The following is a 144,179-nucleotide window of genomic DNA, read 5'->3' as shown; positions in this document are numbered from 1 at the left end:
AAACGCATTTGAGTGTCATATTACATGAAACAGCAACAGTCAACATTCTTAGAGCCGAAATAGTAGTAAATACTTCTGGGAATAGTAAAATGCTACGTAACCAAATTATTCGTCATTTCCAGCACACCTGAATCCCTACAAGAATGTTTATAATATTGTTTGAAGTGAAACATATGTAGATGAGATAGAATGGTGAATTGAATGGGTTAGCTGAAATTTATCAATGAAATGAATCATGTATGTTAACGTTAGTAACGTACGATAACATTTTGTCACTCTCGTGATAAAAATATCATTCTGGAACTTTTTTTTTGAACTCACTAGTTCTTGCTCGCGGCTTCGCCCGTGTAGAATTTGGTTTGTCACATTAGGTTTCGTGTCAAATAGTTACAATATTTTTTTATTGACCCAAAACTTCAGGTTTCCAACTTCAAAACTGATGAAATTCAATACAATCTTTGAAACCCTATTTTCCCCCTTTTTTGATACTTATTTACGCTATACAAAAAAACCTACCTGCATATTTCAAAATTTGGAGTTCAGTAGCTTCGGCTGTACGTTAATATAAGAGCGCGCAATAGCTAGTGATTTATATTTTTACTCCAGATACTTTTACTCACACACGTGAATGAAATAAAGGAATTTTGTTTCTGCAATTCAGAAACTATGCAGATGCAAACATTTTAAATATATGACTTTGTGTTTTGGAATTTTGGAAAGCCAAATTTTCAATTTTTTTAATAGGTTTACTGAATTTACCTGTCTTTACCTGTCATTTTGTGTTTTGTGCTATAGTTTTGTTGTAGTTGTATTACTGTTGGTTTCTCTTTGTAGTGTTTTATAACAACTTTTTGAAAGTATATTTGTCTCATGTCGAGTATTTTATTTTTGTTATGAAGAGTATCTGTATTTATTTTTTTGTTGTACATTATCCTCACGATCCACTTTTGTTCTATTTTTTGTACAAAATTTGAGAAATTTGTGCCCTTTACTTCTCCTCAAGCTGTTATTCCGTATGAAATGTGGGGCGGAACGAGCGTTTCGTAGATATCAGGTATATTCTTGGAAAATTTTAAAGTAGGTACTTAATGAGGATCTGATTTTCAAATTACTGTCCAGGATATTTCATTGCAGTTTTGAACGATATTGAGGGCTTGTAATTGAACATATATATGTTCAGTCTTTCATAGTTTGGGCTATTATAATAGGGCCAAAAATGTTTTACGGTGATTCAACGTTTTACTAACGCACAATTGTATTATATGAGTGAAAACTTTATCTGCTTCTTCATTTAGGGTGCTTGGTTTGTCTGGTAGATCACTACCATGTCGTCAGCAAAATTAACTATATTTCCAGATGTTGATAGGTCTATTCAACTCTCCACTGGCTTCGAACCGCGAGAGTTTATTGTGGCTTACACCTATTCAATCTCTCTTACATAAATTCAGCTCCTCAAAGAAGCTGACTGATTCATTTGATGAGCCATCTTTCAGGTCAGCTAGCAAGAGTGGGACTCTGCCAAACATTGAAAACCTGGTTTCGTCTACGCTGGGCACGCACAGAGTACGACGTCTACTATCAGAGTCTGGATTTCTGTGCGAAAAATATTCTCCTCTATGGATGGCAAAATACAGTTTTTTCAATCAGGTGAGGACTTAATCGGCAGTCTGAGATTACTTTCGTCAGGAAGATGAACATCAAAAATGTGTTTGAGAACACATTTCAGATAGACGCTTTACATGACTGCAGGACACTAACTGTACACACCATCAAGGAGACGATCTCTTCAGGTGAACTATAGCTACCCAGGTCGAAATATTCAGCTTTTTCCACCAGATTCTGTAAAACTCATAACGATATACCGAATAGATTCTAGTTGATAAGTCGATGGTGAGGTTGTCAGATATTCAAGGTGTCATCTCGATACCCACAGCAACTCATCCCAGTGGTTAGCGTTGTGGAATAATAAACTGTCAAAAAATAAACTAGAAGTGAATCGTAGTAATGAAACTGGATTCTCTGGCTCTGACTGAATCCAACACGAACATTTCTCCCACCATCTGAATGTTGGCGTCATCAAGAAGTGAACTAGAGTTTTTAAAATGATTTTCCACAGCGGAACACTTCATCCCTCTGGCATTTTTTACCCAGTTTATTATACATGTTGCTACTAGTGATGTTAAGATCCAACATCACAAGTAGGTTCGAGAGCAAAAATATTAAAGTAATTTCACTGATTCATTCTTGTTCTATAAAATGTTTTGAACTGATTTGTAATCGTTTGAATCTCCAAACAGAGGTGTTATATCAATCATGAACTTGTTTGTACATAGAACGAACACATTCTGCAATAAAGTTAAAATCGATTTTGACAGACAAGTAATACCTAGCAAAACGCAATAAAATTCAATTAGTTTCATAGGTGGACCTTTTAGCTAGAGCGAATGAAGAAAAACGGTGACTCGTAATATTAATTCTGTTTGTGTCTTTCAAAGTTGTAACGATATTAAAACGAACATACATGTATATTTCATTATTTCTTCATAAATCAGTATTTTTATGTAAATCTGCTGACTACTGTCAAAATACCCAGTGAGATAACTCATCACAATCATTCATAACGAGTTCTACGACCTATGTTATGAAATGTTATTTAAATTTTCAAGTAATACCTTTCGCAGATATGTCTGAGTGAGTTTGTCGAACTATAGAATGACAACAAAGCTGTGAAAGAGTACACCAAGATCAACGTCTTCTGTCTGTGGGAAAAAGTGTTTTTGTAACAGACAAGACGTCATTGCAACGATACTGGTACTCTGCAGGCAAAACAAATGAATTTCGAGAAGTTGCAAAAATATGTTATTTGAATCGAGAGGCATTGATTACTTGTTCTTTGAATTGCGATATTCTTATCGAAAAATGCCGTTGAAATGAAAAAATGTTTTGTCGTTCGCTGTATTTTTTTCATTTCAATGTGGTCACCCACATTGTTCAGCCTTTTACTGAAAATAAGCAGATTTTTCATTGTCATTTTCCCAAAATTTGAAGAAATCAACAGACGGACGGTAGCCGGTCGGTTCGACGTGGGTGCTTTGTTCAGTCACTCAAATCGACCGCCGTGTTGGTTGCTGGTTCAAGCCCCAGGCTCAACGATAGATTTTCACTTGCTCTCGTCCGACCTTTGTTAGAAATGACAAGTTGAAAGCTGGTTAACGGAAAAACAGATTTAAAAAAACAGATAATCTATGAAAATTATTCTAGTATTAGAGGGTAGGTGGTTGAACCTACCCTGAAGTAAATTACAAGTTCGGACTTCCATTTCCTGAAAATATAGAATCTATGAGAAAAAAAAATGAAGTGAGTCAGTTGAACGGAAATAATGTAAAACTGATGAGAAAAATATAGTGAATAAAATCAAGAAATAAGAACGCTAATTGCTATGAGAATAAAATAAATTATTGTCACTTGAAATGTATTTGAATTGATAAATGGGTTGTACAAACTTATCCAGAAAAACATATCAATGTGAGATTTTCACTAAACGATTTTACAAAAACGCAACACGTGTTTAGCGATACAATGGCTTCTTCGGGCGTGTCTTAATTGTAGTAGTTATGTATCGGCCAAATCCATCATATATGGGTTCAACAATAAGTGGAATATTAATTATAGATAAACAATAAAATTGAAAGAAATAAAATATTGAAATGAAATAATGAGGATAAATAATGGAGAAATTAAAATTCAAGGTTATTCACGTTATGATTCTTAATTTTCACAATCGTTGTCAGGTTATAATTGACCTATTTCTCAAATTTTAGACCATTTACAGGTAATTTAGGTTCTCTCACTCCTCCCCGCGATCCCCTATTTGATCTTGGTTCCCGGTTAAATGTAACGCAGGCTGATTTTACGCTTGATTAGAAATTTCCATATGTTGCGTATCTCCATATTAGCATAGATGAATGTTTCGTTGGTAAACATGTACGCAGCTTCTTCAAACTTCATTTTGAATGAATATTTTTTCATGTGGATGATTTTAGCTTTGGATATTATGTTGGTGGGTGCGAACATGTTCTGCCGTTCCCCATTTTGTGGTTTCTTCGCGCTGTGTAATTTTCTTGTGATTACCAATTCGAACCGATATAATCGCGACACCCACATGGTATTTGGTGAATATAATTCTTGGAGTCTCTGAGTATCTGAAGCAGGTTCTAACGTTGTACTCAAATCAAATTTTTATCATTCTTCACAGTTCTCTGGAGGATAGAAGAAAGAGATGGCACTGGTTGTCATGGTTTTTTTATTCTATCGTATATGTTGTGACCCTATCTTTCATATAATACAAACATTATAATAGATTTGCTCGAAAGATAGGCACAATGCGTACGACAGCTCTTCGTCGGTATTCGTTTAAAAAACTTTTCTGTATCCTGAAATTTCAGCAATTGAATATTTTGTTTTATAAAGATCTAAGTTGAGCGTCACACAGTCAATAAAATGAATGTCTGGTCGACTGTGAAATCAAATCTAATCAAATTCAGTTCTTTAAGCCACGGCAATGAAATGAAACTATAAAAATCAGATATGCTGAAGATGATTGACATTCACAAAATACTGGCTGGTAAATTGAATAAGGGTGGAAATCAAAATCTGAATATGCTCCAAATTTGCCATTTAATCATGTGTAAAACAAATTGTAATAATTCAATAATGATCGTAGGTAAAAGCACGCTTTCATTTACCTAAGGATAGTCCAGGTAAAAATATCAGGAAAAGTATTACTTATAAGATTCATTGACTTAGACTATCTTGTGGACGTGGACAATAACATTTATCGAACTGGACGAATGAAAAACCCAACATTCGGTAAATTAACTGAAAATCTATTCCGTGAGGCAATCAGAGATAGAAGTCCTTGTTCTTCTCTCTTTAATGATTTCAGACAAGTTCTGTAGAAGCTCTTCTGCAGAAAAACTATTGCAAAAATACTAAAACCCTGAAAAAACAATTTCTATAATGGAATTCATTCAAAAGTTCGATTCACTAAAAGGTGAATCTCATATGCAATTGAAAGGATCGAAATGAATTTTCATACCTTCTTAATCGAAGGGTTCCGTCAAATAAAAAAAAATAACGAATAACATTTTCAAGGAAATGGCGTCGCTCGTTCTGGAAAAGTGGTTGTGACCCAGTAGAATCCTCAGGAAGTGCAACCTTTTATGGAACTCTCAAAATCTATATATGAAACTATATCCGAAACGATATCGTTCAAATTCTTGAAAATGAACCACACGGCTCACCACTAAACAAATCCCTTCTCGAGATTCTCGTTCATTACTCTCTTTTCCAAATCGCACAACTCCTTGTCGTTCTCGTGGAAAGAAAAACTTATCAATCTGTACCAGAAACTAATTATCATATGTGTATTGAGAAGTGAAAATCTTAGCGAGGCAAAAGGTGTAAATTGGATTGCCTACTCCTCAGGAAACTTCCTTTAAAATCAATTAGGATTACCTTTGGTGAAATAAAAATTGAATGAAAAGTACAGTACGTTTTAATAAACGCTAAAATGTGTTATGTACCTTCAGTTTCTATAACCTGTAATTGTACCTGTTTTCAAGCTCACATATGCATATCGTTTCAACTCCATATTATCTACCAAAGAAGCCAATATGCTTTTTTGATGTCGGTGGCATTTTGTTGATTTGTATATTATCGACGGCAATTTCGAAATCAACTGTTCCAACACCAATTTCTTATGATAGTTTTATGAATTTTCCTAAGTGTAGAAATTCGTTTTTCTTTGATATGCAAATTAATTATGCATCTGCGTAAAATTGCCAAATCAACATCAATCATCATAATTTTGGAATCTTTGATACATCTCTGATTTGATTTTTTTCATACAGTTCGCACGCAAACCCCTGTGGCCTCAGTTACTCGCAAACCTCTTGAACCTTCAAAGATGAAATACAATATTGGTTACAATTTTTTTTCTCTCACCTTCGCAAGAGAAATTATCATTCTATCTATCGTCGCGGTAGATGGAATCTACCACAAAAAATAACTAACAGTTCACCATACAGCATAACTTATCCACTTACGTTGTTCACTACACGAATTTCTCGATGTTAATGAGTTTCACTCCGCCGGTTGATATACTGCTCATTCAATATATTCAGAGGCACATCTAGATTTGCCGAGCTGAACTTTTACCTTCAAATCAATCCACTAATTGATAATATTTTCACCAATATGAACATATGAACATGAATATCACTATGCACAGATATTTAAGTTTGTTCAATCAATCTCCTATGACAAGCCATTGACTAGTTACCAAAGACAATTTACCAATGATAACTTGGCAAACTTCTATAATTCACTAAGCAATGAGGGATGGCAAGAAGTAAATACACAAACGATGTAGATTCAATGTACAATACTTTTTTTAGAATTTTTCATTACTATTTTGACATCGGATTTCCTTTTAGGAAAGTACCAAATTTCCAAAAAGGAAAACCAAAAAAATGGGTAACACCCATATTCATTTTACAAAGAAACCAAGCTTGAAAATTTGCACCTGAAAAATAAGGCTGAAAAAAAAAATACAAACATGCGATCATCAGGTACAATGACAATATTATCAGTAATTCGCTGAATAAAGTTAGAAGTACGTGGACCATGTTCAATAACGTAACAGAAAAACAAAAAAAAATCTAGAAACTTTCAGTCTAAAAATTATTGATGAATGTGTCATAAATCTGCAGCAAATAGCAAAACACTTCAGTGATCACTTTGATACATCAAGGTATAGAACAGATACAGGTACTCCCTCCAACCAAATGAACCTAAATTGGCCTTATCATCATATAACCACCATGTTCTTGAAACCAACCTGCCCTGATGAAGTACGGCGTACTATAATGGCCCTACCACCAAAACTTTCAGTTGGTGTTGATGAGATACCGACTGTTATACTTAAACGTGTAGGAATCCTAATTTGTCATCCACAACAGATATAATAAATGAATGCTTCTCTGCTGGAATATTTCCTAATGCATTGAAAATTGCCAAAATTGTGCCAGTTTACAAAAAGGGGAAAAAATGAAATATCAAACTGAAGACCAATTTCTATTCTGTCAAGCTTTTCAAAAATAATTGAAAGCCTCATTTACAATAGTCTATTGTCGTATTTTATTGAAAATTATATATTTGTGATGAATCAGTACGGTTTCCTACCAAATAGATTTACCAAATCTGCAATTTACGATTCATTCAACCATATAATTGACCAACTCGATGAAGGCAATAAAGTAACTGGTATTTATTTTGACCTTTTTCGACCTCATTATCCATGAGCTACTAATGCTAAAACTAGAGCGCTATGGTATTGGAGGAGAAGCCAATGATCTGATAAAATCTTACCTCAGAAACCGAACACAAATAATCGGTATCTCATCTAAAAATAATTTCAAATCTTCGGTATCCTACTCCGAAAAAGTACAAACTGTCATAGGAGTGCATCAGAGCAGTGAACTCGGTCCAATTCTTTTCTTGATATTCATCAACGACATAAGTCCCCAAATAGACATCAGCTCAGTGTTTCTGTAGATGAAACATTTTCCAAATCCCAAATTTTTAGGGATTATGATAGATAAAGAATTGCGTTGGACTGATCAGGTAAAAGCAGTAATGGGTAAATTAACGTCAGCTTGTTGTGTCATAAGATACCTCTGGGATCACATAAGTATTAACAATATTAAAATGTTTTATTTCGCTTATATCCATTCGGTGATTGATTAATATTTTGGTATCATGCACCAACATGCAAGGATATATTCATCTATCAGAAAAAAATCATAAGAATTATGCTTAACCTGAAAAATGATACCTCTTGTAGACAAGTATTTTCTAATTCAGGAATTATGACTGATAATTGTGCTTACATATATAATATTACAATATTCGCTAAAAAATATCTGCACAAATTTCCTGCAAATAATCAATACATTTGCAATATGGTAACAAGAGGAAGTTAGAATCTACGCATTTCACTACATAGAACAAGTAGTCTATTCGAGAAAGGCCCGTACTATAACTATATAAAAATATATAATGCACTGCCTCCACATTTCGAAGAAATCAATACCATCAGTATCTTCAAACGAACTTTGAAGGAATATATGAGTGAAAATCCCCTATATACACTTGACGAATTTTACAATGTCTGTAAAGTGTAAAGTATGAGTTGTATATGCATACTTTCTTCTATTTTTGTAACAGCCACAAATGAACGTACTCTAAGTGATGTAATTTTAAGTATTTACTCATTTATTTATATGTGTTTGTAAATTGTAATTTTGTATTTGACGTTTGCTGATGTTTCATACGAAACCCATGGCATAAAAAACGTTTCTTCATTTGCGTGTTGCTTTGTTGAACAAGAAGAAATGAACTTTGGAAATTTACTACAGAGAAATTTTTATTAAATTGGGATTTCGTATTTTTGAATAATTCAAGTGCATGGCTGAAGTTATCTGTTAATTTTGTTAGTTTTTGTTAATTTTCTGATTGATTCGGCCGTTACTTGATGAAGATCCATAGTAATTTCAAAAACTACACCTCGCGATTTGATGTCCACAAACTTGTTTGTGGAGATTGAAACGTGAGGTGTAGTTTATGAGTTTTGTTATTGTATGTAGATTTTGTTAAATTCATTAATCCAATGGCATGTGAATGAGTATCGTTAGATTTGTCAAAAAATATTTTTCTTAGAACGTGCTTGTCAAAAAAATTGTTGGCATTTGAAAAATAATAGTCACGGAAATGTAATTTTAATAAACATATATGAGATATTCCTGGTACTGAAACTGCGACTGTAATTTTCTGATATCACCTAAAATCTGTAGATTGCTTTATGCGACGAAGGCCTATAAGCCTCCAAAAGTATCAAATTGTAATCTAGAACCGTCTCAGAAACGGTCGGCAAGTAGAAAATGTTCGAAATCTCCCCTTATTTTGATACACATGATCCTCTAGAAGTTGCTTTGCATGATAGATTCGTTGTCTCCCGGTTTAACAGCCAGACTATCCTGAATAAATCTATTTCATAACCCGACTTCATACGGAAACAGAAAGTTATTTTTCTGAAGGACCACATTCCTATTCAAATTTAACAGGGTGACAACTAGCTGAGATAATATTATCACCTTTTGAATTAGACACTGTGTTGCCTAATAAAAATCATCTCTAGAGGAACCACCTTAAATCTCAGTGTACAGTGTACAGATATATTTGATGAAATTGCCGAAATCTTTCACGAATAGATGATGTTTTTTTGGGTCAACTTTCAGTATAACCAGAAGTAGGGGTGAACTGAAAACATTCTGAATTAATATGTCGTCATCAGTTACTTATTTTCCCTAATCTTTAAATTTGAACCCATTGCACTTTTCGAAATACGTCTAAGTAACGTTCGGGAAGAAGCACACTGTGTAGTAATACGAACATTTCAAACTTCAAGAAATGCATGAACAATCCAAAATTTTCATTGAACTTCAAATCAAATGATCATTACTTATTTAAATATGCTGTTGGTGTACATACAAATTATTAAAATATTTAACTGGCCTTCTCACAATATTTTGAATGTGAAATGCTTACTCAAACTAATTTTGTCGAAATTCTGCTGAGCAAGCTATTCGAGTTCATTTTCCTGGAGTACCTGCTCGTTTATTTTGTTTACATAATAATAATGATGCTACAACATATTTTTGTGATGATGGTTTTATCTTTAGAGGAATATTAATTATCCATTTGGGAAAGAACTTACATTCATTTATGAACAGAATGTGATTTTTGTCATTATTAAATTTATTTTCTTGCCGATATGATAGTTTTCGGCAGGTGAAAGTTTTGCGGCAGTTGTATTCGTAAATGTCGAAGGGAACTGATGGTTAGAAATTATTCAAATTCAATGCAAAGAGGATTTTTTTAACTTGACAATGAAAAGTAGAAGATGCTAATGAAAAATTATTCACAATTCGTTACTTGGTAGCAACTGAAATAATTCAAATTGAAATATGATTTCATATTCTTTGAAAAAATTTCCCAGAAATTCTTTTAGTCTGGTTAGACAAGATTTATATTTTGAGAATATGTCAATTCAAACTACCATCAACTATTTCAACCACTTTTTTGTATTGTCACAGATTACTGAGTAGGTAGGTAGGTCCAAAGTGAATATACTGCAACCCACGAGAGTTCATTGTGGATGTCAGAACTGGCACAGAATAAGTGATCTGCTATCAGGGCCTGAATTTCCTTGTGAAAAAGGAGTTCTTCCAAAGTCTCTTGTGACGAGTCATTTCAAGAAGACTGTTTATCATGGTTACAGAGTAATAAACTTTACCACGAGACGCTCTCCTACTCCTCTCATGTATCCTGTAGTCACCCAGGCTCACTTCAATGTCGCAGTAATCTTCCTATATGAGACCATCTGTAGCTGAACGATAGCTATAACCGAAGAGAACGTGCGTTTGCTGATGCAGATTTTACTTAAGCTGCTCAAGAATTTGGTGTAAGACATAGTCATAAGATGTGGAGGCCACTTAGCCTTCTAGATTCCTTCAAGAGTTGGATAACTGAGAACGAAAGGGTCGTTAAGTTGACCACCACATCCTCTGTAGACTCAGGTTACTTCATGGTCCATGGTCCATAAACGGTCCCACGAGTAGTTAGGAAAAGAATCACTGTAAAGTCCCTCATAACCGTTTCAATATTTTATATGAGCACATTGAGTAAAATAAAAGCAAAATGACACTCACCTATTTGGGTAAAAACTCAGCCGGCAGGGGTAGAGTATCCCTCAGAAACCTTTAGATAAATATTGACAAAGATGATGTCATCATATATGTCATTTTACATTCTTTGCGAATACATGGTTCTCAAAAACTTCTAGTGCGACAGTTTTATGAAGTAGGTTATCATTTTCCAAATGGATCAAATTTCTCTGATCTCTGATTTGAGATCCAGAGAGAAAATAGTTTTCTTATTACCCAACAGACTGATAGTCTTGATTCAAATAATCTCTATTTTGGATTTGTCTGAATGTTTGAATTGATTTTTCATGAATTCTAACTGCTAGTATAGTTAATCCTCTTTCGATGGAAGGAATATATGAATAGATGATATGATGCAACAAATAGGCTACAAACAGGTGTTGCGAAGGCCATCGTTGACGATACCGCCAGAGGGCGCCATAAGACGACAGTTTTACGTGTGAACAGCTCTTTAAATACCCGAGAGATGGATGTTTGATTTTGGGTTGCTAACGAAATTTAAAGTTCGTTTTGGCCTATAAATTAGATGTTATTAACATACCCACTAATTGCTCAAGACCCCTCTCGGGATCCTGTGCTACTCTGAACCTGTCTGACGTTTTTCCGAAAATCTTAAGAACATTAGTTTTTTTTGTGAATTTAGAAAATTCATTAGAAAAAGTCACTTGATGATGTTTGAGCAAACTGATCAACTGTACTCTTTTCGAGATGTTGCATTTTTCCTGTATTGTTTGAGATTACAAAATTTTATATCACGTTTAGTCCACAATGCTAGGAGAAAAAATCTTCATTTTTGAATAAGTTGATGGAAATTATATGATACGGAACTATAGGTTATTGTTTAGTTCACAGAAAAGTATTGTTTTTCAAATAATATTTGTTCGTTGAAGATGATCCATAATATTTTGGGTAAAACCACATTGAAGGGAAAAAAATCAATTTTGATTTCACACAAAAGTTTTTTGTTTGTTTTATGGCTCTAACGCTATCAAACACAAAAGAGTTGCTGACTAGCTTGACACCGATTGGTTATTCAAGTTGTTGATATCTCTTTGTACAGTCTGTGATAACATCCAACAGGATATTTCAGGATAACCTACATACAGAAGAATTTCAGAGTCAATGTTAATTGATGAAGTCGAGCAAATATTCTATGTGAAGGATGATAAAATTTGTATAACAATTTTTTTCACAGACAATGACAAAGTTACAATATTGAAATCAACCTGACTACCAAAAAGACACTTAGCCAGAAATTTATTTGGTTTACCCCATGGTTGTAAGGGGTGGAAAACGCAACCCCTAAAATTTATTTCCAATGAAACTTTTTGTCTTATTATTTGTTTAACATTAAAACATGTATTTCCGATAGCCTGTTTCATTCTGAACAAAAAAAGTCTCCTGGGTTTTTTGCCCAAAATGAACCAGTTCGCAGCAAAACATTATTTTACGAACATTTTGGCTTTGTATTCGCATAAATCTTGAGTACCTACCATCATTCCAGAATCGTCTTTTGCTAAAACGAAATATAAGTAAATGACAAATGAGAAACTTGTTGGGTACTACGAAAAAAACCAAACGTTGCAAAATGAAAGCTTACTTGAAATAAGGATGTATTTAAATTTTATAGAATTTTCATTCCTGAAAGAATAATATAATTACATATAAAAATCAGAAAGTAGAAATATATGAATGGTGGTGATTTGATAAAAGTTCAGTTTCCATATTTTTGTGCTTTCCATTTCACGTTCAATGGTTTTCAGTTGATTGAAATGCCAGCAACAACCTGCACTGATACGATCTTTATTGGCTTAGGTCAGTAATAGAAAACCCCGTTTGTTGGACTAATTTAGTTTCCAAAGAATATGTGACGCACCCGCGCTTTTGTATTTACTATTATGTCCATACACTGGAACTCAATAGAAAATGAAAGGATAGTCATTGGAATGACGAAATGAAATCAATACTGCGTCATTGGGTATTTGGTTAAACAACACGTATTGTGCACATGATACAAAACAAGTTGATTTATTAAATTACCTATCAAGTATCGTAAATCTTGAATAACAAGTGTTATAAAATAATGTCAGTAAGAAAATGTAAACAAAATTAACAAATAAATAATCATTGACTTTGCCAGAGCATATAGGGAAATGGCAGCAGAAGAAATGTGAATCAAAATGGAAATGAAAGATACCGAATCGATAGAGAAGATACAGTATATTTGAATGTTGAATTAGATATAATCACTGTTATAAAATGAATTCAACATACAAACCTTTTCTATCCAATAGAACGATGACAGCTTCCTCCAGAGGCGCTTCATCAAGCAAGTTGGCGTTATCAGGAGATGATGATAACCATTTTTTTACGTTTTCTATTTTTTCAAAGTGAACAGTTCATTCCATTGACCCTGAGATGCATTCCATCAATCGCTGCAGAAATCAAAAATACAGAAAAACCAAAAAAAAAAATCAAATTCGGTAAAAACTCGACAAAAAACGTTCGTTTCCAGACCCTGACCATCACGAAACTGCAGCAATCTGATACCTCCAGGGGAGTGTTGTTTAGGTCGTATCGTTTCGCTGCGCCTGAAAATAGCAAATAAGGAACTCGCGTTTCCTGAGCCTTCAGATCGTGTTCTTCCTGTTCCGTTTCGATCAAGGAGTCATTGTACCTCAACCAGAAGCTGTTGCCGAATTAGTCAGGTAATATAATGCTTCTATGTTGACCTCTTTGTCATCGTGGTACGCGATGACGAGTAGTTTTTAATGCTTCCCTTTATTTTCGACGATACCATTTTCGAATCGAATTTCCAAGTCCATTCAAACTCCAAAGCCCAAATAATCTTTGTGCAAACGTCATGGCTGTGATCGAAAAACCTCAGATTCAATAAGAAGATAACGGGAAGTTTGCAGAGCATAACTTGCTCCCACGCTATTACCTGCTAGTAAGTTTTCGACAAAGTGATCCCATCTAATCTGTTCTTAGAGAGGAGTTTCCAAATGCCTCCCTGACAGTCTTCGCTTTCTCATTGTTGAGTGGCAGCGTCACGGCGATGTAGCGAGGAAAGACTGGATATTTTCAATATTGTTTTCTCCGGCACGATGTATGCTCGACTTTCGTTGACCTCCAACGATGTCGCTTATCAGTGTTCTGGCAAATTTGGTCCTTCTGGTTACACAACTTTTTTTCGATCCCATTAACTTTCACTGATTTGAATCATCTTCCATAGCAGAGTCAGAAGGAGGTTTTTCATTTTCAATGCATCGTTCTATCAACTCCAACATTTTATCATTTAGTCCGTTCAACAGAGAATCTAGCAACCCTTCCGCTTGCGGTGTACCTTCGATCCAGTCCTTCCGCATGTTATGCAACATTTTATAAATGTACGCTACACCAAATGGGATGTCCGTGTTGACGATAACTACTTGGTCGTTCTTGGTATTTTTATTCACTCTTCCTTTTTTTAGTCCTGATGTTGGAAAATAAGTAGTCAAACTGCCCCACAAAATGACATATGCCAGCTTTAACCGGAATAGATTTTCTCCTCTCGTTCGAAAACAAGTTTTTGCTCAGACTATTCAGAAAGTTGTACCGGAGGACTGAATTCAGCCTCATTTCGAATTCCCTTCTCTTTCCTCAAAGCTTGACCATACTGCTGGGGATCTTTCACCATATTACCCAATTCCGGTTCTTGCATTGTCTGCTGGTACCTGTATGAGGGTACCTGTTGTGAGGGTAGCCATGAACGACAGGATACTGTTGCACATGAGGATTGGAAGTTAACATCGGAAAAAGAGCATTGTGATGGATAACGCTCGAAAGGGAACGAGGATATGACAGGATTGTCCGTATCTTCGGTGGATGCTGGTGGTACATAGTCAGGCAGATCACAGTGTGCAGGTCCTGGTATAATGTTGGTGCTTAGTTCGTCTCTTCTGACTTATTTTACAAAATTTTTAAAACTATGATCATTTTCAAAAGGAGAAGATGGAGAGAAATCTGTTCTCTGTTCTATTTGAAACTTTAGTTATATCAGACCAATTTTGGTGGTAAGGAAATTTCGTCGCGAGACAATTTCTAAAAAAATATATCTAAAAAACCTTTATACATGATATACACATGTTTGTGAAAATTCCATTTTGAACTCATTTTTTTTATTGGAAGTTTTCCACATTTTTGTTCGAAAATTGAGAAGTGGAAAGTCACAAGGTTTTTTTTCCATAAAACTGATAGTTGTGAACATACTTTTGTTGGAGTGAATTTTATCAAAGGAAATTATCATCGGTTACTATTCAGTTGAAATAAAATAGAATTTCGACAAATCGAAGAATTTTGCTTCATACATCCCTACCATTAGATAGCCCGCTCATACAAAAAAGACTCCACAATATTTCAAAATCTTCCACTTTTTTGAGATCATTCTGGAATGTTTCTGGATGTTTCAAGACTTCCCACATCATTCTAAAATCTGTTCAAAAAAAATTTGTTTAAAATCTGTTTTTCCGTTAATCAGCTGTCGCCCCCATATGAACGACAACTCTCAGAAGTTGAGAAATTTGTGCGAGCTAAGGACTAACGGGGTCTTACCTTTTAACGTGTGATTGTAGAGCATTCTGGAATGCTCTACAATATTCTCAAATGTGAATGACTTTCCCAGAAATTTTTAAAGGGCGAACCCAGCCGTTATATCTTCAGAAGTACGCCCTTCAGATGGAAACCGGAACTTTTTGATGGAGTAGAAAGGGTTAACACATCATATAAATCTTTTTATCGTCCCACATTAACATGATGTTTCTGAACATTCCTAACTATTTCAGAAAATTCCATATTGTTCCTAGATGATCTGAAATGTTATGGAATGTTTTCAAATAATCTTGGATATTATGGACTATCCTGGAAATTTTCAGAAGACGAAAATACAGTTCTTATATCGTCAAAAGCACACTTTCTAGGGTAAAAACGTAACCGCTTTCATGAACGAGGTATAGACTACGTCCACAGCATATAACTCTCTTGATTGTAACACAATGACCTCGGATGTTCCTCAATATTCCCGAAAGTTATATGCTATTCCCGAACATTCTACAATATGTCGGGATGTTCTGGAATATAGTGGAATGCTTTTGAATAACCTCGAACGTTTCAGAACTTTCTAGGAAGCGAAATGTCCAGCTCTTATATTTTTAAAAGCACGCTCTTCATGTAACATTTTTCATGGACAAGTTGATGTGGCACTATGACATAAAAAATATAAGCATGTATATGTTTGCTACCCATGCGAAGCCGGATCGGTTCGCTAGTAATTTAGGTAAATCAGTCGTTTAAGGATCTGTACGTGTGTAATCAGGAACATCACCTGTCCCGTCTTGAAGAAGCATTACAAACCTGTTTCTCAACGAAGCCAGTTGGTTGATTTGGTGAGTGATCTTTCAGATCAGCTGACAAGAGTAAGACTTACTGTAATGAGGACCTGACTGACAGTCAGTCTACTAATGTCAGGTAGGTAAGCAACACAAATGTGTGGATAAACAGAAAACTCCAACAACATCAATTAAAATGAGGTTTCTGAAGTCTAGGGTTTCTTTTGCTGTTTTGATGAGTTGATATAATATTCACTGATTGAGATGCAGATGAAACTCAAAAATTACTATATAATCGAGAAAATATGGCTATGAATAGTTATATGAATATGGCTATGAATTATATGAAAAACTCAAAGAGAACCCTGACATTCATAGAGAAGAATACAAAAAATATAAAAATCATCTGAACCTTTTGATAAAAAATACTAAAAATAATTATTATAAAGATAAAATCAATAAAAATAAATACAATACCAAGAATATTTGGAAAACTATTAATGAAATTGTTCCATCAAAAAATGAACATGAGATTAAACAAATACGGCTTACCGATGGAAGATCTGTAGACAAAGATTTAGATATCGCAAACTCGCTAAATGATTACTACGTCAATGTAGGTATAGAGATGGCTAATAAAATAACTCCTCAAGAAGAAATAATACACAGACCTGACCCCGCGCTCCAATCCTTTTTTCTAGATCCAACAAATCATACAGAAATTGAAACAATAATATCAAATCTAAAAATTAACAAGGCCCCTGGCTACGACCTCATCAAAACCGAAACACTAAAGCTTATTTCTGGAAAAATATCTCATCAGTTAGCACATCTATTTAATTCAATAATACAAGAGGGCTATGTCCCAAATGAATTCAAACTGGCGGTAGTTAAACCTGTATATAAAAAAGGGGACAAAACCCTACCGATCAACTACAGGCCTATCTCGCTGATTACTACTCTAACAAAAATTTTCGAGAAAGTTATAAAACTGAGACTAGAAATATATTTAAATAAATTTAAACTATTAGGTATCTGAAAAGCAATTTGGGTTTAGGGAAGGAAAATCAACAAATGACGCCATCAGTAATCTTCTAAAGAGAGTCTATGAAGCTGTCGATGATGGATACCCAGCCCTGTGCATCTTCCTAGATCTCTATAAAGCCTTCGACACAGTGGATCATACCTTACTACTTGAAGCTTTGGAGAGAATAGGTATACGGGGAACCCCCCACAGGCTCTTCTCAAGCTATCTATCAGGGAGAAAACAAATGGTAAAAATAAATGAAACCTATAGCAATGAGAAAGAGATTTTGTGTGGAGTACCCCAAGGCACAGTACTTGGACCAGTTCTGTTCATAATATACCTCAACGAGTTAATGGCGCTGGATACAACTGGTGAAGTAATCAGTTTCGCTGATGATACCGTGATATTTTACACAGACACGAGCTGGATGAACCTCAAATCCATATCTGAAGGTGATATGGAAAAAATCCTGAACTGGTTCAGTTCACGAAAATTGACTATCAACTACGAAAAAACGAAATACATGTCTTACACCTGCTATAAAAATCGACACCCAGAATTTAACTGTTTATCCATTAAATATAAAAACGAGTCCATAAATATACATGCAAATTATGATATTAAATACCTGGGTATAACGATTGATCAACATCTTAGATGGGATAGGCACGTACGGAATGTTGTAAACACTCTCAGGAGCATGCTCTACAGATTCAAATATTTTTCAAATATATTAGATACTAACCATATGAGAATATTGTACTATGCCCTTATCGAGTCGAGACTGCAGTATGGGATCCTGGTTTGGGGAAGTGCCTTAGAAGTACACCTGAAACAGTTAATAATTTTGCAAAAATACTTCCTAAAAATTATCCATAAAAAAGTGAGGAATTACCTATCTGAAAGACTATTTACTGAAACAAAGATTTATGACTTGAGGCAACTCCACTTTTTCAACATTATGTTACATACCTACAAAAACAAAAATAACATAATACAAAAATTAGACCACACTTACCAAACTAGACAAAAATCAAATTTGTTTACGAAAACAACTGCAACTAAAAGGAATCTTGGCCAGAGAAATCACTATTACTTATGCCAAAGGGTATTCAACCATGTTCCTGAAAACTTGAAAAAAGAAATAATCATGACGAATTCTATCAGTGTCATCAAAAAAAGGATAAAACAATATATATTCAGTTTGCAGAGAAATAATGTACATGATTTCCTGAATTGTAAATGAGAAATATACATTAGATTTAAATTCGTGTTATCAAATAAATTCATCAATTAAGGTATACATATGTAAAAGGAATAATTATTTAATTGCCAACTGACATGAAAATTGCATTTTATGGCTATGATACATGTGTACTCACCGGATTCCCATGTACAACCTCGAGTTTCTGTGGGATTCATGTTTATTTACTGTAGGTTTATTCTGTAAACTTCACCATATCCATGCACTTGGTAACTAAACATTATTACTAATTCTATAGTACTCTTTCAATTTAATGATCTATAATATGCTTTTAGTATTGTAATGATTTATATTTAGTATTGTTATATTTTATCTTGTTTTACAAATTTTACTGCATCAATTTTATCTATGTTAAAAATTTGCAACCTACATTGTATTTCATAATTTTAATTTGAAATACTTAAGGAATAAAATAACTATTAATAAACCACCCTCACCGCGGACAGCCAATGGCTTTGCGGTTTCTCTCCTTGTTTATTTGTTCTACATAGTTTATAAGATATAATGTTGAATTTTATCCAAATAAACCTTATTATTATTATTATTATAATAGTTATATAAAAGAGGATCCTTGGAGTATTCATTTTATATGACATCAGAAGTTGTGAATCCAGAAACAAAAATATTATAGAAAAATGAATAGCTCCTATTAACCTTTTTGAAGATTCACCTTCCACGTTCCTATTTAGTAGGATCTAGCTAATATCAGGACGGATATTCGATTATTTCCCTCAGATATTTGTGTAAGTTTCCTCATATATGAAACTAGCAACCCACTCCGGCTCCGCACGGGTGCAATGCTAATACTGAATATAAATTCACCCACCGGAAAGTTGAGGACATGGAGAAAAGATAATTTTGTTTTATGGACGCGCCATTTTTCCCCCACGGCTAGTGCCCCAGTTGGAATATTCAAACATCCTCTCTTATTCCACATGTACAATATAAAACAAAGCTACATACAAAATTTCAGCCTTCGGTAATATACCGGTATGGAGAAAGAGTGATGAATAAGTAACTTTTTTTTTCTCCACTGCTGGCGGCCCAGTTTGAATATTCAGAATCAGTGCACATCTACAACATGAAATGAACCTATATACAAAATTTTAGCCTTCGAAAATATAGTAGTACGGAGAAACAGTGATGGAAAGGTAATTTTCATATATAAACGCGCCCGTTTTATCCTCAGTGGGGGCGCCCCAGTTGGAATATATGAAAAACTTCGTTTATTACACATCTACAACATGAAACGAACCCAAATACAAAATTTCAGCCTCAGAAAATATGGCGGTACGGAAAAGCATTGATTTTCAGTACACGGATAAAAAAGATTTGTTACTTCAAAGAAATTTATTTAGTCTAACTTATTTCATCATTTTGAATAAATATCATTCATTCCAAACGATTTGTGTGTTGTATCGATTAGATGATAATTTTGCGGAGACAAAATGAAGTTCTCATTTTAATTTCTCCAATATTTCAATTCAAGAGGTCTTTTACTTAGTCAAATGAATTGTGGATCATTTCAAGAATAACATTTATTGAGTTCTCAAAATAATTCGGTTGAGTGAAACCATATAATTTCATCAAATCAAAAGTACGTCTGTTGAATGAAAACTTTCCAATTCAGTTTAGCAGTATGGGTTGCTGTTTTAACACTAATATATAATTGAATCAGTTGAATATTCATTTTCACTTCAACAATACATATCAACACATTTAACTAGTTTTTATCGACCTTGTTTGGGTATTTGTTACCTTCCACGAAACTTCTTTGACATCTGTCGAAGAAGTAAAGAAATAAACTACCAAAAAAGGAATAACTGCGAATATATTCGAATTTTTCATCCATTTCTGAAGACGGAGGCAGATTTTGGCCTCCGGAACGTTAAAGATAAGTATTATTTCCTAACAATTTTTTTGATAGGCAAAATTGTTAAATACGACAAGTTACTGATAAATAGAAGATTTTTCTTTGTGAAAAATACTTTGATTTTCACGCAGTAACTTATCGGGGTAAACTAAAAAGTTCGCCCTTCTACACTTGTATGAAGTTCTCCATTATGATTTTTATATTTTTCAGATTATGGAAGGTAACAAATACCCAAAAAAGGTCGATAAAAACTGATTTTTCCTCCTCAAAAAATGAATTTCGTTGAATACATTTAACTAATTTCGTAAATGATTTCAAGCCTATGGATAATTTCATTCCAATACTTTTATTATTTGTTGGTTTAAAAAATTAAATTATTTCCTTGAAAGAAATGGTACAGTTGAAATACTTCTAAGGAATAGAGTGCCGGTCGGCTCCATTTGCGTTTGCGCTAGAACCGTAAACTAATCACGAATGGAATAAGAATTAAAAATGTGTTTTGTGTTTTGCAAGGAAGTGACGAAGAGGTTTACAATTTATTTTTGATTATACGTGATTTGAAGTTTTTCAGTGTTTTCACAGGTATGTTGATATTTATATACTTTCTTTCATTCCATATTTTAAAATAATTATGAATAGCATGTAATGGATGAATGGACACTGTTTTTTCAAGCACGTGCCCATTCATTTTTCTCGACAGCTATCCTCTATAGCAGTGGCTTAAAGTACTTATTGTTCAATGTAATGACTAAAGGAAAGCTTCCATGTTTTCAATTCTGTTTTTAAGAAAGTAGAAGTTGTCAAGTGAAATGATAATCATTAAGAGGTAGGTATGCATACACTGGGTACCTAATTGACCTTTGATCTTTGGGTACGTAGGAATTGGACATTTTCAGAGTAAATACAATTAAGGTGTTTGTCACACAAATAGGTGTAGGTATACAATTTCAGCGAAGAACTGTACCTTTATTTCGAATTGTAAATTTCTTACATCATAAATAATCGAATGGGGCCGTAAACAATGATTTCAATTTCATCCGGTATAATAGTTGATTGAAAAACATGATAGTAAGTATATACTGAATCTTTGAAGGAACCTCTTTTTGAGATTTGTCTTTCAAAGAACATTGTGAAATAATCACAGTTTTCTCTTGTATCACTTTTTTAAAATCAGTAAGACCTAAAAAGGAAAATTATTTGTAACATATTTACAGAAATGATAACATCCAACAAAACTACACGAACTGAAAATGATTAAATGACCTGATTGGCGTTTTTAAAGGTAAAAAAATACATATATTATTCATCTCCCACTATATACTATATACTTAAAACAAATACTTTTCAAACAGAAATTGGTGTAACCTTAGACATAGCTAAAAGGCTCACTGATGAAGAAATTAAAGAAATGATTCCCTCAATTGGTAAAAGAAAAATATTCAATCAAGGAAGCAATTGATGAAATGAATTGAGAATCATATATAACAGAGGTATGTTTTTCATTCGTAACTTTTATAATAAATATGTATAGCATTACAATTAAAAACATTATCAGTTTTCCCAAATAACTATATATTTTTGCGATTTGCTGTGGATACTTATTATTATTCAGGTCTGTACCTAAGTAATTGAATGCTAGAATTCTCAAATTCAGTAGATTTGAAGGCCTGAAAGTTATGTTTGGAGAGCTAAGTGAATTTTATCATCACAGTCATATTTCTTATAAAATTTTTCTGTGATGAAGTACGTCATTGTTTTTTTCTATCACCGAAAAACAAGGATACCTCCGTTTGTTAAATTGGATTTCTACAAAAAAAAATAATTATATTTTTATATTTCTATGAGATAAATACCAAGCTAGTTAGTAGAAATTGATCCAGTAGTATCATTGCGAAAATGTAGACACTCACTAATCTCTGTTCTCTTTCATTTCAGACCATTACTTCAGTGACTCTAATTGTTTTTTGGTAGATATCACCAATAACAATAATAATAAATAATGAAATATGTTAATATTTTAGATTAGGATTAACCATTTGTGAAGAATTTACATTTTTATTTAAATATTTGTAGAAGTCTATTATAACTAATTGATTGTTTGAATAAATTTGTTACTGAAATTTCTCGATTTTCATTTATATTTTGCTCATTCTCATGTTGAAAAATTTTCCATGGCATTTACATAATCTGTATTGAAAATGAAATATCATCCGCAAGACTTCCATCAGCAGCTGATTAAAAAATCGTGATACGTAAGTAGATCAATAATCCAGTTGAGAAAATGATAAAAATTGTATTTCATGTATTAGGAAATTGGGTTGTTGAACACAATTATTCAATAACTTGATCTATTTCGATTGGAGATTCATGTGAATTCAATCACTGACTCTTTGTATTTCTGATTCTGCCGAAAAGTAGTTTTCTCAATACTAAAACTACGTAATGCTTTTTATCTACAAACTTCATGTACTAATCGAATCAGCCTCAGCAGGAGATGACAACAATCGATGGTCTAATGATTTTTTTATGGGAAAATATTTGATATTAAAAACATACCATACCATTTAGAGAAGAGAAAAGTAATTTTCTGTGGAACCGATCTGAAGCTCCATCACTACCAACGAGATGCTGGTACTCAAATTAGTATAATATTTAGTTGATTGAATCCAATAACCAAATTCAAACAAGAGGGAAGCATTTTGATTTGTAACTTCATTTCATTTGGTTCATCATTATTCATACTTATTTTGAACTTTCGAAATGCTTTACTCTATCAGCAAGATACTCACAATGAGGTATAAACATTGTTCGTTCAACTACTATTCATTACTTGTTCAACAAAATCATTACTACAGTGGAAATTTTACCATTATCAAAACAAGCAAAGTTCTCAATCATCCTGCAGATATGTTATGTTTCCTCAACATAACTTTTATTCAAATAGAAAATACATTTGATTATTTCAATCAGTTCCACTTTTTCACCCATCTTTAAATTTTGTTTGTTTAATAGAATATTGGAATTACTCTAAATCATTCTCGCTATCAATTAGACAAAATATTACTTGAACTCAATTCTTAATTTAAATAACTGATCGATGTGATTTTTTCAATCAAAGATTTGTTTGATACAATGAACATATGCTTGAAGAAATAGTTGGGAGTCAAGAATTCTTTTTTCTTGCATCAACAAAATATTTTGTCATGCATATATGACACTTTCATTTATTTGATTGAAGTGAATTTTCTTCCATTCAACAAATCTTTCTTTTTCGTGTAATTTTCATATGTGAACGCTCCCCTTTTACCCCCCACGGGGGCGACTCTGTTGGTATATTTGAAAATTCTCTCTCTATTCGATATCTAAGACCTAAGAAGCACCAACACACCAAATTGAAGCTTTCTAGGATTCACCAGTAAGGAGAAACAGAGATGAATGTGTGTTAAGTGAGTGACTTTTGCATTTATAAGTATAGATTCTTGCAGATCATTTTCGTTCGTCCAGCAGAAGACCCTCGTTGAAATCAATTGAGTGAATACCTTCAAACTGTTGTGGAAATATTACGAAACCTCATATGAGGCTGAAACCATTTTTTCGACAATGAAGTCGGTGCAGCAAAAAAGTTTCTGATTCAGCGAAACGAGCATTGAGAAAAAATGAATGGAAAACGTGTTTCCACTAGCTTCAATAAATTGTTTTTCGAGGCAATTTCCTTAAAGGACATTCGAAGGGGCTTGTAAAATAATTTGTAAATAAATGCCTATTTCATTAGGCGTCTTCCATTCGGTCCTAGCAGAAAGTTCCATGGAAATAAGATAACAGACACATCGGGAAAGACGGAAGTTATTGTAATAATCGTTCAACAAAATGATTCAATAAAAAAATTGGGAACACCAAATATGAAACGAGTACCGTAGTAACGGAGTTCACTAACCTATGAATTCCGTAGTAGTTGCAGATACTCGAACAATGTTTTGCCTACCCCCTGTCCAAAGTGTAAGGACCGATAAATCTATCAATTCGGCAAGATTAGCTATTGACATGGGTTCAATGACCAGATTGAAATCTATCTGTGGATAGTTGCTTTTTTTGTGAACTATTATTTACAATCGGTTGGAAAAGCAAACAATCTAATTTTTGAAGATAAAACTGAGAGGTCGTTAATCATTCTCTACTGGCCCACATCAAACTGTTGCTAGGCACGCATAATTTTTTAGGAGAGAGTCGCTCAAAATGTGAATGACATTTTTTATGGGGTGAAAGCTTCACGAAAACACAGCTCACTATGTGAAACATTGCGTAGATTTCAGAAGAGAAATCGGAAACGAATACACAAATCATAAAACGCACCGTTCGGTCAGTCAATGTCATTTAAAATATTTCAGACGCAGTATGTCCGCAAATTATTTTTAAAGTAAAACTTCTTTACGCGCGCTTGACTTGGGCAGTAAGCTGGTGATTGCGTGACGAGAGCGTTACAAAAAGTGTGATCGGGCGAGACGAACGGAAGTTGAAAGGGAGGTATAAGTTAATGAAGAAAGAGGGAGAGGTGCGAGCACATATCTACAGTAGAGTAGGCTCTTAAATATTAAGGGAGAAAACTGTCATACGTTGCCACAAACTTTAGCAAGATATTTCAATGTTAATTTCGCGTCCGAAGATGGACAACTCTTGGTAAACGTTCTACAAGATAAATTAGAACTACAAATGGATAGTAACCGAAATGAGCCTACCACAAGACATGGAACAACAATCGATGCAGTTTTCTCTAGATATCTTTTTGATTTTCATTCGAAAATATATGTATCTTATTTTTCATACCATAAGCCCATTGTCTCGGTCTTACAATCAACCACAGTAATTACAGATCCGATAATGAAAATGAAATGTATCCGATATTGACAATAAAGTTTACATTGGGCGTTGATCATATATTCTTATGACAAGCCAATCAATGTTCCAAACATATTCTAGATATTCCAATAAGTGTCATTAATGGCAAATCGTAGGTGAAATGTACTCATAGAGTAAATGAGAGAGCTTTGGCATATTTTATTCTGATTATTCCGAGTCATATTGCTCCTTAGATACGGAGATAATTTTGTACCATACTGTTCCTATATTTTTCACATTTGAATATTATAAGATCGGATTTTCATTGTTTAAAAATATATTAATATATTTGAAAAGCAATTACAAATGAAAATGAATGAAATGTTGAAATTATTGAAAATAATCGGATCGAAATATTTGGATGAGTTGGTAGAAACACAAAAAAACTCGAGAATTTGCAAAAATTATTAGCCAAGAACTATCAAAATGCTAATTTGTGAAGAAACAAATCATTCAAGAACCACGTTATTGTGAGATTTTCATTGGAAATTTTACAAAACCGCAACACGAGTATCGCTATACAATAGCTTCCTCAAGCGAAGACAAGGAAATTGTTTTTGTTATAATCACATCTGGTGTGGAATTATACTAAATGATGCAACGGAAAATCCAACTTGAATTTAGGTGGGTATAATAGTAGGTAATACAGTTTTGGTTTTCTGTGCATTGCAATTTTTGTGAATTATGTGAAGTGATATATCGACAAATGTCGGCTGTTTCGTTGTTTTTTGTATCTGTATCTGTAGAGTAGGGAGGGGGAGTGTAGACCCACAGCACTTAGGCCACATGCGACCCATTCTACATCCTCCCGAGGAGTTGTCCTAGGTCATCGTCAATCCTGTCCTTTCCAGGAAGGTGGACAGGTAACTAGAACACACACTCTCTTTGGCAACCTTGAGGTGTCTCACGGTGGCCTCCGCGAAGGTTTTGGAAGGTGAAGCGACATTACTATCGTTGCGCGGCTTCTTCAACCTTCTTGGGGTTTCCTCCGTGGAGATAAACAAGTGAGGGAGCTTTCCTGCAGGGGCAGTCGGTTCCTTGCCTTTATTCAAGGCGGAGCTCTTGGCGCCCACCGCAGGAAGTGCCCTTGCTGTTGGAGGTGGAGTGGGGAAGGAGGAGAGTGCACTTGTAGTTGCTGCCACTCCTGCCTCCTTCACTTTCTTTCTACTTCTGGCCTCGGCGCCGCAAATGCGCTTACCCCTTGGCCTTTGTATTACATCACGAGGTGATCTGCTATGTCCAGCCTCATTCCAAGCGGAAGATTAGGGTGGACATTTCTGTTCATCCCAAACCACCGCCTTAGATTGAGGTGAGCACTTCGGTCCAGCTTCGAGATTGGTTTTTGTTATTTCTGTTTTTGTGCTTGTTTCATTCATGTGTGTTCCCACGAGTGGCAAGAGAAGAGTTGGCAGAGCCCCGCATCACCAGGGGTAGGCTGATTACAATTAGGTATCGCCCAGTTCCCCAAGGGGATCGTTCGTAATCGCATATCAGGCTGGTGCCATTCAGCTTTCGGCACGATTCCTTACACCTTAGCTTGGGTAGGCTAGTCTACGATGGCATGTTTTGCAAAGGCTTTTGGGGAGTTTTAGTTCACTTCACCCTACTTATTTCTGTCACTGATCAGGAGTACGGCGACCCCGTTCGTAAGACCACATTGGCTTAACGGACAGGGCCTCCAGTCCCCTGGCCGTTCCCCTATCCGCCACCTGGGGACGCGCCCGATAGGTAGCCCTACCCCCGGACAGTTGTTTTGTATTCGTTGTATCGTTATTGAAATAAAAGTTTCAATTGAAAAATTTCGATCTCTATGAACACTACAACTTCGAATATATAGGTAATCTAACATTTGAAGAAAATTCAGTTACCGACCTCAATAATGGAAAAAAAGACACCTTCAATAATACAAGAATTATGCTGCCATGCGTCTTTCATACACTATTTAACTAGTGACGGTTCTTGTGTGTGGTAGTCAATACTCAATACTTTTGGCGAAATGCCAATAAACATTGCTATATGTTATAGGGCCTTCCAAATCCTGACCAATATTGAATGACGTGATGGATGAAAATCTTCATCTATGGTAGAAACATACACTATATCCTAACACCATATCCTGAAAAATTGAGGATATACACAATTCTAAATGAAAATTCCAAACGTTCATCAATCTCAATGTTCCTACACTGTGAGATCTGGTGAACTTTGAACAAATCAGAACAACGTAGTGACAGCGCGGACAAAAATCATAACGACTGAAATAATCAGGATCGGCCATTTACATATATACTTCGCCATCGCTCCCACCACTATTCGCACCATTAGCCTCACCTTAATCCCCACCATCAGACACATCATTCTCTGAAATTATAAATTCGAGTGAACACGTAGCTTGCCCGCCAGTCCTTGCTGAGATACTTGCTGTGACTTAGAAATGTAAACTTCGTCCTCGCAGTGTACAGGGTACACGTTTTACAGATTACTTCTGGTTTTACGGTAATGTATGAATAATTAATGTTACAGGTTTGTTAGCGATGCATTTGGAGGGATTTATCTTTTCTTTTCTTCTGGTATAGCTCACAATGCGTCTGTACTCTCAGCCATGAAAAATCCAATAACATTCAACAGGATTGAGTTTACCCTGAACAAATCGCATCGTTAAGACCTGACCACTAAAGATTATTCTTCGTTAGACCATCGAAATCTTAATGGTTCTTTCATTCATGCAGTGAACTTTCAGAATACCACGAGGTATTTCACGAGGAAATTCATTGAATCTATTCATTCAGGAAACTGTCGAAATGCTGGGTTTTATCGTGATTTCTCTTCAACTATTGATAAACATATCGACGTGATGTGCAAAAATTTTTCAAAAAAATTATATCTTATATTGCCAAATACTTTCATCGCAAACACTGCGTAATGCTTTTTTGTGCTAGTTGGGAGGATCACTTTTTGTCCACACTAAGGGAGTGTTGATAATTAAAAAAAAATATATTAGAATCTCATCTCACAAAAAGAACAATGATCAATGGAAACTTAATTTCAAAACAATCGTAATTATGATACTTGTTTATGAAGCAAGCATTAAATTGTGATCTTCGGATGCCGAGATATTGTTTGCAGCTGTTATAAATCATATACAATTTTTCTTACTTTACCAAACCTACTGAGGAATCTTTATCTAACTCATTTTAAACGCATTTTACTCAATTGACGAGTTTGAGACACATGATTATTTTGCGTTAGAGCTTTTTTTTTATTCTTACAAAATTCAAGTATCAATTGCTTTTTTGTACTTATTCCATATGAAATGACCTGGAATCTTTTGGAATCTATCAACTATTTCATACTATATTTTTGATTCGGCTAAAACTAACTACATAATTGCTGACTGATTTTCTTATGATAATAGTTTCGGTTGATTACTTCTATGTAGTATTCACTTGTTAGTGGCTACATGCATAATTTGAGATAAGGAGCGGCCTTACAAGGAAATATCGAATTTTTTATTCAGTGGCTGAAGTCGTAATATGAAAGACAAGCTGGAGTATATTATCTTTGAGAAGTGTTTATGTTTGAAACTACCGGATGATATTACATTGAAATTTTCGGATCTTTTTAGGTTAACTAGTAACATTTCAATAGTTATTTATGTATCAAGGGAATTAGGAGGGCCTTAATTACCGATGGCAAAGTTTGCGTCCCGAGGGCCTCTGGCCCGAGGGACAGCAATTGCCTGAGGTTATTAAGGCTCATTAATTCCCGTGGTACATAGATAATTTTATTTCTGACCGATTTCAATAAAATTTTGTTCATTTTTGAAACGGAAAAATGTACCAATTCATTACCTTCCCGGTATATTTGAATCAGGTACCGTTGATTATAGTAGAGTTTTCTTGTTGCTAGGTTGTTGTTATGTTACTTGTTTATAAACAGAACTTTGTTATCAAGCTGTGTTTGCGGTGAAAACGTGTTTTCTACCTCAAATATAATGGAGGATATTTTGAAAAAAGCTGAACAAGCAAGAGAATCATTAATTCCATCGAAAAATGAAGCCGTATACCAAAAAGAATACAAGATATATCTGGACTGGCTGACACGGAAAAATGTTATGCCAAAAGATGTCACTGAAACTGTATTTCTGGCATATTTTCAAGAACTGGTAATGAATTTTCTATGTTTTTCGGTAGATTTGGTAGTAATTGTGTTTATTCGTTTCAGTCAGAAACGTATAGTCCGAATTCTTTATGGACTAAATGGTCAATGCTAAAATCGATGGTGACTATACATGAGAAACGAGATATCACCAAGTTCAATGAACTACAGGCTTTTTTGAAACGGAAGAGTAAGAGTTATAAGCCGAAAAAGTCTGCTGTTTTATCTCCTAAAGATGTTATCAGATTCCTAAAGGACGCTCCTAATGATATTCATTTATTGCATAAGGTAATTTTTTTCTTATTTTCCTTTTTGTGTGTATTTATTTCCTTTTTTTTGTTATAGGTTGTTTTGATTATGGGTTATTTTGGAGGATGCAGAAGTCAGGAACTTTTGAATATGAAGATATCGGATATAGAGGACCGGGATTCCGTTATGGTAGTGAACGTACCGGAAAGTAAAACTGGTGTATCGAAGAAATTTACAGTTGTGGATGAAAAAGAGTTCTCCGCTTTGCCTTTATTAAGACTTTATATGTCTTTGCGTCCTAAAGGTATTGAACGATTTTTTTTGAGCTTCCGACAAAATAAATGTACATCTCAGCCAATTGGAAAAAACATGTTTGGGAAAATCCCCAGCAAAATCGCAATGTATTTAGGATTGCCAAACTCATCTTCCTATACGGGACATTGCCTTCGTCGCACTTCTGCTACTGCTCTAGCCAATGCAGGAGCAACTATGACTAACTTAAAAAGACACGGAGGTTGGAAAAGTTCCACGGTGGCGGAGGGGTATTTGGAGGATAGCATCGAATTGAGAAATAAAACGGCGCGTATGTTGTCTACTTTGTCATCAGAAGAGGCAGGTACCTCGACTATAGTGAACAGAAGCTCCAGCCATACAAAAGAAGAAATTGTTTCCAGTGGCGGAAGTAATTTTCAGGGAACATTTCAAAATTGTACATTTATTATTTGTAATGACGTGAATAAATAAAATATGGTTCAGTTTTCATTTCTATTTATTTTTACTTGTGAAAGGTAGAGGGAATTATAAAATCTATAATGTCCCAAGGGAGTTATGACCCTCTTTATTGATAGCGTAACTATGACGATATAAGCTTATAATATCCCGGTCAGAAATAAATAACTTTTTCAACTGAGACTTGGGTCATTTTATTCTTTGTGGAACCGTTTTTATAAAATAAATAGATAAGTACTTTTTGATCATCTCCGTATTGATTTCAATTTAAGAGCCACCGGTAGACAGCTGTTTCAGCCTATTGGGCATCGTCAGTACCGGGCAGGCGGTCCTCGATTGAAGACAAAATGTGAAAAAAAAACAAGGAAGTACTTGATAAAAATAGCTGCGTAAACGCCAAACGTAGGTACGTTTGGCTGATACCCAACGGAAAAACCAACAACCCACCCAGCTAATGCTGGGTAAAACAATCAGGCACCTGTGCAACGTCTTCGATTTGGAAGATTCGTCGCAAATTATTTCCCACTATGAAAAGCAGAAATTAATTTCGTTTGGTCGATCCATCCATTGCTAGAACTTGTATGAAAATGCGTTCGGTGGTTTTTGAGTTTATCGCGTTCAGACAGACAAACAGAATGAGAGACGCAGAGGGGGACTTTGATTTGTGAAAAGTAATGATTATTATGTATGATTTATTCATACAACATACTTTAAAATAAATTAAAGAGTGAGAATGTTTCTCAAACCTCTTTGAATGTCTTTATTGATTTTTATGACTAATGATGGCACAGACATGAATGAATATAAAGTTTTCATTTATTTTTTTATGTTGAACAAATAATTTTTTTCATTTATTAGTGTTAATGTTTTCTCATTACAAATCGATTGGGAAGTTATTTTGATTCACTGAAAAGTCATGTCTAATACACGTGTATAATGTTCTCCATCACAATTTTTATATTTTTTAGGTGGAAGTGAAAAAAAGGTCGATGAAAACTCTGTTTTCCTCCAGAAGAAATGACATCTGTTCAATGAATGAATCGATATTTCACAGTTCAATTGAAAAAATCATCAGAATGATTTAAACAACTGAATTCAATTGAACTTTGAAGGTTATTAATCCATTTTTGAACTATACAATTATTTGTATATAGGTCAACAACAGGAGCCTACCACACATTTCTGATTCTAGTTAGGAGACCTAGAATTCCTAGGATATCCTTACATTACCACGGAAGCAGCTATAACTACCTGATTAACTTCCGAATCCAGGATATAAATATAAAAAAGTGTTGTTATTGAGTGTCTATGATTAAATTCAAACAGGAAATAATAGTTGGAACAGCACTAAAAAAATGATGACAAACTGTAGGCACGTGTTTCTGACTATTGGCCTCATCAGCCTCATCATTAGTCCTAAAAATCAATAAAAACATTCAAAGAGGTTTGAGAAACATTGTCACTCTTTAATTTCTTTAAATGTTTGTTGTATAAATAAATCATACACAATAATCATTACATTTCACAAATCAAAGTCGCCTCTGCGTCTGTCAATCTGTTTGTCTGTTTGAACGCGATAAACTCAAAAACCACCGAACGCATTTTCATACAAGTTCTAGCAATGGATGGAATGTTTCAAGATAGAGGTTTTGTTTTTTGTAGGAATTAGTTGAAATATGTTGTTGAGATATAAAGTAGAAGCAACAAACTACATGAAATTTATTTTACGAAATAAGCTGCGAGTATTGTGATAAAAAAAATGTTGGTCAAACCAAACGGACTATATTTACTAGCTGCAAAGAACACGAATCGCATGTTGGGCTTCATAGACTGGAGAAATCTAGTTTCGCTCAACATGCCATAGAGAACGGCCATTGAATAAGTGAGAAATGTTTCAAATTGTTGAGACTGGTACATGACGATAGGTTTCTGGATGCCTTCGCAAGCTTGGAAATCGAGAAGTGCAAAATGAGTTCTATGAATAGCGACAAAGTCCTATTTCGAACAGCCGTTTGTTTGGTCTCATACGTGAAAATTCTAAATGAAAAACAGATAATTATTGGAGATAATCACTGACACAGGAAATACACAGCAAATTAGAGGTATCAAAAACAGGTAGTTTAGTATAGGATCAATAACAGTTAGAAGTTAGGTAATACTAGCAGGTAGTAGTTAGGCCACTAGCATATAAAAACACTAACATAGTAGTAAAAAAAATTTGTCATAAAGATCTCCTGAGGACGCTAACTTTGTCAGCGAAACACGCGTCGAGAGACGGTAATTTTTGTTCTGGTGTTGGGAAAGTGTTTCCAATACATTCATTTCACGCCAGAGATTTCAGTAAGAACTATCAAATTTGTATTTTGTGTTCCTTCTATGTACCTCAGATATACTTAGGCCACTATTTAGGCAAAAATGTTAAAAAAATGTTTTGTGCTTCATTAGTGCTATCCCAATTCAACTATTGCGATATTGTTTATGGGCCATGTTGAGATGACATGGATAGCCAGCGTATTTAGAAAACCCATAAATGCTGTTCGAGACTTATTTTTGGCATAAAAAGCAGGCAGAGAATTTCCCATAAAATTAAAGAAGTTCAATATGTTCAACAGGCGTAAACTACATATCCTTTGCTACTTCTAAAAACTTCTGAAATACAAGCAACCCAACTATCTCCATGACAATGTCATATGTAGAAAAGATATATTTGATATAATTACTCGACAAACTTTTTTTATCGTCATTTCTTGACATAGAGAGGAAATTATCAAACGAAGTAAGTCATATTACATGAATACGTTCAAGATAACCGACTACATTAGGTCGTATTTTTTTTTGAAAAGATCAATGACTGAATATTTGCATGAACTACAAAAAATGACAAATCATTAAAAATATCTCCCAACTCTCCCACCTAGCGTTTTCATATCCTAAAAGAATCACTGCTCTCGTAATATGAAAATGAAATATAAAAAGGTTTCCTATCTTTCCTTCTCTCTCTTGCTTTTCTCTAGCCTTCTTTTTCCTTGTGTACTGGTCAGTAATTTATATTTTAGTTTTAAGTTTAGTTTGTAGAAAGGATGTGGGTGGAAGGCCAGTTTCTCTTTTCCTAGTGTTGAAAGAAAACTGAACTGTCACCTTTTATGTACATAGTTCTTTAGAATCGATACTAAATAATGTTTGTGGATTCGTGGTAAATAATGAACGTATTATTATTATTATTATCGCTGGTCAGACCCTATCCCTCGAAGCCCCGATACATTTGAGAGGGAGCGCCAGCATTATTAACCAACGACCACTTCCCACACCGTGTAGTAAGTGATCATTGGGTCCGAGAATCATGTGCCCTGAGCAAGCGCAGTGAGCCAAGAATGATAGCCTTCTGCATCTGTCCGGCTAAGATTTCTGCTCCAGTGTGGCAAGTCGATATGATTTCAAGTTTCGAGAGTAGAGAGGACATCATTTCACCAAGGACTCTAATAAATCAGAACAACCATCTTGACAGAATGGTCTGGATAGAGTCTGCGGAATTTGAAGAGAAAATCTCGATATTTTATCCGTTTTTCCTCCTCTTTTCGGACGATATCCGTCTCACCAGGAGCTGAAAACTTCACGACAAATATCGTCTTGCTCTGATGTCCGAGAAGGACTATATCAGGATCAAACAAGCTTATTTTTATTATTATTATCATTATTATTATCACTTATTTCAAAATAAAAATTGATAGTTGTGAAAATATTTGCGTTTGAGTGAATTTCACCTAATGTCAAGCTGATGCGAAACCATGACAGAAAAAAAGTATGTATGCTCTGCTACCCTGCAAAATCCGTTTTCTAGTCAATTATAAAAATACCGTGGATATACTTCGAGACAGCAACACTTCCTGATCACCCTATATAAGAATCTGAACGAATTCCTCACGCTGGAAAACAAGGTACTCGTCCACCATGTATAGTGAAAGGACATTTTTTCGATGAGATTTGAAGGTTTGTCATGAGGTTATTAGCCTTTAGATAACGAATTTATTACAAAGATACACGCATGATAAGTTTCAGGTGGGATATGCACATTTGTGCTGTTATTTTTGCACATATTCAACATATAACATAACAAATCACTTGATCGGGTCATTTACCTCTATGTGGTTCCTGCATAATACTTCATTAATTTTCTTTTCATTTATCCGAGATGCAATTTACATAAAACAGTATTATGTTGCGGGTTCACTGACCCGCAACACTATTTACGTTTAACTTAATTGATATTAAATAAAATATATTGATTCAGCATCCAATCACTTGCACCTCTATTTGCGCTGAATTCTTGGGTCAATAGATACATAATGATAAACTGCTCAACGTATTTATTGTCTCTAATGAAACGTTTGCATTAGAAAAATGTTGTTGTTTTTACTTACCACACGTGAGAAATAAATAACAATAATAATGATAATGATAACTGGTCAAGCACATACAATGGTATGGAGGGTCATTATCAATATATATATATATATATATATATATATATATATATATATATATATATATATATATATACATTTTAATTATCTATAAAACCTATAGAACAAAAAAAACAAAATAATTGTTTACAAACTTAAAACAGATCAGAGGTGCGATTCATTTCTTTTCTTTCATTTGCAGCGGAAGTGAAACATTTAGGTATTATCTTTGATAAAAAAGTCACTTGGAGTTCGGTGATGACTAACGGGTGTCAAATAGACACCTGATGAAATCAACTCTCTCTGAATGAACCATATTGTTTTGTGGATTTCTGACTGTGGGAATCTTCAATTCTCACCAATGCCAAATACAACAATGAATCTCAATTCACATAAAAATTCAAATAAGTCCTAATCTAGCATCCTTAGTCGACATCAGTCACGGAAATTTCCGGGAAAGGGTCAAGCAGTAGTCTTCTTTTCGAAGGCGTTGAAATTCATGAGTAGGTACCTTTTAGCCTTAGGAGATGTCATCAACCCCAAAGATATTCTGTTTGCATTGCGAACGTTATTTAGGAAAGATTCTGCATAAGAAACTGTTGAAGTGGGCTGAACAGGTTACAACTAGTATCCAATAGCAAGTGGGAATTCGATAGCCGAACCTTTCTACTAAGCTGAGCATTGGTGAGATATATCGTTGATTATGGCTCTCCAGTTTATGTTTATGCTTCAGCAAGTTAACCATTTCTGGAAATGTATAATTTGGTGCCCAACAGGGCTTCAAAGTTGGCACTTGGTGCCTATAGTATTATCTACCAAAAAAATCTTTATCATACATCTGGCAAACCATTTTTACAGAACAGAAGAAAATGATTGAGTCTCTCATACGCATCCAGATAGTAACCATCCAACACACCACAACACTTTCTCGAATTACTTCAGGAATTTGTACGGAAACGGCAAATGCATTAGGCTATATTCACACCAAAGTATCGACTAATACATTTGTGAATTTGACATAACCTTCCACGACTTCCTTCCTGCTGACAATCCAGTAATAATACCTTGGCTCATCAAACGTCCTGAAGGTAATATTAACCCCAGCAAATTTTATGAAAACAGCACCCCGCTTTCACTGTTCTACAGTTATTTTCATTCTGAGTGAATACCAGAACTGCATCTACATCTTTACTGGCGCTTCGAAGTCAAATTAAGGAGTCACAGCAGCTTTTCCAGCCACAAATTTAGCTGAATTCAAATTTTCCCCGTGTTGCAATCCTTTCCAATAAGCCAAGCAGTTAGGTTTGACATTGACAAGGATATCCAAAAAGTCTTGATTTCAACAGATTTCCTGAACTCCTCACAAAAGTTTTAACACATATACTCAGACAACCAACTCACTATATCTATCTATGAAGACATCCACAAAATCAACGTCGATCCCAAGGTAATACAGTTCATGTATTATGGTTATTTTGTAGTTAGTACCTGCATTAAACGATTAAAGGGTAATAAACAAAACTAATTTATTAATAACAAAACATAAAACATGTAGAAATCATAGTAAATGTTCAATACGTCTACCTTCAGACATTACGCATGCGTCTAGACGTCGGCGCATTGAGCCACGTATTCGCTCAAATATTCCTGGAGTCTGATTACCCTGCACGCATCGATGATGCGGTTTCTTAAATCCTCTACATCGCGAACAGGAGTACGATAAACCAAATGCTGTAAATGGCCCCAAATAGAGAAATCGAGAGGATTGAGATCCGGGGATCGAGCGGGCCAGTTCTGTGTTCCTCCTCAACCTATCCACTGATTTGCATATGTTTCAGTTGAATGCTGACGTGCCACTTGACTAAAATGCGCGGGAGCTCCATCATGCATATCCCTTGATGCCTCACCATCTAATCGAGGAGGTAGAAAATGAGGCCCAATTAAATCATCCCCAATAACTCCGAGCCACACGTTGAGAGAAAACTGTTCTTGATGGTTAGTTTCGACAATAGCGTGAGGGTTTTCATCAGCCCATATGTGGTAATTAATAATCTTATTCCGAGAAAAACTACATTCGTCTGTGAATTCTATCATCTTCAGAAAGTCACAATTTCTTCTAATCATTTCCAGCATCCAATTGCAAAATTTAAGACGGTTCGGAAAGTCTCGCGGTAACACTGCCTGTACTCGTTGCAGATGGTAAGGGTATAAGAGTTGTTCATTTAAAATTCGAAATACCGTCATATGACGGTAGCTGGAGAGCAATATTTCTAGTACTGGTGGTAGGTTGTTCTTCAATCAAATTAAGTACTGCTTCCTGAAGTTGTGGTATTTGTACTTCTCGATGGCGACCACAATCCTGCGTTCTTTTGTCGAATGAACCATATTCTCGTAATCGTTGATGAAGTCGAGCAAATATTCTATGTGAAGGATGCTGCCGTTGAGGATATATTTCAGCATATCTTCTAGAAGCTTCCAACCCATTCCCCTGTGACAGACCGTAAACGTAATGCATATCAGCCATTTCCTCATTTGTGTATGCCATTTTAATAACAAATTATAAACAGAACAACAACACACAATTAGTATCAATTCAGTTTCGAAAATTCATAAACTGAGAGCGTCATACCAATTTAATTGTCACTGTCGCTAATAGCGACCCTACTAGATAGATTAGTTTCGTATTTTCGCATTTATGACGATGTATCTCTGTAGTTGTTCCTAAAATAATGTTTTGCTGCGAACTGGTTCATTTCGGGCAAAAAACCCAGGAGACATTTTTTGTTTAGAATGAAACAGACTATCGGAAATGAATTTTAAAATGGTAAACAAATGTCAAGACTAAAAGTTACATTGGAAATTTATTTTAGGGGTTGCGTTTTCCACCCCTTACAACCATGGGGTAAACCAAATAAATTTCTGGCTAAGTGTCTTTTTGGTAGTTCAAAACGCCAGGTTGATTTCAATATTGTAACTTTTTTAGAGCTTGTGAAAAAAATTGTTATACAAATTTTATGTACCCCCTTCAAGGGGCTGTATCTTAACAAGGTATTCTCCAATAAAATTTCTTCATATGAAAGATCCTATCTTTTTTTTGATGAGGAATCACCTCTTTGAATGTATCACACTTATTTAGTTACACCCTCTATATGATCATGCTCTAGTTCTCGCTGAAAATCGCGAACTGAAGAATTTAATAGAATTTCTCTTCGATATAGATATCATGAACAAAATATAACTACTGATAGCATTTACTTTATGATTATATTGTGTATGCATATGTGCCTTTGGTAATAACCCTTGTTATTGATGCAACATATATGTCAAATAAAAAAAATCACTTGGAACATTAACCTGACAAAGATTCCACACACACAGCCAGATTGACCCTATGGACATGTAGAAGGATTTGTGAAAAATATTGTAGGTTAGGCCCCAAACGAATCCATTGGATATATGTGATGATAACGTACGGAGCCTGGTGACTGGAAGCTTTTTTACACCACTTCATCAGCAGTCATGGATATTCTAGATCTACATCCCCTCCATATTTTTCTGCATAGGGCATAGTTTGAGAAAGTGTAAGATGTAAGGATAGGGAATCAGTGTTCTGAGTTTTTTCTGAAAAGACAAGAAAATGGAACGTATTCCAAATGCAGAAGGTAAATGGTTGAATCCTCTTGTTGTATATTTTGCTTGACAAGGGGATCGATTGAAGTACTGATGTCATTAGTGGAACTGATGATAATGTTGAAGACGATGACGATAACGATTTACTCATGAATATGCTTACCGAAGATATATACTGCAGAGAACTGGATAGAGTTAAAGAGTATTGCAGAAACAGATTTCAAAAAAGTTATACAATGGTTCAGTCCTCGTCTTCTAACAATAAATTTTGACAAAACCATTTTCATTCCCTTCACCTCATACCCCAAATATCTTCCAACATATAAATCCCTCAGTATTCTTTGAGTGATAAGGAAGTAGTGAAAATATCCACAGCAGATAATATAAAATACTTAGGTATCATTGTAGATCCACACTTGAAATGGAAGGACCATATAAATGCCACTGTAAAGAAACTCCGGTATGTGCTTTATAGAATGAGGTATTACAATAATATTCTCAACATGCAACAAATGAAAACACTTATACTATACCCTTGTGCAAAGCCTCATCAATTACGGTATAATTGCATGGGGAGCAGCATATTTCAATCATCTGTCTCCGCTGGAAATGATACAAAAGAGAATTCTCAAAGTTATTTTCCGTAAGCCACAAGACTATCCAACAGAAATGTTATATAATGAAACCAAAGTAATGGATGTCAGACAGCTATTCTTCTTGAAATTAGTTCTTAATCAACACAAAAACAAAAAAACGGCGACTAGTAGTAGCCATGTACATGATACTCGAAATAGGAACTATATACTCGCAATACCTAGACCCGAAAAAACACCCTAATGAGAAATTACACCTATTTGGCTCCTCGATGCTACAATATGATACCTAATGAACTGAAATCAGTAAATTCTATATATTCATTCCACAAGCAATTGGTTGCCTGGATAAACGACCAACCACGGAAAAAAATCCACCAGTACATTGACCTGAAAAATCATTACTAGATAGACTGTCCTTTTGAGTGTAAATGTGTACTCGGAAAGCTAATGAGTGAAATCTCATAATAAATTTTAATGTAATCCTCCCCGAATTTTATTAATGTTGTATTGTGAATAGTCTTCATATAAGTGAGTATAATTTATCGTGAATATGTGTTAATTTATTATGTATGTATGTGTTATGTGTTATTGTGTTTCAAATTGCTAATATATCCGTACTTATTAAATTATTATTCTTACCCCCTCCACATACAGGGGAAACCCTCGTGGAGTTCAACCATATTTATTTCATTATATATCGAAATTTTGTATCATTCTTTGTATTGATATTCTGAAATAAATATTATTATTATTATTATTATATCAAAAACAAATTCACCTAACATAACTGAAGTACTGATGCCATTTTCTATCAGGCTCTCTAACATAGTTCATCATTTAGATCCTCATTCATTTTTGATATTTGAGTTTATTTGAATTTTTTCCACCTGAAAAATAACATCATTGGAGGAAAACTTGTCATGCTTCTTCATTAAAGGGTTAACAGTAAAATCTACTATTCAATTCACTTAGTTGTAAATATGAGTTTGATATTTCATGGATTATAGTCTTCAGATGAAAACCTTGTTGAGTACTTGAAGATTTTTCATTCAGTGGAAAGATCTCTTGGGGTAGAAATTATCACATTGAGAGTCTGCACACATAGAATGCATAGATCCGAAACCAGTATTGCTCCCAAATACCAGAAATGCAACACTCTTTTCGATGCGCGTTTCACGAACCAGGTCCACGTCCTCATGGCGACAAAAGTGTTGTAGTTCTGGTATTTTGTAGCAGGGCGTGTTCTGGAGTTATTCTACGAAGTTTATTAATTACGGGGATGAACAGGTCTGAAATGAAACAGTTTTGAAAATGTGGGTATAAGGTACAAATGGAGCTTTTTGAATTTGTATAACGAATTATACTCTGAGGGATTCATGTAGATTATCCCATATGACATATGGATATTCCATTCCTTTGACGTATGTCTGAGGAAATACAGCCGTTCAAAACTGAGATGAAAATTTCTGAGTGAATTTTGCGTTCTAGAAAGGAAAAAGATTGTTTTTCTTTTGCAGTATGAAAATTTCATCATTTTCAATTGATTTTTGCTATTTGTAGGCAAAATTCATGAATGCGACTGACTAATAGGACTCTTCTGTTGTTTATATTACACAATCACTTTTTGGCGTGAATTTTTCAGTTTGCCCTCTATTACACTTGAGCAGTGATTTGACAAATGGATCATACAGGGGAACATTTCTGAAAACAATAAGGCCAGTTTCATTAGAAAATGTTTGTTATTATTTGTTATTCCCGAAATATCAATAGTAGCTCTCGTGAGTACAATTACAGTGCACTGAATGGATCCGTAATGTAGGTGGTATTTCAACATTTCATATAACATTGTCCGTCATATTTGAAACCTAGTTTTCTCATCTTAGGTGTCAAACCTCTGATTGGTTTCATTTCGCTGTTTTTTGAACCGACGAAGAAAATCTTTCGTAGGATTTTTTGAGTTTTTGAGTTTTCGGTTGCTTGTGGATAAGTTAGCACATTTCTATGTCTATCGAAAACAGTTCTTCCACACCATTAGGTATGGGACCAGGTCATCTCCTGATGATGATACCTTGGTTTACGAAACGCACGTCGAGAAAGAATATTTTCTGTTTAAAGTGAGAAAAGTGTTTTCAATAGTTCATTTTAGGTCACAGGTTCCAAATTATTTTTATCAACATTTTCATTTCTTCAAATTCCTGCAGGTCTCAGGTACTCTGGAGTCGACATGTTGCTTGGATTTGGCTGCAGTTTCATATGCTCATCTGATCTTGTATGATTTTAATAACCACATTATTCTTCATATTTTTTGTATATTACTAAGAACCGAAATTAATTTTATTCCCTCTGAAATGATGATGTTTCCAGGAATATAAGGGTAAAACGGTTACCTCTGACGTAGTATGAATCCAAAGCACTTTTCTCAAACACTGGAGCTGCACTACTATTCTCGATGCACGTTTCACCAACCAAGTTGGCGTCTTCAGGAGATGAAGAAAACGCCAACCTGGTTGGTAAAATGCGGGTCTGGAATAGTATTGCAGTTCTGGTATTTGGATAAAGGATGAAGAGAATGAATTTTGTTTAATTTCTACTGAGATTTTCATTTCTTGAGATCGGTTTCGTTTCATTTAACCATTTTCAAGTGAACTGACTCATTTTGACCAAAACAGGTCGTAACATTTCATTTCTTCAAATTCCTGCAGGTCTCAGGTACTCTGGAGTCGGCATGTTGCTTGGATTTGGCTGTTGAACATCTTAGTAGAAATCAAACAACATTTATTTCCTTCATCATATATTCGATATAAATTTTTACGAAATGAATAGGCCATCAATCGTACAATTTGAATCAGTGTATTTCAAAATAATTTTTCCAATCATCAGATGTATTTCAGAACTGGCGTTTTTCAATTGAATTCAAGATGAATTTAAGAATAAGGAACCTTTTCAATAGGTATTCGTAGTTTTTCTCAATAATTCTTCAATTGGCAATCTGAAAATTGAAACTGCCCAACTTATTTCGATTACTTTCATAACTTCTTTGATTTTATCATCTAGTAACTTCTCCGGAGTTCACAAGTGACAGGACGAATATTACTGGAGTATTTTCCCAACACCAAACCATTATTTTAATACCTAGATACGTGTTTCGATCACCAAGTGATCATCTTCAAGAGGAAGAGTCAAGAAGTTTGATTTTTCCAACACCAAACCGTTATTTTAACACCTTGACACGTGATTCAAGAGGTTTGATCTTCCTCTTGAAGATGATCACTTGGTGATCGAAACACGTGTCGAGGTGTTAGAATAATGGTTTGGGTTAGGAAAACTCTAGTAATATTCATTACTACACCAAACGTTCCAAACAATGCATTAGAAGTGACAGAATGACAAAAATACTTAATAAATCAATTGCCAGTAGCCAACTGATCATTGCGTAGACTTCTCGAGATTTTTCACTCAATCATTTATCCTAAATTTTTTTCGCTTACTTCGTCAACCTCTGAATAAACTTCCTGGAATTCACCTTCAACCTTTGTAAAGGTGACGGCATTATCTCTAATGAATACGGTATATAAGATCGTCACAAGACTCAACTTTTCTTGAAGGATAAGTCCTCTGTTTTTTACAGCAGCTTCTACTGCAAAGCGAATACATGAAATCAGAGTTCAAAAATAAAGCATTAGACATGGGCTGAATAATGAATGAACAGATTTTCTCAAAGGACAAGCCTGAGTTGTTGCCTTGCAGTGCAAGCTGATGTTTACAGGAGACAAATCTCGTTTGGCGGTCGATGTCGAAGCGCTTTGCAGTGGATCGTCTTGGGGGGCCTTGTTTTTCTTTGATACACATGAATTGAGTATTGATGCTATAGATGACGTCTCCCTAAAAAATGTCTTCACCTACACAGTATTTTTCACTCACCCAGGCCCATCCTTCGAAGATAGTTGAACCTTCAACCTTCAAAGCATTTGTGGATCAGCCTAGCACCTCAGATGAGACCTATGGTCTTTGGAAGAGGACAAATCTTGTTCGCAACTCGCAACTGAAACAACGATCTCTCTCTCTGGTGTTGGATTAGGAATGCATCGTTGATGGGCTTTGGTTTCACATGGTTGCCTCAGTGTGGATTGATATAAATGCTTGGTTTTGCAACTGTCCACCTTGAAGAGCTTCGTTTATCTTTGGTATTCGTGATACCAGGGCTAATTATTCACTCGAGTAAGTGGAAGCCGTTGAGTCAAGCATAACAGGTTGGGAGAGGGCTGGCATTTAATTACTATTGCTCTGTTCCTCAAGCTTTAGTTTGAACTATTTTGAACCTCCGTTTATTTGGTTCATTGTTTTTGTTCAAACTTTCGTTCACTTTAGTTTTTGTTGTCGTTTTACTCTCAGCTGGTGAAAAAACTGCTGAAGTTTTTTGTATTTACTTTTATCCTAACTGGTTAGTTTTTTGTTCTACCATAACAGTTTTAAGATATTGTATAAAAATTTTCATTTACTGAAATATTGCATACATCTTTAGTCTTTAAACTCAACTGAACCAGTTCTTTCATTGTAAGATTTTCGCTAAACAGTTTCACAAAAACGCAATACGTGTTTCGCTATAAGTGCAATAGCTTCTATTGTATAGCTATTGTATATGCTATTGTATAGCGAAACACGTGTTGCGTGTTACTTTGTTAGTTATAACCTGTGGTCTAATTCTTGGTGGAAATCTGTAATCTAGTTCTGAAGAATAATTATAGGGTTTTTGGTCAAGTTTTCTTGGTGTTGTTCTGTTATTCAATAAAACCTGAAATAAAATGAGGTGAAATTTCTTGACGGAATTCCTAAAAAGTTATTATTTTTTCCATTGCGCATTATAATTTTCCGCAAAGTTAAGACTCAAGTTCAACATAGTTCTGTCAACCTATAATACATAATTTTATTTTCGCAAAAGTGACTAATTTCATTGAATAAAATGATGTAATGCTTCAACACTTCAGAACACATTTGCCGCTATTGTTATCATCTCATCATTGTTTTATTGAATGTTAAAGATTAGTAAACATTTACTATGATTTACAAATGCAAAATATTCTTTATTGTTATAGTATTGCGCAACGAATATCGTAATAGTTATTAAAACCCACAACCTTGAGAACCTCGTAGTCAAGGAAGTTCGAATGCATTTCTGGTTACATATTTTGTTTCCGTTCGGTAACATCGACACCTTATTTATCGAGGAAATGTACTTATCGAATGAAATAGTCACCTTGTTCCTTGGGTTTCAAATTCTCACAGGTGATGTTTCAATAAAGCAAAAATACATTTTCATTTCATTCATCTAGACAAAACTAGCTACAGATCGTCATATCCCCATAGACATGTGCATCAGTTATAGTTATAAAAGTTACAAGGTCGATAAGTACCATTTGAAAATACAGCTCGTTTAATTCTTTTTACAATTATATTCAGATATATTATAACTTGTACTATATCAGGCAAATATTATTTGCCTTGATAACTGATATATTATACAACGACCATGAATGAAATAGAAGAAATAAAGGAACAAAATCAATTTTCTTCAGAAATATTGAGAGAATCATATGCAGCGAGTATTGATTTACTGACGAAAAGAAGATGAACATTTTGAAGAGTGGCGTGAAAGCTAGAATGTAAAGGTAGTTAATGAAGATGTATTATCAGCCTATACGAAAGGAAAATTAAAGGTTTATTTTCCTAACTCGTTGTGGACCAAGATTTCAATGTTGAAACTTCCTTTGAAAGTTTATGACAACATTGACATTTCAAAGTTAGTTTTTTAAATCGTACCTCATATTGGAGTATTACGGACCAAGATTTCAATGTTTAAACTTCCTTTGAAAGTTTATGACAACATTGACATTTCAAGGTTAGTTTTTTAAATCGTACCCGATATTAGAGTATTACCTACAGAAAGGGTATTTCCAGATTTGTAAAACTATTTTTGTTCTTGAGACTGAAGTCCGATTGATACACACCAAAGAAAGCAAAAATTTTGTCAAGAAGAAGTAACTGAGTATTTGTTGGAGGCAGATGATCATACATAGTTGCTTGAAAAGGTTGTATTGATATGCTGTATTTTTGGCGATTGCAGACATAACGAACATGTTAAGCTGACTGTGATTGATTTGGAAAGCACCAGTACCAGAGTTTTGGTTACATTGAGGTATACTAAAAACAAAAAGAACAGGGTATTCGTCATTCCCAAAGAAGGACTTCCTTTTGATGCCTATGTTTTATACCAAAAAATACGTAGATTTGCGGCCTTCACATTTGGAAAATCGGTGATTATTCATTGGTTATAGGGATGATAAATGTGTAAAACAAGTTGTTGGCATTCATATTGGAGCTGTTCCAAAGAAAATTGCAGCATTTTTAAAATTGAGAAATACTCAGCTCTACACAGGGCACTCGTTTCGCAGGTCCTCGGTTACTATGTTTGTGGAAAATGGTGGCGATCTACTATCGATGGAAAAACTTGAAGGTTGGAGCTCCTTGACGGTGGCGAAGTCGTATATTGAAAATTCAGTTTCAAAGAGAATGAAGATAACGAGACAACTGTTTAATAGTAATGAGGCCACTCCGACAACAAGTTCAAATACTAGTGCTATAGATGGTAAATCTCTCATTCCTGGAATAGAAATTTCAAATAATAGCAATTGTCAAATTACTTTTCAAATTTATAAAAAGTTAGTATTATTATAATTATTGTTATTATAATCAGAATAACGGACGGAGGCTATTAAGAATAACTTTCCAATTGTCATCTGACTACTGTTGAATCAAAATAACAGTATGGGATTAAGAAAAAAGTGCAATATCAGAGGACAGGGATAAATTGTGTACAAGATGATTTGTGAAATTTCATCTAATTGAAAAACAACAGTAGCCCTGCCGCATACATGAAAAGTAGACATGGAAAAATCAGATGGATGATGATGAAAATACATTACAATGACATTCATATATTGATTTCGTAAACTACACCTTACAGTCGCCAAAATATGAAATTACTATGATCTTCATCAAATAAACTCCGTTTCAATCAGAAATTTCTACATTGAAATAATATTTATTTATTCATACATTCACTGAATAAGGTGAATTCAATTCTCTTTAAGGCAATCGCAGCCAAATTCACCTACATAATTGAAGGATCTTTTCGCGTTTGCAGGTAAAAAATACATTTTTGCTCCCTAATTACCACTGCCCAGTGCAAACGTCTTGTTTTTCTGGTAAAAAAGCAATGATATTATTGGTAATGGCTACCGGTAGCCAGGCGGTTCGATGTGGGTGCTTTGTTCACTCACTCGAATTGACTGCCGTGTTGGTCGGTGGTTCAAGCCCCAGTCTGAACGATAGATTTCCATCTGTTATCGTCCAAGCCGTGTTAGGAATCACATATTAAAAGTAAAATTTCGTTAATCCTTAGCTCGCACAAGTTTCGACTTCTGAGGGTTGTCGTTCGTAGGGGTGCGACAGCTGGTTAACGGAAAAACAGATTTAAAGATGATTAAGCTAGAAAAAAGATACTATTGGATATTCCAGCAATTATTTGTTTCATAATTTTCCATAAACTGTTAATGAATTGAATGCCTCAAACCATGGAAGCGAGTTCAGAAAATATAAACAGTTGCAATATCGGCAATCACTCAGAATTTATTTGTCCTTTTTATTCAAATTCACAAAAAAAATTTTCATCCTCATAATTCCTTTCATTTTATTATTCTTTATACTCATTATCAATCAATAATTGTTTCTGCAACAAACAATTCAATTTTGATAAAAAAGTGTTTGTGAAAGTCATTGCTAATTTTTCATTTACAAGGATTTGAATAGGTTCAAAATTAGTATATATTTCCATTAACTAGCTGTCATCCTCAATGAACATCTTTATTCATTCATTTATTTATTTAATGGTCATGAAAGATACAAACAGACATGATTACAAAATTTGTATATCTTCACAGTAGTAGCTGTAAAATTGTAAAATAATACATTAGTACATAATACATAATGATAAGTTGTAAAACTCCTGACATTAAAGTAACAATTTAACTTTGACTCTAACTTAAAATAATATTTTCAAATCTTGAATTGAAACAAAAAAAATATAAATATGAATATATAAATATATAGGTGACAAAAACAAACAATAATGTATTAGTCGTCAGCATCAACTAATTCAAGCAAAACTACCTGAGACGTTTCAAAATGGATGTAGAGAAAATATCTATTTGATCATTGTACTCAGTGTTGCGAATAATTATACATAGGAGAATTTTGAGACGAATTAGTCCACGGAAAAGGTATGTGGAATAAGTAGTTTGTTTTGAGTGGCCGGATAGGAACATTTATTTCAATTTGGTTCAGTATATTAGCATTGTCTACGAAATTTGAGATAATTTTGTGTAAAAATAAAATATCAGAGATCACTCTTCTACTTGATGGGGATATAATATTGAAATGTTTTCTTGCATTTCTCAAAAGTTGCATCTTGTGCGGGCCAGGGATTGAAGAGGAAGCACCTTTCATCATGTGTTTTCTAGTATAGAAGATGAGTTGTTCGGTAACCAAAACAAAAATAATTTTCAAATTTTTTTCCACTCAAAACTATTTCGAAGCAAATAGGACGCAATCTCACATTATTCAACAAACAGCATATATGATGGTCCATGCTAAGGAAAGTTATATGGAATCTGTCGTACTCCTTGGCCGTTTCAAATTGCTAAGATTCTGCAGTTCCTTGCTGATTTTCGCATATTCAACGCAAAATAATGTAAATTTTTTGCACATCGATTTCTCCACCTAACTCATTATTCTTGGAGGCAAGATTGATGAGTTAGCTACTATAAATTATCTACGTCGAATTGTGAGATTTTAATCGTGCTTCTGGATTTGACTTTCAAAATAAGTTTAGTGGAAACAATTGAGATTATTTGAAACATTAGCTTACAACTCTTTATACATCCGCAACCGCCAAATTAAAAATGTGGCAGCTTTTTTATGGATAAGCATCTGCCTCGAAGTACTGTTTTATCATAAATTGAAGATTTGAAAGCTTTTCCTTGATTAGATACATTTTCAAGGGCTTACGCCCTTGAAATGTCGTCAATATTGATTATTGATTCGTTCCTTGTTTCTTCTTTCCATCTCGTAAGGATCTCGATTGTTTGACGTAGATGATTTATTTGCGACATTACTTACCCAATTCCTAAAAACCTAATTGTACAGAAATGTATCACATCTCTTGGACCAAAACCGATTTGATTCATAAAAAACTCGATTTCTATCGTGAAACCTAAAAAGACTTTATTTCGATCTAGTTCAATCTAATTCCTTCGTGTGAGATTCTTGGTTGTTGAAAGCTCAAAGAAGCTAACATCCACATCTATGATAGGTAATACTGATTGTCGCCAAACGCAATCCAACCATACAACAACATGAAGAGAATTACCTTTTATTAGGTTTCTGACCGTACAAAGAAGAAACAACGAAATTCAAAATTTGCCCACCATCTCACTGAATTTTTACTTCAACATATGTTCAGAACGTTGGTCTCCTGCTTTCAAGATTTGATAAAAGCGCTCTTGGTCGAAAGTTGAAACAACGCTCTCTTGTATTGAACCATGAATGCGTTGTATTTGGGCTCTGGACTTTAGTTGTCTTGCAGTGGAAGCTGCAGTGATAGAGAGAAGACGAATCTTGTTGGCTTTCGATGTCAAAGCTTGGCTTTGCAACTGGCCGCCATGGGGAGCCTCATTTATCTCTGATATTCGGGGATAGAATTTCTTCGATAGATGGCGTCTTCATGGGGGGTATGTCACCTTTCTCACATACTGAATGTAGGCAAATGAAATTCTAAATACTTTTGAAGGAAGATCGAGAAAAGTGCTTCCGTTCATTATCAAATTCCAGAGTAGATATATTACTTTTTCCATAATCTTTTTATTTTCTGGAAAACTACTGCATCATATTAAAAAAAATTAGAAGTGTCAAAAAGAGAAATCTATGAACTTTCAACTGAGATATCGCTTGAAATCTGACACCATTTAAGATTTGAGGGTTGGATAATAGATGCAAAAGATTTTCCCCTCGAAATAAAAATCGAAGGATCTTGAGCGAGCTTTTTCCGATTGCCATTTATGGGGAATTGGCAATGTTTCATTTGCACTGGCCCACCCTCCATATTTGTTTTCAAAAATCGGTGTTGACGTTTGGACCATAACAAACTCAATCCAGCTGCCTAACTAAAATTCAATTAGTGAAAAGAAAAAAGAAAATAAAACCGACGCGACGTTTCAGAAGGTCATTTCGATATAACAAAATATATGTTATACAAAGTATATGAAGCGACTGTATTTTTCCTAGCAATGAATTTACATGAGAATTATTCAGTGGTTCATGGCCGGATTTTGGTAATATCAAAATCTGAAGGATAACTCCATATGTTAAATCAAAATGAATTTGTTAATAAATTTCCCTCGTGGTCTTCGATACATTGATTTTGAAATTGATGTCAATTAGTTTCAGTTTTTGACTATTTCTATTGAAGTTATTGGAACATTTTCTGTTCGGCTCCACAGTTGAATTTGATTAGGTTTATTCATTCCTTTCATTTATACAGTGTTGTCGGTAGAGTCCACATAATATGCAACTCCATTATTTTTCAGTAAAAAATTCAAAAGTGAGGTTAGTTATCAGACTACCGAAAACTGTCAAAATTTTTTGGACACAATTTTGAGTGGATATGCAAAATTTCAGCTAGTGCTTTTGAACTTGAAACCTTCTCATAAAACTTTTTACGTTTGACAATGCTTTATTGCAAATGAATTTTTTTTGGAGTAGTGACATATTAAATTATGTATTGCTATAAAATCCAAATAACGTTTGTTTGAAGGTGATTGACAATGTTTCGTGAAGAATTTCACTAGTTCGGACTTCCATTGTCTACTATATAAAATGATTTGAAATCCCTGAAACAAGTAAAAAAGAATAATTAAAAAAGAAAAGTTGAAAATAACAATTATATTAAGCAACAATAAACCTGAAATGAAATGATAGTGAAATAACCTACAAGTAAAAATATAATAATTGAATAAATAAAAATTAAAGGAATGCAAAAAGAAAATAATAAAAAAATAAAAAAGTGTAGAGATTCCAAGTCACGTTAGTTCACGACGTTTCGATTGTTGGTGATGACTGGTCATCACCCGAAGACGATTGTGGATACCAACAATCGAAACGTCGTGAACTAACGTGACTTGGAATCTCTACACTTTTTTATTTTTTTATTATTTTCTTTTTGCATTCCTTTAATTTTTATTTATTCAATTATTATATTTTTACTTGTAGGTTATTTCACTATCATTTCATTTCAGGTTTATTGTTGCTTAATATAATTGTTATTTTCAACTATTCTTTTTTAATTATTCTTTTTTACTTGTTTCAGGGATTTCAAATCATTTTATATAGTAGACAATGGAAGTCCGAACTACTGAAATTCAAATCCAAATAAGGTTATTGAAATTGAAATTGAAATTGAGGCAAATATGATTTTCGACTCTTAATCAAGTAAATTATCAACATATATTTTTTTCGAAAAGGTAGTTTGTGGCTGAAGTATCAGTGAAAGCTATAATGAGTTGAAAATAAATTTATATTGAATCTGAGAAAAGTTCACACATGAAAAATGGATATCTTTTCAATCTCACTTTCTACCTACATGAAGGTTCCATTTTACTATCATTTTGCATCAGTGGTGCAATTAGAATTATAAAGTTGAAATTTAATGTATTCCACCTTGCCATTGTTTTAATTCTGCGATAACTGAAAACAATAATTTTGATATTACGGTATAAAGGGCTATCATTTCAAGATAGAATATCGTACCCGTCTGAATCTCAATGTTATAGCATGCGTTTACGCAGTTATTTTTATCAAGTAGTTTCCTTGGTTATTCACATTTCGTCTTCAATCGAAGACAGCCTGCCCGGTACTGACGATGCCCAGTATGCTGAAACCTATTGAAACCAATATGTGAGTGATCAGAATAGTACTTCATCTATTTATCTTTTAATTTTCATGGAATTATTTTCCAGCAGCTTGACTGCATTAATCTTTCTTTATTTCATATCATTTTTAGAAACATATGAATTCGTTTTACGATGACATTCCAGGATAGTTTTCTAAATTTCTGCTACAGCAGTTGTCGGTTGATTGGTCAAATCACCAACAATGATATAAAAACTTGTAAAGTTGACTTTGGTGTCACACCAATAGGTGGTTCCACTCATGTCTCGCTTGCGTTTACGCAGTTATTTTTATCAAGTACTTTTCTTGCTTATTCACATTTTGTCTTCAATTGATGCCCAATAGGCTGAAACAGGTGTCTACCATTGGCTCTTGAATTGAAATCAATATGGGAATGATCAGATTAGTACATATCTATTTATCTTTTTTTTCACATACAGGGTGATTCAAAAGTACTTTGACAAACTTCAGGAGGTGATTCCTCACAATATTCTAATAAATAGATGTCCGAAAACGCTTCGTTCCCAAGATACAGGATGTTGAAGTTTTATTTTTATTTTCGTTTTTTTCAAATAACTTTTGAAATACTGAACTTGATTAAACGAAACTTGATAATAGGAGGTTTTTGAGGTGTCGAATTCGAACCTGATGTTCTTATTGCTCTTACTCGTAGGGGGTGCCACCTACACGTCTTTTTCTTTTTTAAAGTTTCATAACTTTTTTGGGCGTACTTCTAGCACATTTTTCAGTAGAAAAATCGATTCCTTCATCATATATACGTAAATAAGCTACCCTTGTTACTAGTCGCTGTAAGCAACCGTTTTCTAAATATTTGGACTTGAAAACTTCAAGTCGATTATTTGATAATCGATGCATGTTGAAGTTATTACGAATATTTTGCATTTTTCACAAGACATTTATTTATTTGGACAATTCATATTAGAATATTGTGAGGAATCACCTCCTGAAGTTTGTCAAAGTGCTTTTGCCCACTGTATAGTCAGTGGGCATACTTGTATACTGGCTATAAATCAAATCATTTGAAGGAATAATTCGTTCAAGCCAGTCTCAACTCCCTATACTGTAGGTTAATGGATAATACCACGAAAGGCGTTGGACTATATCCGACAGGTGTCAGTGCAGGATACTACACTGATGTTATTCCTGTATATGCGGCAGTTGTATTGCCAACAGCATATGCATTTCTGATAGGTGTCAGTCCAATAAACTACAGTGTAGGGAGTTGAGACCGGCCTGAACGAACTGTTCCTTCAGATGATTTGATTTATAGCCAGTCTTCAAGTATGCCCACTGACTATATGTGAAAAGTTTTCTTTCCTTATACGAGAAATTGGGCAAATTTGGGATATGCGTGTATATATATATATATATATATATAGGAATTTTCAGTTGGAAATGAGATATTTTTTTTATTTTTGCAAACTATCTGAAAGAAATCAAGTAAAAAAGTTCAATGAGCATCTTTCTGTTTTTTTTTTTGGATATATAACCTTCCAAAGCCTAGGAAATAAACAAATGAAAATCAATAGAGAATCTGCTGAAGTGTAATAAGGTGCAAACTGAAAAGTTCATCACGAAAAGTTTTTGCGTAGTATGAACCACTGAAGAGTCCAATTAGTCAGTAACTTGTCGTATTCATGAATTTTGCTTACAAATTTAAAATATAAATTGCAAAAAATTAATTATTTATACTTAGCTTTCTTTAGAGTTAGACGTCTCCGACAGCAATCTTTGTGAATTTTCAAAATTCGAAATTCAGTTCATATCTATCGCCTCAAATTGTGAATAACACTAATTCTTTTGACATATACGTCCAATTCATCAGTTTGCCCCCTTTTACACTTCAGCCGATTCTCTTTTGATTTAGCTATGTTTAGTTTTCAAATTATAGAAAGTTATGTACCAAAAAAAAAAACAGTAAGAAGTATTGAGTCCTCCACAAAAATGGCTTTTAAAGAATATTCAGTGAGCTGTCAAACACATGTCCATGCATTTTGTTTTTAATTTTTAATATAACGTTCGAAAAACACAAATGAACACCAAAATTTTTGAAGCAGTCCATCAATGCTGAATGTGAGAAACTATTTTGAACTCAAAGAAGGAATTTTTGAAACTTATTTCCAGTAACTTTCAAGAGTTTCATGATTCTCATATATTGTTATCCCATAAATGAAGTTTTCACATACAGACTTTAATCATTCTCAAACACAAACGCTTTCATAAGTTTCAAAATCACTTTTGAATCATCATCAGTTGTTATTAGTTCAGTGAATATAGTTCACATCCACAGTGTCATTATATTCAGACGTACCCTTTAAAATAAAAAAAATCGACGTTGAAATTTCATGTTGAAAAAAGTGTTTGTGATTTTGTCAACCAACACAAATTATTGAATATAAAAATCGTCTACAGGAGCAAAAGGTCAATGAACTCTTGCTGAAGCACATACCTTCACCAAAAAAACTATAACATTTTTTCACAATGTTAGAAAAAAAGCGCGAGTTAATTAAAACCTGTCAACTTTTTTTTTGTATCTATTCGAGGAGTGAATCTTCCTTTTTTTTCTGAACAAACGTTTTTTAACAACGTTGAACTGGTAATTTTTTCAGAGTTACTTTTTGAAGAAGAGCATTTACACGTCAAAACTCGAACTGCGCGAAACTCGAAAACCATAACTGGGATGAACTTGATTCTATTTTTGAAATGCTCATTTGCGGGTTACTCGTAGTATATTAGAGAACCATGAGCACTGCTTCCTCAAAATCTTCCTGAACACTGAAGAAATTGGTGAATGAAATGCATCTCGATAGTCACGCACGGGTGGGAAACCAAATTATCCGCTTATTGGCCAAGAAACCTCGCTCCTCCTCATAAGACACTCCCCACTATACCGTCTTAAGTCAGTAGTACGTCGATGTATAAAAGCATTGCTTGCAATGACACTTCTGTAGACACCGTGAGGCATTTGATTATATAAATCAGGTACCTACAATACGCGATTTTAAATCATAGTAATTAATGAAATCATAAAATGTTCGTTCACGATAGTACAGTGCTATGGAAGTTGGTGTCGGAGGCGTATTCAACACAAGTTTTACTTGCAACATCACTAGTGTTACTCGTCATGAAATTAATCCAAGTTATTAAACAAGAATGGAATCTACCCCCAGGTCCCTGGGGTTTGCCGATAGTGGGCTCAATGTGGTCTATAAAAGGCAGCGAACTCCACCTATATTATCAAGATCTCGCCAAAAAATATGGACCAATATTCTCCGTCAGACTAGGCAGTCAATTGTGCGTAGTTCTGAGTGATCCCAAACAAATAAGGGAAGTTTTCCGTAAAGAAGAGTTCACCGGCAGACCCACTAATGAATTCACAAACATCTTAGGAGGCTACGGTAAGCGTGAATTGAATTAATTCATAGAAGATTAAAAATAATTTTGCGCGGTTCTATAAATAAAAGTTGTATATGATTGACATACTTTACGATGGCCTTCGCAGGTCACATCTCTAGTAAAAGTGATCATTTTCATTATCTGAATAAGTTGATATCGTATCACATAACCTAGATTGTGAGCGGCTGAAAATGATGATTACTTGTAAACAAAGATCAATATTTACTTATTCGATTATATGGCAGATTTTTTTATTGAATATGCGATTATTGAATGGAATGATAGTAGAGTTAGTTTTGAAATATAACAACGTTCTTTGCAGAAGAATAAAATTTACAGATAATTTGCACTTAAGGTGCTGTTAAAGAAATAAAATAATTTCAGAACCCTTTCAATAGCTATCAGTAGTTTCGTCCCTTTCGTTGATTCATATCACTTCTTTTAACACAATTCTGTTCCTTGACAGAAAAAATATGAAAACAGTAGTTTCTTCCTCAGCAAATTATTTCATTATAACTCAGAAATCAAATCACAATCTCTGTTTATTTTATCTGGGAGCTTAAGCTAAACTGTCATCTCATTTTCAGGAGTAATAAATATTGCTGGAGATTTATGGAAACAGCAACGTAGGTATCTTCATGCCAGTTTTCGTCGTTTTGGTATGTCGTATTTTAATGCAAGAAAAGACCTCATGGAAAAGCGTATTATGGACGAAGTTAATAGTTGCATCGGGTATTTGAGAACAATAGGAGGAAAACCAGTGGATACGAGTGAAGTTTTTGCTGTTAACGTTTCCAATGTTATATGTGGGATGATGATGTCTGTTAAATTCTCCCATAATGACGTACAATTCATTCGCTTTATGAATTTGATTGAAGAAGGCTTCAGACTGTTTGGATCATTAGAAGTAGCCAATTTCATACCGACGTTGAGGATTTTGCCTTTTTGTTTCGGAGGAGTTGTGGCGAAAATCGAACAGGTAAAAACATGTTATAGTTACTTAAAAGAACAAAGGACTAATTTTTTCCGTATAAAGAATATTGCTCAAAAGTTGAAATGTCAATAATTCATCAATGAACCTTTTTTAATTGTGGATCTTTACAGAATCGTGCGGAAATGGCAGAATACATGCAAGAAAAAATTGACGATCACAAAAAAACTTTCGATCCAGGCAATCCAAGAGACCTTCTTGATATGTACGTGAATGACGTTTCTTTGGCAATGAAAGAAGGAAATGTGGATAGATTATTCCATGGAAAAGATCCCGGTAAGTAGAATATAAAAACTTTCCCAGTGATTATTCGAACAACCAAATGTCTTTCATTGCCGCTCATAAAGTGTATATTTTTTATAGATCGCCAGATCCAACAAATCATGGGTGACTTATTTTCCGCTGGGATGGAAACCATTAAAAGTTCGCTTCAGTGGTCGATCTTGTTCATGTTGCACTATCCAGATGAAATGAAAGCTGTCCAGGAAGAACTTGATGAAGTAGTTGGACGTGGAAGATTGCCGGCACTGGACGATATTTCCTATTTGCCCATTACAAATGCCACCCTGAACGAAATTCTCAGAATTGCGAATATAGTGCCTCTGGGAACAACCCATGCCCCTACTAGGTAAATATTTCTCAAGTATTTGAACAAAATTAAGTTCACGCAATATCAGCAGAAGATAAATCCTTTTCGAAGCTAATTGTGATTTATTGACTTGAAATATTAGTACCATCAGATTATTCAATTTCTGAAATTTTCCGTTGTCGGTTACAATATTTATTCAAGTATTTCATTAGTAACGGTACAACTCTGGCCTGAAATATCATAACTGAATGGCAAATTCCATTAGAATTTTTCGAAAATTTCATGAACCCGTAGCTTAAATTTATTGCCAATCATCCCAAATCTCAGTTATAGTAATGCTGATTTCATCTGAACTGGAATTAAAATTGAAACAGAGATATATTCACCAAAACATGAAACATCCAAACTTTCAGGTGTACTTCATTTGGTTCATTTTTTGTATCATATTTCACAATCTGGAAAAAATTTAAATGAAATATTCATCGTAGGTGTAGAGTTGCTATTTCATATAATTCCTCACTTCCTGTTGATTTTGATCTTTCGGAAAACAATAAAGATGAAAATATTAGCCTTCAGAAAACTCCTGTATATTTTCGATGCCAGTTCTTCGACTACAAATATATAGTGATCTGTTTTCATAATTATTCAGTCAAACATAATTTGACACCTGGTAACAGAAACATTTTATCCTAATTCAAAAAAAATAGTTTTGACCTCATTATAAATTTAAATTTGAGATATTAGAATAAAATATCATTATTCATTCATATACTTCGTTCAACAATTCAGCTTACAGCGGTTTCATTTAGTCTCCTTTTCATTTCGATGTCCATTGTCCTTGAAGTAATGTATGGCTTTGAATCTACTGAGTGTCCCAATCGAAACATAATCGAACAATTTTGATAGTGATACTTCTGAGAATCAGCGTGTTTCTTTCCTCATAAGTCATTTTGGTTCAATTTGAATTTATGAATGAAAATGAATGATGAATTTTAAGTCTCTCTTTGTATGGGTTTAGAAATTTAAAAATAGAGATCAACAAATTGTCGAAAATAATTCAGAAGCTCTCATTATCTGAGAATTGTTATTGAGTTTTAGATACTTTTATCCAGTTTTCTATCCATAACATTTTGCAATGATGGTTTGGCTATTTTTGAACATTTTAGAGATTTAATTTTAATTGTATTCCCACAACTAAGAAGTTTTATACAACGTGAGGTGTTGGTGGTCTTAGAAATAAACTAGTTTCTACTTTAGCCCAAAAACTCTTTTAGTTTTCAGAAGATCGTAATATCGAAAAGTCAATCAAATATCTGGCTGTCTGTTTACACATAAATTAGTCTTCAAGGAACTTCTAACATAAATTAAGTAAATTGTTGCCATACAATTATAAAGACCTGTTCCCAAAACAAATAGGTATGATGCGAAATGGAAGTACTTACCTATATAAGTTTGTAGAAAAATAATGTACGAACTTTACGTAAATATAGAATTTACACAAAGTAATGATGAAAAAATTTTTCAAAGTCTTATAGTGTTACTTCTTTGTGAGTTTGAATTTGATCTCAAACAATAGAATTCAACCATTCTTCAAAATTTATATAACCTTTGAAGTTTAACGAAATGCTTGGGAAAGAGTTTTCGCAGATTGAGTAATATTGAATTTTCCGTCTCACTATTTTGTGACCGGTTGAATATAATGCAAAATTCGAATCGATGATTTTTTTTTCGAAAGATGATGACAAAATCAAACAAAGATGATGAACTGATAGAGGAAAAGATGACAGAGCTGAAAACAATCGACTATAATTTGTTAACATTTTGTTCCTATATATTGCACAATTATGTTGAAATTTTTGAAGAATGGAAGCCTGGAACATTAAATTAAATAATATTGCGAACCATATTCAAAGAAATTAATCAATAAGTAATTACAAAACTTTGGAACTCATTTTTTGGTACACGGTGTATGTAATATGTGGATTCAGCTCTGTGGCAATGTAAATTCGGCTCCTGCAAAAAAGTGAAAGCTATCGGCCTGAAAATAATTTATTTTTCGGTCGATGAACTTCGGTCATTCAATTCAGACGATTTCTTAAATATTTCGTAATCACGCAAAACGACTGTTGAATATAAGACAATACTGAAGAGTTTATGTAAGTTAAGGTTCAGTATACGCACTATTATGTAAATCATTTAGAATTTACTGAAGGTTGGAAGAATATTAGTTTCTACTCTTGTGTTTGTTACAGGGTCATAAAGTTGGGAAAATACACCTTGCCTAAGCATGCGCAAGTTGTGCCCCTACTTCACTATGTGCACATGAACCCAGATCTGTGGGACGAGCCAGAAAAGTTCAACCCTTCCAGATTCATCAGCTCAGAAGGTAAACTCTTGAATCCAGAATGCTTCTTACCATTTGGAGAAGGCAGAAGAAAATGTCTTGGTGAAGTTATGGCTAGGATGGAGATCTTTTTATTTTTCTCGTCGATTTTACACTCCTTCGATCTATCTGTACCAGAGGACCATCCATTACCTAGCTTAAAGGGTATCGCCGGTGTCACACTCAACCCAAATGCTTTTAAAGTATGCCTTAAGGATAGACCCCTGATTGGGTATGCCAATTAGACCGGTTGATAGCAATAACATAGTAGAGAACATTGAAAATGGTTCAAAAAACGAAGTACAAAAAAAGATATATGGCAAATCAGTGCATATATTATTCATTCGTTTGCCAATCAAAGTGTTTTAACTTTGATTACTTACCGATATTTATTATTACGGAACCCTGTAGGAGAGCACGGTTGAGTTTGTTTCCTAATCGCTAACAGGGATACAGTACTTATACATCAGACATATATTTTTCACGAGAAAAATCAGATCTCCGATTCAGGTCGGCTGTGCGAGTTTTAAAATGTGTTCAATATCGTTTATATTATTAGTCAGTAAAGTAAAAAGACTAGTCAAACATTTCATCCCATGTAACTCCAAACGCTGTTAAAGTACCTTTAAGTTCTTACCATTTTGAAAAAATATTATTTTTTATTTATTTCTTTCGTTACTCATCTACCAGAATATACAGGTTTGGAGTAGCATTTTCATTTATGTTACCATCTATTTACCAGACAATTTGATTATTGAATGTTTTCAGAGCTTCTTCATCATTAGATGTTTGTCATCCATTTCCATATAATATTAGTGTTGTATATATTCATGCACAAATCTTGCATATATTGCAATAGCAAATTGTGTTAAGATTATAATATTAAGGTTATTTTATATAAATATTATTTTGACGCCTTTATGATGCGAATAAAATCATAATTGAATCACTGTATTTTTATTTCTATTTTGTTTTGAAGTTAGAATATGTTTCAATGCCAACATTGGAGGAATTATTACTGGTACAATATTCAAAATGAGTAAACGAGAAAATTCAATCTATCGAATCAAATCTTCGTAAGGTATTTGAAATTGTAGTGCATTCTTACTTGAACTTAGTTTTTTGTAAAATTGGTGAGAGTTGCTATGTACTTCTAATTGAAACACACCAGAAGCATATTTATAGACAACTACAGAATTATGAAATCAGATTTTCCTACATGTGAAAACTAATTCAGTAACATACAAGTTAGCCAAACAAAAACGAAGAGTCGTTATCCAGCATCAACATTTAACGAAATCCTCGATTTTTCATTGAACGGGATACTCTTTTTCGGTCATTTTGACTTCATATACCGCAAAAGATAGGTATATTTCATTTCAAACTAGCCACCCACCCCGGCCCGCATGGGTGTCATGCTGATACTGAATATACATATAAACGCATGCGATTGCTGGTGAGCATGAAGTGCTAGAGGGCGAAGCGCGGTCTTCACAGAAAGAAAAATTGGACCTGATATCAATAATCACTAGTGATTAACTAAAAATCATTGGCACAATGTATTTTTTTTCAAGACAATGACTAAAAGTGATCATGTAAATCACTTTTCGTGATTGAATAATCAACGTAATAATTATTATGATGGTACCTGATCCGTTATGGTAATGTATTTTCATCATTAATTTTATGTAAAATTCACTGTCACTTGGTAAAATTTCTTTACAACGAGGAAAATATGTATTGTGCTAATGAACATAGGTTGATCAATATTATGTACCTTTAATCATCAAGGGTATCGTTTAATGCTCAATGGGTGATTGTAATAAGGTTATGTTACTCATCCTATTTCAGTTGAATCATTATAACTAGGCTTAGAATCATTAGCCAAAACGTTCCTTCATTAATATTATTACCAAGGACATTGATATAAGGCTATCAAAATAAGTTAATGTATTTATTCATTCGGCCAATCATTAATGCCTTATTGCAATACCCTTGCGGCTTTTTCGCCCCCCACCTACAATGCAGGTCTACGACGGTTAAAAGAATTTGCCTCCGATTCCCGATTTTAGTAATTCAGTGTTTAAAAAGTGCATACTTTTACATTATTGTGAGGAGTTGAGTTAATATATCTGTTGGTAAGTTATCATTTTCAATTTATATTATATAGTTTGTGAAATCGCGAAAATTATTGAAAAACGTATGTTACTACTGAATAAGGATATCATAGACAAATTTCACGAATTTCAGATGCAAGTTAATGACCTATCCTACTCAGATTCGGCACGTGGCGGTTTTATACGCAAGGGCGTATACAAATATTTTGTCGAGGCAAGGTAAGATAAAAAATGTAAAACATATATACGATTTATTACGTTTGTTAGTTATCACATAGATCAACATTATAGAAGTGGGTATCATTTTATTTAATTCTACTGAATTATAATTTCTTGAATCATTAAACATAAAATAATTGAAATAATTTTCAAAACCAATCATAATTGTTTATTTTGGTAGAAAATATTTTTCAACTTTCTGTTCTTCTATGTCTTAAGAGGTTCGGTTAGAGGTAGCTTATTAATAATTTAAAATCATAATTGGAAATATTAAAATGACGGCTCCAATATCTTAGATAATTCCTGTTAGAGTAAGTATATATTCATATCGAACTTAGAAAATTCAAAATAACTGGTTCAGTATAAAAGAAAATAATGGTAAACAAGTCCAAATTATGTGTATGTTTTCATTTTCTTGCTATTTTTAAAAAAGAAACATCATCAAATTATTGAATATTCTTAAATTTTATGCATTAGTATTGAACTATGTATGCCACTCGAAATATTATAACAAAAACTGACATTATTTCAGATGGAAGAGATGCAGCAGTTTTGTGGGCCCTTCATGGTTTTTTCATACCCACCAATAAGGTAGTTAAGAAAGACTCTACTGGTAAATCACGAACAACGAAATTCACCATACGTGATTCACAACAATCATTTCTATATGTCGGAAAAACCATTCAAGAAGTGGAGGACTGGATAAAATTCCTGCAATCTAAAAAATCCTCAATTCAGCCTTTTATTTTTGCAATTGGAGAAGATATCACAAAAATAAGTGAAATTTACACATACTTTGATGGAATAAAGTATAAATTTTTTAATATTATGAGGGCAGTGGATATCTGCTTCAAAATAATATATATATTTAATTTAAACTTTCCAGCAGAAAGTATAATGTTGTGGTCATTTATAGAAATCTTTTTTCATCAAATGAAATCAACAAACACGTATTCTAAAATACATATTTTATGTGAATATCTGAAAAATAATTAAAGCTTACTTTAACAAAGGATGATTTTCATTTTCTCGAGCACATCACATCTTTCGTATAAAAAAATATCTTAAGACACTTTCTGTAATAAAGGTGTTACTTTTTCTGTAAATTAGATGCCTATCAAAAAATCTGAGATTCTCAGGATGTATTATAAATGAATAAAAATGAATTATTTATATAAAGTACACAACAAATCTCAGATTACATTTTGTCCTGTAAATTTAAATTCATCCTGAATCGAGCTTTATAGAAAAACGTTTCAAATCCGTCCAAAAAACCAATTTAATGAGAATATGTTTCAAGCCTATTTCGTAGTTGAACAATTTACTTTAAAAAATCTTACGGAAAATCTCATTCAATATTTGAGAGTAATCTAATCTAATTTAATTTTTGCAACTTAGCTAGAAATCACCCTGTACATTCATAATACCATTAATGAATGTCCACGAGCATCATCATAATGTTCTTGAATATTAAATCAATGTTCACTAGTGATCAAAAGTTGGTATTTTTAGTAATAGAATATAGGTTTAAAGTTTTGTAATAAGGAATAATTTTGATGAATCAATGTTCAGAAAACATCAATACTAGTGCCGTCTTGTGTTCGATCAATGTACCCTTGATGATAGAAGAATTATTTCAGACCACGTAACAATGTCTTCAATCATTAAAATTATTCTTTTGAACCTTGGGCCAATGATGATCAGTAAGTTCACAATGAACTCTGTGTCATAAAATAGATGTTTATATTGTTGCTATAAGGAATTGAATAATTGGTTAATGAACAAAAAGCATTAATATTATGATCAACAGTCAATGTTCAAGAAGATGGTCACAATGAACGTGGTCCTTAAGCTATTTATGCTTTTTATTAAACAATCAACAACTATGCCTTATGCCAATCATTTAGAGCATCGGTTGAAAATTGATGTTCAAATTCATCATTCTAATGTTGTTTTTTATTATAATTAGGTAAGTTTTTCGTTCTGTGTTCAACGCGCTATTTATAGGCATGCGCCCCCGGCCGGTACCGTCACAACCGCTATGTCCCTGCATTTTAAATCTGTAATATCTTCAATAATATTCATCTAGATTACAAGCTGTGAAAGGTCATATCAAAATCCGTTGCTTAGTTTTAAAGATTTAAGCAAAACTTGCAAATTTCATGTTGTTGCCATGCTTTTTGTGAAGAGCTTACAGAATTCTAGGGCAAGTTTATTGTTACATTTTTCATGAAAGATGACAGGTGCTTCATCAGGACCAGAAGGCATGGAATAATATCTGATGATAGGAATTACACAGGGAAGAGAGAGGGTGATATTATTTTGAACCATATGCTTGTGTTGGTTGTGGAAATGAAGATTTGATGCTGTAGCCACTAGCTAGAAAATTGTAGAACCGTTGAGATTAGCAAGGACTATCTATAGTCCAAATTATCTTGTTGTGCAGTTATTAACTTTGGTTCTTTCTCAATTTCCATTCGTTGCGGGGGTTAACGAACTCGATTAGATTCTTAGTATTGTGATTTCTACACAACTGTATGTAAGTAAGATTTTTACAGACGACAGCTTGTTTCCAACTTTTGTTGAAACCTGGTTAGTAGTAAAAAGGTCGCCTCATTGTACCCATGTTTCGAAAAATAACCTCAGTTATTTCAAAAGTACGTGTTAACGGTTTGAAAGTAACGTTGGAATCTTCAGGACGTATCATTAATTTTCTTCATCTCCTGGAGACATCAGAAAGGCGCGTCAAAAAGAGTATTGCATTTCCTGTGACTGCAAAAAGTACAGTACTTCTAGGATCTGATAGGGTGTTTCATAGTTCCGGATGTTTGACCAACATAACTTTGTCGAATGATGTCTTGAGAAAAGTAAAAATATTTTATCACAAAAAAATTCGGTTTTGTGAACGGGAATGAATTACTTTCCAAAACTTCAACCACCTACTTTGAAAAACTCAGTGTACAGGGTGACCACGAAATGATTGTTTTTGGCACCATTCAGTTGTTTATGGAATGGAAAACTTGGAACAAAGGTACGGTTCTTTGAAGCCGATATTTATAATGAAGAAAGAGTCAAAAATCTATTCCGATTCAACTGGAAATAAACTCAAGTCAAAAATTTGAATGAAACCCTGTGTATTCTCAGTGATCATTTGATGTTTCTTTGATATATTTTTTCTCAAGGATATAACATAAGTGAGCATTTTTCACTGAAGTCGCGCTTTCGGAGTCATCTTCTCCAAATTCAATACGGCAGCAATATATGAAATATTGTCGAACTTCGAGAACGATGTTCCTCAATTTATGAATGAAAATTCAGAACTTTTAAAAAATTCACGTACTTTTATTTTTTAATATTTTCAAACAACATTTATCATTTAATTCATCTCGAAAATCTTGATGGAAAGTATTTTTTGAAATTTGATATTGAAGGATACCTTTTGTACTATTAAAAAATACTTTCTTTGATTTTGAAGTAGTAATTGTCGAAAATAAACAAAAATTACTATTCCACTGGCACAAAGAAATGAACCGCGTATTAACTTTGACGTTTTTTAGTACACTTTGTACACTTTGATTTTAAAATCCAACAACAATCCTGTTAGATTTTCAAGATTAATGAATAATGGCATTTAAAAAACAAATAAATAATGAGTACCTTTCGGATCTTCCGGGAGAAGGAAATACTAAGAGCAGACAGTTGTTGGTTCACACATGGATCAAAACCACCTTCCGGTTCTGGTGCAGGTGTTTTTAGTCTCAGATCCAGGACAGAGATATCTACCTGCCTAGGAATCTATGCCACTGTATTTCGAGCGGAAATTAACGCTATTGAATTGTGCGCGGAAAGACTGAAAGAATCCAACCTCATACACAAGTCAATAAAAAATATTCTGAGACAGTCAAGCGGCGTTGGAAACTCTTGGATCCTACCGAACAAAATCTGAATTGGTAGCAAATTGCCAAAAACGACTCTCCTCGATAGGAAGACTCAATAGATTGTCTCTGGTCTGGGCTACTGGCCATACTGGCCTGGAAGGCAATGAGACTACTGACTTCCTTGCAAAGGATGGTGCTGCAAGCAGGTTAATCGGACCAGAACCTATCATTGGCATCGCTTTAGGCTTTGCCAAACAAATATTGAACACCTGGATGACAAGAATATTTATGGACTTCTGGCAGAATCTTCCAAGGTTGGCTCACTCCAAACCAATTATTCACCATTCGGAGCTTGATACCAAACAGTTGTTGGACTACAATAGGGATGAACTACATGCAGAGAACGTATGCAGAGACTCGGACTGTCGGAGGACAGTGTATGTCGCCTGTGTTTGGAAAATGATGACACAGCAGAGCACCTATTTTGTACCTGCCCCGCTAGGGACAGAATCAGGTTTTTGAGTTCGGCAGAGTCGTACTCTCACCATCTGACCTTAAAGACCACTCACCATACAAAATAATCGGCTTCATTGAGAAGCTGGGTTTATTTGGTCGAGTGTGAATAAGTGTGAGCCACAATAAACCCTTGCGGGTTGCGGTGGAAGGTCGAATAGACCCACTCACTTTGGACCTTACCTAACCTAACCTAACCGCAAACATCGTAATTTTTCTATAGATGACGTCATATTGAATTAAGAGAAAATGGCTCCTACGGCACCATTCTGAAAGGAAATGATCACTTAGTTATATTATTGAAAAGTTAAAAAATATAGTCATTTTCCAATTTCCTAACTTGGGTTCATTTTCGGTTACACTAAAATATCGACTTCAATGAACTATTATTCTGTTCAAAATTTCAAATTTATCACCTCGGAAACAACTGAATGGCGCCCGCCGTGTAGAAAGATTTCATTGTAACCGGTATATTGGATGTTTTATTGAAATATATATTACGCATTACTTTTTGAGGATTTTTTCGTTTTTTGTCACATACGTATTTTTTGAGTGTGCATGATGAAAATCCAAAGAAATCAATAAACATTTATCTCTTCAGAAAAATAATTGAAATTCAGTGCGGTTTCCATAATTATAATTACAAATGAAATATTTCATTACAACTTTTCAAATTAAGTAGTTTCATCCTTTCAGTTGACGAAACAAAAAATATGAGATATTCATATACGAAAAGTTTATTCGCAAAATGTTTATTTAGGTTTTCTGCTAATCAAAAATATTCTTAATAATATACATATGTTTATGTTGATGTGCTCCTAAAAATAATTGACCTCACACATTAATAAACTTTTGTGACTAATACTTCAGTTTCTAAATAAATAATATTACTTACGGAAACATTGGTATCAAGTTGAATTTAATTGATTGAAATGGATCAAATGGTGTTTCTTCGGTAGGTTACTTCATATTCGTTCTCTTTGAAAGATTTTTGACTGTAATTCGTTTTCAAGATTTTATAAATACGTAGTTTTTTCTCCCTGAGATTATATTTTTATCTCATTTCTCCATGTTATGGACAGTAGCTAGTAACAGCAATAACACAACACAACAAAAAATATTTTTTTAATGTTTCCTACACTAAATTAGTCAATTTCTACTAATTTTGGGGTGATAAAAACGAAAATAACAATGAAAAATTTTTATTAGCTCTGGTTTTTGAGATACACAGTACTTAATCTAAAAGAGTAGTTATACTATACGTGAAAAGTGAGAGTACATAAAACAATATTGTTATGTTTCTTTTAGAATATTTTAAGTACAAAATTAATAAAAAAAAACATTATTCTTAGTGTTTTGACAAATAAAAGAAGTTTGTACCACCAAATTTCAATTGAGTCCATCCAATTCATTGTAAGATCGCTGTCGTTCAGCTTGTCTTTTATAAAACACTTCTGGAGCATCCCTACACACAGACCAGCAGTAGTCTGCAAGCATTGCTTCATTCCAACGGCCCTGATATCTCTGTTCCATTAAGGCAATGTCTTGATGGAATCTTTCTCCATGTTCGTCACTCACAGCTGCACAGTTTTGTGGGAAGAAATTAAGATGAGAGTGAAGAAAATGAATTTTTAAGGACATGTTGCATCCAAGTTGGTGGTAAGCTTGAAGAAGCTCTTTAACCAATGCTGTGCAGTTATCATCTCTTTTGTTACCTAAAAACCCATGTACAACCCCCTTAAAGGCTTCCCAGGCTCTTTTTTCATTTCCTGTTAAAATCATGTCAAAAGCAGGATCATTTACGATTTCACGGATTTGAGGCCCAATAAAGATGCCTTCCTTGACTTTAGCATCACTCAACCTGGGAAACTTTGCTCTCAAGTACTTAAAAGCTTGTCCTTCCTGGTCCATGGCCTTCACAAAGTTTTTCATTAGTCCCAACTTAATATGTAATGGGGGAAGGAGAACATCCTTAGGATCTACAAGAGGCTCGTAAACTACATTTTTCTCATTAGGGTTTAGGTCTCGTGTAGGCCAGTTCATTTTTTTATAGTGAGATTTTCTATCTCGACTGTCCCACAGACACAAAAAACAACAGTACTTGGTGAACCCTAATTGCATTCCTAGGAGTATAGCAATGACTTTCAGATCACCACAGATGTGCCACTTGTGTTGTTCATATTTGATTGATTGGAGAAGTGTTTTCATATTTATATACGTTTCCTTCATGTGAACTGCATGACCTATAGGAATAGAGGGTAGCTAATTTCCATTATGCAGAAGTACAGCTTTTAAGCTTAGTTTTGAAGAGTCTATAAACAGTCTCCATTCAGATGGAGTGTGATCCAAATTCAAGCAGTCCATCAAACCATTAACATCAGAACAAACTACGAGGTTTTCTTTTTTCTCAAAAAAAGGAAGCAAATCTTTTTGACGCTGTCTGTACTGAGATATTTTCACATCATGTTTTAGAAGATTCCACTGTTGTAGTCTTGACCCTAACAGCTCAGCCTCTTCCTTAGACAATCGAAGATCTCTTATAAGGTCACTCAACTCTGCTTGACTAATTCTGTGCGGATCACTAGACTTATCGCTTACCTCAAAATCAGGGTCATAGGATGTAGAAGGATGGGTTGCTCCTTCTAAACAGTCTTCATCACCTTCCTCTGAAATTTCATAATTTTGGGGTGGAGAAGGGTCTGGCAAATTGTCTGAGTGTGGTACAGGCCGAAGAGCAGATGGGAGATTAGGGTATTTAACCGTTCCTCTTTTCTTCATAGATAAACCTTGCTTAATGGGAGGAGTTAAGCAGAAATAACAGTCGTCTATATGATTGGTAGGCTCACGCCAAACCATAGGTACTGCAAAAGCCATTGCCCGGCTTTTATTTTTCAGTCACTCTCGCAATATGACGGAACAAGAATTACAACATATATGAGGAGCCCATGATTTATCTTGATCCCCAACTTTCACACCAAAATAATGTTCATAGGCTGTCTTAACGATAGGTGTCATTTTACGTTTCTGAGCCTTAAATGTTATTTCACCACATATATAGCAAAAACTATCGACAGAATTCACACACTTTCGAGGCATTTCAGATCAGCACTTAAATTAATTAAAAAATCAACTTCACACGATAATTTCAATAGCAACCACGTGCGTACAATTGACAAACTCACATAGGTTATGTTTACTACTTAAGAACAGCTGATGAGAGGGGTGTTACGTAAACAAACATGTGTACCAACTGTTGGTGATGAAATATTTCATTTGTTGAAAACTCAATATACATATGTATAATATAATGATACTATATCTTGAAAACAAGAGCTAATATATAATTTTTATGGTCACTTTCGGTTTTAACACGTGGAAATACATTAAAATCATCTAATTTCAACCCCGAAACAAAAACTTTGTTTCGGTTATTGATTTCTTTTTTTTTCCTTTTTAAATCATCAGATAGCATCAAAAAAGTCCTCGATGGAAATTATCAATCACCTGCAGGCGAGGAAAAATATTTTTTGAAACAATTCCGTTGCAAAACTTATTGTTTATTCATTAATTATAAAGTCAAGCCGAATCATTTCATAATTTTACTAAATTTAATTTTGTGTGATTTGGGTGTCAATGTTATTCCACACTCTCCAGAGAAATCGACTTCTTCATTTTCCAAGACAAAGGAAAAATTCTGAATGATGGTTGTAACGAACAGGAAAAGTATCATTCTGGCCAGCTCATCTCCAACACACATTCTTTTTCCTGAAAAAAGTGAATAGATGGATTGAGATTACCAGTAGTCGACGTTAATAATAACGAACAACTTAATCAAAAGTTGAATTGTATCATTGACTGGCTGATACTCTTCAAAAGAAGTAATAAATACAGTTGAAATTTGTATTTGTATAATGAATAAATACATTTTGTTCGACTTCAAAGTATTTACCTTTTTGTGAATCCTATATTACCAAACTAGGACCAAAACGAACGTTGACTAATTTGTAATAAAAAGAACTCAATTATTTCACGGTTATATTGATGTTTTCTTCAGTTTTATTTATATTCACTTCATTTTATGCAGGCTTATCTAAGTTGAAAGTTATGGGGGATACGAGACCCAAAGTCAGTTGGCCGTAATAAAAATCAGAGAATCGATAGAGAAGGAAATCTTTCTAGCGGATATTCTTACTATGAATACATGAATATCTGTTCTCAAGAAGCAAATGATCAATTTGAAAAAAATAAAGGTAATTCTAGATTCCAGACATACGCGATCAACTTATTTTGGAGAATGGTTTTGAAAGATAGAAAAGTTCGTGTGAGATACTGTTGAAAATTTGAAGATTCAATAATTCCTGTTTCCTCTGATCTTGAAATACATGAAAAAGAAGAAAGATTTCTTCTATCATCATTCTAATCTACATATTTTGATAGTTCATGATATATTTTTTGAATGGAATTACAAAATTTGTGATTTATTTTTGAAGACTAACCAAAATTAAACAGGTATCGAACTTGCTTACAGCAAAGTTTACTCTTGAAATGAAATCTTATATTATAATTAATATAACAATAAAATTTCTGTTTCCGCAAGGGTTGATCCTACGAACTTTTTTTCCTATTGAATTTTGATGATATTTATCCAAAAGCTAATTTCTTTCGGGAGCTTGACAGTCGTAAGCAGCGATATTGATTTGACTGAAATTCCTAAGTGAATCGAAATCCAAACTTTCGAATTTCTCAATACCGAAATTTTCACTTGTAGTGACCTCTCAATCAATTACTACATACACCAGGAAACTAATCGAACATAAAACCTTGATAACAATTTCTCAAATACCTTGAATTGAAAGATATTCATTTATAGTGGGATATATGATGGAGTGTTTCGTGAAGAAAAACAGAGATTTGCGTTTCGCGCATTTTCACTTTCTATGAAAAAATGAAATTAAGAATGGAAACCTTGGAATGGTTATGGAAAAGACAAATTACTTATCCAATTCGTTTTGATAATTTATAAAAAATATTATCTTTGTAACGTTAACGTTTGCGAGATAGAAATCCTTCTAGGACATCAGAATGCCCGAAAGAAATCTGCAATAATTTAGGTGAGTTGAAAATGGAATAAACAACTCTTCAAATACTCTGAAAACCTTCATTTCTGATTATTAATTAATCTGATCAAACTTTGGCACATGCCCATATACTGGTATTGCAACTATTTTGCTCTTGTTCCATGAAGTGTGGTTATAGTCTATACGAAGATAATCCGAACAGCTGAATGGAAGACTGTATTTCATCAGTTCGGACTTCCATTGTCTAATATAACTGAAATTGATTTGAAATCCCTGGAAGAATCTGTAAAAAAATTAAAGTGATTAACCAGAAAAATAACAATTTTATTAAACAAAAAACTGAAATTACAAACAAATAACATACAAGCAACAACCAAAAAAATAAGAAATTGAAATATCAATACAAGCTGAAAATAAAAAAATATTATTGAACAAAAAGTTAAAAATTAAAAGATTCCAAACCAAGTTACATCACGACGTTTCGATTGTTAGTATCCACAATTGTCTTCGGGTGATAACTGGACTTACTCATCCGAGATCTGACTATTTATAGGTCATTTGAGTGCTTTCACCTGTCCCCTCTTCCCTCTCTCCGCTTCATTGGTTTTAGCGGGAAATGACCGTTTGGCGGGAGTTGGTCGTTTTCCTCTTGATTATAGGTTTCCATATATTACGTATCTCTACGCTACCTTGACTAAATGCGTTGTTGGACAACATACACGCGGCTTTTTTGAATTTTCTCTTAAGCCAGTGTTCCTCTTTGTGGATGATTTTAGCTTGAGCTCACTTGATGTTATGTTGATGAGTCCAAACATGCTCTGCTAATCCGGAAATGCTGGTTTCTTCTTGCTGTGTTTGTTTCTAGTGAGGCAGGTTCTGATGTTCTACTTGGACCCAATCCTTCTTATCCTTTCCGACAATCCTCTGATGTAGAAAAGTACAGGTACTGGTTGTGGCTTCTCTTCCTTGTGGAGCTCTTGATGCAAACTAGGTGAAGTCTGTTCTACCATCTCTCTGGAGTAACCATTTCGTTGAAGGTCATTTTTGATGATGCCTAGTTTCTTTTCGAGACCTTCCTTTGTATTACAGAGCCCGAAAGCACGGTCTAGTAGAGTTTTGATGATTTCTCTCTTAATCGATTGATGATGGTTGGATTTCTGATTCAGATACTGTCCTGTGTGAGTGGGTTTTCGATATACAGATGTTTTCCATTTAGTGTCGGTCCTCTTCACCAACACGTTTAAGAAAGGCAATTCGTTGTGGACTTCCTTCTCCATTGTGAAAGTGATGGAAGGACTTACATTGTTGAGGTGCTTCAGAAAAGTGTCTAGTTCTGCATTCCCATGGTTCTATATTTTGTGTCGTCTACGTATCTCAACTAGACTCGGGGCTTCTTGTGGGCTTCTTCAATGGCTAGAGTTTCAAACCACTTCATATATAATATATTGGCTGTAACCGGTGAGAGTGGCGATCCCATTGGCAGTCCCTCATCTTGCCTCTAGTAATTCCATAATTACTTGTATCGGTACCGCTGCGAGTTCCGAGAATCATACATCGGTGAAACTAAAAGGCCATTGAAAGTTCGCATTGCTGAGCACAAGAAACACACACAGCGACAAAACAGCAAATCCGGAATAGCAGAGCATGTCTGGACTCATCAACATAACAATAAGTGGGCTTAAGCTGAAATCATCCACAAAGAGGAACAATGGTTTAGGAGAAAATTCAAAGAAACTGCGTATATGTTATCCAACAACGCATTTAGTCAAGCTAGCGTAGAGATACGTGACATATGGAAACCTCTAATCGAGCGGAAAACGACCAACTCCCGCCAAACGGTCATCTCCCGCTAAAACAAATGAAGCGGAGAGAGGGGAGAGGGGGTAAGTGAAAGTACTCGAATGACCTATAAATAGTCAGATCTCGGATGAATAAGTCCAGGAGCGTAAGGGCCGCCGTAAATGCACCGTATTACATCCCAAACAGATTCATATACAGAGATCTAGGACTGGACACGCAGTATGTGAACGTGTATATGAGAGAACATGCAGAAAGCACGTTCGATAGAATCAGATCGCACTTAAATCCAGCGTTTCGTGATCTACACGATGCGTTGAACATGGATGACCCCAGGTTCCGAGAAAGGGACAAACATCCAAGGCCGACCAGACAAAATCAGAGACCGCCCCCACGAGTCGCCGTCAGGCGGCTCAGGCAAGTATAAAAATCTTAAGTGTATTAACCATATACTCTCTTACAGGAAAACCGCGATTCAATTTCAAAATCACATTTCTCAGCTTCACTGGGAAACGCCCGACTATCACAACTCTGGCCGCCGTTAGCTTTGGGGGCCCCCATGCAAAAATTCAATTAGGAATACCGCGACAAATAAGAGCCAAATAAAATTCAAATCGAGAAGCTAGATAGGGAAATAAAAGCACCTAAAGGCTGGTTTCCAACCAAAAGAGGTTAGATATTAATCTTGCTGAAGTGCCAGCAGCTGGATTGAGGACCGTTTCCTTAAGAAACGGGGGTGGAAGGAAAGGGTCGCCAGGTCCAAACCTGCGGAAGCATTTCCGTAAGGAGGGAGCTTGCGACCTGGGCACACAACCCGGGAGGGGCATGGGGGGGGAATAAGTCCAGTTATCACCCGAAGACGATTGTGGATAGTAACAATCGTAACGTCGTGACGTAACTTGGTTTGGAATCTTTTAATTTTTAATTTTTTGTTTAATAATATTTTTGAATTTGCATTAATATTTCAATTTCTCATTTTTGTTGTTGTTGTTATTGCTTGTATGTTATTTCTTTGTCTTTGTAATTGCAGTTTTTTGTTTAATAAAATTGTTATTTTTAGGTTAATCATATTTTTTCACAGATTCTTTCAGGTATTTCAAATCAATTTAAATTATATTCGACAATGTAACTCTGAACTGATGAAATACACCACGAAATATTGTCAACCAGATTCAAACAAACGTTGAATGGAAGACTAATGTACCAGGTCTCATAAATTCACTAGCTAATACCATATAAAACTTCCCACATGAAAACAATGATAAGACCTCGTAACTATACCACGCCACCCATGTCATACAAAGAAACTGCCGACGTCCGGTAACTATATAGTTTTTATGTCATTCGAATTGACTTAGTTCATACTATAATCACTGTAAAATACAGAAAAATGTTGTGTTTTGACATGTCATTCAAGGTTAAGAGGTTTTGAAAACTTAAATTTGGTGTTCATAGAAATATGAATAATCCAAAGTTAATTAACTGATATTCTGTGAAATTTCCAGTCAGTACTTCGAAACAAGTACGGCAGTGTCTAGGCATCCAATGACTTAGTCACAAACATTTGTTACGTGCTTAATAGCTACGGTGTCATGACAACAAAAATTAGATAATCAGTGGGAAGCTATTATTTTCAAGAAACCATACTTACCTATTTGAAACGGCATAAAATGAGCATTCTTGACCACTTTTCCTTCATCATCGAGGAACCTATACGGATCGAACTTTTCTGGATCATTCCAGACTTCTTCATTCATATGCATTGCCCATTGTAGAGGTACTATCATGGTTCCTTTAGGAATTCTATATCCCTCGATGACCAATTCGGCCATAGTCCCATGTGGAATACCAACTGGTACGACTGGTCGAATTCGTTGAGCTTCGCAGATAGATGCTTCGAGGAGTGGAAGGTGAGGCATATCTTCCAAAGTAGGAGGTCGACCTTGAAGAACATCGTTGATCTCTGAACGAATATTTTCCTGGATTGATTTATTTTTCGCCAAGTACATTAAGTACCATCTACATAAGAAAAATGTAAAGAAAATAATCTAAAATGATTATCTTAAGTGATAAAATTAATTATTGAAAGAATGTGTAACCAGAGAACTTGATATTTCCTAAAATTCACTGTGGACCTGTTATTTCAAAAAATCACAAGTTTTGAAAGTTAACTTCATCATCAATCTAGTCCAGACAAGCCCAAAAAATAATAACAACTAGAAAAATCACCGAGTGTTTGAAGCAAAAATATTTTTACTTTCTTATACATTTTCTTTCCTCGTGATGCCATTCGAAATTATTTGAGATTGTAATCGGTATTTGAGTCGCAGATTCACGAATAGTGACAATAATAATGTCTATTGAGCTGAACAAACTTACTTATCAGTTGCACTTCATCAGGAACTTCTTAACCAACTGAAATATAGTGTTCAGTTCGATTCTTGCTTGTCTCATTAAGGCCTTTTATTTCAGTGTGAAATCGATAATTGATTATGAAAACTGCACACTGGGTACAAGGAATTTTTCTTTAACAAGAATTTGATGATTTCAAAGTGAATTATTCTAACATAATTTCACTAATATAACTTGATCAGTGTATATATCCGATAACACTTCATTTTGGGGCTACGGTTCTCTGTCAAATCTAAGAACGTATTCTTTTGGGGTAATGGGGTACGACCTCTTCAAGAACCAAAAGGGTATAAAGATAACTGAAAAGAATCTTATAAATTAACCCTAAATTTGCAACGGATATAGACTTTCAACCTCCACCAATTGAAACCAAGAATTTAATCGATGCCTAAAACAAATAACTTGATTTCTTCCACTTGATATAAAGATTGATTTTTGTTTTTCCTTTATACTTTTGTTACAGTTTCTTTTGAAAAATGTTTAACGAAACCATAGATATATACCAGATATTATGAAGCATATTGTGTCTCAATGTGATCATTGATATAAGGAAAACATGTTATGTAATTGCAGGAGTATTTGAAATACCAAGAAATAAATGAACTTCAAAATAGTGAATGCAAATTACGAGGATTTTCTGTTTCTCTATTTGATTTGCAAACGAATAGTATGTGGTGGATTGTGCTAAAAAATTAATGAGATTTTAATGAATCTTTGGTGAAAACAATCAAGGACCATAATTACTCACCTTAATGTGGTCAAAGTAGTGTCTAAACCTGCACCAAATAAATCAGCCAGCAAGTGGTAGAACTGCTGGTCATTGTAGAATCTATTAACAATTTCTTCACTTTTCCGAGTTTTCTCCAGAAGGAAAGCTTGTAATATATTAGTAGCACTTTTATCGGAGTCAAGGTCACCTACTTGTTCATCGATAATTTTTTGATAAAGCTCATGCGTTTTGTGTTTACCATCCAATAGAAACTTCATTGTACGTTGATATTTTGGAAGAAATCTAAAACGAATGAAAGTTGTGAATATTTGAAGGACAATTTTGGTACATGTGTGACTAAATCATTAGTTTGTTGTCACTTTCGAAAAATATTTCTCAAATTATGCTAAATGATACTCATGGAAAGCAATTCTGTAATTCATATTTGCTAATGTTCGTTAATGTGTCGCAAGTAGGAACTTGTCATTATAATACCTTTCCACAAAGTAGGGCGCCATATCCAATATGAATATTTGAGAAAATTGAAATGAATCAACAATTTCGTATAGGTTAGTAGCTCAAATTCACGACTATTTTTATAACGTACACCGAGAGAGTAGGGTATACATGATACAATTTTCATATGCACAATTCTCTGTGATCAGAAGAAATGTGATTCGTGAAGTGAATATTTCCATAAACGATATGAAATGTTCTACATTAATTTGATTCTTCGAATTGAGAAGCTCAAGTTATATTGAACTGGGGTTTTGAGAACGAAAATAAAGAATATTGGTATTATCTGGTATTATAAGAGGTATTCACCAATGCAGCGATATCCCAAATAAAAAGCTGAAATTGTCGATACTGAAGGGAACGAACTATCTGATTTATTTATTTATTTATTTACATCCAACAGGCCAAGGCCCAATAAAAGGAGTATACAATAATAGAGCAGGTAACTATTTCTAGATAAATGTAAGTTTAACACGTTGAACGCCACCGTGGGAGCCGTGGGTATATCAGGCCAAATTTTTTTGTGGTTGTGTCTCAAAAATATATTCTTCTTTCATATAATTTCAAGTTAGAAATGAAGAAAACAGATTTTGACATTTTATTACGTTGTCATTAGTATGTATCCGCATTGGGTACCCACGGCCACAATATTCATTTTTGAAAACTGCTGCCGCATGTATCCAATCTGGATACATGAGCCGGCAACAACGTCGAAAAAAATTAGAAAAGGTGTTTACAAGTTTGGAACAAATCACTTGCAATGCCTTTTCATCAGACGAAGTTCATGCAGTGTCTTGACTTTGGATACTGAACTTCCGTACTCTTTGATAAGTTATTAGTGTTCTTTACATTATTTATACGGCATATTTCGAAAACAATGTCCTTCGATCAGTAACAATTACATTTACAAAAACTCATGCAAGAGTTGTTGTCTGACGAAGAGAATTCGCTATTTGGAGATGTTTACTTATCAGACGAATATCAAATAGAAAGTGATGACTGTAGTCATAGTGATAGTAGCTCGACTTCTACAAGTTTCAGAAAAAGTAAGCGCATAAAACTGAAAGCAACCAGATCATCTGACCTAGGTAAGTTTATGATTCCTTCAAAATGATATAAACCTAATGTTATTCGAAATCTAAAACAAATTACCAAATGACCTACCGTCAATAAAATTATAAATTGCATATAATATTAGATTTAGGTATTATAAAATAAGTGGAAAAATGTTGTATGCAATTTGCAAGTCTTTTTGTTAGACTGACTAGAAAACATTTACAAAATGTTTTCTAGTCAGTTACAAAATGATTATGATATTGATATCTTGAAATGACATGACAATTTTTTTACAGATATTTTCCAGCCAAGTACGAGTTCAACACTAATTTCAACAAAGAATGCCAGTACGTTGGCCAAGAAACCTAGTACTACGATTCATGTCACAGAAACCATAGAAGATGTCATTGCTCAATTTCGAGTAGATGAATCGTCTTCAGAAGACGATGATTCACTTCCAACGAGTGATCCTACATGGGGACCAGTACAAGGTAATCACCTAAAAGATTTTCCGTTCAAGGAGCCGAATCCTGGCATAAAATCAAAAATATATGAGCGGTTCTACGATAAAACACCATATGATTTTTACAAACTTATGGTACCCGATTACATAATAAGCCATATTGTTCTTGAAACTAATCGTTATGCGGAACAATGCAAGAGAAATAATAATCTACGGAAGTCTAGAATAAAAGCATGGGCCGATACCAACTCAGAAGAAATAGAGACATTTTTTGGAATAATTATGTGGATGGGGTTGTCTCAGTTACCAAGTATCGAGTCATACTGGCGGACATCATTTTTGTACTGCAATAAAATAAAGTCCTTGATGAGCAGAAATAGATTTCAACTTTTGCTAAAAATGCTTCATTTCAACAATAATGAAGGAGTCATACAAAATCGACTTCATAAAATAAACCCGCTCATTGATAACCTCCTAGTAAGCTTTCAAGCTGTTATCATTCCTCAAAATGAGCTATGCATAGATGAAATACTTGTCCCTTTCAGAGGACGTTTGTCGTTTAGACAATACATAAAAAACAAACGCCACAAATTTGGCATAAAGCTATTCAAGTTATGTGTCGATAAAGGATATACCTATAATTTTAGCGTATATTGCGGGACTGAAAAAACTGAAGGTCAAACGGTAGCAACGAGTGTAGTAATTTCCCTTTAAACCAATTTATTAGATCAAGGGAGAACCTTGTATACTGATAATACAAGTGTTTCCCTAGCTCACACTTTGTTAGACCGAAAGACACATTTAGTGGGGACATTACGTTCAAATAGGAAGCTCAATCCTAAAGATGTTGTCACTAAAAAGATAAATAAAAATGAAATTGTCGCAGCTGAGAGCAACACAGGCGTGGTGGTTCTGAAATGGAGAGATTGAAGAGATGTTTTGGTCCTTAGTACAAAACACACTGATGAACTAGTAACAGTAAGTCAAAGGGGTGGTGAAGTATAGAAACCAAAAATAATAAGCGACTATAACAAATGTAAAGCTTTCATCGACCTTTCAGACCAAATGAAAGCATATTCATCATCTTTGAGAAGGAGCTTGAAATGGTACCGAAAATTGGCAGTTGAGCTTCTATTAAGTACGGCTTTGGTGAATGCATATATATTGCATCAAGAGGTTGCAAACGACAAAATGCCGATAACAAAATTCAAAGAATGCGTTATATTAGATTTGTTACATTTTCCAACTGAGACACTTAACAAAACGGCACCAGCTGATGAACCTTCAGCACAACATGTTTTGAAAGAAAGTCAAGGTGCTGGCAGAAAACGAGGAAGATGTGTACGATGAGGAGGTTGGGAGAAAGGCTGCAGCTAATCAAACAACACAAAGTAAATTCAGATGTATAACATGTGAAAAACATTATTGCTTATCTTGTTTTTTTGAAGTACACAAATGTTTTATGGCATAAAATACCCAATCTGTTTTTGTAATGTTCATTTCTTCCGTGAATATACATTTTGTTCATTATAATTTAGCGCTTATTGTTGTCGAATAAAAAACCTTCCCAATTTCATACCTACTTACTAACAAAATCGTCCCCTGAAAAAACTGTGAATAAAATTCACAGGCCAAATATGCTTTTAGGTATGCCAGGCCATATTGCGAACGCTTCCATAAAGATCTGCGCAAGGCATGCAGCCAACACAGATACATGTGGCTGAAATTACAGAAATACTTATGTATCCGCCATGGATTCACGCGGCCATCGAAACACTGAGTCGCGTGTGTCCGTGTTGGATACATACGGCATTCAACGTGTTAAGTGAACATTTTGATATTCGGCTAGGAAATAATCTATACAAACTATTTCTAAATTGATTCAGGGTAGAAAAAAATAAATCTACAGAGTATTTATTGACAGTTCGGGACATAGAGGTTAACGGGCTGTAGAAATGGTGTTGAGAATTGGGTACATTAATGTGGAATGTGATATTTGATCTGGACGTATCGAGGTACATTAAAATTGATTTGGGACAGTAGAGTTGGTGTGTCAATGGGACCAATGACCAATTTATAGATGAGAATGAGATCTGCAATTTCTCGTCTTCTTCTCAAAGTTACAAAACTAAATTCAGTCAGAAGGCAAGTGTATTCATAATTTCTAGCCGGATAGTTTCCATATTTCTCATAATAGGCAAACTTGAGGAATTTCTTCTTAAAACCTTCAATGTATTTTGTTTGATTAGGATTCCAGACAGAACTACAATACTCTAATTTACTACGTACCAAACTATAGTAAACTGAACGAATACATTCAAATGATCTAAACTCTTTGCAGTTTATTATAACAAATCTCAGCGACTTAGAAGCTCTCTGAACAATGCTTTCAATGTGCGCATTAAATGTAAGTTTATTGTCAAATAAGATTCCTAAGTCAAGAGTATCATCAACTCTTGGTAAGTCTATATTATCAATTGTAAAACTGAACTGGTATGGATTCAATATACGAGCATAAGTCATAATTTTACACTTTTCAACATTCAGACAATCAGACAATCATACGAATCCCGTATTTCTCTGAAAAGCTTGAAATCATCAGCAAAAATTAGCTTTGTTGATTGTATAGAAGCGCATATGTCATCTATAAAAAGTAAAAATAGCAGCGGTCCCAAATTAGATCCTTGGGGAACCCCCGACTTTATGTTTTTAATAAATCCGATTTTTTCACCTTCATACTCGACATATAGACTACGATGATTCAAATAAGATCTTAGTAGATTTTGTAGGAGGAAATACCATACGCATCCAACTTCAATAATAATTGTTGATGGGAAACTTTATCGAATGCCTTGCTGAAATCTGTATAGATTACATCAACTCGACATCTATTATCCAGAGAGTCGGATATGAATTGAGTAAATGTGCAGAGATTCGATACAGTTTCCCTCATTTTCATAAAGCCATGTTGAAATTCTGATATCAGATTTCTCACATATGCATATATCAAATCGAATAAAATAATCTCAAAAAGTTTGGAAAATGCAGAGATTAGTGCAGTCGGTCGATAGTTAGAAATTTCTGATTCATTTCCTGATTTGTGTACCGGACAAATCCGTAATACTTTCCACTCCTCTTGAGAAACCTCTTTTTTTAGTATAGCGTTGAAGATAATGAGTAGAGGATACTTTGAAATATCAATATGTTTTTTGACAAGTTGTCAAGGTATATTATCCGGGCCACATGTTAATTTATTTTTGAGTTCAGAGGCTGCATTCAGTATATTTTCTTCCTATATCTCATCAAAGATCAATAAATTACCTCATCATGAGGAATACAATGAGTATAATGGTCCAGACTTGATAATTTAGAAAATTATCACGTGTGCCTTCAATTGTTTTATTGATCATGCACATTTGACTGAATGGGGATATAGAATATTTCAAACAATTCATCTCTGGCACGGTGTTGGACGGACGCGTCGATAACGTCCGTCCACAAAGAAGGTACGAGGAGGCCATTGTTTTAGATGGACTGTCCGCTATCTTTGTATGTGCAAGCATGACACTGAAGGTGTACTAGCATGAACCAAATTTGTGAAGAGTCAATTACCATTGTTCATGATAAAAATAGCACCCCCAATCACGCCGGTTGAAGTAAGTAATTATTTCAATAAATATAGGAATTACACGTTAAAAGGTAAGACCTTGTTAGTACTTAGCTCGCACAAGTTTCTCAAATTCTGAGAGTTGTCGTTCGTATGGGGGCCACAGCTGATTAACGGAAAAACAGATTTCAAACAGATTTTTTAAACTAAACACAGAAATATGTACTCGTAAATTATGTACAGACATTTCTTTCGTATATAAACTGAAAGATAAAGCCCATTCGAAACAACTATTTCAAAACTTGCCATTCTAAGACGTATTGATGAAGAGGACCGACACCAAGTGATGATAGTACAGAGGTCATTGAAAGTCCGAGCATAAGAGAAACAAACAGCGAGGAGAAACCAGCAAATCGGGAATAGCAGAGCATGTATGGATTCATCAACATAACATTAAGTTATCCCAAACTAAGATCATTCACAGGGAGAAACACTGGTTTGAGGGGAAGCTCAAAGAAGCTGCATATATATTGTCCAACGACGCATTCAGCCAAGCTAGCTTGGAGATACGTAACATATGAAAACCTTCAATCATGCTTCGAACAGTCAACTCTCACTAAACCGGTGAAGTAGAGAGAGGAAAGAGGAAATGGGCGAAGTAGGTATTCAAATGATCTACGAATCGTCATCTCTCGGAGCAACAATTCAAGAATCATCCGAAGACGATTGTGGATACTCAAAATGTCTTAAAGTAACTTGGTTTAAAATAGTTCTTATTCTTCTTCAATTTCTTTTTTAATTGTCCAATTTTTGATATTTTGCTCATTTTTCCAAACGGAAATTTTTTTTCTCAAGAAGCAATCTCTTATGAAAATATTCGGTTTTCAGTTCAAATGTATTTAAGTAATATCGTACAAAAATGTTCTTTAGTTGAAATTATGTTGTTAGAATTCAGCCAAATCGAATGTATGAATTCTGGGATAAAAATATAAAGTTGAAAGGCGAACAACTTTTTCAACTCAGTTTTCCAGAATATTTCCTATATCAGTAACTTACTCTATAGATGACACTGTATAGAAAAAAAAATCTATTCAAACCTCAAAAAAGGCAAAAAATTCAAAGGTCCGGCAACTCCAATATGCTTGGTACCTTCTTCTTGTATCTCTTGTAGCCAAATCCATATATCATCATTCCGTGACCATGATATCCCAAAAACGAATAAATTTATGGCTGACCCCAAACTGTGCCGAAGTGGTTCTAATGGGTCGAGTGCAGTGTCCTCTCCTGAATTGCCAATGTACTATAAAAAATTTGGGTGAAAGTGAAATTTTGAAAATACTTCTTTTTTTTTCAATACGTTGTAATGGATGTTCATCAAATATGGGTCACTTCAATATTTTTGAAAATGTTATAAATATAATTATAATAAAATTCCGAAGGTAAGAAACGGCAAGACGAAAATAAGGTTTATTAGCATGTATTAACTTGAATATTACTGGAGTGTTTCTCAACAACAAATCGTTATTTTTAACACCTCGACACGTATTTCGATCATCAAATGATCATCTTCAAGAGGAAGTTTAATCTTTCTCTTGAAGATGATCACTTGGTGATCGATACACGTGTCGAGGTGTTAAAAATAACGATTTGGTTTTGGGAAAAAACTCCAGTAATATTCATTACTACACCAAAGGTTCCAAACAGTGCATCACAAGTATGCATTAACTTATCTTCTGAAAATTTGTCTGTTTCCAAATGCGCAATGTCGTTGAAATATTTGTTTTTTCATTTGTACCTATCCAGGGTAGGATTTTGAGATGAAATGTCTGATGAATATTGGTAATGTAGTGTTCATGTATTCGTCTGCCACCGCTCATTGGCACATACAATGTTAAAATGTTGATAAAGACTGGCCTATATAACTGCTGATATTTTGGAATTGAAATCTCTCTTACTTCCCAATGAAAAAGCTGCTAGAGTGTTCTTGGGCATATTGGCGATGGCACGTACACTGTATTAACGACAAAATCATTACAGTTCTGAAATTGGTCCTAATCAGAAATGACACTCTTCAATTGGAAGCACTACCGTATATTATATCAATAGCATTGAGGACATAATTGAAAATAGTGACAGAAGTATGCCAAAATACCCTGTCATAACTCGGCATTATAACTCTCAATTGGAAGAATTTAGGATGGTTGATTACATGGAGTTAAAGAATATTATTTTTTCAATGCCCAATGAAAGTAGTACCGACGACATAAATATGTCGTTCATTAAATATTGTTCTGATAATATTGCAGAACCGTTGCTCAACCTTGTTAATACTTCACTAGAGACTAGTATGTTTCCAAATGGATTCCAATAATTACACTGCCAAAGGTATCTAATTTTAATAAAGCTACCGATTTAAGACTAATGAATATGCTAAGCTTGATTGAAAAAATCTCAGAAAAGGTAGTGTATGAACAATTGGTAAGCTATATTGAAGATAACAACATGTTAATAGTGTTCAATCTGGTTTTCGAAGCAAGCATAGTTGTGAAACAGCATTTCAATGTGTTTTAGATGGTTGGAAAAAAGTATGGAAGGAAATAAACTAGTAGGTGCAGTATTTCTTGACCTACAGAGGGCTTTTGAGACTGTGAATAGAAATAGATTAGTGCTAAAGATGGAAAGTATCGGTATTGTGGGTAAAGCATTGAAATGGTTTGCAAATTATCTAGATAATAGAAAACAGAAGTTTCTTCTGAATAACATAGAATCCGACGAAATAGAAAATGAATTTGGGATGCCACAAGGTAGTATTTTCGGCCCTTTACTCTTCCTTATTTATATAGATGATACAGTAGGAGGTGCTGGAATGTGTGAAATCCACTTATTTGTAGATGACATCCTCAACTATTTTCCTTCCACAGACCATGGAATTTTGAAGGAAACGATAAACTCTACAATAAATTGTATTCATAAATGGTGTTGCAGTAATTTAATTAAAATAAATGAAAATAAAACAAAATGTATGCTCATTGCAAGAGAAAACCAGATTAAAATACTGCCAAGCCATAATTTGGAAATCAAACTATGCGGGAACCCAATCGGACAAGTGAAAAAAATCAAATACTTGGGTATTATAGTTGACTATGGACTAACGTTTGAAGAACATGCAAACTAAATATCAAAAAATATTTCTTTCAAAGTAAACTTTTTATTCAGATGTTCAAGATACCTTAATGCATGGACAGAAACGGTGATATACAATAGTATTATACTTTTCCATTCGAATTATTGCTCCACTATTTTATATCTACTGAACCAAAACCAAATCAACAGGTTCCAAAAACTACAAAACCGATCGATGCGTATCATTTTGTCATGTAGCAGACGCACTCCCTTAAAAACCATGTTGGACAGCTTAGGATGGTTAGCAATTAAAAATTATTTGTTATACCAGACACTTATTTTCATTTTTAAAATCAAAACATGACGGGCACTAATTGATTAAATAAGTTACAATTTTGAACTGCACCAATACCCAACCAGATCAAAAAATTGCTTTCACTTACCTCTAGTAAGGGCAAAGACTTCTGAAAATTCTGTCTTTGTTAAAGGATTCAAAGTTTTCAATGATTTAACCCCAGAATTGAAGGATATAGATTCTATTGTTCTTTTCAAAAGGTTATTGAAAAGTATATGATAGAAAAACGTAATGAGACCTGACGTTTATTTTATAAACACACAGTATCTATATTTGTTGTGAGACGTGAACTTCTAGTTTAGAAACTTTTTCTATATGACGACATTAATTTTATTTTTATATTTTTATGTATTCGCAAGATTTTATGCTAATATATTTGAGACAAGATGTAAATTAGTAATTAACTATTTTTGTATGTATGAGTGTATAAGTATGTATATATATTTTATTGATTTATGACAATCTACAAGTGACAACAAATCAATTTTATTTTTAGATTTTATTGATTTCATTTGAAATTATTACTCACTGAACTGTATTATTAGTTTTTGACATATATATATATATATATATATATATATATATATATATATATATATATATATATATATATATATATATATAGTGTGTCAAGAACTACCCATTATTGAATAATTGGCGAAGTTGCCGGATCGCCTTGATAGAGCAACAAGTTTGATCTATTCAAGCTTCGATTTCGATTCTCGTTGTGAGAAATAGTGCGGAATCTTCCAGAATGGTATTGTGGTATATCTCTTTTTTATTTCTCATATTTTCCCTAGTTTTGTTGTTTTTGATAGTATTAATTTTACTGAGACTCTAATACAATCATCAATACAAATATTTCACATTGAAACATCAATCACTTGAATTTCAAACAATCGATATAATATTACATGGGCTTAACAGTCTCGGGCCTAACACATAAATGGCACCAGTGTCATTGCATTTACCACTTTTTCAGTTAGTACTAATCTTCAAAAGAAAGCTGTTGAAATTTTATGATATTTTACTAAGAAGTTTGTGAGTTATTGTGCTGAGAGTGACATTGCTTTTGTTATTTTCAAAACAATGGATCAAAAACAATTTCGTGTCTTCATTTTACACTGCTTCTTGATGGGAAGGAATACCGTTCAAGCAAAGCAATGGCTTGAAAAGTGTTATAAGGACTCCACTTCATCAGAAATAATAATTGAACTTAAACGTTGGTTGGTTACAAAATCTTTGACAGATACTCACATTCACAAATTCATTAGCGTGCGTCATGATGAGTTTTTCCATTTTAGTCCTCTGTGGGCCTATTTTCGACCCACCAAATTGTCGGATGCAGTTATGAACGAATCTTCTTTGTTCTCTCCATAGTTCGCCTTCTGCGCAAATGAGACCTAGAAAAAGAAAAATGGAACTTGAAGAAGAATATAAGAAATATTTATAAGCATTAAATTTTGAAAAATGTTGTGAATGTTCAGCAAAATTCACCACAAAACATTTGACATATACCTGAGTTGAAAATCGAATATAAAATCCGAGCTAAAATATACTGTTTGACATATTAGATTCAAAGTGACACCGTTTCGGATTCTTTTGAGCAAAGTCTTTCATTTGATATCCATATCAGAGGGTGGGCGAGAATTCATGGTAAGTGTACTGTATTCATGAAATTTATATACATATATTTATATATTATGTATGTCTCTGTCGAAGTGTCTTTCTTCATACAGCTATTTTTTGTGAATAGTGGGATATTGTTTGTTATTCTATACCAGCGATAAATTGAGCACAAAATAAATTTTAATATTCACGAGGACTGATTAGAGGGTTGCATGAAAATACTTGGATTGTCAACAATTTTTAATTCAGAGTGACTGTGTGCATGCTCGGTTGGTAGCCAGGTGGTTCGACGTGGGTGTTTTGTTCACTCGTTCAATCGGCCGATATGTCTGTCGATGGTTCAAGCCGCAGGCTGAACGATCGATTTTCACTTGCTACCGTCCAATCCTTGTTAGGAATCACACCTCGTTAGTCCTTAGCTCGCACAAGTTTCGACCGCAGGCTGAACGATCGATTTTCACTTGCTACTCGTGTTAGGAAGCACACGTCAAAAGGTAAGACCTCATTAGCCCTTAGCTCGCACAAGTATCGACTAATAACACTATCCATGATGAAATTTCCACACTATATATTTTATTTAATACGTGTTTTACTACATATAGTTTCATCACTTGGATCTAGTACATCAAAATACAGGGTGTTCCTTAAACACATGCTAATATTTGAGGAGGTAATTCTTAGACCCATTTTAAAGAAAAAACGTCCTATGGACGTATGTCCTAAACGCCTTAACTTTTGAGATACAGGGTGGCAAAGTTTTCAAAAATAATCAGTTTTTTAATAATAACTGAGATAATTTTGTAGACATCTTTGGCATATTCGGTACATATATTCCATGCCTCAAGGTGCATTTTCTGATGTACAATTTTCTTAATTTTCTCTGCCAGTGGCGTACGTACGAATTTTGAAATGTATATTTTTGGCGAAAAAAAAACTACATTTTTGAGCATAATTGATTTGCTGGGTTTTCTTTGTCCGATGCATGATTTTCGCTCAAAAAATTAGAAATCGCTTTACTTAAGGATAAATTCCTTAAAAATCTGATGCGGTATCGTGCATCGACTGAAAGCAAACTAAGAGATCAGATTTGTTGCAAAATAATTGAGGATCTAAAAGGTATTTGTTTGTTGTCAGATGCACTGTTCTCAATTAAAATTACGTCATAACGCAGCACCGCTTAATAATTTTTGAAAACATAAATTTAGTTATCCTGTAATAAATGATGTGTAGCAGAATTTATTTACTGCACCTCTTGGAAATATGGAGTTTGTCGATATGTGATTTCTTTTAAATATTGAAACCAGAAAAACAGCGTACTCACCATAGCAATAAAAAACGAATTCTCTGTCACATCGCGTTTTGATTGATTTTGAAGTGTTATTGAAGTTATTTTGGTAGTCCGCTGTTTTTCTGAATATCAGTAAATATGGTAAATTATACGAATGCGGAAATGGCGCAAATGCATTACGTATATGGCCTTGCCGATGGTAATGCAACAGAAGCCAGGCGCATTTATCAGGAAAGATATCCTAATCGTGCCTTACCAGATAGCCGAACTTTTTCAAATATTCATCGTCAACTTGGGGAAACTGGTAGTTTCAAGAAAGGGACTCCGGAAGGTAGACCTCGTGTAGTAAGAACTCGTGAAACTGAGGAAGCGGTGCTGCAAGAAATTGAGGATCATCCTGAGACGAGTACGAGGAAGATCGCTAGAACTCTGGATATTTGTCATCAAATTGTTTGGCGTATTTTGGTTGATTTTTTGTTATACCCATACCATATTTCAAGAGTGCAGGCATTACTCCCCAAAGATTTTCCACAGCGTGTGAACTTCAGTCAGTGGTATCTACAAAGTATTGCACTAAATCCGCAGTTTGAGACTCAAATTTTGTTCACAGACGAAGCAAATTTTTCTCGGAATGCCATTCAAAATTTCCATAACAATCATGTGTGGGCTGAAGAAAATCCCCATGCAATAACCGAAACCCATTTCCAACACCAATTTTCGGTTAATGTATGGGCAGGAATTATAGGTGATCATCTAATAGGCCCATTTTTTCTACCAGGACGCCTTGATGGTCGTTCTTATTTACACTTTCTCGAAGAAGTCTTACCTGGGTTATTGGAAGATGTGCCACTTGCGTTAAGGAATCGAATATGGTACATGCACGATGGCACCCCTGCTCATTTCAGTGTAATTGCCCGAAACCATTCAAATACAGTTTATCCTAATCGTTTGATAGGTCGCGGAGGACCTCAGCAATGGCCAGCAAGATCCCCCGATCTCAACAGTTTGGATTTTTTTTATGCGGTCACCTTAAAACTCTTGTGTATAAAACTCCAGTTAATACTTTAGAAGATTTAAGAGAGCGAATAGTTGCCTCGTGTGAAACTATACGAAATACGCCGGGAATATTTGAACGGGTGCGTAGCAATTTTCAGATTCTCATTCATTTTAGAATTGATCTAATTTCTTAATTTGCTTTCTGTCGATTTTTATTTTTTTGAGTGAAAATCATGCGTCGGACAAAGAAATACCAAGAGATCAAATTTTCTCAAAAATTAATGAGGAATTTAAAAATGATTTTATTTTGAAAAAAAAGCATTGGCGTAGTACTTTTTCCCCAAAAATATTCAATGCGAAACCCGTAGGGATGTCACTGTTTGAAAAAATACAAATTTGTGTACATCAGAAAATGCGCCTTGAGGCATGGAACATATGTACCAAATATGCCAAAGATGTCTACAAAATTATCTCAGTTATTATTAAAAAACTTAACAAAAGTTAAGGCATTTAGGACATACGTCCATAGAAAGTTTTTCTTGAAATGGGTCTAAGAATTACCTCCTTTGATATTAGCATGTGTTTAAGGAACACCCTGTATATATCTAATATACAGTACATTTCTTTAATAATGTCCCCTCCTTTTATTTTTTGAACGAATCAACTTAAAAAATTGAAATTTGGGCTAATGAAATTAATGCATGAAAAATTTATTTTGAAGTGAAATTGACAGATGAAACTTTCAAGATGGCGACTAGGCGCCAGTTGGGAAACATCATTTTGAAACTTCTGACGAATACTTCACAACCCTAGAATATGAAGTCAATATCTTCACCTACTACAAAATGGCGGAACATTTAATAATTTCCTGAAGACAAACACATTAATATCGATATTTCTAGAAATATCAATTTTTATCTGCCATATGGCAATTCCAACAACCCGATAAGGTTTGTTAGGCTATATTTTGTTTATGAAATGACAAAAATTACAGTACGACAATGAACATCATTGTTCAGTTAGAATATTCTCATTTAGTTTTCGGTTTTACCAGTAGAAAGGTACCACGTCAACAATTTCTAAAATGGTCAATTCTCGTCCATTGGAACGGTGTGACGCGTAACTTTCACGAAACCGAAATGATTTTCAATGAATGTTTTCCGAATCGTCCTATCTGTAGAAAATATTTGAGGGAACTTGTATCCAAATTCACAACAACCGGTAGTGTACATAACAAAAAGACCCCAGGTCATCCGTCCATTCCGGAAGAACAGCAAGTGCAACAGTCTACTTATTCCGTCGCGAATATTTGTGATGTGTCTCCTTCTACGGTGTGGATAATTTTGAAGAGGAATACAAAATTAAAATGGTACACCAATTAACTGAAGATGACCCTGATCGAAGAACAGAATTCTGCGAAATCATAACGGAAACTATTGCAAGGCATTCTACCTATGTCTACAATATTTGTTTTAGTGGCGAATGTACATTTTCTTTAACGGCAATGTTCACAGATATAATTGCCGTTATTGAAGTGATACCAACCCTCACGTTTTCCGGGAAACACATACCCAATATTCAGAAATAATTAACGTTTGGGCAGAAATATTGGGAGACCATATTGTAGGACCTCTATTTATTTATTGAAATTTAACAGGGGAACTGTATTTGAATATTCTGGAAACTACTGTTGAGTCTCTCAGACAAGTAAGAAAAAATTTGGATAGTACTATTTTCGGTCGTTGGATTGGCCGTCGAGGTCCTACAGAACGGTCAGCCCGCTCGCCAGATTTGACACCTTTGGACTTTTTATGGGGCTATTTGAAGCAACAGGTATAGGAAACTGAACCTGCTTCAATATTGGATATACGGCATAGAATAATAAATATTTGAAGAGATATTGACGTTACTGTGTTCGAAAATTTTTGGCTGAAATAGCGGATAGGCTGTCAAGAAATTCAAGGCAACCATTTCGGGCATATTCTGGACTGACCTCAAGCTTATTACCTCATATTATGTAGTTAAATGTCAATGTATTCAGGCAATTATTAAAAGTTTCGTCATTTTGCAGCAATTGATATTATGTTCTAGGGTTGTGAGGCATTTGTCAGAAGCTTCAGAAAGATGTGTCACAAGACCATCCTTTCCATTTTATTTCTTTTTCAAGATGGCGCCCAGCCGTCATCTTGAAAGTTTCATCTGTCAATTTCACAATCATTTCATTATTCCAAATTTCAATATTTTGAGTTGACTCTTTCAAAATATAAAAGGGGGGACATTAAAGAAAAGCACTGTATACCCAGTGAGTAGTACAAAACCTAATTAGATAAATGACTGATTCTGACAATATAGGAAGAATTTGAAGAAACAATTATAATGCAATATTACTTATAGAAAACTGGTAAATGATCAATATTAATATTAATTAGTAAAGATGATGGCATCACCCTCCTTACGAAGATGCCATCTATGGGATCGGCAGAAGACCCAATCCCAAAATATCAAGGATGAACGCCTCCCAAAGGCGGTCAGTTGCAAAGCCAAGTTTTGACATCGACCACCGAACGAGATTCGCCCTCTGTCTGTGCAAGCAAAAATTCACATCATGAAGGGTCTTCATCAGGTCCTTCCTATATTTGAATTTGAATGAATCGAAGTCTGTGTGTGTGAATATTCTATTGAATCAATCAATTAAAACGATTCAAGGGGGAATTTCCTCTTCTTCCAGCATGTGGTTCTGTTCCAAGAATTCGAGAGTGAAGAACCAGTAATCTCCCGAAGCTGACGTCACTATCAAGTTGACTGCTAACCTCACCGATCGACCGGTGGTCAATAACCGAATGCGTGCATGGCCAAAGCGTGGACTACGGCACTGCCCGTTCCCGCGCAGCGTAAAAATAACCTCTTGAGAACGATAGTGAGAGTGAAGAAGTAAGAACACAGAATTAGTCATCGAACCGGACGTGAGTAGAATTCCCTGGTTCAAATAATAACTTCAAGTCGCGTCATCGCGTCCTTGTCCTCCTGCGACCCGCAGAGGCTAATGTTCCACAGATGTTTCCAGAAGCATTGGACGAGAGTTAAAGATCACTTCTGACGGTCAACTGGTGTCCAGATCACACGTGAACTATTTAATTCTGAAAATTCGACGGGACAGCACGTTGAAAATCCAGAACGAAATGGAATGTGTTCTTCACAGAAGTGAATGACGTGGCGGGCGAGCTATGGGGATATCTCATGGGAAAAAAGTCATCAAAACTTGTAATGCGATACAATAATGTATATAGCGACATTTCTAAAATGATCAAATAACTTGTGAAAGAAAAATTCAGAGCAAACCCAGTTTGCCAACGTACATAAATGTTAATTATTTAGAATACAAACCCCTGGCAATAACATAATCAAGAGAATTTGAAACAAAAAACCAGCAGCTTTCTATCAATCAACAGTGAATGGGGACTCTTTCACCTATCAGAATGTTTGAGAGGGTTGTTCGTTGAAATTTTTACTTCAGTGGAGAAAACAGACAGATCCAAGCCCCATCTAAGCCTATATGATGTTGCCCCTCTAATTGAATCATTTGAAATCAGATAATATTGATAGAATGGCTTCATTGACAATAAATCTATCAACACTAATTTGTTTAAATTGAAAGGTTTATATTTTTGAGATTATATTTTCGGGAAAGAAAGTTTTTGGCTACTACAACATTTTGATACAAAAAATGTGGGAATCCTTCAAATAAATAAGGGGAACAATCAATTTCAAAAGGAGTAACTCTATACATAGATGTGTTCATGTAAAGAAGTACCTTTCAGAAACGAACTGAAAGAAAAAGCCCTCCTGAAACAAATACTCTCATATGAACACTGAATTACACAAAAATACTTTTTCTACTCTGTTTGTATTCCAAACATTCGATATGGAATTGAATCAGATATCATTCACAGGATTCCTACACAATGTACTGACTGAAAGGTAAACATTTCATTGAATACACTTATATCATAAATGACAGTATGTGAATAACATTTCATTAATTCCCAGCCAAAGGAATTTTGTTTAAATCGAAAGGGTATATTTTTATGAGGAACTGATTTTTGGGAAAGGAATGTTTTGTCTTTCTACTTCTCCATCAGTTTGTGTCTGAAAGTTACTTCTTCGATTGTTTCCTTTCTTTCTTTGGAAGATTCCCACATTTTTTGTGTCAAGATAGAGTAGTAGAAAGCCAAAAAATTTCTTTTTAACCAATTTGTTCATTTTTTAAAATACAATTTACAGTACTTTAGAACATAAACTTCAATTATATACGATTTTGGGGATTATCGAAAAGCATGCGATAGAACTGATTTTTCTTAAAAAATCATCACAGTTTGCACTATCAGATCATTATTTTAATCTTCATACTTGAAGATAAATCGAATCATACGAAAGAACAATTCGTTTAGGCCAGTCTCAACTCCCTACAGTGTAGGTTAATGGACTGACACCTATCAGAAAACAACTACTCTCTTGGCTAATACCACGAAGGGCGTTGGATTATATCCGACAGGTGTCAGTGCAGGATTTTTCACTGAAGTTTTTTCTGCTTATGCTGTTGGTGATACAACTATCGCAATGAATTTTCAATTATTGGAACACACTTGCAGACCGGTATCGGGCTGTTTGGCCACTCGTCAGTGCAAGGTAGTGTCTATAATCAATATGAAGTCGACGATTTTCGATGAAGCGAATAACAAGCAACAGGTTTGTCATCGCCCCATCTGCCTGTGAACGAGGTAACCAACTGTATATTTGAAATTTGCCCAACTCCTCGTATAAGGAAAAAAAACTATTCACATATAGTCAGTCAGTGCAGTAATTGATGAGGACAAAATAAGATGGGCTATATCGGTAGTAGGAGAATGGATACTCTCTGGTAGAGCAATAAGTATTAATGTAGAAGACATCACAGTGAAAGGACTGGTCATGAGGGGATGTCCACAGGGAGGGGTCTTATCACCCCTTCTCTGGAACATAGTTCTGGATACCCTGATTAATCACCTTAACAAAAATAGATTCTACACAATTGCATACGCAGATGACATAGTTATCTTGCAGACCGGCAAATTTGTAAACACACTGTGCGATAGAACGCAGGATGGGCTCAAATTGATAGAAACATGGTGTAAGGAACACTCACTGTCGATCAATCCCAAGAAGACTGAGATGGTCCTTTTCACCAAGAAAAGAAGTTTAACTGGCTTAAAACCTCCAGAAATCTTCAAAAGCAAACTAAACTTCTCTGAAGAGGTAAAATACCTCGGTACTACCTCGGTACTCGACAGGAAGCTAACATGGAACTCTCATCTACAGAGTTAGAGCAAAAAGAGCATATGTTGCTTATGAGCAATGTCGGAGGACAGTGGGACGCGCATGGGGTCTTTCACCCCGTGTGGTCACCTGGATCTACACTGCAATAATAAGACCTATGTTAACGTATGGAGCCATTGCATGGGGACCGAAAGTTCTACAAGCAACGGCCATCCAAACATTATACCGAATACAGCGAATGGCTTTTTTAAACATCATAGGAGCCATGAGAACAACACCAACCGCGGCAATGGAATTAATCACGGGCCTGACCCCTTTTGATCTGTACGTTGAGGAGGTTGCCTTGATGGCCATGGTACGATTGCGCACGGCTGGTGTATACCTTGAAGTAGGAATGGGTCAATTGAGGCTGGACCTATGGCAGGAAGCGCTTACTGCGCAACCTCTGCTGCAGGCAACAAGCGATACAATTGAACCCAGGTTTGTGTTTAATAAACCCTACAAAATACAAATAAAGCAGAACATAGAGTCTGATGATATAAATGCAATACGGATCTACATAGACGGCTCAAAACCAAAGAAGGATCAGGGTGTGGAGTGTATTCCAGATCACTAAGCCTAAGAATTAAGTGGGGAATGGGAAGAAATACCAGCGTGGTCCAAACAGAACTGGCTGGTATCTCAATCGCCACAAAATAATTAACCAAGAAAGGAATTTCTGGCAAAAACATAACAATCTGCAGTGACAGCAGACAAGCCCTATTAGCCTTGAACAGACAACGTATAACCTCAGGGCTAGTACTAGAGTGTCACCAAGATTTAGCCAAAGCTTCGGTAGATAATAACATTATCCTGAGGTGGGTTGAAGGGCATGACAGGAGTAAAGATAATCGCATTGCCGACTTTTTAGCCAAGGAAGCGGCTGAACTGAGAATTTTAGGACCCAGTGGTACCTACGGCCTGATGACTTCGACAATTGCAGAACTAGTCAAGTGTTACACCCATGCTCAATCCTTTCAGAGATGGGACGAAACCAAAGGATGTAATCTTGCCAGGATTACCTTGGGTGACCCTGGGAAGCTGGCGCTGAAGAAATATTTGGCAATGACCAGGAAAAATCTACGCCTAATAGTAGGATATCTGACTGGTCACTGTCAACTAAGCAAACACCTCCATAATATGGGGGTGCTGGACACACCTCTATGCAGGATGTGTGAACAGAAAGATGAGAATGTCAGGCACGTCTTGTGTGAGCGCCTAGAGTTATCGTCAATAAGAGAGTGTGTTCGGCGAGTCTTGGCCTACACCTGCCGATATAAAGGAGATGTCTCCCAGTGACATGTACACCTTCCTAGAAAGGACAGGATGGACGATGACGTAGGAAGACAACTCCTTGGGAGGATGTACAATGGGTCACATGTGGCCTAAGTACTGTGGGCTTACACTCACCCTCCATACTCTACAGATACAGATAGTCAGTGGGCATACTTGAAGACTGACTATAAATCAAATCATCCGAAGGAACAATTCGTTCAGGCCTACTGACGAGTGGCCTCACAGTCCAAAACCGGTTTGCAAGTGTATTCCAATAATTGAAAATCTATTGCGGCAGTTGTATTGCCAACAGCATATGCAGGAAAAACTCAAGTGAAGAGTCCTACACTGACACCTGTCAGATATAATCCAACGCCCTTCGTGGTATTAGCCAGGAGAGTAGTTGTTTTCTGATAGGTGTCAGCCCATTAACCTACAGTATAGGGAGTTGAGACTGGTCTGAACGAATTGTTCCTGCAGATGATACCATTATATTAATGTTTTTGTGAGTCTAAAATTCTCAAGATTACCGTTGGCATCAAATCAGCATGTATTCGTGTTAAGTATATTGTTCAAAAACTACTTTTTTTTTTCAATAATGAAATGGTAGGTGAAACGCTCAGGAGATGTATTGAGGATTTTAAGGTTACTTGCGATACTGTTTTTTCATTTGCTTGGCAAATAAAATGCTTTATAGGAATATGACTCTACTCAATAGCGGTTACACAAAAACTAGATTTTGTTATACCATTGATCAACTCAAAAAATGAAATCCGAAAAATATCATATGAGACCTGACTGATCACACTAGAGTTGAATCAGCTTAAAGCATCATGTTAACGTTCAATCTAGCAACGATGAAGAAAGCTTCTCTTCCGGATATTTTCAATTGAAAAAGAATTATTAGTATTTATCAGACCATATAAACATTTCTGCTCCGAAAACATTTTATAACTTTATTGTCACACATTCTTTATATAGGTGAATGAATGTTACTCAGGATTTAATAGATGAAACCCCCAAAGTTCGTGATCACAATATTAGCAAACCTGAACAATAACAGGAACGGAAGGGAAAACTATTTAGAGGCTGCCTGGTTTCAAAATGAATATGATGGAATTGTAAAATAGAAACAATAACGACGGAAAAATCAAACTTGTTTGCCGGAAAATTTGCATTCTACTCCACACCTGGAAAAACACACCTACCATTCTCTAAGTATAGGGTCTTTCATTAAGTCCTTCCTATTTTTAAATTAAAATACAACAAAGTATGTGTGAGATATTCTTTCAGGCGGAAGTGTATGCTATCTTGCAGTGTGCAAGGCTCATTAAATTGAGACCTCAAAGAAATGAGCGTATCAATATTTTAATAGACAGCAAGAGCTCACTAGGAGCTCTGACAAACCCGAAGGTGACATCAAAACTGACCTGGGAATGCCATGAAGAACTGAATGAACTTGCAAACAGAAACAAATCAGCTTTGTACTGGGTGCCAGGGCATTCAGGAATCACAGGTAATGATGAAGCTGATAAATGCGCTATATATAGGTCCTGAACCAGCTCTGGGGGTACCAAAATCATTGGTACAAAACCAGATTAGGACATGGACCAATAAGAAGCACACAGAGTACTGGACAAAAGTACCTGGCAAACAATGTAGAACCTTCATAAGGGACCCGTCCGAGAAAAGAACCGAAGAACTACTTCAATATAGTAGGGATCGGCTCAGTATAATTACAGGGTTCCTTACCGGTCTTTGTCCGCTTAGAGGACATCTGGACAGTGATGGCCTAGCCAAAGTCATTCTCAAAGAAATATGGACCGATAGCGCCGCCAGCCCAAAATCTATACCAAACAGTGTCTTTTATGGGATGCAGTGGAGGCTTTTGGATTACGTGTGGGTTGATATCTTCCCGAATTCAATACCTTTTTTTGTTCACGTACTCATTCATCCAAAAATGGGCCTCATGACTGAATATAATTCTTCGATAAAATTAGGGTTAGTTGGCAAATGCTCCAGAGCCCATTCAACGAACACACGTCGTTGTCTATAGTCGTTTACCTTCAGTTCCTGGGTCAGTTGAATTTTGAACGTGTGCAGGCCCAAGTTATGACGCAAAATTCCCCAAGTTGTGGTCTGCAAAACGCGACGTGAAATCGACACCTTCGGATTCTTCAGCACACTCTCACAGTCAGCGGCGATGTTTTCGCTAGATCTTGCGTCCTGTCGACGTCGTTTACTGAACCAGTGGGCTATACTGTATCTACTATTGCGAATATTCCTCTCGCTGGGACGATTATGACTACCATTAAATGGGCGAAGCGCGCGGTACGTTGCCAAAACAGAACACTTATTCTAATAAAACAACTTCACAATTTTCATATAATGTTGAATACTAAATCCGTCCAAGGTGATTTGGCAAGACTGTTCATTGACTGTTAGGCGGAACGACGGGTCCGCTAGTGTTAGTTGAAGATCTATTAGCAAGCTAGATTGGAGGAAGTTTTTATCTAGTCTATGGATATTCTCACGAAAAGTGACATACTAATTTGACCATTTTGATTCCCCCAAAAGCAGTTCGACAGAGGTACAACATAAATTAGAGCTGATCACCGCTTCGAAGTTTAATATATTTCAACCACACCTTCTAGAAACTCCTTTACTTGGGGAACGACATCTAATATAGATTGAAAAGGACATGGAATAGATAATATAAAGTGCTATTTCCTTTTGGTGTATGAGGTGATCCATGTTCAAAAAGAATTCAATGAAAGCGATACATTTCAAAGGCACGTTATTATTTTTCTACCTTCAGTTCTACCTTACTCATTTATTTACCGTTTATTGTTCGCAGAAACCTTTCGACTGGTGAATAAAATTTTATTTTCGACCCTGGCCACAGAGATTATTGTGTTAGTGGGTCATGTTGTATACCGCCCATTCTTATTTGAAGAACAAATTATTCTCGGTCACGTCACTGTGAAAATAAATGAAAAATCCCATTTATGAACGGGATGAAGAAACAGGGTCGAAATGGCAAAGGTGTAATTGGTTTGAAATTCTTCATAATCCGATGGTTGTTTTCTTCGAAATTGATTACGAAAGTCATGAGTAATTCAGAAAGATGTCTCGTTATTTCGAAAGTTTAATGAAAACTAAAAATTTTCAATAAAGTTCCGAAAAATTGGGGTATTTAGGAAAAACAAGTATTTTTGAATAAATAGAAACCAGTGGGGAGAAGCAGATACAACAGATAAAAGAAATTTGTGAAGGTACACGTGTGAGATTTGTGCTTCTTCTCAGTTCGAACAATGATATATAGTACTTATGCATAGTAAAGGTTTGAACACCAAAGTAACAATCGAAAAAAACAAACGTAGTAATATCATTACGATGCCAACATATTCACATTCTAACATCTAACAAACTACATCCTAAAAGAATTGTTGTGTTGTTTTTTCATTTCTTTGATAGAATTTATTTCAACTTTTCACAATGCCTTTTTATCATCTGAACATATTTACATCATAATGAGATGCCGTTGTTTACATCTCAGATCTGAAGAAGCGGATAGTTAGCGAAACGTTAGCAAATACATTCGATTGTTTGATATATCATCCGATTCTGTTTTGCTTACTGAGAGAATCTAAAAATTAAGTAACAAGGCAAAGGTAAACGATGTATTCTCTCGTTGACTCAACTGTAACTAGATGTTTTACAGGCAGTAGAATCTTATTTTGATTATCAAAAAAATCAGTACTTCTCATCAACGAGGGGATTATTTGTAATGTCTCGTCCTATTTATCACTGTCAATTTTTATCACTGATATTTTGTGCAATTCATTAAATTCCTGCTACTGCTACCATATTTTTTTGTAGAAAACGAGTTTTTTTTTCACAACAACTGAAAATTTCTCGAAAACCATGATAAATCTTACCTCATGTTATATGGACTTTTTATGCGAAACGATATCCTTCACAATCTTCCCTTCAGTTCGGGCCACTCTAAACGGTAATTCGAAATTCAGTTTTCAAATAGATTATTCAAAATAACTGAGAAATTTATTATAGTTTGAATTCGGTAAAACTGAAGTGAATATAAGTATAGATCATAGAACACAACAAACATACAATAAAAAAACAACTTCCCTTCAGTTCGGGCCACTCTAAACGGTAATTCGAAATTCAGTTTTCAAATAGATTATTCAAAATAACTGAGAAATTTATTATAGTTGGAATTCGGTAAAACTGAAGTGAATATAAGTATAGATCATAGAACACAACAAACATACAATAAAAAAACAACAAAAATGCTACATTGAATTGTATCTGGATTCATATTATGACTTATTCTTTGCAATTTGGTAAAGCCTCTCCTACCAAAAAAATATCCAGAGTTTTCGGATTTGAACTTATCGGGAGGAGTGTCAATCAATTCCTGAATCCAAAACAAGTACCTATTCCAGTCACCAGAACTGCTTCTTTGTTCATTTTTATTATTCATTTCTTACTGAAAATCTAACAACTTGCACATTCGAAAAACACTATTGTGAGATTTTCACAAAATCTAATTATAATAATTATAATAATCTTGTAGCAGTAAATATTATGAAATTGATCAAACAAAAAACTACGGATAATGAAGTGAGTTTAACAAATGCAGATGAAAACAAACGGTTATTGCATAACATAAAAATGATTACATATGCAAAACTTTATTTTCCTCAACTTAGGAAGCTAAGATATTCTGAGGATTGATCCTACAATAATGTGCCATAAAAATCCTCAACCACCCAAACTGAATTCTCTTATTAAATCACATAAAACCATTTTTTCGGTTAGAGCAAAGTCAGTGCTTCAACAAATCCCGTCCATTTTCTATATCCCGGCTATGATTTCCACTCCCGTAACTTTGAAATATCTCAAAAGCGATATCTCCTATCAACAAGATGAAATACTGGAACCCCGAAACTTTCATGTTATTTGGTTCAAAATAATATCACATCATATTTATCGACCACCTAGCGATACACAATATAGGGTACTACCTTCACTTGCAAACACCATTGACTTTTTGCAAATCAATCATCCCAGTGCTGAAATTTCCATATTCGGTGTCTTCAATGTCCACAATATCAAATGGCTCAAATTTTTGAATATCAACGACGAACAAGGTCGCGAAGTTGAGGCTTTTGCAGTAAACAGCGAACTTACTCAGATTATAAATGAGCCAACCAGGATTCCTGACCTTGATGGAGAATATGCTAGTCTTCTGGATCTATACCTAACTGGTTGTCAGGTATAGATCCAGAAATTTACAGTCACCGTTAGGTCTCTATTGCGATCTTCTGACCACTCATTTCAGTGTTGAGTGAATTACCGATAAATATTGGGGAACAATCTAGGCCGCCCAAAGTCTGGCATTACAGATCAGCTGAATGGGAGGATCTTCAAGACCATTTCCGAAATTTCTCCTGGATAGATTCATCAACTTGTACTTCTGAAGTCACGAAATTTATTCTATCATGAATGGATGCATATATTCATTTTTCAATGGAACGATCTTCTAACGGCAAACCGTGGTGAAACAAAAATTACAAGCAGGCTGTCGCCTCCAAATATCTCGCCTACCGGCAGTGGCGCAAAAACCTCAGGTTTGTTAATGGTAATAACAGCTGCATACTTGGGATAAATGAAAGCAAATAACTTCACAGTCAGAGAATCAGGGATGAACTGCTTGTCAATCCCAACAAGCTGAACAATTTGCGGCACACTCCACAGTCGACTTTCTGGAAAAGGCACCACCCACTATTCCCACACTAGAATCTACGATGCCGAAAATTACTTTTCGACAACGCATAGTCAGGTGAATTTCGAACCAGCTCAATATCAATAAGGCGTCTGGCCCTGAAGAAGTGCCTGTCATCGTACTCAAAAAGTGCGCAAATGAACTCGCACCAGCATTTTGCAGACGTTGCAACCTATCTTATGTGATAGAGAGTTTTCCTTCTTGTTGAAAGATTGCTCGCGTTCAGCGCAGCAAGAGGTGCATATTTTAATGAGTATATAGAAGTGATTTCGAATTGGGGCGAAAGTAACCAGGTTCAATTCAATGCCACAAAAACTCAGGCATCGGTTTTCTCCAAGAATATAAATGTCCCCGAACCGGTCATGATAATGTCAGGTCAGACATGCTGGTCGAAGCTTTCTGCTTCGATAAGTGTGTTGGGAGTTAAAATGGACACCAATATGTCTTGGCACAATCATGTTGCTGGAATTGCAAAGGCTGCTTATCAAAAGCTTGGAACACTGTTCCAAACTAGAAAACTGTACACACCTCTGCAACTTTTGATGCTTTATGAAGCTCCGATAAGATCTTCTTTGGAGAAATGAATTGATGGATGGAGCCGTTACTACGTGGTAAAAAATCATAATGAGAAGACAAATGAAAATTTCTGTGTTTTTTACCATCTCTGTTTGTAACTAACGTTACTGCAATTTCGTCTTATACGGACATTTCCATTTTAGTTTGAAAATGTCCGTATAGGACGAACTTGCAGTAATGTTGGTTACAAATAAAAGTGGTAAAAAACATGGAAATTTTCATTTCTCTTTTCACCTCAGAAATGCTCAATAAATTGATTCAAACCTATACTAATTTCAGGCCGCGATTTAGTATGAATAGGATTCATCAATCAGTGAATAGTATTGAAAACGTAATTCTTCTTGATAACGCTGAATGAATATCGTTTGATGTGCAAAATTCATTTCCTAGTATTCCGCCAATTGGAACAATTGAACTGGTTGAGCGTCTCTCAAATAAAAATCATACGATTTAACCACTAGAACAGGAAATTTTAGATTCACTCACTATTTGTTAATCTTAAAATTATTTTTATTTCGACAAGTTTTATTCATGCATTGAAGGATTATTAATGGGTAATGAGTTAAGTCCTTTGCTGGATGAAATATTCATGGATAACATAGAGAATGAAATTCATAATCCTCGTACTGGTACCTACAGATACGAAGATGATAACTTACTCTGTTTTACTGGAAGGATAGGTGAGTTTGTCGAATATGCCAATACCATTTACCCGTCAATAAAATTCATCACTGGAAGGAAGGTGAATAATTCAATTAATTTTATTGACTAGTACAAAAATCAATAATAAACATGATTTTGCAATTTTCCACAAACCATCTTGTACAGTTTGTCGCTGCTGCTGAGTTTCATCAAACAAATCACTCGCAACAACGGTTATAAGGTAGATGTTATCGACTTCATTCTTCCCAAAAAAACTACAAAAACAAGCCATGGACCATAGACGTTCGCTATAGGACATTGTCATATTTTGGTGGGCTCACCAATAATATCGCTTTATTTTTTCAAATTGTACCTCTGCTATCATTCATTAGAACTGAGTCCTTGAAGTATTGGTGAATGAAAGTTAATGAAATTTTACTCACATGGATTAAAAGCACTTGTTTTCACAATGTAATGTTATTCTATTCAACAATGCATCTCTTGTGTGAATAGGTGTAGCGTAAACAAGGCTTTTTAGATGCCCCCACAGAAAGAAATCCAATGAATTTAAATCCGGAGACCGCGATGGCCATGAATATGGCCCACCTCTACCAATCCATCTATTGTGGAAAATATGGTTCAGATGGTCACGCACAATCAAACTAAAATGAGGAGGAGCGCCATCATGCATAAACCACATATCTCTTCGGGTTTGCAATGGAACATGTGCCAAAAGTCCATTCAAATCGTTCTGAATGAACTCCAAATAACGTTCTCCATTCAATCGGTCCTGTAGAACGAATGGTCCTATAAGATGGTTTCCTATGATACCAGCCCAAACATTCACGTTGAATTTCCGTTGGTGTTTGGTTTGCAATATCCCATGGGGATTTTCTTCGGCCCATATATGGAGATTATGAGAGTTGATAACTCCATCTCTACTGAAACCTGCTTCATCAGTGAATAAAACTCGATTAATAAAAGTCATATCCTCTCTTTGCCTATCCATGAACCAATTGGCATATTCCAGTCGTGCTGGAAAATCTTGAGGTGTCATGGCATGTACCTTCTGGATGTGAAATGGGTGGAGCAGTTGTTCCCTAATTATTCTATGAATAGTGGACTTGGATGTATGGAACTGTTCTGATAGATTTCTGATGCTCATTGAAGGATCATCAGCGACGGCTTCCAAAATATTTTCCTCCAATACAACGGTACGTACAGTCCTAGGAGCGCCCTCACCACCTCGTTTTGGCAAAACTGTACCTACAATAATATCGAAATAAAACAACGTGCTCAAATTAATTATCAATTATTACATACCTGTCTCCCTCAAGCTGCGATCGACACGCTCGAATGTTTCTCTTGACGGTACCGTTCGATTGGGAAAATGCTCGGAATACAGACGACGAGCTTCTGCAGCATTACAAAATGCTCGTCCATAAAATACATGCATATCTGCATATTCATTGAATGTAAACTGTTCGGCCATATCAAAAAAATTCAAAATATCCTATAGAATATTGACAATACAATGATAGTCATATGACAACGCACCACTCAACAAAACAAAATCGCATTCCAGTTTCTCATTTTTTATCAAAATTTTCTAAAAGGTTTTTTGTCAACATCTGTGAAAGAAATGGAACATAATTATTCCCTGGATATTTTTCACCTGATCATGTGCAGCCGTTTTTGAAGTTCATTCGTTTGCTTTTTATTAGTATAGTAAATATTTTTTCCGATGTGCGTTTTTTCAGCTAAATTTAGATTCGTGTTAAAGAATTTCTCCCATAAAATTATAATTATCAGTGAAACTCCTCAACAGTTTAGCTGTGAAGAAGAATTTGAAACATTCGAATGTTGAGTTTCATGAGATTCAGATAACTGATCAACACGAAACGTGATTATTCCACACGTATTATGTACATACAAAATATGGAATGAATTCGATATTTCATAGTAGAGTAGCTTGTAAGTTTAAAAACACCACGAATCTACAGAACTTAATATTTCTTTTGAAAAAATATCTGCTATCACAATTGTGACTTAAACTTCCATATAGGTACTGTACTTTTTGTTTACGACTTCATTTTAGCATACTTTGTATTATTCCTGTTATAAATGTTGTTGAATTAACGTTATCATTATTATTTCTGCTTTGATAATTATTCATTTCAAATAATGGTGGACGAGCGGGTTTGATGTCGTCGAGTAGAACTACATTTTTATCAAGACTCGTTGCTCCGATCGACTTTCCACACGAGTACTTTTATTCATAAAATTGTCCAAGTAACCTTATTTTGTTGAAAAATATTGAAAAATATCTGTCATTTCAAAGTTTTGGGGAGTGGACCATCGGGGGTAGTCCGTTCCTGACTTTGTAGCAAAACAACTGACTCCTGCATGAAAGCTCATCGACGGAATTCATTTGTTTAGTCAATTACCAAAATTTGGATGATTTTGAATATTCACTAGAAAAGTTATCAAAGAAAAACATTTTTCATTTTGTAACTTCGAGGGCCCGTAACTTGGTTACGAAGACTTTTAGGAAAAAAAGTTATATGAAGTACTGGTGATATTTTGACCCCATCTATACATTCCCGAGAGGAAAAGAGGAAGTCCAGGGACACCCTGTATATGTCCCATTATTCAGTAATATGGATAGGAGCAGTACAAAATTACAGAAAAATATATAGGAAAAAAAAATATTTCACGATAAATACCAAGATTAATGAACGCAACAGCAGATAATATTATTCAAGACGAAAAATCATGGATGTTCGCAATTTCAATTAAAGAAATAAGATTGCACGTTGAAGACATGAATTGTCAATATAAAAATAAATTAATCACATTTTTACGTGTCATTTCAATTTATTGGAAGGGCCTTCTTTGAGGACATCAACCTTAATTTCTTTTAGAAGTAACAGTTCAAATACCCTAGATGACCGATGGTGTATAAGTGTTTTTGTTAATGTTGGGTCTCAGTGAACCGTTATGCGTAGCAAAGTGAAATGCTTTCTTCTCAATTTAGGAAACCGCAAATTAAAAAGAGATATCGGATGATTGCCTGAACCTACAAAGCCATCAAGATAAATAAGTGACCGCTGTTTGAAACTATTAGTTTGATTGTTATAATTAATACCGTTTCGAAGTGATTTTTGTTGAGTACTTTCCACTAAAAATTCTATAATGCAGGAAGATGAAACATTGAACGTATTTTTGGATATATTATTATTTATAGGCCATTACTATTATTACTCTTCCTAGAAACTATATGCATTGAATTCATGCATTCATCACAGGGTGCTCCAAAAGTTTTGTAACTTTCAAATATCTTCTATTAGCAAAGTGTGTTTTTATCAAGTTTGATAATTATATTCGGTGATATGAAGTTTGTCGTATATAATTTATGCGAGTAACAATCTTTTTTCTTGAGAGCAGAATACTTTACCTTTTCTATAAATTAGGAATACGTCACTGTCCTTTTTCCAAATGAGTATGTATTATTTTTGTAATTCCCTTTATCTTCTCATAAAAATGGGCTTTTGCCTTTTTTTCGTTTTTGAGGTTGGAAATGATATGCATTAATTTGCTTGTTCCTTTCATTCTTAATTTCACAATCGTGGTGACCAACGGCTCTAGGCAGGATTTCATCAAAAATTATTTCTGTTATATTAGACTTTCCTTCGGAATACGCAAATATGAGCACATAAGTCATAAATATCGGGAAATACGAAAACTGAAATTGCTAGATATGAGAAAATTACTATAATCAACTTCCGCATGATTACAGTACATTTACTGTGATGAACTTCAAAAAAAAGTTGAAATGCCTATTATCAGCTCAATATGATTAACAAATGTCGAACTCTGCATCTACAGAACGGATAATGACCAGTCGATCACTTTATGAATTTAAGGTACTAATTAATTTGATAGATCTCAGACAGCAAAATTATTCTACAATGTAATAGAATTATACTCATCGTAGATATTATAGTTAGATAATTAAGAAAATTGTAAATTAATATTTTATTTACATGATCAAGTTGAAAAACACCCTGGGGTGACACTTCGCCACTTTATCTTTGTTGAATATCTATTATTGTTATCTCTTTACAGGTGTGTTCAAAGATCAATAAAGACGATTTATTATTATTATTATTTTTTTTCACCGTAGTGTGCGCTGGTCAGGCCCTATCCCCCAAAGCCCCGATACATTCGGGAGGGCGCGCCAGCATAATCAACCAATGACCACTCCCCACATCGTGGGGTAAGTGATCATTGGGTCCGAGAATCATGTGCCCTGAGCAAACGCAGTGAGCCAAAAATGACAGCCTTCTGCATCTGTGCGGCTAAGATTTCTGCCTTAGTGCGGCAAGCCGGTATGATTTTGAGATTCGAGAGTAGAGAAGACATCATTCCACCAAGGACTCCAACAATCAGAACGACCATCTTGACAGAGTGATCTGGATAGAGTCTGCGGAGTTCGAAGAGAAAATCTCGATATTTTATCCGTTTTTCCTCCTCTTTTCTGACGATATTCGTCTCGCCAGGAGCTGAAAACTCCACGACAAATATCGTTTTGGTCTGGTGGTCGAGAAGGACTACATCAGGCTTATTAGCTTGTATGAGCCTGAGGGTGGGGAACGAATAGTTCCAATAAATTCGGCACTTCTCGTTCCCCACAACGGATTCAATATCCCCCGGAGCGTAGGGCAACACCGGTGTCTCGTCAATACCGTAAGAGTGCCGTAGATGGTAATATAGCACTCTTAGGGCCGCGTTATGTCGATGGATATAGGCCGAGACCGCATATGCTGGACATGCTGATAGCAAGTGCATTAGGGTCTCGGGCGCCTCGCGGCAGGCCCTGCACCTTGTGTCAGGAACCTCTATACCCATCACGCGACTGCGGTAGACTAAGGTGTTGAAGACACCATCCTGGCAAGCCATGATGAACCCCTCAGTTTCCGACTTCAGCCCACTCGACCTGAGAAAAGCGAACGTCAGGCGCTTTGATAAGCCAAGGTCTTCGATGTTATTGAAGAAGACCACATGCATCGGCTTATTATTATTATTTTTTTCACCGTAGTGTGCGCTGGTCAGGCCCTATCCCCCGAAGCCCCGATACATTCGAGAGGGCGCGCCAGCATAATCAACCAATGACCACTCCCCACACCGTGGGGTAAGTGATCATTGGGTCCGAGAATCATGTGCCCTGAGCAAACGCAGTGAGCCAAGAATGACAGCCTTCTGCATCTGTGCGGCTAAGATTTCTGCCTTAGTGCGGCAAGCCGGTATGATTTTTAGATTCGAGAGTAGAGAAGACATCATTCCACCAAGGACTCCAACAATCAGAACGACCATCTTGACAGAGTGATCTGGATAGAGTCTGCGGAGTTCGAAGAGAAAATCTCGATATTTTATCCGTTTTTCCTCCTCTTTTCTGACGATATTCGTCTCGCCAGGAGCTGAAAACTCCACGACAAATATCGTTTTGGTCTGGTGGTCGAGAAGGACTACATCAGGCTTATTAGCTTGTATGAGCCTGAGGGTGGGGAACGAATAGTTCCAATAAATTCGGCACTTCTCCTTCCCCACAACGGATTCAATATCCCCCGGAGCGTAGGGCAACACCGGTGTCTCGTCAATACCGTAAGAGTGCTGTAGATGGTAATATAGCACTCTTAGGGCCGCGTTATGTCGATGGATATAGGCCGAGACCGCATATGCTGGACATGCTGATAGCAAGTGCATTAGGGTCTCGGGCGCCTCGCGGCAGGCCCTGCACCTTGTGTCAGGAACCTCTATACCCATCACGCGACTGCGGTAGACTAAGGTGTTGAAGACACCATCCTGGCAAGCCATGATGAACCCCTCAGTTTCCGACTTCAGCCCACTCGACCTGAGAAAAGCGAACGTCAGGCGCTTTGATAAGCCAAGGTCTTCGATGTTATTGAAGAAGACCACATGCATCGGCTTATTATTATTATTTTTTTCACCGTAGTGTGCGCTGGTCAGGCCCTATCCCCCGAAGCCCCGATACATTCGAGAGGGCGCGCCAGCATAATCAACCAATGACCACTCCCCACACCGTGGGGTAAGTGATCATTGGGTCCGAGAATCATGTGCCCTGAGCAAACGCAGTGAGCCAAGAATGACAGCCTTCTGCATCTGTGCGGCTAAGATTTCTGCCTTAGTGCGGCAAGCCGGTATGATTTTTAGATTCGAGAGTAGAGAAGACATCATTCCACCAAGGACTCCAACAATCAGAACGACCATCTTGACAGAGTGATCTGGATAGAGTCTGCGGAGTTCGAAGAGAAAATCTCGATATTTTATCCGTTTTTCCTCCTCTTTTCTGACGATATTCGTCTCGCCAGGAGCTGAAAACTCCACGACAAATATCGTTTTGGTCTGGTGGTCGAGAAGGACTACATCAGGCTTATTAGCTTGTATGAGCCTGAGGGTGGGGAACGAATAGTTCCAATAAATTCGGCACTTCTCGTTCCCCACAACGGATTCAATATCCCCCGGAGCGTAGGGCAACACCGGTGTCTCGTCAATACCGTAAGAGTGCCGTATTATTATTATTATTATTATTATTATTATTATTATTATTATCAATATACTATTCCTTAATTATTTATTTTTTTTATGAGTAAGCATTTTTTATTTTTGAAAACAAAACTATAATGAACAAAAAATACAAAAATCAAATCAAGTATTCTTTGGAAAATTTTTGGACTATTCCTTATTGCTTGGCAGGAAACATAATTCTTCCTCAGTTTGAATTGGTTGACGTACACAAAGTCTTGAGATGTAACCAAAGAAAATAATCGAAACTGTTTGAGTCTGTGGATCTACTCGAAGCTGGCCATGACTCTGATTCCTCACAAACTTTCCAGGGATTATGAAAGTTTTGGTCCAAACAGTCACATTCCAGAGCAGTAGAATGGAGCATCGTCGTGCATAAACCACATCTGATTCGCATTGAAAAAGCAACAGATTTCAAGAAATCGGCTATACAAGGGTGGTGCCAAAAGTACTCGACCCAAAAAACTCAAAAATGTACTCATATTCCTTAAACGACATTTTTTTGTGAAGGACTCAATATTTTATACTGATTTTTGGGTTTATAACCTTCCACAAACTCTTTCAGGTGGTTGAGGTTTCGGAAAACAATCCTTCTCCGTTTTCAAAATCTATATTCACCATGAAAATCTCGCCTTAAACTGATATTTCTAATTTTTTTTGAAATGTTAACCACTCAAGAAAGATTGTGAAAGGTTATAAACCCGAAAAAATTGTATAAAATTAATTTTTCAACTTAAGCTTCATGCACATGCGGCCGTTTTCGCTTGAAATCTTCACTGGAACGTTGCAATAAGTTTGCATAATACTCGCCGTCGATACGTTTACCTTTTTTTAAGAAAGTCAATGAAAATTATTTCACGCTCATCCCAAAAAACCGATGAATATGACTTTGCCTGCTGATAAAACGGTCTTCGCCTTCTTTAGAGCCGGTTCTCCCTTTTGAGTCCACTGTTTTGATTGTAATTTTGTCTCGGGAGTGATGGACCCATGTTTCATCCAAGGTTATGAAACGACGCAAGAATTCTACTTTGTTGCTGTTAAATTTTGCTAAACACTCAATTGAAACATCTTCACGACACTGCTATTGCTCGACTGCAAGCAGACGCGGTTCACATCTTCCACACAGCTGTCTCACGTCCAAATTTTCAGATAATATACAATGTACCGAACTTTTTGAAATGACTACAAATTCTGCTAGCTCGCGCACTTTCAGTCGACGATCAATCAGTACCGCTTTTTGGATTTTCTTCACCTCATTTGGTCGACCACTCCGATGCTCGTCTTGGCAGCTCGTACGGCCTGGTTTGAACTTGGCTAGTCAATATTTTACTGTTGTAAATGAAGGAGCAGACTCACCCACAGTAGAATCCAGTTCAGCTTTTATATTGGTTGGGCTTAGGCCTTTGAAATAAAAGTATTATACCACATTGGTCGGTCGGTAGCCAAGCGGTTCGGCGTGGGTGCTTTGTTCACTCACTCGAATTGACTGCCGTGTTGGTCGGTGCTTCAAGCCCTAGTCTGAACGATCGATCTTCACTTGCTATCGTCCACCCCATGTTAGGAATCACACTTTACAAGGCAAGACCTCGTTAATCCTTAGTTCACACAAGTTTCGACTTCTGAGGGTTGTCGTTCGTAGGGGTGCGACAGCTGGTTAACGGAAAAACAGATTTTGAACAGACAGATTTTTTAAACATAGCAATGACCAATTTTCTCCATTTTCATAAATTCACCGAAAACGTTTGCTATTGACTGCCAAACAAATACTAAACAATGCAACGTCTCCAAACTTGAAACATATACTTCATAGATAGTGTACTTTCTAATACAGTGATATTTTTCAAACAACTACCGCCATCTTTAGGTTAGGCCAGGAACTTCTGCGACCACCCTGGTTTTTTTATTTACCTTATTCAAAGTCACATCAACCTCCAGGGTTATTAGCGACTGAACAATGCATCAGTTGCAAGGGCATTACATATAAAGTTGAACAGGTTGACATTTTCTGAAAATTTTACAATATTCTCAGTATTACAGTTAGGTCATAATGCGTTGCTAATTGAAGGCGGGATGCCACGAGTCTTTTGTTGGAATATATCACACACTTTGTTAGGATATGGTCAACAGTTACGGGAGAGTCGCACACTTCACACATATAGGGCTGGTGTCGCCGGAATGAGGTATCCATGGGTGTGGCCTATTCGCAGGCGAGATATTATGACCTGGATTTTCCTACTTTTCGAGAGATGTATACAGGGAAGTACACTTGTTTTTACTTGAGAAAATTTACTGCAAGACCCATTCCATTGATATTGCCATAATTCAGTGCGGATTTTCAAATCCAATGTGTATTGCTACTTTCGCATAGGAACCGCTCTGCGAGCGCCTCAAGGATTTTCCTGTAGTGCTTGTGTTTTGTTATTGAAAAAAGTAGGGTTTCATATCTGTATGGACAACAAAGTATTCTGTACTGTTTTTAGGACTAATGGTGGCTTCTTTAGCTAATCGGTCAGCCTTTTCCTTTCCTATTATATCTACGTGAGAAGGAACTGATATAAATTATATGACGACCCCTTTTCCATAGAGTATATTGATCAGTCCCTTTATATGATGAATGATGGGATGGTTGGATTATAATTGGATGACTGCTTCCAGGACACTCAAGAAACCGGCTCTCACGCCGTTTCAGATTTGGATGCGTCCATGTAGATTGTGTCAAACTCCTTGTATTTCGTATGAATCATTTCATATAAATTACATTTGATGACTCTCTTTTTGAACTGGTTAAGGTTTGCATCAATGAGAATTGGGGTAGTCCATAGAATGGAGTTAGGGATATTCGGGGCGGAGGTTTTTGATTGATGAAGGTTCAAATTATGTAGATACTGATTTTGTCCCTCGTAAAAAGGAAGGTCAGCTCTTTTCTTCCCAGCATATGTTGACGAAAATCTATGAGCAATCACATTATGGTATACTGGGTTTTCAGGGTTTTCTGTAATGGAAGCAGGATAGGTGAGGGTTTAAAAACTGCCTTCGGATTGCTAAAGATGTTTAGCATTGTGAACTCTCCGTTGGGCTTGTGCAGAATGCCCCAAGAGTGATTCTGATAGCATTATTGTAAACAGTATCCTGTTGTTCCAAAACTGATTTGTTCGCCGAATTATATACTATGGATCTGTAGTGTAACTTTTATTTGATTAGGGATCTGTAGATTGTCATCAACATATTTGTGTATGCACCCCAAGTATTTGAGGCAATTGTTCTCAGGAGGTTCAAACCATTCTGGCATAACATTTTGAGGTTATGGATATGTTGTTTTCAGTTCAGTTTTGGTTCGAATAAGTTAACTTGGTTAACTTAGGCGATATTCTCGTTATACATTAGTAGTTTAGGTAAATTATCTTTGGGACGTATACAGAAATGCAAACTTTTGGTCTTCTCCAATGATATTTGTAGCCCGAAGCTTGAGCACCATTTCTGTAACTGGACTAGGAAATGTTGAAGGTAATTAATCATGAATGGTCTTTAGGTTTTTACCTCTAACAAATACAACCAGATCGTCCGCATAGAGTCTTGCTTTCAGGGGGGCCTCACAGTCATCAATCAGACGACATTTCATGAGAATTTTCTTCGGTCCAAAAAAGATTTCTATGTAAATTCCTGATCCTGTTTTCAGTAAAACTAGCTTGGTTCATGAATGGAATATTTTGGAGGAACAATTAGCAGAAATTCACTCACAGAGAAAACTCCCGAGAAATTAGAACCTGATCCCGATGAATGTGATAGGGATGTGACAAATATTTATGCAGAATCCTCTATTATGAAATGTAGGTAATATTTATATGATTGGCAATTTGCCTCGTAGTTATTTCAGGATTTTCGTGAATTTGAAACGGCTTCCTCAATTGCTGGAGTTTTAGAAGTCCGATGTGCTCCTTTCAAATGATGATTTAGCTCCAAACGTCCTGTTTCATATAATCTTCTTTGTGAATTTGAAATCCTTCGATCATCAGGAATCATTCTTTTTGGGAAGCGCTCTTAATATAGTCACCAGGCTTCATTCAAGTAAAGTATGTCTGCTAATTCAGTATTTATAAAATTCACGAGGTTTTTTTTAATAAGCAAGTTTATATGACCTAAATAATATCTGGTATACAGCTAGAGAAATTCCCACAAAATACTCCTACTACACTTCAGCGGCTGCATTTATTTTCTACCTCACAAATCATTGGCTGAACTAAAAATGGCAGGTCATTTTTATAAAAAGATACAGGCAGTTATGAAGATAAAATTTATTTGGAAAAACAACGTGACGTCTCATGACCTTGATGAAAAATATTGCAGGGGATTTTGACAGGAACGCTACTGACAAACAATAACAAAACCTTTACCTTTAAAAAAATTATTTTTATGCGTATTTCAATGTTCCAAAATTGAGAACACCAAAAAGATTTCATAGATATTAGGAAAGAAATGACTTTTTTTTATATTTCAACATCAGAAATGAAGCTTTTGCGGACCTAAGATCTATATGAAGAGTTTTTCTTACACACAGCCAAGGATTATTGCTCTTCAGGATCAGATATCAATTATCAAACACCCTGTATTTCAATCTGATTAAAACATCAGAACAATCATCTCTTGAGTTTCCATTTCTTTGGTCATTCATTTTCATTAAATTACTTGAATGAATATTACTTGAGGAAGATCAAAAGATCCTCATCTTGAAGATGATCAGTTGGTGATCGAAACACGTGTCGAGGTGTTAAAATAACGGTTTGGTGTTGGGAAAAACTCCAGTAATATTCATTACTACACCAAAGGATACAAACAGTGCGTCACACGTATATATTACTTGAATATTGATCCAAAACTATGTCTGCACATATCACGTAATATATCATTTGAACAAAAATATTAACCTGTAGAGTGGTCGGCTTTTATTCGTAGTGCTTTTCTAGACTATAACAAAAAACTGAATGCAAGTTTTGATGTGAAACATATATAGCCCCACGTAAACCTGATTACTGCCGTGGCGACAGGTCGCCATGCGCAATTATAATGGGGATCACAAAATATTATTTTTGATGTTTCACATCTGTCAGGCGTTCCTAGCTTATAATGAGCCTTGAGAAATATAAAATAAATTAAGGAAACGTCGCCACAATATCCAACATCGCAGTTTTTTCCTTTTCTACTAACACCCTACAAATCTCCTAACTGTACTCAACTATGTCGCCATATAACTAAAAATAATAATAATTGAATCAGATTTTTCAAATTTCAGATTTGAATACCTGATATCCTTTTCAAAATACTCCAACTGAATTACGTTTATGTATCGCCCTGTATACGAGAACTTCTTAGCGAGAGCTCGCTTTTCCGCTAACTCCTTCATTCTCTTACATTCAGTACTTACATTATATCACCAATCGCTTTGCATTCCACGGGAGGTTCACGAAAAAACGCTATCAAACGGACCGTTGGTTATTTGACCTACCAAAAATGGAGAACGCATTGCGTGTTAGAGAGTTGTGCGTGAGCCTTCGCGACAATGGAGTGACGTAAGCGATGTTGACACACTAACCCAGAGTAGGCCAAAAAACGAGCCCGAAAATTGACTTGTGGTTAGCGAGGTGACTGAACTACTCTCCTGCAAGATTATTAACAGAAGAGAGAATCGCTTTATGTTAGTTTCACCGAAACAATTTGGGATTATTGACACATTAATGTTTAGACTTCATCATTTTTCATGATTGTCAATGATGTACATGTAACACCTGAAAAATTAATTTAGGTTTCGAAATTTTGATTGTTGTACAAGGGAAAAAAGAAATATTTTAACACTGTAATAAAATTACTCATGACGGATATAACAAACATATACAGTGCGGACGTTGATAGTCTCCCACTCCTCTTAGCTTTTGAAGAAGCTGAGAGGGGTGGGAGACTACTCCTCTTAGCTTAGCACCCCACTTTGCTTTCGAAGACGCTAAGAGGGGGATACACCATATCTCAATTATGGAGAATGTTTTAATTGCTGACAAACCAAATTCTTCGCCACCACACTTACTGGAAAATTTCCATTCGAATTTATTTCTCTAAATATCGGTGATATGATTATCAAATTCCAATTCGTTGTTGAAAATCTTCCTAGAAATGTATCAGTAGGATAGTTTGTCATGTACCTGCCCCCAGCATACCAGTAACTTCTTCAGTCAAAATTACTAAACAACTAGCTCTTCATATACTACTTATCGTGAAGAGTTTTATTTGGATCTTGTGGAGAAGAGCTTGTAAAATTCGGATTTCAATTCTTTACTTCCTTTTTTTTTCTGATTGATTCAGCCATTACTTGCTTGAAGTTAGGAATCATCAAGCTCTTGTACAAGAATGGAAATAGGGCAAAAATTGAAAATTACCGGCCAGTCTCTTTGTTGTCGGTGTTTTTTAAAATATTTGAAAAAATCGTGAAGACACAAATGTATGCATTTTTTGAAAAATTTAGAGTTCTCTCCAACAACCAGTTTGGATTTAGGGAAGGTAGAAGTACAGAGGATGCGATATATGCTTTAACCACTGATATCTATAAGGTCATGGACAAAAAAATCCATTAATTTGCGTTTTTGTAGATATATCAAAGGCCTTCGATATAGTGTGTCACAAACGCCTTCTCCATGACATATCGATCTACAGGTAAAATCATCAGTTTTGCTGATGATATGGTAATACTTTATGAGGACAAAACTTGGACAGATGTAAAAAATAAAGCCGAACAAGACTTACATGGTATATGTGACTGGTTTAAATTCAACAGTTTAACAATGAATGATGAAAAATCATACTTTTCATTTCATTCACTTCACTTCATACTCCAACTATTTACCAGAATTAGGTCCTTTGGTGGTGAGCGATATAAAACACATTCTAGAAAAAGACAGGTCGAAGTTCTTAGGAATAATTATAGACAGGCACTTAAGATGGGACCTTCAAGTTAATCATGTTAGAAATAAGCTAAGAGGATTGCTCATCAAATTTAGATATCTTGCTGACGTTTTGAGTACAGAGAAATTGAAAACATTATATCTCGCACTAATACACTCCCAGTTATCATATGGAATATTAGGATGGCGTGGCGTAGCTCCATGTGATCTGCATCCTTTGAACGTTATGCAAAAGTGGATTCTGAGGATAATTTACAGGAAAAATATTACTCATTCCAGTGATTTATTATTTCTGGAAAATGGCATTTTTGATATAAGACAAATCTTCACTTATCGGATTCTAATCAATATCCACAGGAAAAAGTAGATATATCAAATGAAACGACATGTGGAAAAACTATCGGTCAAAGGTCAGTGGAATTTTTATCACCAAAAGTTTATAATCTACTTCCTGATGATATAAAAAAGGTTGAATCGTATAAATCCTACAAACTCCATGTGAAAAAGTGGTTGAAGTGTAGAGATAGACGATCTCGTAGACTTAAAACTACTACGCTAACTTACGAGTAACATACATCAGACTTCCCAAATTTGTCATTATCCAACCGAGTTTTTGATTTTCCCTAATTCTGACATATTTCCCGATAAAAACAAACTTCTCAAAATTGACATCCACTAAACCGATGTTGATAACTTCAGCACTCAGACAGTTATATTTCTATATTCATTCAGAAACTACTTCAATTCTATTCATTCACTTCATCATAACCGCAAACATTCAGGAAAAAAAATTAATTTTAAATTGAATTTTTTTATAATTTTAAATTGTATACTTGTATAGATTTGTAAACTCATATGTCACGCACAAGCTCTATGAGCTTAAGTGACTTCTCATGTTTATTTCTGTGCTTGTTATATGTTCATCTTTCATCTTTTTATACATGTTTTTGAAATAAACATTTTTATTATTATTATTTGATCTTCACAGACTTTATTCTTCAAAATATATCACGACATATTTTGCTAACATAGTATCTTTTTCATAGTGAATGAAAACATATCGTGGTGAAGACCAAATCGTTACAGTTTATGAAAAAACTTTACTTCCATGTTGTCCAATACCCCAAAAATGTCTATGGATATAGGATTATATATATATATATATATATATATATATATATATATATATATATATATATATATATATATATATATATATATATATAATATATATAGATATATATAGATATATCTGTTTCCTGAAAATCAAAGTAACATTTTCCATATAAGGATGGGTTTATTAAATTGAAATTAAGGTTGAGTTTTGAAGTACATTTGATCTTCGTGTAATATTAGTTGGGCACCAGATACTATGCAGATATAATACTTCATTTCTAGATTGATAGAATTGGGAACCCTTGGTGTAACATGAATCTATTCAAATCATTTTCACCTCACCAAAACAAAAATACTGTCTCTCGACGCGTATTTACCTAATTAAGTTAGCATCATCAGAAGATGACATAGACTTGGCAATCTACCGATGATGCTAACTTGGTTAGCAAAATTCGCGTCGAAAATCAGCATTTTTGTTCTGGTGAGGAAAACTGATTTACGTAGATATTTCGTTTCTTTCCGCATATCATCAGTAATTTTTCTCATACATACCGTAACCTTTCATTATTCCATGGGTCAAATATAAGGGAGCTCGACCAGTAGTTGAATCGTTAGAAAATAAAGATTTAATAATTTTTGGGTCTGTTAATACTACTGCGTATACATTTCCCAGACTGAGCCCATATATGGATCCGTACTTCTTAGATAACTTAGTTAACGTTAAATATGGTGCAATGGGATCCAACCATGGCAAAAATCCAATAATGGGTAAACCCCACGGTCCTGGAGGAAGTCCACGTCTCTTATAAATATAATAAGTCACCAGTAAAGTCAAAGCGGTAACAAGGATTAACACTACCAACACCTGCAAGAAAAAATAGTCAATTTGAAAAAAAAACTTTACATATATTGAGGGAATAATGGTGTTATTGAAATATGCATATTGAAAATCTATGAACTGTGGAATGTCGTTACCTAACAAAATCAGTTGATAGCGAGTAGCGCACGAATGTGTTTATCAATTTTCTGATTATTAATTTTCTGATCATGGTAAAATTTATATTGAAACATTGATTATTGATATTTATAATGTGAGACACTAAGTAATATATTGCACTAACTAGCTAAGGTTCTTACATGTGAGATGCTTTCCGAACAAAAGTTCAATGATTTTTAAAACCAATAAAGAAAAACTTACACTGAGTTCAGCTGAATATTTGAATGTGAATTTTGATATAATTTGAATTCCTTTAAAAACAATTTCAATTGCCAATTAACAACAATCCAAGAGAACCTACTACCAGATGTGAAGCAACAATAGATTCTGTATTTATTAGATATCTTGTAATGTCCAATATTTTTGTAACGTAACTTCAGTTATCATCGACCAATTGTCACAGTAATACCGTCAGAGAACATCGAATATAACTATTACCGAAGTAACTGATTAACAGAATAAAGTCTTCACAATTTAAAATAAATTTTTGAAATGTTGATGTTGATATTTAATGAATATAAGTGTTTATCAAATGAACATCATCAAATATTTCATTTTTACATTATCCCATATCAGTTTCTGCCGCAATCTGTTCTTTTATGCATGTTATATCTCACTTTGGAAATATAAGTTTTTCAAAGTTTATTTATTTCGAAAAAAGGCAAACAGTACGATGTTCCCTCGAGTTACAGAATGCACAATAATATGAAGTAATGTGAATATAAAACTGATAAACTTGTAACTTGACTGCAATTCTAGTGTAACTAACTCATTTCGCCACGCAGGACCGTATCTACAGCAAAATAAATATTGATATCTTCTAAAATGAAACAGAGAAAATGAAGAATCTTTGTGTCGTCGTTTTGGGAACTGCGTATTGCCGGATGTCGACTCAGCAAGTCAGCATTGACATTAGTCCTTGTCACCTTGGGTATGAATAGAGAAGGTCAATAAACAACATATAACATACGTATTACTTGTACGAAATAATTTCGATGTTTCACTTTTGCCAGGCATCCCGTGATGGCTCACAATTTTTACTGAAATAATAACAACAGTACAATTTTACTGAGATCAGTTATGTAAATAGGTATTATTTGATTTGGTAGTAATTTGATATTGTGTCCTATAAAACTCCATAACTGTAGAGGAACTGGAAAATATGGTTATTGTCATCAATGAACAAGAGTCTGTCTATATTTCACTGAATCCTGTAGACTCAACGATTTGTGAGAAATATTATAGAATAAAAAGACTAATTCGTGAGGCACCTTGAAGATATATGATAGTTTTGATCACACTTGTATAAAAATAACTTTGTTGTTGGTCGCTATCGTATTATTTCGAATTTGTATAACGCAACTGAATCGTTTATTATTCGCTTGATGATCTTTACACGATTATGTTTTATTAATCGTTGAATGTCTTAATGAATTAATTTCACCGGCATCGATTTTATTTTAGAAATCTTGATTGTCACAGCGATTGGGTAATACCTTTACATTCTGAGGACAATAACCTTTCAACTATACGCTGAGCTCTTGTTATAAGGAAAAATAATTCAACGATATGTTTCACTTGGCTGACAGTTTCAAATTTTTTATTTCTACAGAAAATTATTTTTCCATTGTTCACCAATTTATGATTAATGTATTGAACATTATTTCATTATCGAATAATGAAAGATTATTATGATAATGAGTGTGAATATCATTAATAGGCACAAACTTTGTGCCTACCCCCCTCGGGTGCTCTGCTGTTTCATCATTTTCCAAACAGAAGCTGTCTTTCGACAGTCTGAATCTCTGCATATGATGATTCAGATGACAGTGACCTGTAAGAAGGCATGTTAGATATCGTTGTTCATTCTTACTGTAGTCCAACGACTGTTTGATTTCAAACTTCGAAGGGTGAATAAACGCCTTGGAGGGAGCCAATTCTGAAATATTCTGCCATCCAGGTGTTCAATGTTTGTCTGAAAAACCCTAAAGCGATGCCATTGGCAGGTTCTGGTCTGATGAAGCTGCTTGCAGCAGCCTCCTCTGTAAGGGAGTCAGCAGCCTCATTGCCTTCCACGCCAGTATGGCCAGGAATCCAGATCAGAGACAATCTGTGAGATCTTTCTATCGCTACCAATTGCTACTAATTTAGAAGTTGCTCGGTAGGAGCCAAGAGCTTCTAATGCTGTTGACTATCTGAGGATATCATTATTGACTTGTGTATGAGGTTGAATTTTTCCAGTTTCTCTGAACACAATTCAATAGCATGAATTTATGCTTGAAATACAGTCGCATAGGTCCCTAGGTAGGTTGATATCTCTGTCCTGGGTCTGCGACTGAAAACCCCTGCACCAAAACCTGAAGGTGTTTTAGAACCATTTGTGAACCAACGACTATCTGCTCTTAAGATTTCCTTCCCCGGAAGGATCCAATCCTCTCTACTCGGGAACAGTACTGTATAAGGCAGTTCGTAGTTGACAGTTGAAGGCATAAAGTCAGAGGTCACTCCCAGAATGCTGTGACTTCCTGTGTCAACCAGCAGTCTGTGGTACTCTGCATTAGATTGATTTGTGCAATTGTCAATGTACACAAGTCTATATGAAGTCCATCCAGCCTCTCTTTCCAGAAAAATGGCCACTGACGGTGCGGTACTGATAGCACCACTGATGGTCAGGCAAGCCTGTCTCTGTAAGCTAAAGAGATATGCCTGAGTCGCTTTCTGTGAAGCCTTCGGCAACCAGGCAAATACTTCCATAAATCCAATGGATTTGTTCGAGACCTAAACCCCAAGTTTTACCACAAATATTTTGACATGCCCATAGAGACAGTCTGGCTATGTGTGAAACTTTTTCCACGGACAATGCCAAAATATTTCACCTCCGTTCCAAATAAAATGATCTCAACATTGAGGTGAAGTAACGTTAAATCGTTCAATTTTCTGTTCCTGGTGGTGGAGATTATCACAGTTTTGCTGGAATTGACAGACATTTGCTCCCTAAGGCACCAACTCTGGATAACGTCCATCGTGCTTTGGAGGATATTACAAGCTACCCTTACCGGAATGGACCTTGCTAAGATGACAAAGTCATCTGCATCTGCTCAATTGAGTTAGGTAGATTAGAGTTTTTCGACTTTTATACTTGTGCAAGATACTTGTGTATCTTCACAAAGAGCCCTGAAAATTTTCAGCAAAAAATTATTCTGCTTCAAAATTAGAAATAGCGATTCAAATCCAATGAGAACCTTCAGCGTTCAAATCCAATGTAAATCGCTACTATCGCACAGGCACGACCCTCAGAGCGCCTTGAAGAGTTTCCTGCAGTGCTTGTATTTTGTCCTTGGAAAAAAAAGAAGAAAATTTAAACCGCACTTCATCTTAAGAGTACATACAAAGAAGTTCCGTAACAGTCTGAAAATTGATTTGTCCCGTTTTTCTACTATTTTCAGCCAGAAAACCCCAGTAACTGAAAAACTTCACTTTTCCACGTTCTATTACAATTTCATGTTGATTTTCAGCGGTCCAAAAATCGTTAATAAGAAAAATTGTAGCATGTGGCATATGACATTTTCATGAAACCTGACGTACTCGCAAGAAATGCAACAAAGAGTGAAGTACCCCCATGTACGAACATGATTATTCAATCCGATTTCAAAAAAATTGTGAGGAACATCCGATAAATAGCTGGCAACAACAATGGAACACCAATGGGTCAAAGCTGAAGGAAATGAAGCCGTCAGTAAAACAATGAAAATACATCCCAACGCCTAGGAATCATCATGTCATCCTCACAAGACTACGTAGAGGACACACAAGGCTTACTCATGGACATATCATAGACAAAACAGATGAACCACACTGTGATATATGCCAGGCAAAAATTACTGTAAAACACATTCTCCAAGAATGCCCATTATATTACCAGCGAAGAGAGAACAATAACATCCCAGAGAATATCATCCAGATCTCAGGAGAATGAAGCGCAGCCGAAAATGTGATAAACGCTTTCAAACAAACCAATCTCTCATCAAACAAAATTTAGTACCGTTACACAATATCAATGTACTCACTAACAATATTAATGTCTTCAATAACTGTAATAGTTGATGATATAACAAATAAAGCTAATAAAAAAATTGGCATGATTTTTCTTAAAAACTAACTTAGTATTTTCATAACTAGCCTAACTTAGTGTTTTCATAACTAACATTTAAATCACCTTATAGTTTCATCGATGAAATTCTTAACTACAAAAAAAGACAATTACTGGCCATGTGATATTAATGAATGAAACTTAACTGATGCAACAAATGTCATCAATTCTGTCTCTCATTTCCACAAATTACAGTCACTTCGCGAGCTGACAATGTATCAATTATAGAACTAGGTGGTCTCATCTCTTGAACTTAATAAACTTCTGAGTAAGCAAATACGATTGAATATTTATTCTTCTATCTTGAGTTCCAGTCCAATCCAAATTTTGAGTAAATCTGGTACGCCCTGGATTATTTGAATATTAAAAACCAGGAGAAGATGCGTGTCACATCTCCCATGATGTTGAAGATCCAAACTTTTTTGTTGATGGTAATCCTAAAACCGCTTACTGAGTGAGAATGTTTTTACTACAATTTCCTTCATATCAGAATCTGAAGAAGAAATTGAAAAAATGTACGCAAAATCATAACCAATGCTGAAGGTTGTAATGGATTCGATATGAAAAGAATTTGTTGGGTTTTGCCTTTTTATGCCCCATACTTATACCTTGAAAATCATTTTTTGTTCAACAAAAAGTATTTTTCCTGATTCTTGTTCCAACTTCTGAATAGTGACCCCAAAGAATATGCAAGACTTCAGACCAATCAATACTAACTTAATCGAAATTACTCCACTAATTTCTTAGTGAAATATTTCATACCGTGTTTCTGTGCAAAGTTGAAGTGTTACAGTTTTGGAGAATCTGTATTACGTTTCCTACAAAGCTACCTCTCCAATCGAAGTTAGCAATCTATAAGAATATTTGTATAAGTTCAAATGAAAGCATGCCCTAAGACAACATATTAGATCCACTATCATTTTCTTTGTATACAACAGATTTTTCCAAATATCACTAGTTTTCCATTCATTAATATTCGAATGATAACGAGTACATTTTAAATACGGAAATAAACTTATTATTTTGTGATTTGCTGAATCTTTCCAATTTTCATCACTATATATGCCGGCCGTCACCATAAAAGATCAGTTAACCCTTCAAAGATTTCAAAACCAGTGCATAAGTTATTGTTATAACACTCGTAAATCTAATCACATAAGCGACTCGTTTAATGAGTAAGAGTTTGATTTGTGAGAAAGAGTTAAAATGTATTATATAATTTCCAGAATGAACTCGATTGGTGTCTCTATATACAAAATTTCTACATTACGTAAAGAATGAGATAAAATGGCGATTTAGATTTAGACTTAAATATACGGTACCGATGCACAAGGGCACAGTATTTAAAATTTTCTTTTGATGCAATGCTGTTGATATTGATAACAGTCTGCCTGATTCAATTGAATTGAATCAGACGAATCCACCCATCTACGTGAGTTGCGAACTTTGAAGTAACTCATCGTCAGCGATGAGGCCCATTTCTGGATGAACGTAAACAAATAGAATTGTCAAATTTGGGAAGGCATCCATCCACATGAGATTCAAGAAGTCCAATGCATCCCGAAACAGTCACTGTTTGATGTGGATTTTGAGCTGGCGGTCCTCAAAACCAACATAACTCATGCCATTCGTCAAATTCAGCCAAATTATTGCACCAGAGTTAAGGAAAATTAGACGTTTCAAATTCGCTCCACCCAGAGAAGCCGCGGCGGAGATTTCAACGATGTTATATTCCACACATTATCACATCAACACATCTTTCAAATGAATAGAAAATGTTGATGATATCTCACACACACATTTTGGTTCTTATATTTTAGTTTAATTTTTTCTATATTTTCCTCGTATACTTTTATATGGTACAGATAAAAGACACTAACTACTTCACGCAAATCAATTTCGTGAAAAGAACTCATGTAATGTAAATCAGTTTTTCGAATTGTTACATAACCACAATTATTCTATATGTGTACCACAACTTAAATGAGTACCGGTTTACAGTTCATGTGTATAAAGTGAAAAAAAAAAAAATCAACTATATCCCTAAATCAAATTAATTCGTTATCTATTACATATACTAAAAATACTGGAACTATATTTATTTCAGCCCATGGTGTCCGATTTTCCCATGAAGAACTTCCTTATCTTGGACACAGTATACTTGATCAGTATACTGTATACTGTAAACAGTATACTGTATTAGGGAGTACACAATCTATAAAGCACATTTTTCAAGTTTGAAGACGCTGGGTTGTTTAGTATTTGTTTGGCAGCCATTATTAGCAAACGTTATTGGTCATCGTTATGTGGTACAATACTTTTATTTGAAAGGCTTCAGCCCGACCAATATGAACGCTGAACTGGGTTCTACTCAGGGTGAGTCTGCTCCTTCGTTAACAGCAGTAAAGTATTGGGTTGCCGAGTTTTGACGAGACCATACGAGCTGCCAAGATCAGAATCGTGGTGGTCGACGAAATGAGATGACTCCATAAACGGTGAAGAAAATCCACAAAGCGGTACTGATTGACCGTCGACTAAAAGTACGCGAGCTAGCAGACTTAGTAGGCATTTCAAAAAGTACGGTATCATATATTATCTGAAAATTCGGACGAAAGAAAGCTGTGTGCATGATGGGTGCCGCATTTGGTCACACTCGAGCAAAAACAGTGCTGTGAAGATGTTTCAATTGAGGGTTTAGCGAAGTTTCACAGCAACAAATCAGAGTTCTTGCGTCGTTTCATGACGATGGATGAAACATGAGTCCCTCACTTCACACCCAAGACAGAAGAACAATCAAAAGAGTGTCCTCAAAAAGGAAAACCGGCTCCAAAGAAGGCAAAGACCGTTTTAGCAGCAGGCAGGTTCATGACATCGGTTTTTTGAGATGCGCGTGGGATACTTTTCATTGGCTTAAATAAGGTAAATGTATCAACGGCGAGTGTTATGAGAACTTACTGCAACGTTTGAGTGAAGAAATCAAGCGGAAAGGGCCGCAGTTCACCAAGAAAAAAATTGTTATTTCATGAAGACAATGCACCAGCTCACAAATCCATTATATCAATGACCAAAATTAACGAATTAAAGTTTGAATTGCTACCTCATGCACCTTATTCGCCAGATTTGGTCCCCTTGGATTATTTTCTGTTTCTTCACTTAGAAAAATGGCCATTTTGAGGAGCAAGACAGTTCTTATTAGAAAAACAGTATCATACTTTTGTTTGAATGTGATTGACAATGTTTCATGATGAATTTCATTAGTTCGAACTTCCATTGTTAAATATTTCATAAAATGATTTGAAATCTCCAAAAGAAAAAATACAAATGAAATATTAAAAAAAAATTAGTTGAAAATAACAATTATATCAAGCAAAAAACCCTGAAATGAAATTATAGTGGAATAAAATATAAGAAATAAATAGAACAATTGAACAAAGAATAACAAACAATAAAAAATTAAAATTGAGAGATTCGATTGTTAGTATTCACAATCGTCTTCGGGTGATGACAGACTAACTCCTCCGAGAGATGAGTATTTATGAGTCATTCGAGTACTTTCATTTTCTCCTCTTTCCGCTTCACCGATTTAGCGGGAGATGACCGTTTGGCGGGAGTTGGCTATTTTTCGCTTCATTGTATATTTCCATATGTTGCCTATCTCTATGCTATCTTTTGGCTAAATACATTGTTGGACAACATGTATGCGGCTTCTTTAAATTTCCTTCTAAACCAGTATCCCTCCCTGTGGATGATCTCAGCTTGGAACCACTCGATGTTGATGGGTCCAAACATGCTCTGCTATTCCTGTTTGCTGGTTTCCCCTCGGTGTGTGAGTTTCTTGTGCTCTGAAATTGAATTGCGTGTGAGTGCGAATTTCCGGGAATCCGGTACATGCAATTCTTGAAATCGCAGTCCGCGTTTGGTGGCCTGGTTTTCGTGAAGCTGCTACAGATATTGTTTCCGGATACGAAGCAGGTTCTGATGTTGTACTTGGACCCAATTCTTCTTATCCTTTCCTATAATCCTCTGATGTAAGGAAGTGCAACTGGAGACTTGGACTAAATGGACAAGTCAGACAGCTCCCAAGGTAAAAAAAAGGGTAAGTGCAAGCACTGGTTATGACGACTTCTGTTCCCTGCGAAGCCAAAGTCTTTTCCACCACCGCTTTGGAGTAGCCATTCCATTGAAGATCATTTTTGATGATGTTTAGTTTCTACTCGAGAACTTCCTTCGTATCAGTCTTGATGATTACCAGAAATAGTCATCTCTCGGAGGAATCAGTCCAGTCATCACCCGAAGACGATTGTGGATACTAACAATCGAAACGTCGTGAAGTAACTTGGCTTATTTTTTATTGTTTCTTATTGTTTGTTTAATTGTTTTATTTTTTACTTATATTTCATTACACTATAATTTCATTTCTGGGGTTTTTCGCCTAATATAATTATAATTATCCGCTATTGTTTTTAATTTGTCATTTGTATTGATTCTTTTAGGGATTTCAATTCATTTTATATAATATTAGACAATGGAAGTCCAAACTAATGGAATTCAGTATCGAACTTATTGTGCTGGGAACAGTGTATGGAGTTGCAAAGATATTATGTTGGAAAATAAATACATTTTTTCATTTTTTTTGTGTTTTCTTTGTTTGGCCGGGTACTTTTGAGACCACCCGTACATATGGAACAATTAGCCGTTGACCAATAAACCAAATGAATTTACCGTCAATACATTCAACCAAATAATTTAAAAAAAATTGTTCATTGACCCCGGTATTCATCCGATTATCCAAAACTAAAATTCAAGGTCGATGTATCCAGACGCTAGACACAAGACACCTTACTTCAAAATAACACAACACATTTATCTGAAACGATAAACAAATGAACAACAAGTCGTCCACCCCCAAGTTATTCACCCCAATGCATTTATGAAGTTCAATGATTTATTAACAAAATAAATTAAATTCTAATGAGTAAGCAAATAATCGAGTCTTACCATTCTGTAACTCGGAACGAAGGCACTGTTATTTAACGCATCGAAGACACACGATATGGTTCTGCCGACTCTGCGGTTAGTTAGGACGGACTACCAGGTAGGTTCAAATAGTATTACTTACAATCGTAAGTCGTAAGGGTTTCTTTCTCGCGAGAGGCAGGTTCGTATTGGTGAATTATGGCGAATAAACTCAAACGGTAATCCAATGTTCATTATAATACATATTATAAGCATTTTTGAATATAAGTATAAATAATTTTAGTCTCCTGCCAAATTTACAAACAAATCTCCAGTTTGCTTCGTAATGAAAGTGTGGAAACAGTTTCAATTTCTTTGTTCTTGCTTTCCTATTTATATAGAGAATTACGAGAAAAATTAGTTACACAGATTCTACACAGAAAAGGTTATAGGTGACAACAGTTTATGTATTATCAACCGTTTTCTCATAAAAAGTACTTTGATATTTTCCAAAAATAAAAATGAATATGCCTGAGTATGGAGATTTTGAGAGCGTATATTTACATGCTTGCTCAGATCCAGATATATTTTGTTGTCGTATTATGTTAGTGACCAGCATGGGTCAAGATAAGAACTTTCTTCCAACAAAATTCGGCATCGCTAAGTGCTAATCTCCAGTGTTTCAAGTGGAACCAGGACATAACTCACTGACGGTGGTGGCTTGAAGTTATCACCATAAGCTTTTGGATGGGACAATTCAGGCAGTGCAAAAGAGCTTGTTGCTTGCATCAGCCCTTGTGCACCAGAGCTCTTCTCCATGGATATAACAGTCGAACGGACTCCGTTTTCTGAAATGTGCGAGTGTGAAGGCAATACCGACTGTATGTAGATTTAGGTCTAGTTGATATTCATATGGAAAGTGATGAAAATAAATCTGTAGGAAAAGAAGAAATCTATCTCATCTTCTGGAGACGCCAACTTTGTGGGTGTCACCCGCGTCGAGAGGAGTATTGTAATTGTAGTGTTTGGTGACAGTGCTTGTTGTGGATATAAATTATACTTCAATCGAATATTCAATCGGAGGTGACATGCTTTGAAAAAATCAAAGAAACAGCTGCAAATTGCCCCATTTGGAATAGTTTGAAGACATTTTTTACCAACTCCATTATCCACTTGATATGCTGTTTCGCTGCATCTTCTATCAGATGTGACAACCTAAGGGTTCTATAGGGAATTAGGGAAATCAGAGTTAATTATTGTGATACTTGCGTCTTTTTCTCAGGAGAATATAATACGCTATTGCTTACAGATGTCCTAACAATATTTCAATTTGATGTCTGTAGAGTACCTAAGTGCTGTAGAATCAAAATAGTAGTTCTTGATGTTTGGGGGCTAATGCTATAAGACGTTTCAATCGCAGTTCATTTAAGTTTTTGGCAGTTGTGTACAGTAGCTATATTGTAAGAATGCAATCAATACTTTCATCAAAAAGTACTCCTTCACATGGTACTTAACCATGAAAGTATTATACTACATCCAGTAAATGCATTGCATGCATTTGCTGGCATTGCATGCATTTACTGTATGTAATACTACATCCAGTAAATGCAATGGAAAAAGATTAATCATTGTAATATCAGGATGTTTCATTATTATGGCTTTCTTCAAAAAAACTCATTGTAAGGCATTATTTATTACTGGTTAAAAACAGTTCTTCATCATCAGGTACTGAATCCATCAATGCCACTTACACATCAATATCCTCTGCTACGACAAGTGCATCATGGAAGTAATTATCTACTCATTGTTCAATTAAATGATCCTCTTGACTTTCTGCTTGATTTTAAGCAATATTTTGTTACCCAGTAAACTAATAAACCTACTTTCTTTTGGCTTCTTTTCAAAAATGTTTCTTTACTTGTATTTGAAGGATGTATTTTTCCAATCAATAGTCGATAGGAGTACAACTTATATGTCTGTGGTTTGCCTAAGATTCATCAGTTTCATTATCAGTATATCAATCAAAAACAACTTTGAAGTTGGTCCTGAAGTTATTACGTGAATATTCAATAATCTGTTGTTGTATTGATTAATTTTTTCAAAAAGAAAAGTGTAAAATGGGAGGAGCTGTTTCTAAGGAATTCCAGAGAGAAGACTTCGTTGATCATACTCATATACGATATATTCATTATAATATGGTCTTAGTTTACAAAATGTCACTGCACTTCTTAGTCCGCTTTCTAACTACTCTGTATATAACTTACACTTCGGTCAAAAATTTGGTTTTTGAAATGTTATCGGCTCGAAACACGAGATATGATAATTGCATTCACAACAATCATCAATTACGAGAACGGCTTTCTCAGTGGAATGTTGACTAGTTAAAACAATTAACAAATTGATTATTCTCAACGCCTTCGAGCGCCTCCTCATTGTCTATATCAATCGGTAGACGAGAGGGACATCAGCACGGGATCAGCTGAGGTCGATTACCGCGGGTGCAATGTGATCATTTTTATGAAAATCTAAGGCCAACCACTTCTGGGGTTCAACGATTCTTTGCTACGCAACTGAAAAAAATATATTGGCATTTTGTTTCGAATTATCTTGAAACCGCCGAAGGCTTGCCTAACGTTCACGTGTGCACACATCATTAGCATAAATGAAATTCTTTTAATGGTTGTTCCTACACTTGCAGATGTTGATGGAGTAGTTTCGTGAAACGAATTTTTCTTTATAGTAGCTAGTTTAAAATACTGATACTGATTATTCATTCATGGTTATGTAAAAGACCTTTTGAAGAGGAAACATGTGTATTATTTATGTGTCTACAATTCTTTCTTCGAATAAATGTCCATAGCCTTTCTATAGCCTTCTGGATAAATATTCACACTGTCTTACCTCTTTTGCATAACATAAGGACAATCATTCAAAACTAATTATCTGAAATATTCACAACAATATCAACTTTATGTGAACATTATATTCATGGGAGAATTGGGCCTTGGATGTTCTGAAACGTTATTTAAAGTACCAGCAGCCATTCAACCAAGACTCTTCAGTTCTAGTGTAATTCGAAACTTTGTCTAGTAAGCAGTTGAAAGCACCATGAGAGATGAACTAATACTGTTTGATTAGAAAAATTTAGAAATAATCACATGGCATGAATCTTGAAGTTATCAATCAATGGCAAATTTGGAAATGATTTGTTGCAGGTAAGAGCGCCCTTGTTCACAAGAAAGGATATATGCCAATTCCAAAGAGTTGCAGTCAGATAATATGTTTCAACATTCTATCAATGACATCACCAAGTTTTTGTTCAGATATCTAAAACTGTCTGACTCTTTTGCCACCAGCCATTGTGCTCATGAAGACTATAGCTTCAGAATGTGCGAAGATATCAGTCATCCATTATCTACCACATTTGGGTGATTACAGTCTACGCTCCAGGAGGATAGAATGTACATCAGGCCTTAAAGGTGTTTTAGGTTTAACATGGCGTTTTAGGTTGAAGAATGACATAACACACGCGTTAAAAATCATTGTTATGTAAATGATAAAAAAGAATCACAATTGTATGTGAAAGTATTCTGTACTTTTTCAATGGGATATAACAAACACAGCTACGAGTAATAGGCACAACGAAGAACTCTGTGGAAGATAGATATCAACCAGTGAGAATATTCAGGGGTAAATGTTCCATTATCTAATGTGAATTTTATAGAAGAATTGAATTTATTAAAAAAGATTGCGATCAACAATGGTTATGATAGCAATGCAATAGATTATTCATTGTCCAAATACTATATAGCCAAGCCATAAAGAAATTTTACCTGATTCAGATGAAAACGATAACATATTTGGGCCAACCCAGTATGAAAAATTCGAATTAAAAAATGAAAAGGTATTGATATAGCATATATAATCAATAAAATTTTGATCAGGCCTATTGAAATTGACAAAGATACGAGTTTGATGTCAAATAGATTATTAAGTTACAAATTATCGTGAGATTCATGGCCGCTATTTCACTTAGGTTAAAAAACATTCATGAGAGAACAATTTTCAGAATGGTGAATCGAATTCACAGAACTCACAGAGAAACATACGTTTAATCATTAATTCAACACTGTTCATTTCCAAAAGAAATTTTTGAATCTTCTGGATCAAATTGACTCTTCTGCTAGTTTTTTCTTTCGTTGACAAAAGAGGTCATTTCGAATAAATAAAGAACTTGTCAGTACATGCCTGTTGGTAGATTGGTAGATTTTGGTGCACCTGATCAGTATTTGAGTTATTAAATAATAATTAAATGAAATATTGATCCACAACTATACTTACTTGAATGAGAAGGTGAGAAGTGATGCGTTTTGTAAACGATAACACTTCAACAAGTGGAATTTCAAAATTCAAATTATCATAGTCGTTTCTATATTCCTATATAAGTATTATATTCACTTAGTTCACTAACGAACCCATTTTTACCTCAGAGTTCCAACTGAATTATTAATGAATTCATTAAAATGGCAACCACCGCGCGGGAGAATAACTTGCTGGTCGTTGAAATGAATTTAATTCATTTACCTCGAACAAGTAACCTTTAAAAAGTAAAAATTGAAATGATTACAATGACCTTTTCGTCCAGCGTAAATCGCGCTAAAGAAACAAGTTCTGCAAATAAAAGCTGTAAAGCTATGGATGATAGTCATTCCAGTCACATGTTCAAACTAGGGTCAAAATACTATAACTAACGACGGTTGCGGTATTTTATTTTTCTCGTGGGTTCGAATTCGTACCCCAAGAAGATGAAATGGAAATTTCCAGAAATTATTTTGCACAATAGTCCAATATTGTGTAATCAATATCATTTAAGAATTTGGCAGGTAGTAATATTCATAATTTCACATAAAGTGAGTGGACATACTTTAAGACTGGCTGTAAATCAAATTATCTGAAAGAACAATTCATTAAGGCCAGTCTCAACTTACCTACAACGTAGGTTGATGGACTGACACCTATCAGAAAACAACTACTCCCCTGGCCAATACCACGAAGGAAGTTGCATTATATCCGACATGTGTCGGTGCAGGATTATTCACTCAAGTCATTCCTGTATATACTGTTGGCAAGACAACTGCCAATATTGATTTTCAATTATTGGAACACGCAGACCGGTTTCGGGCTATTTGGCCACTCGTGTATGCAAAGTGACACTACCAATTACGTACAGCGTAGGTAAGTTGAGACTGGCCTGAATCAATTGTTTTCTCAGTTTTCAGTCAGTCCCCAAGTATGCCCTCTCACTTTATGTGAAGTTTTCTCCTCATAAGAGGAATTGGGCGAATTCAGCGTAGTTCGAGAAACGATACTCGAAATTCGATAGACACTACCTTGCACTGACGAGTGGTCAAAAAGCCCGCGGTTTTGTAAGCTTTCAAGTGTAAATCTTACATGAAAGTTTTTTTTTTGAATACCAATAAATAGAGATAAAAAAGTTTCACTTACGAAACGCTCAAATTGCCAAATAATAATAATAATTCAGTTTCCAAGAGACATAATATTAAATTGATAGATGTGGGTATAACTGTGGCACCCCCGGAAACCGGAGGCACAAGGTCACCATTTGTTTTATATGGATGATCTTAAACTTTATGCCTCTGGAGAGAAGGATCTCCATCAGTCCTTGAGGGTGGTGGAAGAGTACACACATGCTATCGTAATGAAATTCGGGATAGACAAATGTGCAATGGTCCATCTCAAAAGAGGACGATGCGGGGACGACGAAGAGGATGTGCAGCTCGTAGATGGAATCATCTTATCTGGATGCCGGAGAGACGTATACTTACCTCGGCGTGGAACAACGCCACTCACAAGAGGTAGCAGCAGTGAAAAAATCTTTACGCGGCAAGAATCAGCACAAACTTTGACAGATCTGGTCATCGGAACTGTCGCTGCAACAAATATTCTTGCCGTTCCAATGTTACTCTACTCATTTGGAGTAGTGAAGTGGACTCGGGAGGAGCTGTATCAACTCGACGTAAAGACCCGAAAAATGATGCATCTCTATAGGAGTTTGCATCTAAAATCGTTCGTTCCACGATTGTACTTCCCCCGACAACAGGGAGGCCGTGGACTTTTGAGTTTGGAGTGTCTACATGACAGAATGGTACTGGATACAGCCTGTAAAGTCGTCAGGAGTTCGGATCCCCTTCTCTGCATGGTCCGTGACCATGAGAGAGCAGGAATTGAAGCATTTCTCTTCAGGGCAGCTGCTCGAGCAGCTGATGAACTCGGTATAGTTTTCGACACTGAACGAGGTGACCACAACTCTGTCAACGAGTTGGAACCTGTTCAGCAAAAAGCTCAGATAAAATCCGCAGAGATCACCTTACTTCTGTGGAAACACAAGGATAAGCTAATGCATGGGATCTTCTTTAATAACATTGAAGACCTTGGCTTATCAAAGCGCCTGACCTTCGCTTTTCTCAGGTCGAGTGGACTGAAGTCGGAAACTGAGGGGTTCATCAACTTAGTCTACCGCAGTCGCGTGATGGGTATAGAGGTTCCTGACACAAAGTGCAGGGCCTGCCGCGAGGCACCCGAGACACCAATGCACTTGCTATCAGCATGACCAGCATATGCGGTCTCGGCCTATATCCATCGACATAACGCGGCCCTGTGAGTGCTATATTACCATCTACGGCACTCTTACGGTATTGACGAGACACCGGTGTTGCCCTACGCTCCGGGGGATATTGAATCGGTTGTGGGGAACGAGAAGTGCCGAATTTATTGAAACTATTCGTTCCCCACATTCAGGCTCATACAAGCTATTAAGCCTGATGTGGTTCTTCTCGACCACCAGAGCAAAACGATATTCGTCATGGAGATTTCAGCTCCTGGCGAAACGAATATCGTCAGAAAAGAGGAGAAAAAACGGATTAAATATCGAGATTTTCTCTTCGAACTCCGCAGATTCTATCCAGATCACTCTGTCAAGATGGTTGTTCTGATTATTGGAGTCCTTGGTGGAATGATGTCCTCTCTACTCTCGAATTTTAAAATCATACCGGTTCGCCGCACTAAGGCAGAAATCTTAGCCGCACAGATGCAGAAGGCTGTCTTTCTTGGCTCACTGCGCTTGCTCGGGGCACATGATTCTCGGACCCAATGATCACTTGCCCCACGGTGTGGGGAGTGGTCATTGGTTGATAATGCTGGCGCGCCCTCCCGAATGTATCGGGGCTTCGGGGGATAGGGCCTGACCAGCGCACACTACGGTGAAAAAAAAATGATAGATGTGGCAATATCATCATGAATAATGAGAAATTAAACTTTCTATGTATTTTTACCACTTTTATTTGTAACTAACGTTACTGCAGTTTCGTCCTGTAAGGACATTTTCAAACTGAAAAACATGGAAAGTTTCATGTCTCATTTTTCAATTGGAATAGTCGGGAAAGAACATACAAGATAGATCACATTCAGAGCTTTGAAACACAAAGACTCGCTGTTAGGAATTCTAAAAATATTAAAAATACTGATAACAATATTCTTATGAGGCATCTTCTAAAAAGAATTCATCTTTTGAATAAAACAATTTGTAACAAGAAATTTTTCAGTTGCTTTTTGAAAATCAATAACGATCGATAATTCTTCAATTCATTTGGTGAGATATTGAATCCATGTAAGCGATTATTAGTTGTAAAGCAAAAATATACTCCATTTTCACAGATTTGTTAATGAAAGTGGTTTTTAGCTCGATAATTCACTTGATGTATATCATAATTCTTCACAAAACTGTCTCTTCTTGGCAATATAAAGACACAATTAAGAAATATATTAGGATGGAAGTGTGAACATTTCATATTTGTTGAAAAAACTTTCAGTTGTCGATTCTAGGCATATTCATGATGCACCTGATACATTTTTTGTGCAGTGTAAACTCACTGAGATGTGCTTGACCACCATACGACTCTCCACTTGCCCATAATACACCATCAGCAATTGAGAATATGTAAGTACTGTTCCTAAATTTTTCAGAAGATAATACTACGAATGGAACGCTTATATAAAACTCAAACAATGTACTTTCCAATCTAGATGTTGATAAATTCACATTTATCTTATCCACATTGAAAAATCATGAGTTGTCATATGTCCACGTTGCCAAAGACTGGATTGGTTCATTACTACGTGTCCCAACGTAATACATTTTCACATAGATTTCCAACATTATTATTGTATAGCAGAAATAATATTGGACCCAAAACAGAACCCTATCGAACACCTATGTAGCTAATGTAGAGTTCGTAACCCTCAACTCATTGCATTTTTCATTTCTCGAAAGTATTTTTCAGAAAGCTTGTAATCGGTTCATTATCTTTTACACCATCATCAGTCCCTTTGAAAACATTGATTGGAATTGTATTTGTTAAAGGTAATTGAAATGTGCATGAAATGCTTACGGTAACTAACGTACTGATTAGATTCTTCAATTAACACATTGCATGAGGTAATTGAATTTCAAATTTCAAAGGTAGGCACAACCAGCGCGAACTTCTTTATCTAATATATAATAAATGTAGTTGAAAATACTAAAAAACACGCTTTTGAAGAATATCAAAATAAAAAGTCAAAACAAAAATCAAATAAGCCTAAAACGAATGAAAAATATTAGTATTATTGTAAAAAAAGTGACGGTTGCTTGATATAAAAAAATATGGCACAAAGCGTCCATGCTTTTTTCACAATAATATTAGTATTTCTCGTTCGTTATTGTTTTAAGCTCATTTAGAAAATATATTCATAACTTTTTAGTTTGATGTTCTTTAAAAGCGTGTTTTTTAAACTATATTTATTTTTTTATTTATTTTATAGTTTCGTATGCTATAAAAACGTGTTTTTCAGTCTTTTAAATTATATTTATTTTATCTGAACTTTGGGATCAATCAGCCGTATATTGTTTGGAAAGATGACCATTGATATTTTCCGATTCCGGAGAGGGAGCCTGAAAATCAGCTACCAAGCCCAAGGCATCAGGCGCGCAAAGGAGGGTTCCAAATAAGGCAGCAGGCGCGCGTGTTAATAAAAAATATATTTTTTTCAAATGGAGAAATATATGTGAAGTGAATTCGAATTATATCAAGGAGGTTACGTACAGCGCCATCTGCCCGCGAATAGATCAAGCAATAATGTCGATAAATCTGTCAAATACAGATCCCGAGCTTGAGAGTTACAAACAAACAAACATACTTACATACATACATACAGGTGAAGCTAATAAAAGCGTGTTAAAAATGAATTGCTGTTCGTCGGTCTCGCTAAAACTCGAGAACGGCTGAACCGATTTGGCTCATTTTGGTTTTGAATTATTTGTGATGTCCAAGGAAGGTTTACAAGATGGGTAAATATGAAAAAAAAATGATAATAATGATAATAAAAGAACTCAAGAACAACTGGACCAATTTTTATGATTTTTGTGTTTTTTGATTCGTCTTCATCGGGAATAGGATGAGTATTGAAATATGATACTTCATCAATAAAAATAATAATATTAAAAAAACATACCTAAGAACATCTAGACCAATTTTTTTATTATATACCAATACCATGTACTTCATTATACCCAATGATTTTGTATCAATTTTGAAATCCTAAATTTGCTCCTTCATTGACTGTTAGGCGAAACGACGTTCGCCGGGTCCACTAGTAGATCTATAAAAAAATGAATTGTGTGGTTACATCTCAAAGGAATTAGGCAGAGTTTTCGAAGCTCATTTCAACCAAACCACACAAACTATTAATAAATTATATACATAAATCTTTTTTTAGAATTGCTCCGTCTGTTGGTGAAAACCGAACGAGTTCATCATGTTCAGACAAACACGACGGGGAACATATTTATAATATGTATTGATAGTGAATAAATTTTTCCGAAAGGTCATAGTACTAAAAAATATTCATTGAGTTTTTCCCAACCTATCTGCACTACTGTAGAGACAACGACCTTCTAGAGAGACTTACGGCAAGACCTACTACGTTCGGTCAGTAATTATTCTGTTACTCTCACTGGACGGTTCATGGTTTTTTTCCCGCCTCTACCATATTGGTTGAGGTTATTGACACCTAATTAGTCTGGTATTGCGTGGTGGGAAGATGAGTCTGCTTTGACAGCCCTGAGGCACATGTTTTTGGAAGATGTCATCTAATGGTGTGTTGAGTGACTCGTATCTTTTGCTTCAAGTGATAAAATGACTTGGTTGCTAACCAAATACAAATATTCGAAAAAATTGGCTCCAAATGATATGACGGATTAAAAAAACAAAAAGAAAAGTGTTCTACCTCAGTATGAAACTCCTTGGGAAATCCTCAGATTTCCGGTGCCTCTCAATATTGGGTTAATTCAAAATGATATTTGTTCATTTTATATTGACAGTGATACCTTTTTCGAAGTGAAACTTGCTTATATGAATGTAGAATGTAATTGAATGTGAAACCAAAATTTCGAATTGAAAATATCGACATGGGTTTTCACAAATAGATTTTCTGCAACATCAAAAATGGAAAACGTAATGAATAAACACGGAGGAGAGTTCCTCGCTTTCTCATAAAAAATTGTATCTCATTCAAAACTATAATTTCTGTAGATACATAAAAAATTCAATATTGAATGGACTCCTAATATTCAGAACAAAGACAATCAAATCAAGAGAATATTGCGATAGGTTACTGAATGATTGCCAATCTGCGGAAAATCATTTAAGCGTGAATAACTTATTCAGAAACAAAACACGTAACTGTTAGAAGGGATTGAATATACTTCAATGGAGAATTTAGTCAGTGATTCCGCATATCAAAATATTATCAAAATTAACAACCTTATGAAGATCCAAATGATTCCTATCATTTTGTATCAGAAACTGGTTAGTCGTACATTCATTTAGTAATATCTAATAATATTTTGTTTTGTGTTGAAAGCTTTTGTCATATTTTTCATTGCTTCATAAGTTTTGACAACCGTCTGGAAGTTCACTGTACGCTCTAGGGCATTATAAAACAATTTGAATCATTTCGCAGCTATTTATATTATATTTATTTAATATTATAACTTTTCAGAACATTCTCAAAATTTTCGGACTGGTCCAGGACATTATAGAAGCATTAGAACTAACTAGGAATAGTTCAATTTTTTTCATTATTATATTTGATAACTCGAAACATCCCCGTGGGTTGGACAACCTACTGGGCGCCTCCCCAGGTGGCGGATAGAAAAACGGCCAGGGGACTGGAGGCCCTGTCCGGAAAGCCAATGTGGCCTTACAGACGGGGTCGCCGGACTCCTGGTCAGTGGCAGAAATAAGTGTGGTGAGGGGAACTAAAACTCTCCAAAAGCCTTTGCAAAACATGCCACCGTGGACCAGCCTATCCAAGCTAAGGTGTAAGGAATCGTGCCGACAGCTGAATGGCCGCAGGGTGATATGCGGTCACGAATGGATTCCCTTGGGGAACTGGTCGAAACCTCATTGTAATGCGGGGCTCTGCCAGAGGTGTCCAACTCTTCCCTTGCTACTCGTGGGAACACACATGAATGAAACAATACAAAAATAAAAACAACAAAAACAAAAACCAATCCCGAGGCTGGATAGAAGTGCTCACCTCAATCTAAGGCGATGGCTGGGAATAAACAGAAATGTCCACCCCAATCTACCGATTTGAATGAGGCTGGACATAGCAGATCACCTCCAACAGCAAGAGTACTTCCTGCGGCTGTCGCCAAGAGCTCCGCCTTGAATAAAGGCAAGGAACCGGCTGCCCCTGCAGGAAAGCCCCTTCACTTGTGCACCTCCACGGTAGGAACCCCAAGAAGGTTGAAAAAGCCGCGCAATGACAGTAATGTCGCTGCACCTTCCAAAAACTTCGCGGAGGTCACCGTGAGATACCTCAAGGTTGCCAAAGAGAGTGTGTATTCGGCAAGTCTTGGCCTATACCTGCCAATATGAAGGAGATGTCTCCTAGTGATCTGTTCACCTTCCTGGAAAGGACAGGATGGACGATGATCTAGGAGGGCAACTCCTCGAGAGGATGTACAATGGGTCACATGTGGCCTAAGTGCTGTGAGTCTACACTCACCCTCCCTACTCTACAGATACAGATACAGAAAATTCGAAACATCAGTTGCAATACAAAAATTGACTCTCCTCCTCATCGATTATCGCATACGTCCGAAAATTTCTGGGGTATTGCGAATTACTTTAGAACTATTCATAATTATGTCTCTTGAGTTATTCACATTAATGGCTTTGCCTGAAAAACTTATTTGGCTGTTCCCAAAAAAATATTCCAGCGGATTCAAGTCCGGAAATTGTGTTGATCAAGGCTGGGGTCCTCATGACTTATCCACTATTGAGCAAAAGTGTTATAAGATACTCACGAACAGTACGACTGAAATGAACAGGTGCTCCGTCTGATGCATAAACTACATATTTCCTCGTACCAGTAAAGGTACATCTCCTAATAGACTCGACAGTGAGTGACAGTAATATAATTGAGTCAGATAGGGCGAAAATTTGGCCCTATGAGTTTGTCACTAATGATTCCTGACAAGTATTTATTGAAAACTCTTGTTGAAATCCAGTTTCTACAATAGCATGAGAATTTTCATGCTATTCCAGAAATGATCATTATGGAAGAATATAATATACCCTGAAAAACTTGCCTCATCTGTGACAAAAACATCAGATGTAAAGTTGGGATTGTGTGCAATAGTCCGAAGGAATCACCGACAAAAGTCCATCCAACCGCTTAGGACCATCGCTTGGTAATAGTGCATGAACTACTCATTGTTTATAATCTTTTCAAGAATATTTCTGATGGAATCTGTCTCTTTGGATATCGTTCTTGATTGATTTCACGTGCTTTTGCAGCATTGACATTACCAATCCTATAAATTGAATGCATTTGAGATAATTGGATATTGTTTATACTTGTTTGATAAGAGATAATGTTCAGCTCCTAAAACTATTTCATAATGAATGTGACTTCTGCTGAGATAACTGATCGCTGCTACTTTTTCATTCCACGGACAAAAATATTTATGAAAAAGTACTATTAGGAATTCTCAGTACCAGTATGGTGGAAAAAAAATTATGACTGTCACTTCGACAATAAAGGATATTTCTGTCGATTCTTATTTATCCATTCATCAATTTCATCGCAACGCAATACAAGTATTTCTGCATAAACCGAAAAAAGTTGAGATGATCGTGGGAGTTCACTTCGGCGTTTTTAGGTCATTGTTACTTGGCTCACGTGTGTGTAGGTAATAACTTTTTTATTTTTTCTTGAAAACTGATGACGATACAACAAAAACTCATGAGACCAGAAAGTTGTAACTAGAATTGTTTAATTCGATACTTACATCCAACTTGATAAAAACTAGCAGTAGGTACACAATTATTTATATCATAATATCACCATGTTTCATCTGGAATATAAGAACAGAAATTCAGTTATTTAAGTGCCTCTGATCGTTAACCCTATGATTAAAACGAATTAGTAAATGCTTGAGGCCCGCTTTGATTCCATTGTATAGATAGCAAATTGGCAAATAATGAAACATCCGATTCAGAGAGATCGGTAATAAAGTAACTAATATATTGGCTGAAATCTATGTGAAGAAACTGTAAAACTTGTCTGGTAAAGTTTCAGTTATACTCAAAGTGCGTATGTTCATTGAACTGTGAATGAACTACTTTCTAAATTCATTCAGAATAATTTTGGTACCAACTCACTTCTTATAATTTCAACGGTGAAGCCATATAAATCGGACTCTGTGTGACAATATTGCTGATTCAATGTAATATTCTGATAGATGTGAATTATTTTTCGACTACGAATAGATGCGAAATCACTTTGTTCTTTCAATCTACGAATATATAAATTTTTTTCGGGAGTTCCTCAGGGATCTAACTTGGATCCACTTTTCTTTCTAGTATTTGCGAATGCTTTATTGATGTTCAATATTCTCGTCAGTTGGAAATATTCATGGTTGTGAGTATATACAGAGAAAGTTGTATATCACTCAAAATATGTGTAATCAGACCAATTTGTATCTTAATGGCTGAAGTGGAATCATATTATACCAGAAGAGAAACATTCAACACTGTCATATTCTTATGAAATTGACGATAGTAAAAATTGATAAAGATCAAATGAGTTTCAATAAACATTCAGAACCGAAAATAGTGTAAGCCTTGAAATTATAAGGATTCATTATAAGAAAATATAGGAACATCATCAATGTGAAAACTATGAAGTTAGTTCATTACGCTTACTTTAGATTTGAAATCTATACTTATAAATGACAAAGTCACTAAATAAAACTCTTTCTCTCATTCATCTCTGCTTTTCCGTACTGGTGAGTACTAGAAAGCTAAAATTTGGTATGAAGGTGCTTTTTAGTTCTTGAATGGGAAATAATTTTCAAATATCCTAACTGACCCCCCCTGTGGGGGTAAAAGAAGCGCGTTTATATATAAATATTACCTCTTCATCACTGCTCCTCCGAACACCTATATTTTCGGAGACTGAAATTGTTTATGTATTTTCGTTTTATCTAGTTGATGTGCAATAAAAGATAATTTGCAAATATTCCAACTGGGGCGACGCTCCTGAGTATAGAAGGTGGGCGTTTCCATATGAAAATTACCTTTTCTCCACCTCTATGACTGTAGTTGTGCAATGAGAAAATATTTTTAAATATACCACCTGGGGCGCCACCCGCGAAAGAAAAGGAGTGTTCATAAAATAAAGTTACCTTTTCATTATTGTTTTTCCGTACCGCTTTACTTTCGGAGGCTGAAATTTTGTATGTATGTTCATTTTATGTTGTAGATGTGCAATAAGAAAGTAATATCAAATGTTTCACCTGGGGCGCCAGCTGCAGGGAACAGAGGGGCGTTCGTAAAATGAAGTTACCTTTTCACCACTGTTTCTCAATTTATATTTAGTATCAGCATTGCACCAGTGCGGAGCATTAGTTTAATATACTAGTATCCCCTAGTCTCCTTTTTACGAATTCATCAGATAGCCAGTGAGAATGTCCAGAAGACACTTTTGAAATTTATGATTCTGAGAACTGATGGTTCATATCCTGAAAGAAAAACAAACAATCAAGATTCATGCTATAGGTTAAATATTGACACTTTGAGGTCGAGAAGAATTGAATATCGCTCACATTCCACAATTGAATTTGACATTACATTCGAATCAACACGTCTAAAATAACATTTCAAAACGCCAAAAGAAATATTCTCTCAGGTGTCTCAAAGGTGCGAACTCGTTTCCTCCTTTTTATAAAAGAGGACGTATTCATCTCCACTCACGGGCGATTTTGGTGGAATTGGTGACACGTGTGAATCGTTGCATTCGTTCCACATTCTAGAATAGGGATGCCTAAAGTATGCTGTGTGAAGTCCAGTGTAAGTGGACCCACTGATTTGAAAGTTCATATAGATTATAACGATAAGGAGTCACATGAATTACTGAAACTTCTAGATTGTTTGTGCATTTCCGTTTTTGTTTGTAACTCGAATACGTCGGATTTTCATGTCCATCCAAAATTTCCTCTATTGTGAAGGATTCCAAGCGTTGTGACAAACTCAATTGGCCAGTTTTTTGTGGTAAAGGGAGTGACAAGTCCCAAGAAGAATCGAAGGTTACTGTCCACAGTTTGTGCACTTCATCGTAGATTTTGTCTGATGAACGAAATTATCTACAATCCTAAAGTTATATATACTCGAATATCTCAGCCATTACTCTTGAACTTTTTCGCCGTCTCTCAATTCCTCAGTTTAGGTTTCTGATCAATTATTATAACGTCAGCATGTACACCTTCCTGGGCATCCTGTTACGCATGCCCTATGGAAACTCTGAATCTGACGTTTGAAAGAGTCTGTGGTCACTGCTTTATCAGAAGAATCTTCTTTACACAATTCCTTAATAAGGAGTCCGGCCCTTATATTAAGTACTTCAGTACGTGCCTTTATCAGTCTGCCAGAAAATAGCTAATTAACTGTTTTTGAGTTCATCAAATTGTGCGACACCATCATTAAAACATCACCTAACCAGCATCAAAAGTGTAAGTCTATTTTAGTTAGATATTTTACATTGATTAGTAAAATCGGTATCGAAATACTTCATCCGAAGGCTGACCGACAGCGCCTTATCAGCGCTCCGAGGTCACATATGGTACTGTCTAACAGGACCGCATTCAAAAATCTAATCTAACCTACCCATTGTAAACATGGACTCAAACCTTCAACAGGGAAACTCTGACTACAGGGTTTCTCAAAATGAACAAACCTACAAACGACAACAACCCACCAAAACATATTCATTAGTACTACACCAGACAACATCAACTTTTCCTTCCAAGAAACAAGCAATTATTTTCACCGCACTAGAAAATGTTAAACTGAAAGATTATCTTGTGGCACTCGGCGCAGTCGTACAACCAAATAACATCATTTTCTCATCCAGAATATCTAACAACAGAATTTGTATATATCTAGCGAACATTAAAATAGACCATCAGATTATCCAGGCTCGAAGACTGATTACTCCAAACGAGAAACTGATTTTATCAAACGTGAGTCCTTCCATCCCTCACGATATCTTAGAAACAGAAATCAAGAATTTGGGAATTAAACTAGTGTCACCAATTACTTTCCTACGAATCGGTACTACCAATCCTGACTTTAAGCACATCCTCAGTTTCCGCAGACAAACATATATTTCCCCCCCAGACCTGGCAAGAGTCCCAGAATCCATCCTAGTCACTCATGATTTAACTTCCTATCGTATTTTCTTATCGTTGGATCAACAGACATGTTTCACATGCAAACAGATAGGACACCAAGCACAAAATTGTCCGACGAACCAAAATCCAAATGAGGATGAAGAAAACCACATTAACGAAACTCCCCAAACAACCATCCATGAAAATTTTTTGGGAGACACGATTGAAAACATATATATTCCATCAATCTAACTGAACAAAATCTCTACCAAGTCAACAATTGTTTCACCAATAGTCACTCCTTCAATTGAGACACCCCCAACTAGCAGTCAACCGGAAACATCTATATCCATGACATTAACTACACCAACACCGACACCTTCAAAACGCACTTTATCAGAAATTTCCACTTCAAACAGAAGAAACAGAAAAAAGTCAAAATAAATCCACCCATTGTACATTCCCCTACAATAGAAGAACTTATGAAACCCACCAAAGCAGTATTTGAAGATGAAGCGTCAAATTTTTCTCTTAACTATCAGGAAGTCAGCCATTTTCTAGAGAATGTTTATGGTTCTTCAGATCCCCTGAGTGTAGCAAAGACATACACATCCAACGTTAGCGAACTCTTAGATATACTGACAAAAATTTATCCCTTCTTCAC

General features: G+C 35.2%; 3 protein-coding genes across 3 annotated transcripts; 2 read left to right on the top strand and 1 right to left on the bottom strand.

Annotated features, from left to right (window-relative positions):
* Positions 1–28,917: 28,917 nt before the first annotated feature.
* Positions 28,918–30,439, top strand: LOC141481559 (uncharacterized). The gene is made up of 3 exons (XM_074173192.1): positions 28,918–29,435; positions 29,495–29,716; positions 29,774–30,439. Exons 1-3 carry the CDS (start codon positions 29,265–29,267, stop codon positions 30,419–30,421), a joined length of 1,041 nt encoding a protein of 346 aa, XP_074029293.1. The 5' UTR covers positions 28,918–29,264; the 3' UTR covers positions 30,422–30,439.
* A 23,652-nt stretch (positions 30,440–54,091) lies between these two features.
* Positions 54,092–59,478, top strand: Cyp18a1 (Cytochrome P450 18a1). Its single transcript, XM_023161958.2, has 5 exons — positions 54,092–54,571; positions 55,157–55,548; positions 55,674–55,836; positions 55,924–56,188; positions 58,402–59,478. The coding sequence occupies exons 1-5, from the start codon at positions 54,205–54,207 to the stop codon at positions 58,775–58,777; spliced, it is 1,563 nt and encodes a 520-aa protein (XP_023017726.1). The 5' UTR covers positions 54,092–54,204; the 3' UTR covers positions 58,778–59,478.
* Positions 59,479–68,800: 9,322 nt separating this feature from the next.
* phtm (cytochrome P450 enzyme phantom) lies at positions 68,801–126,872 on the bottom strand. Its single transcript, XM_074173193.1, has 7 exons — positions 126,757–126,872; positions 117,164–117,476; positions 85,633–85,778; positions 81,995–82,197; positions 75,295–75,558; positions 73,786–74,153; positions 68,801–69,024 (listed from the first exon to the last, which is right to left on the bottom strand). The coding sequence occupies exons 1-7, from the start codon at positions 126,757–126,759 to the stop codon at positions 68,846–68,848; spliced, it is 1,476 nt and encodes a 491-aa protein (XP_074029294.1). The 5' UTR covers positions 126,760–126,872; the 3' UTR covers positions 68,801–68,845.
* Positions 126,873–144,179: the final 17,307 nt, after the last annotated feature.

This window comes from Leptinotarsa decemlineata, unplaced genomic scaffold, assembly GCF_025532065.1.
Source record: "Leptinotarsa decemlineata unplaced genomic scaffold, Ldec_3_MD MMD2_tig00000218_RagTag_RagTag, whole genome shotgun sequence".
Taxonomy (NCBI): domain Eukaryota; kingdom Metazoa; phylum Arthropoda; class Insecta; order Coleoptera; family Chrysomelidae; genus Leptinotarsa; species Leptinotarsa decemlineata.
The sequence above is the reverse complement of the archived record's forward strand: the minus strand, read 5'-3'. Positions and strand labels throughout refer to the sequence as shown.

Coding starts and splice junctions, on each gene's coding strand:
- Cyp18a1 (XM_023161958.2), top strand. CDS start 54,205: ATGTTCGTTCACGATAGTACAGTGCTATGGAAGTTGGTGTCGGAGGCG. Junction 55,549..55,673: donor TTGTGGCGAAAATCGAACAG/GTAAAAACATGT, acceptor GGATCTTTACAG/AATCGTGCGGAAATGGCAGA. Junction 55,837..55,923: donor ATTCCATGGAAAAGATCCCG/GTAAGTAGAATA, acceptor TATTTTTTATAG/ATCGCCAGATCCAACAAATC.
- LOC141481559 (XM_074173192.1), top strand. CDS start 29,265: ATGGAGGATATTTTGAAAAAAGCTGAACAAGCAAGAGAATCATTAATT. Junction 29,436..29,494: donor TGGCATATTTTCAAGAACTG/GTAATGAATTTT, acceptor TATTCGTTTCAG/TCAGAAACGTATAGTCCGAA. Junction 29,717..29,773: donor ATATTCATTTATTGCATAAG/GTAATTTTTTTC, acceptor TTTTTGTTATAG/GTTGTTTTGATTATGGGTTA.
- phtm (XM_074173193.1), bottom strand. Junction 82,198..85,632: donor ACGCTAATGAATTTGTGAAT/GTGAGTATCTGT, acceptor AATTTTTTATAG/TACATTGGCAATTCAGGAGA. Junction 75,559..81,994: donor AATTTTTTGCCTTTTTTGAG/GTTTGAATAGAT, acceptor CATTCGTTTTAG/ATTTCTTCCAAAATATCAAC.